General features: G+C 34.6%; 1 protein-coding gene across 3 annotated transcripts; it reads right to left on the bottom strand.

Annotated features, from left to right (window-relative positions):
• Positions 1-3,118: 3,118 nt before the first annotated feature.
• On the bottom strand, positions 3,119-112,759 carry CALCRL (calcitonin receptor like receptor). 3 transcript variants are annotated; one of them, XM_066345407.1, is made up of 15 exons: positions 112,536-112,759; positions 91,384-91,451; positions 46,340-46,430; positions 44,894-44,986; positions 41,901-42,033; positions 38,766-38,876; positions 38,546-38,658; positions 37,015-37,106; positions 18,697-18,823; positions 15,413-15,566; positions 14,075-14,135; positions 13,924-13,990; positions 9,381-9,599; positions 9,195-9,236; positions 3,119-4,032 (listed from the first exon to the last, which is right to left on the bottom strand). In XM_066345407.1, exons 4-15 carry the CDS (start codon positions 44,945-44,947, stop codon positions 3,808-3,810), a joined length of 1,398 nt encoding a protein of 465 aa, XP_066201504.1. In that variant the 5' UTR covers positions 44,948-44,986; positions 46,340-46,430; positions 91,384-91,451; positions 112,536-112,759; the 3' UTR covers positions 3,119-3,807. The 3 variants fall into 3 exon arrangements, with proteins under 3 accessions (XP_066201504.1, XP_066201505.1, XP_066201506.1); XM_066345408.1 differs by lacking the exon at positions 112,536-112,759 and adding an exon at positions 108,129-108,145; XM_066345409.1 differs by lacking the exon at positions 91,384-91,451.
• Between the last annotated feature and the right edge of the window lie 14,077 nt (positions 112,760-126,836).

A 126,836-nucleotide genomic window follows, 5' to 3' on the forward strand; every position in this document is an offset into this window, starting at 1 on the left:
CTCATTCACTATCTGCGCGCGCAGACCAGGATATGAGGCCGGCCGCGTTTCCCTCTGAGTGAAACCCCCACCAGCATGGAAAATCTCCACCGTTGGAATTAGTTCTCACTCCCTCCCATGCGTGGCTTTCCCAGGGCGCTGGGGCTGCCCAGAGACTCTGCCCTCGGCCCACAGAAAGGCCTCTGAACCTGCCTCTCCGTGGGGCAACACAGGCACCCACTCTCGGGGCCTAGGAAGAAATCTCTCGCCCACTAACTGCGCGCATGCCGACCAGGAGACCGGGTAAAATGGCCGCCCCGCTTGTCTTTCTTTGTTTGGGTTTGGCGCGAGTGTTAGCTTGTATTGCCCGGGTTGCCACAGGATCAGTTTTTCCTCGGCTTGGATCTCCGTGCCACAGCCTGGTTTGGCCGTTTGTGCCACGGCCTGGATCTATTCACCCCCTTTGCCCGCCTCAGTTTCTATATTCACAGTTACCAGAGAAAGCCGCCCTGTTTAGGTTAGTGAGGAAGGCGGAGCATTTCTTACTCCCTATTTCCTTCGGGGTTTGGTTATATATTTAGCCAATTTTTCACTCGACCATACCTTTGGGTGTATTGCGAAGCATCTGGAGGCTCCAAGTATAGGTTTTTCTGTTTCTGGTTGAAGATCTTGTTGAGTTTTGGGGGAGATTTATCGGTATCGCTTCCTACCCTGCCATTACTCTCCATAACTCTTAATATATAATTTATGGAATAGTTTATGGGTTTACTGAAGACTTTAAAGAGGTTAATAGAGATAAAGTAATTGATTTTAAGATGTATTTCGTTCAGACATTTGGTGTATGTGCTTGGCTGAGGAGCCAATGGGGCGAAGCTACCATCTGTGGGATTACAACTGAACACCTAAAATGTATTTCACTGATTGTTGTAAAAAATTATGTTTATAAATTAGTACTACAGTACACATAAATGAAAATCAACTTTAACTCACAACTTTTAATCAAAATATAGAGATATACGATAAGTAGGCACAATATGAATTGATTTAATTGATCAAATAACTTGGATATATTTTGCAGATAAAAGAAATGATGGTTTCTATTAGCACATTAAAAACAAGAGGAAATTAATGTAAGTTCACATTTTTAAAAAAGCATTAAGCAATAAATACAGCACTACCACTACCATTAATTCTATGTACATTGGATTACATTTGAACAAACACTAAATTACAGAGTTGATAGTTTCTGAATAAATGTGCTGGAAAATAACTTTAGAAAATAAAAAAATGACAGATTAGAATTTTTAAAAAATTAAAATGTAACTTTTATAAGCACTTGTGGAAATATAGCAAGGAGATCTACATTTTAAAAGTTAGAAATCCTCAGAATTATGTTTTTAGATACCAAAGATGTTTTCTTTCAAAAATATCAATTTTACCTTTTCCTTATGAGTAAGATACAAAGAAAATCTTAATTAGCACTTCATGTTTAGAGAAATCTAATATTTAAAATATTGCTCCTAAAAAATATATGGGTACAAAATTAACACCAACTAATCGAAGACTGTACAATAGATAAATCCTGGACATAAAGAAAATCTGATATAATGTTAATATAATAAAAGCACAATAAAAATACTTGAAAATTGTATAATGTTAATATAATGCTGATAGTTTGACATTTTCTACTGTCATTAATGGTTGAGACTCAACAGTTTGTCTGGAAAAATACTAAGCTATGCAAATGTATCAGCAAAGGGTTTGAATCTGTCTTTGAATATTAAATAGCAAAAAGTGAGTTAATTTAATGGCATTTTTGTATAATTTAGTCAGTAGATAGTCCAGAACAGCCCATGCTCCTTTTCTGACAGCTTGCTGTGAAATCCACAAATTTGAAACCAATAAAATCTTCACATGTGAATGGGTAAGTTATAAATGTACTGGTCAGACCATTTAATATGTTAATTATTACTATTTAGATAATTATCCTAAACAATTTCAAATGACCTCTGAATTTACCATCTATTGAAAGCTTAAGAAACAACCTGTGATTGTGATGACAAAGTCACTAGTTTAATCTATTATAAGGGATTGACAAACTGTAAAAACACAAACGCATAATGATGTCTCCTCCCAAAATTGAATTTTATTAATTAATAGTATTTTGTTTATTTAAGATATTTCAGTAGAAAATAACATTAGGAAAACTGAGTCCCATTTATATGTCACTTTAATTCATTAGCAAGGATTTTTTTCATCTTAACTTAATTATTCCATAAACATTCTGACAATTCTTCCTCAATGCTGTATTCAGATATTTCACTGAATTGTGTCATTATCTACCTTAGCTCTATTAAAATATTAAAATAATGTATTTGATATATGTTCCATTATTATAGTTTTAAAAATAGCCTGGAACATGTCAAAAGCCTATACTTTTATATAATGTAAGTCAGAAAATTAATATTTTTAATGGGGTAAAAACCATAAGAGTAGTAAATTGGCATTTATTATAGTAGGAGTTGCTTAAGTTTCTGAATTAGAATGCAAGTTCATCGTCAAAATAAAAAGAGAAATATGTGAAACACATCTTTTAAGGTATGAAATACCAAAGTTAATATGTTTAATAAACAATGGCCTTGAGTTTGTTTTTAATAAATACTTTATATCTTATCATAGATATTTCCATTAGTTCTCAAACTTCTGATCCTGGTATCTGGTTGTCTATAAAATATCTACCAAATAGAAGATTACAGACTCTATTTTATTATAAAATCAGCTCAGAAACAGTATCAGATATTAAGATTCATGCATTATTACATTATGTAGTTGTTTTAAATATCTTACTTAGGTTGTATGTATTTGATTCAAGGCTATAAAATAGAACAACAGAGTATTTACAAGCTCATCTTTCACAATTTTTTTTTTACAAACTTCCAAGGAATAAGAAACCCTTCACTGATATTCTTCATGTAAAATACTTGCTAGTTTGTCTACACAGTAGAAATGGAAGGGACAAAGCTTTTATTTACAGATACAGGAATACTGATTCCCTCCCACTTATATAGTAAGATAGGAAAGTAGATGATAAGGTGTTTTGTAGTATTAACCAAGGTATCTCCCTAATGATACCAAAGCATGATTGCATATCATACATATAATTTATCAAGTCTCAAAAATGGATATGGCACAGGGTATAACTGTGATGCATCAGCAAATGAGTACCCAAAAGGAATTCTGCTCAGTTGCCTTTATTGGGAAAAAGAGTGTAAACCAAAAAGAATAGTTACTATCTGGTCCATTTGAAAGGGTAAATGCAAAAAGGTCTAGAATACTCACTGAGCAAAAAATCAACTTCGCCAGTGAATACAGGATAAAGTTTTAAAATCAGCAAATGAAAAGGTAATTTTCCTCCAAGTCTACAGGAATTAGTGGGGCAGTAATCTTAGCCCAATATGTATATGAAATTTTACAGTCTGATTCATTTGTGAATGCATGCTGTAGTGTGCTAGAATTAGCTTATTCCAGTCACAAGAATTGATTATGGTCATCTTTTCCTAACTACATTTAGTGATATCAAGTTGGTAACTTGAAATCAGCCATAGTATGACTATTTATACATCATAGATACTGTCAAACTTTAAAAATCAGGACTTTTTCTCTTCATAGAGCTAGTTGTTAAACATTGATCAACAAACTACTGAATACATGTGAGGGCTTCTTTGTGGCAATCAAGAAATTCATTTAATATTGAAGTCTTCTGGTTATAAAGTCATGCATAGAACTAAGTCCTAAGGAGCAGCACAAAATAGTTAAACAATACTACCCCTATTGTAAAATGTAATCATTTTTTTCCGATTTTAAGACAACATTTTCAATTTCATGGATGCTTTTTCCATTTAAGTGTTCACTTGTATAGTCATGACTGTAAGCTGTACAATCACTGGTTGTTGATGCTGTGTAAGATGCACTACGAAGAGCATCTGAGTGGGAAAAGCTGCTTCCAAACTGAATTTTATATTGATTCCAGTTTCTTCTCAAAATTGCTTGAACCTGTCAATCAAAAGGAAACAAAAAGGACAAGAGTAATCTATTATTTATAATGATGATATTGTACAATAAAATAAGTTTATAGAATTTTTTTACAAAAAAGGCATTAACATTATTAAGTGAATAATATTACTTTTTTAACTTAATTTAAAAAATTACATTGAGTGAAACATCTTTATATTAGGAAATTCATTGAAATTACTCTGTACTTTTAGATTATATTAATATTTCTTTCCCATGCTTTATTTTTGAAGCTTTAATAATAAATATAAATGTATTATAAAACAAATAGTTAATCAAGATGTACTTACAAAATATGTGTTGTGCAACATTAAATTTTATGTCAATATTTTTAAAAATAGAATGAGATGATGAGTGAAAGTTAAAAGAAGAGGGACAAAAGATTTTTAAAAAATAAGTAGGGATACAGGAAATATAAGTCATCATCCACCATCAGCATCAACTATAGCAACAACAAAAACCTTTTATTGAATAATTATTATATGCCAAATATTGGGCTATATTCTGGGGGGAAAAAACAGCAGGTGTTTTGTCCTCATGGAACTTACTACCAAAGGGAACAAAAGATTTCTTTTTTTAGTCAGAATGAGTTATTAGAATTTCCCAGTAGCTTTCTCTACTCTATAATTCAAAAATTATGTAATGAGAAATATAATAAATTGGTTTAAAATTTTCATTATTATAAAATTCAGAATTTAGGACTTTCAAGATTATTTCTTTATGTGTGCTAACAATATCTGAAGAAAATAATATAGCCATATAATTTTTTGAAACAAAATCATTTATAGAACAATAACTATATCTTGAAACAGTTGTACTTTGTTGCCCTTATGGTTTAGTAATATATTTCTAAATTCTCCAAATGACATATTTAAATTAAGGTAATTTAAACCTAACACTAGCTGGTTAGCTCAGTCACTTAGAGTATCGTCCCCAATATTCCAAGGTGATGGGTTCATTCCCCTGTCAGGGCACAGATAGGAATCAACCAATGAATGCATAAATAATTAGAACAAAAAATAATGTTTTTTCTCTCTTTCTCTCTCTAAAATCAATAAAAATAAATAAAAATATCTGCATAGGTAATATCTTAAAGAACATAAGCAAATGGCAAATAGAATGGCTTTAGAGTGTGCTTTTAAATAGATATTCAGAGATTTGAAATAAAAATTACTTTTGGCCAATTATCTAGATGTTTATGATGGGAATTGTTTTGACCCTGAACATATGCTAATTCATTTCCCCTCACTTTGTTACTATGATATGATAGACTGACTGAAGATATACACTATAAAGTTTTGGTTAAACTTGGCCAGATAGCCCAGTTGGTTAGAGCATCCTCTGGAGTGTGGAGGTTATTGGTTTGATCCCCAGTCAAGGCATATACAGGAACAGATTGATGTTCCTGTCCCATTCTCTCTCTCCCTTTCTCTCTCACTAAAATCAATAAGTAAACATTTTTTTGAATAAAAATTAATTAATTAATTATTTTTGGTTGAAAGGAAGTAGAATTATAAAATATTCTATGTTAATGTTATAAAGAATCTAACAGAAAGCAATATCTTAACTGTAAATGTAATACTTAATAGTCCTAAAAAGGAAAGCTTAAACTCTAAAAGTCAAAATGGTTTTTGGAATAGCTGACTGTTCTTGCAGTACTTTGATTAATTTGAGATCATCACCCTATTTCTTCCTTGTACCTAAATCATAAAAAACAAACAAAGAAAAAATCCCATGGAAATCTAATTTCCTGAACTGTGGGGACTTATTTATTAAAGTTAAAAATGAGCTTAACTAAAATGTATATAGGCCTTATAGATATCTGTTTTGTATTTTATTCTCTATAAAGATGTTATTTTATCATCATTGGCTTTCTTTAAGACAATATCACACCTGTTCAACAGAATAGTAAAATGTCCACTTTTAATAAACTTTTAATAAAAATATTTAATAGGCAAAAATAAGGATAATTGCTATTGGAAGGGAAGATATTCTGATGTTATTAAAGATATTAAAATGTCCGTCATTATTTTACATGAGTATTATATAAATAGTAAGACAAACTGTTTAGAAAATAACATTGCAACTTTATATGCCCCTTTTCACCTGATAAGAAGCCAACTCTATACTCCTTAACCTAAATCAATTAAATGATAGTTAATAGAGCTTTATATAAAACTTCTACCTAGTCTCATTACAGAATAAGGATTCTGTTGTTCTCAACAAAATTTTGTCAACTTTATAAAAATATCTATTCTCAGGTGTTGTTAAATGTACCCCTTAGACTGGAGAGGATACTTCTAATGACTAGAGTTCCTAGTTTATGCAAACTGCTCATTTTTTACTGAGTAGGCTAGAGACGAGATGAATGTGCCTGAGCACTTGTCAAGCCACAATTATGTAACTAGTGAGAAACGCAAATAGAAATATTTTGCCTAAAAAATAAAATCAATAAAATGTAAAAATAAGACAACAACAGAGTTATTAAGCTAAAGCAAGCTATCTGACCTGATATGGAGAGCAAGAAGGAAACCAAGTCTTAGGAAATGCTTTTGAAGTACATGACATAGTTGGAACCACACCAAATGAATTTGGAAGCTGTGTTTTCATGTTATGAGAGTGGGAAAAACTAAGAGAGAGACAATAAAGACAGGATTATACTATTTCTTAAAATGAGAATAAATCATACACAAATGGGGATTGTATCTTAAGAGACGAAGAAAAGGAGAGAGATATTGGCGATGTGAAGAACTGAAAGATTTGGCAACAACTTGGCTCAAAGATGTTGTATTATTGCAATTTTCCTCTGCCAAAATTTTCTCAATTTTAGGACATGGCAGAAGATCAAGGTTGAATCTCTTTTGCTTACACAGATAGAGTGGAACATGAGTGTTAGGCATTAGTGTAGATATTCCCTGGGCACTTTTTATAAATTAAAGGGCCAATTTGAGATTTGAGTCCAATATGATTAATATCCTAATTGTTCATGTATTTTTTAAAATGGTGACCGGAAAAATCTAACAAGGAACCTATAATGTTCTGTGTATCTCCTGAAGGTGGAATATGGCGCTGAAAATTTTATATTTTTAGCTTACATTAATCCTTGTGTAAGGGATTTGCTTTTATTTTTCTCTAATAAAAGAAGGCACTGAAACTCCAGGACGTTCAGAGTATTGTCCAAGATATCACATACAAGAACAAAGTGGAATCTTTGGGGTTTAAACAAGTTACTGTGCCAGTGCTTTTATTCCATTTTGCCTCCTATCACAAAATATTTTACTAATGATGATGTTTTGTACATTTACAATTTACCCTTAATAAAAATCAGTTGTGTTTCTGCCGATGCAGAAGTACATCTTTCATATTTCACCCACTCTTTACATGTGGTCCATATCTGTCTCATCTATGTTTAGTTGTAAAATCCTATATAGGCAGTAAATAAAATTGTCTAATTCAGTTTATAAATAGTAAGTTTATAGGGGTGCATAACCATTGCTATTTGAATTTTATTATAAAAAATGATATATCTACTCTGCTTAATTGCATTTTCTGTCTATACTTCTAATTGACTTTAGAGAAAACAGTCACTCTTATCCTCTGGAAAGCAGAAGAATTATGGAAGCACCACTCTAAGACATTAAATATAGACTACTGTTTAATAGTCCTACACCCTATACCTATATTTTAAAATATATTTTAATTTTACTTTAAAATGTATACTTGATAGCTTATTATATTGCTAAGAGAAATAAGTAAAATATTACTTAAGCAAAGAAGCAATATTTCACAGTGTTGAATATATACATGATCTCCAATGTTGATTTGTTTCATAGGAATGGTTCTTATAAAGTTATGCTAACTGGTTCCATGTGTTTTGCATCTAAAGGTTTGTGATAATCTTCACAGTTACCAATTGCCCCAGTCTCACTTGGTTGCTATCTGTATTTCTAAAGTTTGTTGAATTTTGCCAAAATCCTCCAACAGGTTAACATTTGTCAAGTAGATTAAAAACATAGAGAGTTAAATCACTATAGTTCAAATTACTGAGCTATAACACTGTTCATATGCATAAGAAATTTGGTATTACCAGTTTTTAAAAGTCCTGAAACTTTTCAATTAGGACATGGATAAAAATCTTAAAATTTCCAAGACTGCATTGCTATGTTTCAAATTAGAGCATGTTATTCTCTAAAATTTTCTAACATACTGCATTTCTTGCCTATATAACTGAGGGATTAATTTTTATTTTTTTTTAATTTTTAATTTTTTATTTTTCTGAAGTTGGAAACAGGGAGGCAGTCAGACAGACTCCCACATGTGCCTGACCGGGATCCACCCAGCATGCCCACCAGGGGGCAATGCTCTGCCCATCTGGGGCATTGCTCCATTGCAACCAGAGCCATTCTAGCACCTGAGGCAGAGGCCATGGAGCCATCCTCAGTGCCCAGGCCAACTTTTTGCTCCAATGGAGCTTTGGCTGCGGGAGGGAAAGAAAGAGACAGAGAGGAAGGAGAGGGGGAAGGGTGGAAAAGCAGATGGGTGTTTCTCCTATGTGCCCTGGCTGGGAATCGAACCTGGGACCCCTGCATGCCAGGCTGATGCTCTACCACTGAGCCAACTGGCCAGAGCTCTGAGGGTTTAATTTTTAAAAATTGTTTCATATCTACTATAAAATTATTTTCAAAGGCCACACTGTAGGCCAGGCAGAAAATAAAACTGAGAGGGGTAAAATAAAAATGAGCCAGGTTTTTCTCCTATTAGAAGATATGCATGTCCTATGAGGTTAAGTATTGCCAGGGCTGCACATAGGTCACAGTCCAGAGTTTAAAAGGTGGGTCAAAAGACTAAATAAATAAAAGTCACTACTAGAATATTTTGAAGTGAGGCAGAATTTTCCCTAGCCTTGAATTCCAAAATGACCCAAGCTTTTGGAAAGTAGAGTTGCATTTATGAAAAAAAAAATTCTATGGTTTTCTCTCCTGATAGAAACAAAATTTGAAATAGTTGTTCCTACACAATTTATAATTTCATCTCATGTTTAAAAATATTTATCTATCTATATATACTTATAAATAGATAAATAGATAGATGATAGATAGATAGACAATATAAAATAGTAAAAAGAATAGTATCAATCACCATACCTCTCCATTAAAGAAGCAAAAAATTGTAGAGACCAAAAGACCCTGTAAGAGAAAAACAGAATATTCTGATTTCAAACAAAAAAGGTACATATAGTACATTTTTATAACCAACTTACTGTGCATGTAGTAAAAAAATAAAGCCAAAGCTACATATAAATTTAATACCAAATTTCTCCAGCACCATACCTGATAGTGCATGAGGATGTGCATGACGTAGTCATAGACCTCCTCTGCCGTTCTTCCCTCAGGTCGCCACGGAAGCAACACAAACTCAATGCCCAGCAGTGGCACCAGGATCAGTGTGGCTCTCACAGCTTTCATGTAGAGGTTGGACTCAGCTTGGTGAGTAACTTTTAATTTAGTGATGAGGACACGTACAATATTTAATAGAAAAAAAAGATTCACCTAGAAGAGAATAAAATGGCATATGAAAATTATTTCATATTTAATGTTGAAGAAGCATTAGTAAAGAAGCTGTGATTTTATAAATCTTAGAATGTTTTCAGTGTATAAGAATATGATATAATTTGTATTTCTGGAATTCTGATGATTGATTAATTTAACAAGTATACCAATTTTAATGGAATTAGGTTTTAGAAAAGCAAAATTATTGTGGAACACATTCAATTGAGGGATATCTGAGTGTTTTTTTCAGCTCATTCTCTAACAAATTTTGCATTGGTTCAAAAACTAAAGCTTTTAAATATTCTCAGATCAAACAAAGGAAAGATTTGTTTTTAACAAATTCTAATTTGTGTCTCCTCTGTGTCAATGCCTGCGTTAGGTAATTTCCAAATATATATGTTATATAACAATGATCATTTTATGTCTTTTTGGTTTATCTTTTCTGTGTTTTGTTTGTTTGTTTGTTTTTTTAACAACTCCTCCAGGACAGTGCTGTATTTCTCTTTAACTTCAGAGTAGGCTGACTCACACACTTGAACTAGTTGACATTCAACTTACTTCAGTCCTAGAGATTAAAAAAAAAATTGCATCCCACAGGGCCTTTTGTTATATTAATTTCTTTAATTACATATTTACTGTGTGTTAACTTTCCTTAAGAGAAAACATTCTCTTTACACTTGATGTTAGCTAAAAGGCTGAGAAAACAATCTCTTTGTAAGGGAGATATAAAACATCAAAAATATAGTGTGGATAGCTAAGTTACTCAGAAAATGGACAGAGCTCTGCTGGAATATGTCTTCCTTACTCCTTTCCCCTCCTTATATTATTTTCTCTCTTTTCTATCTTGAGCCAAGTCATTATCTTTTACTTTTGTCTGTTGCCTCTATGCCCATTCCTATGCCTTCCATAGAATTACGGATATTAACTCTAGAAGAGCCCCTTAGGGCTCTCTTTTATGCAGTTATACTATTCTTTTTCTTTTTCCCCTTTTCCCTGACTTGTAGCATCTGTGCTTTCTTTTATAATACAAAAATTTTTAATTATATACCAATATATAATTTTCACATAGTCTAATAAATTGGAAAATAGTGGTAGCATTTCATTTAATGTAGAAAACAATAAAAAAGTATCACTTAATTATATGCTGATTAAAGCTTGTGTTATGAAAATAACTAGGCATAAAAATATTCCATTACTATTCTTAGATAATTCAGTAGAACACATGCTTCAAAAAATATAGCTCACTATACTACTGATGGAAACACATCTATGAAAAGTAATATGGTTATAGACACAGGAATGTCTCTGCTAAAGACAAAATCAGAATAAACTATTTCAACAGCTGTAAGAATGACCTGACAATTAACACATCAGCTGCTGTTCCACCCATACTACTATATTCCCTTCCTAAGCATCATTGCTGTTTGAAAGGTTTTGACTAAATAAAAATTACTACTATCCCATAGAAAAAAATATAATATTGCTCTTTTATCTGACTATAAACTTAGAATATAGATTATTGTATAATCATTATATGCAAAAGTCATAAAAGATAAAAATCAGTAGAAGTGCTGCAATTTAGATGCCCGTCGTATGACAATTTCTAAATAGAAAGTGCCTGTTCACAATGGCAAGTCTGGTTTAAAGTGTGAAACTGAATCCTAGAAAGTCATTCTACTTTATTTTCTGCAAATGCTTCCAATTATTTTAAATAAAAACTAGAACAAGAATTTTAAATATCAGATGAACTATACCTGAATCTCACCTATTTTAGAGCAAAACTAATTAAGAAGAGAAGAAACCTATTTTATCTCCTCACTCATAAAGTTCACCTATCTACTAGACACCACAGGACATTTTCATGTCACAATACCAGCCTAGGGTCATGATAGGAAGCAGGAGGAATCAGCCAGTGGTGGGAAGGGGATACCTGGAAGCCACTGCTGGACTAGAACAGCCAGCGATCACTTTATGCACCAATGTGATCTAAATCTCTCACAAAACCCAAATCAAATGTAGCTCTTCAAACTTCCCCTTAGCAGGATCTCAGAAATGCTTTAGCCACTCCAACATCTCTTTGCTTAAAAGGAAATGTGACAGAGGAAGTCTGAGTGGAAAGAACTGATTGTGGTTAAAATTTTATTTATAAAAATTGTGTAAAACCATATGATCGTATAAACAATTTCCTCCCCAGACCTTGGAATTGACCAGGACCAGTGAGGGGACCTGGAGCTTAAAGAAGGACAAGACAGTTTATCTTGGCAGAAAAATAGTCTCCCAATCTTTTTTTAGACCAACATGATGAAAAAATTTTTTATGCAAATAATGTATATATTTTTTTAACTGAAGTAATCGGGCTATATTTCTACGATATTTTACCCCAAGTGGCACCTTTTACTCTCGCATCTCAAAGTTGATGTAGACAGGCTTTCCCAAGGATTGTTTAATTTGCTGTTGTTACATTTTTCATTTGCTAGGTACTTTTACTTCTTCCTGAATCTCTCTGATTCAGGCATTGAATCACATATACTCTGCAGAGTCAAATAAAATTTTGCATTCTATTTGCTTTGTATGTCCCTGAGAGGCCCAAAAAATGTATCTCAATTTTTTTTTGTGCTCTCCTCAGAACAGAATCATGTTATTATGTAGAAATTACAAGTCGAGAAACCCTTTAAATAATTTTTTGAGAGTTTATTATATTATAGACACTTTGAAAGTCACTTAACAGGATGTATCTCATTTCATCCTTACAATATCCTGTAGGGTATTTACTCTTATTATTCCTTAACCACGGATGAGAAAAAAAAAGTCACAGAGAGGTCAAAAGAAAAACCAGAACCAGCCCTGAGATCCCCACCAGTAGCAGTAAAGCTAGTTTCAATGCCAGCTCTTGTGAGTACAAAAACTGCACAGCTAGGCTGTCTCAGGGTATAGCTTAATCACAGTGTGGCACACATGTCTTAAGTATGAGTAGTATGTACAAGGAGCAAGGAAAGGAAAAACTTCTGCCTCTGAAAATTTCACTAAAGTCTACATTAAGGTATATTAAAATTTCCATGAGACATTCCATGTATTGATTTCTGAACCAGCTATCTTGAGTGACTAGGCACAGACCAGACATTTAACAGATGCATTCCTTGTTAAAAAATTTAAAAAGCTATTATTACATTCTCTCTTTTACAAATGAGACACTTGAGGGACATAGTGATTAGTTTAATGGCCTAAGTTCACACAGCAGGTAAGAGGTGGAAGAATTTAAAAACAGGCCTTCAGCCTTCAGGGTTTACCACCTTAGTTATGACACACTTTTTGAGACTGCCTTAACAATGATACATTCGAGGATGGCTCGAGCCATGTTCACACATAAGCATATATTAAATTGCAGCTAGCAAATACAGTAAAATAATAGAAGAATATTTGTCTAAAAAAAAAAAAAAGAAATCTGAAAACAAGGGTTAAGGAACTTTGGATTTTGCCTGGGAAACATATCACCTTTTTATATTAATCAAATATCAGCTGTCATTACAGTCTGAGAGAAAGCATATTATTTTGTATTTATTTATTCCTCTATTTAAACAATGTAGTACAGGCATAAGTGTAACTTCTGTTTCTTTGTATCCATACATAAAAATGTGCAATGCACTTGTATTAAGTGATGATTATTATAATAATAAAACAACAGTTTAAACAATACTCTTTTTTCTTTATTGGGGTATTACTCTCATTACTGACATAGCTGTTTAGGTTTTTCTTGGTTGCCATCCTCAATTCCTGCATCCATCCTCTCCCCTACTCTGTCCTGCTCTTGTCCCAGGAGCCTGTGCGGCCCCTCAGAACTACGTCATCACCCAGGCTTTCTTACCCTCTGACATTTGCTGCACTTGGCCAGTGGGAGGAGCCAAGAGATCAGAGCATGGGAAGAGAGAGAAGTTTGAATACTTCTTTCTCCTTCTCTTCCAGGCCAAGCTGTGGTTTTGGCAGTGTCTGTGTTCCTCTACCCAAGGCCAGGGCTCCTGTTGGACGACTCCTCCAAGAACTTGCTCAAACCCAGTAACTCTGTTCTGTCTCCTCTGCTGGTCTTGCTGTGATAACAACTTCCCACTGTTGGTCCCTAGTGCCTCACTATTCCTTATGAATTAGTTTCCTTACTCTTCCTGCCAACACCTTTATATAATATAATGCCTTCATCAAACCCTCTTCAGTTCAACACAGAGCACATTGTCTGTGTCCACTGGGAATCTGAAGGCTACCATAGGCCAGATGACTCAGAATATGAAGTTGAAATATAAACAATAGTGAAAAAAGGAGACTTTTAATTACGTACCAATAAAGCAGCACATATTGGGCCATGGATAATGTAGAGGAGTTGAGTATCAGAACTGATCCAGCAGCTAGGGGAGAACAATAGAGAAATTATGTTGAAGATTTTTGTTTTACTTTGTTCCAATAGAAATCAGAGAAAGATGATATCTTACTTGTCATTGTAATATAGGCTTCTGGCTATAGCATGTATGCAAGCAGGAATCAGTGGAAATCCTGTCAATATCAAAGAAAAAGAAAATAAACAGGCAATCTCTACAGATACAACTCCTAAAATATGTCGTGAAAAGTGAAATTCAGAGTTACTCTAGGAGCAAAAATAACTGGTCACTATGTTTATTGCATAAATATTATCTGTATAATCAAGCAATAAATATAGTATATATATATATAGTATTTATAGTATAACTAAGCTATTCATATTTTCAGGTTCGTATGAGTATGTTTCCTTCTAATAAGAGTCTTTTTGAATCAGTAGACTCCAGAGCATAAGTCCATAAATGTGCTGCCTAAGCCCCAAGGCTTAGAAGAAATCCAGTATTTATATAGATGGAATTGGCCAATATTTGGTAGATGATCACATTTGGGAAGAAGATGAGACTGACTGACTATACAAAAACAAAGAGAAAGAAGAGAGAGATGTTTTATGTATCAGAAATTTTGCATGTCTTGAGTATTCTAAATCAGATCTTTCAAAGAAATGTTTTACATAGGTAATCTAAATGTACCAAACACTACATGTGTGACTACAAAACTGTATATATCTATATCTACTGTCTGACTGGAAGTAGGTAGATAGGTAGATAGGTAGATAGATAGATGGATAGATAGATAGATAGATAGATAGATAGATAGATAGATAGATAGATAGATAGATGATAGATAGATGATAGATAGATACAGTATCATTTGTTATGTTTCTGAAAACTAGTCTTATTGAACTTATTTGCAGCGTTTTCATTTTGCATTATTCCTGTTATTTCTTTTAAATGCTAGAAGTGCATCATTCTTTGCTTTGTGAATAATACCATATCAGGATATTATATGGCAAAAATAGATATTTTGCATGCTCTTATTCAATAACTGGTCCCTATAAGGTAAAATGACAATTCTTTTTTAAACAAACATTTTTAAAAGGGAAGGTCAAAGCTGGTGGAACCCAATGTTCTCATTTTGCACTTGAGGAAAAAGCAGATTCAGAACAGTACAAAGACTGGATCCTAATTCATGATTCGAATTCTACACATGTAGCCAAGATACTCATTGGAATAGCAAATAGAAAAAAGTGTTGAATAATTGACCTGTGACTACTGAAAATATTGAATCAGTGGTCTTTTATTTAAATATTTAAATATACAGCAGCAAGCAAAGGTTAATTACCTGAAATTTTATGAACTAATTATTAATAAGTATATTTTTTTTACAAAAAGACTCTCCATCTTCCAAAAGATTTCTAATAGGGTAAATCAGCAGAGACATGCAATGGGACTTACCCCAGCCAAGTAAATAATACCACATTAAGTGTTGCTTCTCTGCAAACACAGCCACCACAATGAGTGTGTGTAAGTAAACACCTTCACAAAGCATCCAGAAGTAGTTACAGCCCATCAGGTAAAGATGAATGAACTGGGACACTTTACAACTAACCTGTGAGAAAAAAAGTAAAGCAATCAATATTTAGTTGCTTATGAATTCACATATAAAGCAATAGTCTACTTTAGCTCTGTTATATAGAAACATGGAGTTTTCTTTCCTGTACACAAAATGTTACACACAACTGATTTAAACTTATAAAACACCAGTCTTCATTTTCATCAAATGATACCTCTAAAGTTTGAGCCATTGACTCTAAAGATTTCTAATGGTATACTGCTAAGGAAATGTGTATATTCCAAATCTACTACATTTAGTGAAAGTGCATTTTCTAAATGTGTTTTAGTTATTATGGAATTTTAAATGTAAAAGTTTCACACATGAATGACTTTATATCTATTTATTTTAATTATATCTTTATGAACTCTGCGATTATTGCATTCTGCTAGAAAAATCTTAGTAATTATCTTAATGTTACAAAGGAATTCATGAAAAATACCAAATATTTGAAAAGTCTTACATATTACTTGCTACCAGTGCAAATTATACTTATTAAATAATAATCTAATAAGCCTCTACTTTATCTTATCCAAATATGGGATTTGAGGTTTTCATGTAGGTAAGAAGAAGCAAAAATACTGGTTTCCCTTCCTCTTTTCCTGAGGTTGGCACTTTCTCTTCTCTACTCTTAAAGAGACAGGAAGAGGGAGTTTCAAATACAGGGTAAAGAAAACACAAAGAAATGAGAAATACACTTTACTCTCTTAGCAAGGGAAATAAATTAAAAGCTCTCCCAGAAATATATGGGCAAGTGCTCCCATCAGCTTAATTTCCAATCTGGAACTCAATAAATATTTAGTGGCAGTTATCATTTTTAAATATATAAACATTTTACTAAAAAGAAAATTGGAAATGAAATGCACTGGAAAATAAATATTGAGTTATCATAGAATAGTAACAATAACATTTGTATATGAGTTATCTAAAACATTTTTAACATATATTATTTTATTTAATCCTTAAAATAACTCTGAGGCATGAATTAATATTAATCACATTTCATATATTAAAAACTACTAAAAAAAAGTTAAAAATGATTTCCTAATATTCATATAACATCAGTCAAAGTTAAATGCTGAACACAAGTTCTGTAATTCCAATTTTGTTTTCATGACTATGCACAATGCCTTCTGACTAAGGACATTTATAAAACCTATTCTTTCATTAAATATTTTTTTCAGATTATATGACATTAAATTTTAAATAACGGACTGATGTCAAACACAACATTTGCTTATATGTTAGCAAAGCTCTCTCAAAGTTATTCCACTATATTATATAGAAATGCTAGACTTCAGCTTAAAATTTTTATATAGTTTTTAGATATTCATATGTAATTGAATTTTTAATTTCTAACCTTGGTTTTGAAATTAATCCATAAACTCATGATAAAAATAACTTAAAGCATGCTTCAGAAAAATATCTTTATGCTGGGTATTTGTAATAAAAAAAAGACAAAAAATTTTCCAAGAATATATAAAATGAAGTATATACAATTTGAGGTTTTGTGTTAAGCACAGTGTCTTTGTTTATAAATCTAAGATTTAAAATCTTTTGCTTTGCAGCTTTATGATAGAACTTTGATCTCCTTGCTCTAGAGAAATTCACTCTAAAATGGCAGGACATTGGCTGTTTTTTTAATATTGTTAATTATAGCCTGGTGTGTTTCCTCACCCAGTGACTTTAGAGTGGAACATATACAAAATTAAACAATCCGGATGCACATGTGCAAACAATGGGGGGAATTTTAGAATTTTGGAAATTACCCTAAAAACACACATAAAACACACATGAGAGTATTGTTTATTGACTCACTGAGTGAAAATTCCTTCCCTTCCTTGATTTCAGAAACTAGATAACTTAATCTCTAAAAAAACCCACTTTATATATACAATATATGCGTGTGCCCCTTCAAAATCCCTTCAAAACCCTTCGAAATTCCTCAAAACCCCTTCAAAAATTCATATAAAACTTTACTATATTTATAAACACTATTAAAATATTATTTAAAAAATGAATAGGTTTGTTATGTGTGAAGCTGTTATAGTTTAAACATAACTTACATAAACATAGAGCTTACAAAGAATATATACATTTGTATGAGTAAATTTTATCTTATGTTTTAAAAATATAGCTTTATATTATAATAGTCTCTATGACTTATTTTTATCTTTTGATACCCACCCTAAAAAATTATACTTCCAAATAAATTGTAAGGAAACAATTTATAAATGTTTAATGAAACATTAGAACCCTTTAAAAATTTTATGATCATAAAGTTTAACATTATATAAGAGGTGGATACTTCATTTATCTCTGATTTTATTAACTTTTTAAAATCACCTAGATACCAAAAATACAATTTAAATTTTCCATTTTTCATGTGCTGTTTTTTTCTAACTATATAGTTAATTGGTTGATTTTTAAAAATTAGATTGAGTGAATGTTATATACTCATAAACTCTTATGTCCTACCAGTAGCAGGACTCTAGCCATAAACTGAAGTGAAGATATGTGTAACATATATAGTAAATAACTGAAGCAAAAAAAAAATTCTTTCTTTTAATATTCAGTTATTATGAATTGAGAAATATTGAGATATTTTACTTTTCTAGATTTGAATATAGCTACATATACTCTATATGTCAGATTTTTTTTGTGTGTGTATTTTTCTGAAGTTGGAAACGGGGAGGCAGTCAGACAGACTCTCGCATGCGCCTGACCGGGATCCACCTAGCATGCCCACCAGGGGGCGATGCTCTGCCCCTCTGGGGCATCGCTCTGTTGCAACCAAAGCCATTCTAGTGCCTGAGGCAGAGGCCCTAGAGCCATCCTCAGCGCCCAGGCCAACTTTGCTCCAATGGAGCCTTGGCTGTGGGAGGGGAAGAGAGAGACAGAGAGGAAGGAGAGGGGGAAGGGTGGAGAAGCAGATGGGCGCTTCTCCTGTGTGCCCTGGTGGGGAATCAAACCTGGGACTCCTGCACGCCAGGCCAATGCTGTACCACTGAGCCAACTGGCCAGGGCTTCTATATGTCAGATTTTAAAATATACATAAGACCTCTCACCTCTCCCACATCTTTCCCACTAACACTTTGAACCTAAGGACACACCTCGTTTTACTTACAGGATTTGCAGCCACTAAGGCCTGGTTGTTGGCCACACCAGTGAGATGAATTATTGTTACAATAGAGTTAAAAACGAAGGAGAAGAACAGATTTTTGTGCAAAGTAATCCTTTGGCAACTTAAGCTCCTAAAAGGCAAGAGAAAACCAAGTGTGATGACACTGTAAAATGTTTCCACATTTTTAATTAAGAATCATTCAAATAAGACATTTATAATTCAGAACAGCTGCTCCAAATTTGAAAGAATTATTTTTTTCCCCTGAGTCATTCATGATAAAATCTTAATTAGGAAAAACCTCTAGTTTCTTAAAACAGAGACAAATGAGTTGCTTCAGGAGAAGTAGACATAGGGATGAGAAATTTGTCTCTACCAGGTCTCCACATAAACTTTTCTTAATCTTTCAATATGATTAACATTTTAATTCACTCTGAAATGCAAAAAGAGAGTCAATAAGGTTGAGAAAAAAAATGCAGCTAATTAATTTTGAAAATTTGGATTAGTCTGTCAGATTCCCACACAGATAATGCTCTTTTAATTAGGTTGTTCTGTTTATTTAGTCTGTTTATGGCTGTTCTGTTTATATAACCTCTGTGTGGTAGTGCTGGTGGTGGTGATTATGTAGAACAACAGTGAGAAAGACAACATTGTACTTAGAATAGTGAATTGATAAAAAATATAGATTTAGCAACTGATGAGGCTTGTTCAGCTTCACTGAACTTCAGCTTCACTAAGGTTGTTCAGCCAGATATAAGATATGAGAATATTACCACCATTTACGGAGGTCTTCATGTATATAAAAAAAATAAAAGAATTGGCTACATGGAATTCATATAGAAATAGATTTCAGGTAAAGTTTTCATTAATGACAAGTAATGCCAGTCTTTAGATTGAATTTGCATTATGCTGCAAGTATGTCCATATATGGCAGACTGCTTTATGTATACTCAAAGTCCAACTCAAGTATTACTTCCATTATGAAGCTTTTTTTGAAGGTTTATTATGGGTAAAGTTTTAAAATTAAAGAAATAAATCCATTCAAGACTAAATACTTAATATTAAAACAAACACATATATAGAAAGATATGGGGACCAGTTTGTTACAGGAACTTAAAAACTTATTTTGCATTTTTATAAATTTATGCAAGTAAGATGTACAGGATATTATAATTAGGTGGATATGACAAGGTTTTCCGTATTTAAAAATGCAAATTTTAGGCTATATAGTCTTTGAAATTTCTTCCAGCCATAGATCTATGATTTTATATATAGCTCTAGAATTTTAAAGGATCTGAATTCAATCCAAATCAGTATTTATGGGTTTTCAATAGATGCCTTCCACAGAAGTGAGTGCTATTGGGTAGTCTTCTGTGAAAAGTTTCGTGAATGAGTAGTTCTTGGATTAATAACTGCATGTAATTAAGACAGTCGTATACTGACAAGTATGTAAAGTCCATCTGGAGTTAATCAAAATAAAAACAGCTGAGAACTGGTGGTATTTTTTTTTATTAAAATCTTTCATTTGACCTGATGCAGTGGATGAGGATTGTGAGAGACTGGTTGGGATCAAGCTACAGAGTGAATTAGATGAAATTTTATAGAAAGAAGTATCTTTGAAAACTTTTGAACAATGAGGGGCATGATTCATGTTATTATTTAAGGAATGGCAACACAGAGGCAAAGATGGCTCTATTATCAATAAAAACGCCACAGTGGTGACATGAGTACTTTGTGTTCACTGAGAGTGCAGAAAACTAATGAATATGAATAGGCGTCTAGTATAGAACATTCCTTTTAAATCATTTAGGTTGTGTGGGGTTTATTTCTCATAATTTATAACTCTTCTATAATAAATATTATAAATAGACAAAAATACCCGTATTTTTAAAATTCCTACCTTGAGCGTATCCCATGTCTATTGAGTGCCAACTACTGTTTAGGGAAAAACTGCTTACCCATGAAAATATGTACTTTTTCAGTAATAGAATTTAAATAACTCAGCTACTATCATGGGAAAAAATAAATGTTTTTTTTAACTGGGCTATTTTGTCTTCTTCTGCTGAACATATTTATATTCAAGTCCATTGGTTAGGATATGTACATGTGTTGTGTGTATGTGTGTTTATACAAAAGGAGTTAGGAGGATTTACTTAGCCAGTAAATCAGATATACTTGTAAAGAATAAATTGGAATAGAGGAAAACAAACATTAAAGAAAGCTTTCAAAAGCTAGCAATTCATGATAGAAAAGCAGCAAGATGAGCCAAGGAACATAAAACTAACAGTGTTTATACTATACTTGTTGATATTTATAATACTAATATGAAAAGTTTGAAAATAAGCTATAGTTAGCTGAAAAACAATTTTAAATTTTCTTGTTATACTTAAACTTCCTTCTCTTCTCTATGACAGTTTATGTTTCTGTTCCTCTCAGAATTCCCTCCTTTCTGCCTGACCAGGCGGTGGCGCAGTGGATAGAGCATCAGACTGGGACGCGGAGAACCCGGGCTCATCTGGTTTGAGCAGGGCTCACCAGCTTGGACCCAAGGTCGCTGGCTTGAGCAAGGGATTACTCAGTCTGCTGTAGCCCCACAGTCAAGGCACATATGAGAAAGCAATCAATGAACAACTAAGGTGTCACAACGAGAAACTGATGATTGATGCTTCTCATCTCTCTCCGTTCCTGTCTGTCCCTATCTATTCCTCTCTCTGACTTTCTCTCTGTCTCTGTAAAAAAAAAAAAAAAAAAAGAATTCCCTTTTTTCTGATGACTCTGCTCCCAACTCAATCTAGCTTAAAAATTAAGGACTTAAAAATGAACTGCTGTTACCTAGTCTCTTCTAAAGATGTGATTATCGTGAAAACAGTCATAAAAGAATATACTGAATTTCCCTTTCAGACACAAACAATGCCATATTATGACAAAATTCTAAAGGAATAGAATAAAATCTTATCATAATGAATGACTTAATATCAAGCTCAAATACTTAAGAACATATATAAAATCATTTCAATACAATTTTTCACAAAATTATCCAAACAAAAGTCAACATAAATAATTTACCTTATATAAACTCAAACTAAATACCCACTTTAGAAACCCTGAATATCCAGTTTAGCATTCCATATTTTTATAATGAGTTGGACCATTGCAAAATCATTTCACTTAGTGTTGTGTCAATATGTCCTCAAGATCAGCCTATTGCTATTGTTTTAGTTTCTTCCATTTCTCCCTCCAGGTTCTGTCTAACATAAGTGCAGAGAGATGTTCTTTTGACATATGCTTTCTATCAATGTCTATTGGTAAAATGGCTCAGATTTTTCTAGCAATGAATACTGTTTTATTCCAAACATGTTCACTAACACATGTCAGTATATTAGTACAAATAAAATCAACTTGGAAAGGAAAACCAAAACCTGCCCTTGGAAAACATACTAGTTTATTTTAATGGAACCCTAAAAATATTCAGGTTTTTTATAAACATTAATGTACAACCAATTTCACCTACTCTAAATTTTTAAATGTGCTTACTTTATTCAATATTATAAAAAGTGTGCTTTGTAGGCTTAAAGAATGTTTTACAAAAAAATCTCTCTACTTTCTTTAAATGCTATAATATCCCTTACTATCCTAGCATAACCACAGAATAGAAAATGGACTTTGTGGATCTGGATTGTTTTAATTTTATATTCTCTACAAACAGTTATTTTAGAAATTATTTCAATATGCATTTTTGACAAGCAATTGGTATAAGTGTGTGAACAAAACCATTATATTTCATGGTAATATAACTATGCCCTTCAGCTCTCTTTTGGAATAATTAAAAGCAGGTAGTATCAATCAATACATGCAAATCAGAGTGGGTTTTAAAGCCTGAGTCGATCTGGACTATCCCACCTATGAACAGTAAGACTTTGGGCAAGTCGCTTAAAAACTCTAATCCTCAGTTTCTCATCTGTAATATAGAGATAACAGTAGTACTTTATAGGACTGACTGGAAGGTTAAATGAGATTAATTATGTCTAGTGTATAGCAAAATATCTAACGTGGTGAACACTCAGCTAGTATTTTTAACATAGTTATTGAATATGGCTGCTTTTAATAAGTTCTCTAGTGTTTTTTTAATAATAAAATGGCATCCACATTCACCATAGTGATATGAAACTGCCCATGTTTTCAGTAATACAATGAAACAGCAAATTGTCATCTTTTTGTTATAAAACATAAGAATTTAACATTGAGAGCCAGTTTCCATATCTCAATTGTCTTCCTAAGGAATCTCATCATTCTCAGTTATCTCCAAATTACCATTTCCATTATCACTCTGACCCCAAGTTATTCTGCTCCCATATTCAGAGTGTTCTGTGGAAAAAATACTTGTCTTTGTTTCCTATTTGGTTTCACATGAGTGAGAAATTTCCAAACTACTTTCCTCAATACTAATCCTGAGCAAAACTAAGAGGAAATACAAGCAATATAAAAGTAGTCCCGCCTACCAAGTACTGCTTTCTTATGTTAGTTTGTCTAATTTAATTATCAGATGCTCAGAAATTTTCCCAAGAAAGCATTATCTATGTATCCAAGAGGAAATCTGAACACTGTCAAAAGCAATAAGCAGAAAGCAATAACTGTATTAAAAAGCCAAGCAGTATGGCTATCTTTTGTCTACTGAAAAAAACCTTGAGTTGATGGAGTCACTTGATTATGTATGACACAGAGTAGACATAACCTACATCAAATGGCTTTCTTTTGGAGATTGGTAGTGATCCATTTGGCCAGATTAGAAAGCGTACCAGAGTGTTTCAATCCAAGTGCTCAATGAAAATCCCTCTGGAGGAGAAAATGTTTGGTCTTGCTCCATCATGCTTCTTCCTCCCCAGCCCCGGCCTCTCTGGCTGCTCATTCAATATAACATAAGAGTATGAGCTACACAAGTAACAAGACATGCTCATTTTGTGGGGCCAATTGATTTTCTCTCATGTATAAACTGCCCTAGTACAAGAACTCATTTTCATCTAATAGACAGGAAACAAAGAAAAGAAACAGGCTTTCTGAATGCTTGTGATTCTTACGCTCCAAAAAACACCCTGTTAGAGATCAAATTCATATTAAGAGCAGCCACTATTTATTGAGTACTTAGAGTATTCCTGGCATAAAGATTAGACTTTATAGTTATTATCTCATTTAGCAACTCCTTTGAAGTATCATTATTCTTTAATAAAATTGAGGTAAGTTGCTCAAGGTCACAATCTTATTAAGTGATCTTTTGAATTTGAATTTTGAAGTTTTTAAGACAGTAATAAGGCTTTTGTCTCTTATAATATTTATTTAGTCACTTATAACTATTTATTGATGAATAAGTAATATATTATGCACAGCTTCTAGATGTTGGGAAAACAGTTGTGAATGAGACAGAGCAAGACCCTGATCTCATGTTACTCATGTGAGAGTGGAGGGTAAATAGACGTATCCATTACATAATGTAATTCCAGATACTGTTATATGCTTTTGAGAAATTAAAATAAGATTAAGAAATAGATAAAGACTGTGTGGCCAGAGTGAGAGGAATACTTAAGATCTGAAATCAGAAAAGATAAGGAAGAAAAAGCATTCTCAGCAGAGAAGCCATACTGAGTCAAAGTTTTAAAAAAAGTTATTGTTAAAGCTTAAAAGGCTTGAGGGGCAAGAAGGACAGACAATGTTAACACAGCATAAAGCAAAACTCCATATTGTTTTTCCCATTCTAAGATAAGGAAACAAATTTAAAGAGTATGATTTATGGAATGGAATTTTATTCTAAAGCTCATAATCTCTTATTACATGTTAATGTTCCATCAGCAAATGTTAACACAATAATATTGTTAACACAATATCCAGTCATTCTTGGCTTTTGATTTTTTTAATTAGTAAGAAGATGCCGCAGTTTAGAGAGTTTACTTTGACTTTCTCCTCATATATATGAAAATAAACTGTCTGCAGGAGTAAAACTCAGTTTGCAAAATAAATTATGACATTGAGGAGATAATTTGTATTATTTGTATTGTAAAATATTGTATTATTTATGTTTTGTATTTTAAATTACAAAGTTTAAATCCATTCAAGCGAGTAAACAGTTTTTATACCAAACAATGGGTCACTAGCTATTTTTTGTCATTTTATTCCTAGGAAAATTTAGTTATGCTTAAGTAGTACTTAGTTTCAACTGTTCAAGCAAAATTGATCAAATACCCTTATAAGAAAAAAATATCAATAGAAATATGTGATATTTAATATTGTTTTAGCTTTTAATAACAAATTTACTGTTTAAAATAAGTTCAAATTCTTTAATATAATTATTTACTTTATATTTTTATTCCTGGGACTCTTCTCCATAAGCCAGTAATATCAATTACATTATAGTCAGACTGGTTTTTGTTAGAGTAAATTCATTACTTCTTGCATCACTCTGTCATTATTCAAATCTGATACTCTAAGGTGGAAATGCAATGCCTTCATTACATAATTACAATGGACGTTTTTAAAAAGCTCTCCAACCAAGACTTGCATTACTGAATAAGAATGTATTCAGCTCTCACCATGTTCAGTCTGCAGGAGATGCATATTTTACCACATTGTTTAAAATTCTTAAATTTTGAAATAGTCCCAGTAAGTATAATCTAATAAACTATTACATGAAAAATATAGTTATTTTAAGTAATAGCCAATGTCAAGCTGGAGGAAGTCATACAACAGAATAGGCTCTCTCTCAGAATCACAGTGCATAACGACCTTCCATTGAGTGAAATATGCTAGAATTGAGAAAGCAATGATGATCCTGGATAGGTACTAAGAGGTTTGTTATTCCAGGACCACTAGATGACAATTTCTGAACTCAGCCATTATCAAACCTCTGACAGTACCAATTTGTCAGTTTTTTTTTAAAAATTAAGTATAAGTTTTGATTTGCCAAAAAAGGTATATCAGGGTACAATTTATAGATTAAGATTTTGTTCTTTATGTTTCACTGTGGAATTTCTTTAAATAGTTAGCTTTGTTTAAAGTGAATTTAAAGATTGAATCATTACAGTTTTTAGAAGATAAACTATATATCTATATCTATATCTATATTTATTTATTTATTTATTTTAATTTGGTGAGAGGAAGGGAGGCATAGAGACAGACTCCCAAATGCACACTGACCAGGATTCACCTGTCAAGCCCACTAGGAGGTGATGCTCTACCCATCTGGGGCATTGCTCCCTTACAACTGGAGCCATTTTTAGTGCCTAAGGTGGAGGCTGTGGAACCATCCTCAGCACCAGGGCCAACTCGCTCCAATTGAGCCATGGCTGCAGGAGGGGGTGAGAGAGAGACAGAGAGAAACAAGAGGGGAGGGGTGGAGAAGCAGATGGGCACTTCTCTTGTGCATCCTGACCAGAAACTGAACCCAGGACATACACATGCGGGGTGGATGCTCTCCCACTGAGCCAACCAGCTATAGCCAAGATAAATTACAGTTTAAAGAAGATAACTATAATTGTTCTAATTCAAGAGATAAATGAAGAAACTAGAAATGAGATAAAAGTTCACAGTGTTGTTTACATATATTCAGCTATGATCTAAATAATAAAAGATGAGAGGTTAGGTCACTTGTCCTGAAAAACAAAAATCTTCACATTGAAGGATTATTTTATTAAGTTGACAAAGCTTTGGCCTACCAACTAGACAGACTTTTTTTTTTTTTTTTGCTGAATTTTATTTAGGACCTTATCTTAACTTGATAGAAATAATATCATTGTCTGTATGGTCATAAATATGCCACTTGCCTTTAAAATTATTTTAAATCAGTGTGTGAAATGTCAGCAAAATTAATATATTAAATAAAAGAACCACATTTTCTTCATTCAAGTCAGATATTTTATGCACTCTTTTATATGCAAAAAGATGAAGCCCTGTGTCTGGGTTGAAAGAAAGCGCAAGATTTGCTATGCTCTCAGATTTTAATCAGTAATTAAACTATAATTTATAACCAATTCCAGTAAAGTGTATTTATTTTTTTTTATCTAAAGGGTTCTGTTATGTTTTTCCAAGGATCATTATGAACTGGAGTCATTGCCTTTCAGGGCTTGGCAAATCCCAAAGTTCTCTTTCTCTTCCCTTTCTTTTTATCTCCCACTCTGACTCTTTCCTTTAATTAGCTCTAATATAAAACTGAAGTGCATCTGGTAAATAGTGTTTCATGTTCTCTGTTTTTAATTTAAAGCATAGATGAGTGGTATATTTTTTTCTGTCTAAATAAAAAATAACTATAACCTAAATCAACTTTTGTATAATTCTTGGTTTTTATTAGGCTAGATCAGTGACCCTCAATTAACAAATGGGAAAAATAAATGTTATCTCTACCAAAGACCAAGCAAGAATGACTCTAGGATAAAGAGCTGGTTTAAGAAGCAGAAAGGAGCTATTGAATCACTTTTTTATACACAATGATTTTCTGTGAAACATCAGTTCCTCTAGGAATTAGTTGGAAGAAAGCTAATATTTCTATTGCTCTTGACTACATGCACATGTTTAATTAACCATTCAATTCAACATTTTCTGAGGCGGCCTTGGTCTGACTTCAGTCTCGCATCAGTCTCCGATATTGTTTCACATAAATACTTCTAAGTGATTAGAATTTTAAGGAGTCTTATTCTGATGATGGAGACAACAAAGGCCAGACAAACACAAGGGACTTGTCCAATGTCATGATAAGTCATGGGAAAGTCAGTGCTACAAATAAGCTTCCAAGTCAGTTCATACATCACTTCTTAAAAATTTACGTGCCTACTACTACATACAAAGTCTTTGCTAAGCTCTGAGATGTGTAAAGAAGGCAGAGATGATTCTGTTTTTATAACCCTAATTGTGGGAGATACTTTTCATTACTTCTCATTTTAGTGAATAGTTCGTAGATAGTGGTTTTTCTTATTTTAGTAGATACTTCTGAGAAGTATATATTAAAAGTGTCTTAAAATAAATGACTATGAATTCTTTAATATGATTCAAGTTCTGAGTAAGCTACATGGCATTTTGTGGGCATAAAAACAGTTTTGTTATTTTTGACTTGCTTACCTAGCACATTTTTTCTGATAATATTATACTAATTTGGTTATAAAATTTCCTTTCTGAGACTAAGAGACATTGATAAGAGTGTGGTGGTTATGGGGGGATGGGGGAGAGGGAGAGGGAAAGGGGGAGGGCAGGGGCACAAAGAAAACTAGATAGAAGGTGACAGAGGACAATCTGACTTTGGGTGATGGGTATGCAACATAATTGAATGACAAGATAACCTGGACATGTTATCTTTGAATATATGTATCCTGATTTATTGATGTCACCCCATTAAAAAAATAAAATTATTAAAAGAAAAAAATTTTTTCTTTCATTACTGGTTTCCTACATGAACATTATAACAACTTCTTTATAAATGTGGCACATATAAAACTAGAAATCTGATCTTTAATTTTGTGTTTAAAGAGCTTACTGGTATACTATGCCTATCAGGGCTAAATATTTATGTAATAGTCTTCTAATGGGCTAATAAGTGATAACTATGCCAATAATGGACAATGTTTTCTAATCTAGACATTCTGCTTAATGCTGCATATATATCTCAGCAGCCTTTATACCAAATCTATGATATAGATACTAATAATATATGGATTTAAAGATGCAAAAGTGAGATTTAAAAAACAAAAGAACTTATTTTATGCTATGCAACAAGGGACAAGGTGAGAGCATGTAGAGAATGTCCTCTTAACCACTCTCCTATAATGATGTCTAGACATATGAAAAAGTATTTAATTATTTGGGTCTCACTTGAAGAGGGTTCTCATGTTTTACCTTAAGCCTGATAATGTATAACAAGAAGGAAATATTAATTTGTGTTTTCTTCTTTCTGTTCAAATTCTCCATTTTTAAAAGACAATTAAAGTCCAATAAAATTACTAAGCCAGAGAGGACACAGATTGGGAGGAACCCTGGATAATTTACTTAACTATTTAGAACATACATAAAATTATATATTGAACTATATATTCTCTTCAGTTCTTGTGGTTTACAATATCTACCTTTTGAAATCCTGCCCATTCTTTTAACACTTGTTTCAGTGAGATTATCACCTCAGGAATCTTCCGATTTTATGAATTAGAATGAGTCTTTCTTTCCTCTGTCTTTCCAGAGCTTTTTGTTGTAACTCCGCAATAACTTTCTTTTTCTTTTAACTTTGTACTACTATTATAAAGGGGCAATGTTAGATGACTATATAGTGTAGTCTGTGTACCTTCTTGATTCATATAGTCTAATGAAAAACTAATCGTAGCATTTTTCTTACCATTTATTGAGAAATTCCTACATGCCAGGTAGTATTTGAGTCTTCTTTGCTCAGTATTTTAAACATTATGAGCAATTATAAAGAAATTGAAACTTACTAAAATCAGAATCAGGCTAAGTCCATACTTTCAATAAGGGGTATTGGCAAGATTTGAATATAGTCCATGTTTTTAATCACTATATTACATTAAATTAAAATTAGCTTACACCTGAAGTTTAATACACACCTGTTATGTTAACTCATCATTAAAGGGTTTTTTGTTTGTTTGTTTGTTTGTTTTTTAGTTTGCTATATTGAATAAACTGTTAATTGTACATTTGGTATATACTTTAAGTAAAAGCAATGTAATTAGTTTAAAATTTTAATTTTAATTTCATATATTGGCAAGACACTCATTAGCTTTAATAAATTTTGCCTATGTAGCATGTTATACATTATTTTTAAAGCATCAAATGTAGCAAACAGATTCAAGCATTTATCACATACAGGGCTCTTGATGTTTTAGAAATCACTCTTTGAAAAAAAAAGGCTTATTTATATGTGAAACATGAGAAAATATTTGGGGAATTAGTAAATTTCTAGTCTCTCTTTTAAAAAAGATATGAGCCTACAGATTATCTCTTTAAAGCTAAAGCACTCATTATGTATATATATGATTTTAATTGTTTAAAAAGTATTTTCCATTTGTTGCAATATACAGATAATGTATCATATAATTGTACTTTTGAAACCTGTATATTTTTAACCAATGTCATCCCAATAAATTTAATTAAAATATCATTAAAATATGTTTTCCATAGAAGATATAAATTAATTCTGGTTTTAATTTTTAAGCCTTAATTACAAAATAAACTTACTTATGAGTATTGATTGAATAGTAGTTGGTCTTTTAAATCCAAGAAACAGAAATATAGAAATAAACATATTGAACCAGATTTCCTTCAATTCTTAATCAATAATAAAGTTATCTGTGTAGATGGTTTTAGCCTGCAAAAAACTCACAAATGCTAACTTACCTGATACTGAAATTATGTATTTTAATTTCAAAAATTTCATTCTATATATCTTTATTAAGTTACTACTACTCATTCATAGACTTAAGCTTGGAAATAACATCATCGATCATTAGGTCCAGCTATGAACCCAGTATAAAAATCACTCATTTTCAACTGCTGATAGGTTGATGTCTAATTTCTGTCTGAAAATCTTGAGTGTTAGGAAAGTTAATAGTCAACTTGGGGTTCTTTCTATTTTGTTTAACTGTTAGAGTTTTTTAAAATCAAGCCAAAAATTTTTTTTTTCCTATGTCATTATATAAACTCTATTCCCAATTATAGTCATTTGGATTTTTTAAAATTATTTTAACTTATATTTTATTTAAGTATAGTTGGTATACAATGTTATATTGGTTATATTAGTTTCAGGTGTACCATATACTGATATGACTTTTTTATACTTTACAATGTGATTACCCCATTAATAATTCTAGTAATCGTCTCTTGTGTAAACTTATCACAACGTTATTTACTTTATTCCCATAGTTATTTGGATTCTGTGTGTGTGTGTGTGTGAGAGAGAGAGAGAGAGAGAGAGAGACAGAGACAGAGAGAGAGTCAAAGAGAGAAACAGACAGACATGAAGGGAAAGAGATGGGAGTCGTCTCCTTAGTTTTTAATTGATTGCTTTCTCATTATGTACCTTTACCGGGGACTCCGGGACCCCTTGCTGAAGCCAGCAACCTTGGGCTCAAGCCAGTGACCTTGGGCTTCGAGCCATCGACCTTTTAGGCTCAAGCCAGTGATCATGGGGTCATGTCTATGATTCCACGCTCAAGCCAGCAATCCCACGCTCAAGCTGGATGAGCCTGCATCCAAGCTGGTGACCTCGGGGTTTTGAACCTGGGTCCTCTGAGTCCTAGTCCAATGCTCTATCCACTGTGCCACCGCCTGGTCAGGCATAATTTGGATTCTTGAAGCCATTTATTGTGCCCTCATATTTTGTCTTTCTTTTTTATTTTTGGTTTAACATTCTTGATATCTTTATTCCCTGATCAGTTAGCATTACTTTATTTAATTTCTTCACCATCCTGATAAGCCAATTAAATGACATCTACTCTTCCTTTTACAAATTCAGTCCATTGTAGACAGGGTGAATGACTGGTCTGATTAGAGATTTGGAATCAGATACTTAGCATTTATTGATATATTCAAGCTTGTAGCACTGTTTTCACTTGGCAATCCCACTATTACTTCTTTATTTCACAGCAAGCATTTGTTTGGTTAAATCATAGACTCTTTCATGAAGAAGCATTGCTAATTTTGTACTTGGTTTTATGAGATTAGTTAAAGACTATATTTATATCATTGATAAATTCAATCTTGTCTGGGGCCATACATAAATCTTGGAATTTTATGAGACTCTTGTTCCGTTTCTGACCACTGATTCTGGCATGCAGCACAGTTGCTATACACATCTTAACTTCATGTCCTTCAGAAATGCAATGTGCTTAAACATTTTGGGCTACTATATGCAGAAAAGAAAGAGAGAGAGAGAGAGAGAGAGAGAGAGATTGTTTTGTCTGAGGGTGTCAGCTGTATTAATTTTAAATTTGCAAAGTTGGTGGTCTTACTTTATGTCCACTGTAACAAGTTGCAGTTTCAGAAATAAGAAATACTACAATAAGGAATTCAGGAAGATTTCACTGAGAAAAAAATGATGCTAAAGGTTATATCTGAAAGGAATACATTCACTATGCTGGGGAGTGGGAAATATTAGGCAGAATATTCAATAACAGAATAGTTAATGTTTTTGATTTTAAATAAATTACAATAAGAAGTCTAAAGTTTTGAAAGCAAAAGAAGACAAAATCAGACCTATATATAGTCTAAATCATTGAAAATGTTCAGGCTACATTGTTTAAAATTAAATAAAGGTGGTAAAGTAAACATTGAGTCTGCTAAGACAAGACTGCTGGTGGTAGCAGAAGATATGAAGTAAACTGAATAGATTGAAGGTATGTTAGAAGACTAAATCACAGGGTATGAAGAAAGAATGGTAGGAGGAAAATTAAGAAGTCTCTTATTATTCCTAAATTACTGGCTAATAAAACTAGTTTGCAGGTGGTATTGTTAAAAATGATGGGTCATGGGCCCTGGCCGGTTGGCTCAGCCGTAGAGTGTCGGCCTGGCATGCAGGGGACCCAGGTTCGATTCCCGGCCAGGGCACATAAGAGAAGCGCCCACTTCCTCCTCCACCCCCCCTTCCTTCCTCTCTGTCTCTCTCTTCCCCTCCCACAGCCAAGGCTCCATTGGAGCAAAGATGGCCCGGGCGCTGGGGATGGCTCCTTGGCCTCTGCCCCAGGCGCTAGAGTGGCTCTGGTCGTGGCAGAGCGACGCCCCGGAGGGGCAGAGCATCGCCCCCTGGTGGGCATGCCGGGTGGATCCCGGTCGGGTGCATGCGGGAGTCTGTCTGACTGTCTCTCCCCGTTTCCAGCTTCAGAAAAATACAAAAAAAAAAAAAAAAAATGATGGGTCATGGTGGAAAAAAAAATGCTTTGGGTTAGGAAAAGGTAGATGTTGTGAATTTGTTTCCAACATACTGATTTTAAGATACTTTTGAGATGATTATTTCAAGACCATAAAAAGTGAATTTAACTCCAAAGGCAGGGGAAGTAAAGGCAAAAATAAATGAATGGGCTATATCAAACTAAAAAGCTTCTGCACAACAAAAGAAACCAACAACAAATAAAAAATGCAGCCAACAAAATGGGAGATGATATTTGCAAACAACAGCTCTGACAAGGGGTTAATATTCAAAATATGTAAAGAACTCATAAAGCTCATCAACAAACAAACAATCTAATTAAAATATGAGGACCTGAACAGATACCTCTCTTGTGAAAAGATGTTCAAACAAATACATGAAAAGATGTTCATCTTCACTAGCTATTAGAGAAATGCAAAGCAAAACTACAATGAGATAACCCTCACATCTGTTAGCTTGGCTGTTATCAACAAGACAGGTAATAATAAGTGTTGGGAGAAATTGTGGAGAAAAAGGAGCCTTCATTCATTGCTGGTAGAATTGTAAACTGATACAGCCACTATGGAAGACAGTATGGTGTTTCCTCAAAAAGTTAAAAATAGAGTTACTATATGACCCAGCAATCCCTCTAGGATATTTACCCCCAAAATTAGAAGACATTTGTTTGCAAAGACATATGCACCCCCATGTTCATTGCAGCATTATTCTTTGTGGCCAAGACATGGAGACAACCAAAGTATCCTTCAATAGAAGATTGGATAAAGAAGATGTACATATATACGAAACAGAGTAGATGGAAAACTACTCAGCCATGAGAAACTATGAAATACAAAGTGGTCCCTCATCCATCATGCGGGTTAGGTTCCAGAACCCTCTGCGATAGGCGAAAATCCATGAAGTAGCAATCATATTTATTCTATTATTTATATATATTTTAAGGCTTTATAAACCCTCCCAACACACTTTCCAACATTCTTAAAAACACTTTCAATTCTTTAGGCTAGAAAATGCTTATTTTACTGCAAAAAAAAATTAAAATAATAAATATATAAAAATACCTATGTACAACAAAATCACGTGATATAGCGAAAAATCCACGATACAAAAAGAGATATATGCAATTTAAAAATCTGCAATACAGAGAGACTGTGAAAAGTGAACCGCAATATGGCCAGGGATGACTGGTACTGCCATTTGCAACAACAGGGGTGGAATGTGAGAATATGCTAAACGAAATAAGTCAATCAGAAATAGTTAAGAACTAGATGATTTCACTCATATGTGGAATATACTACTGAGACAAGGAGATATAGAATGTAGTATGGTGGTTACCAGAGGGAGGGGATTTGGAGGAAGGGCAGCAAAGGGGGCCAAATATATGGTGACAGAAAGTGGTTTGACTTTAGGTGATAGGGGCACAATGCAATGAACAGTTCACACACCATGGAGATGTACACCCAAAAGTATGTGTTCTTATGAACCAATATCACCCCATTAAATTTAATTTAGAAATTAAAAAATAAACAAACAAGGAAACAAAACAAATGAAAAGAACCATAAAAGAATATATAACTTTTGATCACAATATCCCAAGTCTCTGGGAATGTAACCTCAATAAGTAATTCAAAATATGGAAAAGGTTATGTTTAAAAATGTCCATTACAGTATTTTTTTATTAATAGGATAAATTAAAAGCAATGTTAAAGATCAAAAATAGAGGAATGATTTAATAAACTGTTTTCAATTTACTAAATATAATATTATTTACCCGATTAAATGGTTGTTTTAAAAACTCTTTAGTGAGCCTGACCAGGCCGTGACACAGTGGATAGAGCATTGTACTGGGACGTAAAGGACCCAGGTTCGAAACCCCGAGATCGCCAGCTTGAGTACGGCTCATCTGGTTTGAGCAAGGTTCAACAGCTTGAGTCCAAGGTCGCTGGCTTGAGCAAGGGGTTACTCGGTCTGCTGTAGCCCCCCAGTCAAGGCACATATGAGAAAGCAATCAATGAACAACTAAGGTGCCACAACAAAGAATTGATGCTTCTCATCTCTCTCCCTTTCTGTCTGTCTCTATCTGTCCCTCTCTCTGTCTCTCTCTGTCACAAAACAAAACAACAACAAAAAGAACTCTTTAGTGACATAAAAAGTATTAATTATAAAATGATAAAAATAGCTAAAATGATTAGTGCATTGTTAATTAAAACTGTAAAAAGAAATAGATGTGAAATAAAACTGGAAATATATAAGAAATTGCTCCATAGAATATTAGAATTACAGGTATATAGACTTTTTTTACTTAAAAAATAGTAATAGGCTTGAACTGTTTTTTAATTTTAAAAATATTGCAAATTTAAATACAAGCCTTGTTTCTCAAGATTATACTTTGATTGTCATTAAGGGTTTTATTCTTATCCCCAAAGTTAGAAATTTTTAAAACATAACTTTTTTCTCAAGAAATTTGTGAGACAGTCTTAAATAATTCTTATGATTTCTATTTTATCCCTTTAGTGTAGAAGCTGATCTACTCTATACTCAGTCATAATCTGTAGGGTTTTCATGTAAAAAAAAAAAAAGAAAAAGAAAAAGAAAAAGAAAAAAAAAGAATTCTAGCTAATACTAGTAACATTTAAATCAATTTCTCTGTTTATATGTTTGGTGGATATTCAATTTTTTTGAACTAAAATCTTAGTTCTAGAATACTTCATAGATTACAGGACAATTAGTTGCATCATTTCATTCCTATATCAAGAGAGTCATATTTTCAAATTTAGATACTTTGTATTTTTAAACTATAAAAATTTTATTTTTAGGAATAAAGTAAAAGTGATTCACATCTCTTTTTAAACTGGTCATTTTATTATATTAAATGAAAATTTTAAATTTAAATTTTGGATTGTATCTTTAAACTTACTAAATTAAATATTAACCCAGGTTTATGTCGTGTTTTACCAATAAGTATGTCAGCATCAGAAACATAATTTTGCTCTGTCAATTAGCATAAATAAAACATTACTGTGGATCTGAGTACTTTATTGAAAAGTGGTCACTTTGCAAATGATTTATTTTCCATATTTTTAGACCAGATTATTTATTTATTTATTAGACAATCATAATACACACTTTCCAACTCCAAAGATAATGCTCATTTAAAAAATAGTGTGTAAACTAAGAATATATCAAAATTAATCAAGTTTTAATAAGCTGTATAAAAGCAACTGTTATGACATAACTAATTAGAAAGGCAGTACACACCTGGCAGTTTGTTTTGAGCAAGAACTATTTAGCAACTCGTTGTAAAACATAATATGGCAAATTTATCTTCAAGAAATGTTTTCCATATTTTATAATAAACATTTTTTCAACTTATTTTGATAATTTTTTACAGAATTTATGAAAAAAATATCTTGCATTTAAAAATGTAATTTGTTCAGAGTGGAATTGTTTTAGTTAGTTTCCAATGGTGCCTAAATAGTATCATAAATCAAAGATTTGATTTAATAATTTCCCTGCAGATTCCCCAAGTAACTGATGTTTAGATTCTTAAGAAGGTACAGATTTCCCAAAATGGTAATTCTGATACAATCTCTAAATTCCATGATTTTGAACCCAAGAGAGGTATGGTTGGTCTGTTCATGTATTATATGATATGCTCTGCATATTTGATGGACTATAGACTAAAAGTTGGTCTCCAGTTACACAGGTACCTAACGTCCAACTCTGATAATTTTTGGATTTGCATTATTTTGATGTGCTACTACTCTATTTGGTTCTAAAGCTGCTAATGTTCCAAAATGGTTGTAGAAGAAGGAGAAGAAGAAGAGGAAAAAGAAATGGTAGAGAAGGAGGAGAAGGAACAGGAGGAGAAGGAGGAGAAGGTGGAGGAGGAGATTCAAGGTATAATTTAACCATATAATGATGATCCCCTAAACCAGCAAAAGGAATCAATCTAATCAAAATACATTGATATTATTATTTTTAATAATATATATTAAATACAATTGTTATCATTCACACAAAACATCAGCTCCTATAATGTACCATGTATATTGATACTAAAATTGACCAAAAAGTTAAAAATTTAGTTAAGAAGTCCTATAATAGTTGACAATTTCCAAAGCAAATATACTTAGATTTACTTACTGATTTTGGCTACTTCTTACTATATGACTTCATTTTTATTGTGTACTAATTTTGTAAAGTTAGGCTTAAGATATTTCATCAATCTCCTTTCTATATATTTTACAAAGTTAAGATAAAGTCAACATATTAAAATTATTTTAACCATTCAATTTGTTTTAAACAAACATTACAAAACATCTATATTTCATATATTTTATCAGCACACTACGTAAACATGCACATGACACTTCATTCATCAAAGACAACTGGTAAATTTAAAAATATGTTTCATACGTACTTACTTGAAATAAAAGAATATGACAAGTGAGAAAATCAGTGATGCAACAGATAATCCATGTCCAATTATAGTCAGGTAAAACAAATTCATTGCAGTCTATAATTGGTACAAATAAAAAAATTAAGGCTCATGTCAATACTATAACCCTACATGTGTAGAAGATCAAACTAAATAGGATAATTATATATTTAAAAAACATGTGAGCTGATAGCCATATCATTTAGCTTGCAAACCAATAAATACTCGAATACATATAGAGTGAAAAATATCTATGCAAATTCATCCAGTGATGTAAACACTTATAAATTGTATGCCCTTTTCATTTAAAAAATTAGAAGTTATATATTAAATATATGAAGAAATAACTTTATTGATATAGCTCCTGTAACATACGGAACCAGCACTTTATATTTTGAAGAACGTAGACAACTTTTACTCTTATCACTTTGTGAATCTTAAATCAAATGCTATTTGATGATTTTCTTTTTGTTTTATACTTAAATGCCATGTAAGGCTTTTTATCCTAGCTGGGTTTCTATTTTTCTCTGACAAATCAGAGGCACTGAGGCAAACCTCAAATGGTAACTTTAGGAGCCTATGATCTGTAAAAATGTGTTCTAACTTTCTCCTGGTTTTGACATTTTCCCTACGATTATTTGTCTGTACTCCATTTATTTGTAACCTAACATTTTATTTTGTATTTTAATAATTTTCTTTCAACTCTTCTCTGAATAATCAAGGATACTTGATTTATAATTATAAAAGATAGCTGAGAGTTATCAAGTGCTTTACTATATGCTTGTTAGTTTTCTAAGTATTTTCCTGTATTAAGTCAATCATGAAAATCTTGAGGGTAGATTTATTGTTATTCCCATTTTATACATGAGGTGTCTGAAGCAGAGAGAGGGTATGGCTTGCTGAAGGTCACATGGCTGGTAAGGTGCAGAAATAGGAAGTTTTAATCACTGTGACAAACTGCCTCTCTCTTCACACACACACACACACACACACATAAATATATGCAGACACTTTCTATCAAAGCTTTACTGTTCTGACAAACTGTAACTAACTTTGACTTAATGTGTGGTATTAAAAGCAGGCACGAGAATGAGAATGACCTAACAGCTACTCAGAATAAAAGCCTTTCGCTGAGGGACAGTCTTGCAAAGTAAGCTTGCAAGACTTACTTTGTATACTTAAGCACAATTTCTAAATGTAATTCTAGAAATTCCACTACAAACAAAAATTTTCTATTTTCTACATTTTTAAAGTGTTTTCTTTGAAAAATGTTAAATACCAGCACCGAGACACTGACTTATAAATACACTATTACCTGGCAGAACTGCTTCCTCAATGTAATGACAAATCAAATATAATTATTCCTACAAAGATATTTTTCTTATTCTTCTCCAAGAATATTATGAAAATGCTTTACAGTGGAATAGAATGCTAGCTACATTTTCTCCAGTACTCTATTGGTCACTAACTTTTTGAATAGATAGTGTAAATTGTTTCATCTTATAATTATTACGTACCTTTACTCTCTCATGTGTGTTAACATTACACTGGGTATAATTTGTCCATGTTCTGTTGCTATCTGGATGTCTAAACCAGTTGCCATCTTGGTCACAGATCTTTGTAACTTTTTCTTTAAAATTAAAAAGGAAAAAAGAACACAATTTAGTTAGACTGTATTATAATATAAGGTATATTATATACATGTAAAGGAGATTGTATGTATATTTCTGTTACTACCTGAAGGATCGAAGTCCTGAAAGTAATCAGGGCAATGTTGCATTGATTCTGTTCCTGCTGCAACGTCATTCCAGCACAGCCATCCATCCCAGGTTCTGTTGCAGTAAATGCCTTAAAGGGAGAATAAAAATTAGGGGTGACTACCTCCCACTTAGGTATACACGAAGACATAAAGTCTTAATGATGAGTTTACACTGACATGGAATAAAGACTGTCTACTGAAAATGAAAACATCATTTAAAATCTATAGTCATGCACTGCTTATCAACAGAGATATGTTCTGAGAGATGTACCATTTGGTGATTTTGTCATTGTACCCACATCACAGTGTTGATCTACACAAACCTAGAGGGTATAGCTTACTACATATGTAGGTGATATAGCATACCACCTTCATACCTGTACATCACTGTTGACCAAAACATTATGTGGTGCGTGAGTATACAGCAGTTACTTAAATTTTTCACTGAGTAATTATTGAAATAAATAACTTCTAAATTAAAATTAGAAATATCTAAATATATATCTGATTTATATAGTTTAGCTTTAATTCTCATTCTCAAAGAACTAGAATTAAGGAAGCTATTTATTCCATAAATCAAGTAGTCTTTTCTGGTTGTTCTTAACCATCGAGTGATGATTAATCAGTGACCTTACCCTTAAATACATTTTATTTTAGAAACAGTGTTCTTTGGGCAAAGTGTTAGTATTTTCTGAGGTAAACAAATGAGTATTTCTATTTCACCATATGAGTCTGTCTATCTCCCTCTCACCTAAAAGAAAATCATAATAATATTCCATCCGATTACTGATAAAACTGGCAGCATCATCGAGAGCGAGGTCCAGAATTTTTCATACTGCATTAAATGGCATTTGAGTGAGACCTAAGTAGGTAGGTATTTCCATTAAAAAAGTTTCTATGATCAAACAGATTTGGGAAATACACATTAAAATAAAGACAGTCTTTTACTGTAAGGCTTTCTATAGTATTTAAAATGACAAAGTACATTATGGAGGTCTAATAGGACAAACTATATATTATGCAGTAATCCTACACTTAGTTTATCTGAAAATTATTTTATTATGAAACCCTCATAAAGCTACTCCTATTATTCAACAATTAGATTCAAAGCCTATTTTTACATATATCTAGATAATTTGGAAGAGGTTAATTCAACAGGTGTTTTTTTTTTGTTTGTTTGTTTTTTTGTATTTTTCTGAAGCTGGAAACGGGGAGAGACAGTCGGACAGACTCCCGCATGCGCCCTACCGGGATCCACCCGGCACGCCCACCAGGGGCGATGCTCTGCCCACCAGGGGGCTACGCTCTGCCCCTCTGGGGCGTCGCTCTGCTGCGACCAGAGCCACTCTAGCGCCTGGGGCAGAGGCCAAGCACCCGGGCCATCCCTAGCGCCCGGGCCATCCTTGCTCCAATGGAGCCTCGGCTGCGGGAGGGGAAGAGAGAGACAGAGAGAAAGGAGAGGGGGAGGGGCAGAGATCGAACCTGGGACTTCTGCACGCCAGGCCGACGCTCTACCACTGAGCCAACCGGTCAGGACCTCAACAGTTTTAATCTAATAACACAACCTAGATACTTTTATTGACCAATGTCACCCTGTTAAATTTAATTTTCTAAATAAAATTAAAAGAAATAATAATAAAATAATTAAAAGCTAATACAGATTTTAATGAAATAAAATGAGAAGCTGGAGCAGTTAACACAGAATTTGTATATAAATATTTTAATACTTGATCATTCAATGTCTATTGATCTAATATCAGATAATTTGTCACTGTCTGGGTTATTTTAAAGATATATTTAACTGGATAAATATCTTATAATAATACTATTAAAACATATATCCAAACACTTCTTTAAAAATTAATGGATTATGTTGTTCAGTTATACTAAGATTTTAAAAGGTGATCAATGTGAACAAAAACACTCATTTCTTTTTCTCACAAGCAAGCTAATTTTGACAGTTAAAAATATTAATAATAATCTACTTTTAACATTTTATTGATATAAACATTGTAGATAGTATTATCAATTTTTTTTTTAAGTGAGAGGAGGGGAGATAGACAAACTCCCGCATGTGCCCCAACCAAGATCCACCCAGCAACACTGTCTGGGGGCTGATGCTCACATCAACCAAGTGAGCTATCCTCCATACCCAGGGCAGATGCTTAGCTATTCTTCAGTGCCCAGGGCTGATGCTTGAACCACTTGAGCCACTGACTTTGAGAAAGGAAGAGAGAGAGAGAAGGGGAAGAGAAAGGGAAGAGAAGCAGATAGTTGCTTCTCATGTGTGCTTTGACCAGGGTTCAAACCCAGGACATCCACACACCAGGTTGATGCACTATCCACTAAGCCCACCAGCCAGGGCCACATCAAACATTTTAAAAAAATGTCATAGCTTTATTTCCAATGAAATATTTAAAATCTAGAAATATGTAGTCTTTATGTTTTGCTTTGTTTTATTGTGAAATTTTCATCTTACATATGAAGATAACCCTGTCTTTAGGGTTGCCAGATAAAATACAGGGCTTATTTTTGTTTTCGGTGTTTAGATTTTGCTAAATTTGGCCACTCTATTTGTGTTACTACTCTCTATATCTTCACCATAGAGGCAAATATCTGGCATTTAGTAGGCCCTCAGTAAATGTCACAAAAATATCTAATGAATAATTTAATGGAAACAAAGCACTTAGATTTCATTAGCTTCATGATCAAATGTACTATTCAAAGTATAAGTTATGCAAAAAAAGTTTGTCATTTTATTATGAAAACTCCTATCAAGCAACTTGTTAAAAAATACAATTACATAAATTGAAGATCAACTGTCACTTATTTAATTTGATACATAATTATTTGATATTTTAAATATCTTTTTATTATTAAAATGTTACTAAACATATCCCTGTTGCACATATTTTATTAGAATTTTATAAAAGAAGAAAGAGAAATTGTCATAAAGTATACTTTATAAGTAAATAATTAAAACTGCTCATATACCAGAAAAAATAGCAACTATTCCTTTTTTTTTGTAAGGGAACTAAAAACCCATAATGATGTAATGGTGGTTTTCTTTTAGAAATATATCAATGCATGTAAAATTAAACAGTCATGTTTACCTTCTGTTTGTTGAATGGGATCTTGCATAATTTTCTGGTAGCATTCATACTGAGCTGTCATAATTTTATTTCTGGTAACACCCAACTCATGTGCCATATCATGGCTCTCTTCTGATTCTGCTCTGACAGGAATCTAAGGGTTTAAAAGAACAAAATTTCAGAATTGTGAAAATGTCTATCACAGGCATTCTGTCACAGTGGAAAACAGTAAGTACAGAGCTTGGTCAACGGGCTTTGGGGAAAACCCCTGATTGGTAGTATTTGCCAGTTTCCACAGTAAATATCTCTCATATCATTTCCTATTTCAAGCAATGAACAAGATGTTGCCGATGGCCGATTAGGGAATAGTCCATGTTTGGCCCTCTAACAGCTGTAGAGGCTGGCTTCAGGACATGCTGTGGAATGCAGACAGAGCTGTATGCAAAACCTACCACTACTTTCTCACCTGCTCTGTGAATGTAGACAAGACTGCTTTCTTCTTATAAAATGGAATAAAATAGTATCAAGTTAACAGAGGGGAGTATCAGGTACATGATAATAATCCAAATTGTTGCCATTTTTATAATTATATTTTGATAGTCAAAATAACAAGTTCATTTGTGATGTTGGTAAACAGAATTTTTATTGTAAGCACATCAATAAATTGGCGTTAGACAAGGCATATATTTATGTTCTTCTAATTTAGTATCACTATTTCAAGTTTTATTTCCATTTTAATTTTTACATGACTTTTCCTCTCCACTTTGTAATGTAACCTTATTTCTTCATTTTTGCATTATTTCTATTAACTACTTTCCATAAGAAGTTATTTTTCGCCTGACCTGTGGTGGTGCAGTGGGTAAAGTGTCGACCTGGAAATGCTGAGGTCGCCGGTTCAAAACCCTGGGCTTGCCTGGTCAAGGCACATATGGGAGTTGATGCTTCCTGCTCCTCCCCCCCTTCTCTCTCTGTCTCTCTTTTCTCTCTCTCTCACTGTCTCTCCTTTCTAAAATGAATAAATAAATAAATAAATAATTAAAAAAAAAGAAGTTATTTTTCTACATGTATTTTGTCCTCTTATTCTTGATTTTTCTGTTCTTTAGCAAGAAGTTGAATTTAGTAAAATCTTAATGGTAATATTCCCCATGAGTGGCACCATTCAAGTTTCACCATAAGCAGACCACCATTTAACATTAACCGTGTGATGCTTTGCTTGTTTTTAATAATCTAATAAAGATTTATGTATAAACAAGTATAAATGGAAATTTACAACATCAAGAAAATTAATACCTTTTCTCTTGCCTTTAGGAAATTTATAGAATTGCATGAAATTAATATCATTTTTATTCTTACTTAAAAGAAACACTCAGATTTGCACACTGTCTGAGATAACGGTAATGGTTCCTTGAATCATAATTATTCTGATATGTTACAGAATTACCTACCAGAAACCTGTGGTGGCCAGTGCAGCTCATTGGCATGCTCAATGGAGAGTGTGAGCTAGAGAAACATGAGTCCTGTTTCTTGTGTTCTAGTCTATTTACCCACGATAATATCTAAGACATGCAGAATTTGGACTTCTCCTAGACTTGAGAATGTTTTCAAATACAAATGCTGACAGGAATGTAGCTTTGCTTTCCTTCAGTTTAGATTTTCTATATTTTTCTTGAGTTTCTTTGTTTGAATCTTTGCAGGGTTTGCTTGGAAACACCACAGGAAAATTATTTGCTGGCACAGAGTTAGATGAGATTATGTCTCTCAGCTTCTCATGCATATAATAAGATAAGAGTACCGTCGTGGTTTAATATGAGACATTCTAGGCCATGATGGGAGTGGGGAAACAAAACTTTACACTGGCATTTCTTTCTCTTTCAAACTTACTGTTGGAAGTAAAGACAGTACTTTGCAAGGAAATTTTTAATGATTATAGTCATGGTTTTTGTTTGTTTGTTTGTTTGTTTTTTTACAGAAACAGAGAGAGAGTCAGAGAGAGGGATAGACAGGGACAGACAGACAGGAATGGAGAGATGAGAAGCATCAATCATTAGTTTTTCATTGCGCATTGCGACACCTTCGTTGTTCATTGATTGCTTTCTCATATGTGCCTTGACCGCGGGCCTTCAGCAGACCAAGTAACCCCTTGCTTGAGCCAGCGACCTTGGGCCCAAGCTTGTGAGTTTTGGCTCAAACCAGATAAGCCTGCGGTCAAGCTGGCGACCGCGGGATCTCAAACCTCAGTCCTCGGCATTCCAGTCCGACGCTCTATCCACTGTGCCACCACCTGGTCAGGCATATAGTCATGGTTTTAATGTGAGACAAAAAAATATAAATAAAATATTTCTGCAAATAAATGTAGAATTAAACGTGTAAGGCATACGATGTCTCCAGTATAGTAATTGTTATTTACCCATCCAGAGGCTTTAGGTGTGCAGAGGTGCGCATGAGTGCACTGCTCATGTATACACCTGCCCCACACCAGTGCCTGCCAGAAAATGTACACAATATTTATTTAAATGAATGGATGAGGAACTTAACTGAAAGTATAGTTCATAATTCTGAATTGTTCTTTAATCAAAGGAAGTCAATCAGTTGGCAGACTGGGAGAAAAACCACAGGTTAAGACCTGCTTTTAATAGTTCTAACTCAGAAACAACAGGTCTGGTTGAGATTATTTTACCTACCATGTACAATTGCACTACAGAGCCATTCAATCTTTTTTTAAAACTGACAATTACTTTCCTCTGGTATCTTGCATATTTATATTTATATTTATTTACTTTTCTCACTTTGACATCTCCCCCAACAACTAACTACACCAGCATCCCTTAGTACTGCTATGGGAAAAAAGCCTTAAAGTCTATTCTGAAAGGAACAACATTATTGCTGTGTTGATTGGATATAAAAATGTAGTTGATTTATGCATGAAAAAACTATATGTCATTTTTGTGTGATTCACCTTCATCAACTATAAACATATTGGAAGTTAAAATAAAAATAATCATAAACTAGCTTACCATAAAAAAAGACAGAAGAAACAGAAAATACAGCATACACCTTTTCTCCATCATTTATTCCAAAATAAAATACGCTATATAATATAAATCAAGCTGCAAGAGAAAATGAAAACATGTAACTCATCAATATTTATGAATTAAATATACATGGCTCTCAACAGAAAATTTCTTTAAAATGACCCAACAATTTTTCTTTAAGCATTTGATTAATAGCCTTACATATTACATATTTAAGAGCATTATGACTTAAAATCATAAAGAGCTTAATTAAATATATTTTAATTAATTTAATATTACAAATGAGAAAGCTTCTTGCATATATATTTTTAATAATTAGAAAACATCTTGTTTTCTTTTTCTTTACCAAAATTGGAATAAAATAATTAAGTATCAAATTGAAGAGTTTTACAAAAATATAAAACAACAATTCTGATAGCGTATTTACTATAAAACATAGTTTTATTTCCTATAACTATTAATATCATTTTTAATTTTCTGAGTCTAAAAATTAAAGAGGGTCAATTGATTTGGGGCCAATTATTTGAGAATAATATTTATACTCAATTAAAATGTCCTTATAATTTAATATAAATTATTTTTTCACTGAAAGATTTAACTGTTTTGTTTTCTTAAACCAAGAAACAAAAAAATCTCCTAAATGATCTACATTATTACTATTCGGTTGCAGAAGATAGACAATACCAAATAAAAAGAGTCCTGTTAAATATTTCTAATGGTAGATATAATTCTGAGCAAGTGAAAAATGACCTCTAAAATACTACCCCTTAACTATTTAATTTTAAAAAGTGACATCACTGGGATAAAGTGTGTAATGCTTACTCCCTATAAGAAGCATGAGCAACCTATTCTGACAGTTTTTTATAAGATATGAATTATCCTGGTACAGTCATAAAATATAACATATATTTAACTGAATGTATAAAAATGTTTTTCAGAGGAGATAAAAAGTTTTCAATCAATAAATATCTACCAGTGAAATATGAACTTAGATATAATTTTGTTAGAAACTCATCACGCTTTTTAATACAGGGAAAATGTTAGAAGAATTATCAAACCTTTCTCGTGTACTTGTTCATTGTTTTTATCACATGCAATGAGAGCCCACCATTGACCAGCAAACAGAATCTATGCCATTGCTTGCCTTCACCAATGACTCACCTGAAAGCAGCCTTTCTTTTTAATTGTAAAATCTCCCAAAGAATGTTTTTTCTTCTATCTGATATAGAGGGTTATTATTAGTTGATCTTAAGAAAAATATAACCAAAAAAATTGGAAACATTTTATTAATATTAGACATTAAAAATCATGCATATTATAAGAGGAGGAAAAAAATAAATCCAGTTTTTACAATTCAGTAATTAATGAGTTGGTATTTTAGTTTTTATTATATTTTACTATGATAAAATCTAATTTTCTAGTACTTACATATACAATTGTCTCCAGACTCAAATCACATTTTCTCCTGGATCATATTCAACATTGTCTTGAAGAACTTCTTAAATCCTGGGGTCATGACCTGAAATATTGATTGAAATAATGAGCCAAAATTATTTCTATGGCAAATTGAAATAAAAAAAACAGTACTATTGAAAATAATATTTTTATTAAGCTATGCCAATTTAAAAAAAACTTTCCATTAATTGAGAGAGAGAGGAAGGGAGAGAGAGAAAGAGAGAAGCTTCAACTCATTGTTCCACTTAGTTGTACACTCATTGACTGCCTCTCCAACATGCCCTGACCCAGAATGGTACCCATCACCTCAGTGCACTGGGAGGACGTTTTATCTCATGAGCCACACAGCCAGGGCCAAGCTATTCCAATGTTTAAAAGTCTCGGAGATGACGTCAGAGTAATGGCGGAGTAGGAAGCGATACCGATAAATCTCCCCCAAACCTCAACAAGATCTTCAACCAGAAACAGAAAAACCTATCCTTGGAGCCTCCAGATGTTTTGCAATACACCCAAAGGTATGATCGAGCGAAAAATTGGCTAAATATATAACCAAACCCCGAAGGAAATAGGGAGTAAGAAATGCTCCGCCTTCCTCACTAACCTAAACAGGGCGATTTTCACTGGAAACTGAGAATATAGAAACTAAGGCGGGCAAAGGGGGTGAATAGATCCAGGCCGCGGCACAAACGGCCGAACCAAGCTGTGGCACGGAGATCTAAGCCAAGGAAAAACTGTTCCTGTGACAACCTGGGCAATACAGCTAACACTCGCGCCAAACCCAGAAAAGAAAGACAAGCGGCGCAGCCATTTTACCTGATCCCCTGGTGGGCGCATAGTGGGCGAGAGATTCCTTCCAAAGCCCCCGGAGGGTGCGCCTGTGTTACTCCACAGAGAGGCAGAGTCAGAGGCCTTTGTGTGGGCCGAAAGCCTCCGGGCTGCCCCAGCGCCCTGGGAGAGCCGCACACGGGGAGGAAGCGAGAGCTAATTCCAACACTGGAACTTTTCAGTGCGGGCGGGAGGTTTCACTCAGAGGGCGAGACTCCGGCCTCACATCCTGGTCTGCGCGCACGGAGAGTGGGAAGGAGACTCCTCCCAGCACCTCCGGAGTGGGAGCCCGTGTTGTCCCACGGAGGGGCAGAGTCGGGGGCCTTTGTGTGGGCCAAGGGCAGAGTCATGGGCTGCCCCAGCGCCTTGAAAAAGCGGCACACGGGGACGGAGCGAGAGCCAATTCCAACATTGGAACTTTTCAGTGCGGGCGGGGGGTTTCACTCAGAGGGCGAGACTTCCGGTCTAACATCCTGGTCTGCGCGCGCAGACCCGCCGTGTTACTGGACAGAGTGACAGAGCCAGAGGTCTTTGAGTAGGCAAAAGCCCCGGCTGATTATGCCAGCAGCTCTGACTGACTGAGCCTTACCCAGAGCCCTGTGCTGAGTGGAAATAAGAGTGGGGAGTTGCCCGCTCTTTGAGCCTCTTACTATCAAGGCAGAGGCAGCAGCAACCCCATAGCTGGATTCTCAGGCTGCTGGTTGAGGAAGGAAAGACTAGGAGAGAGGCTCCTGGAACACGGACTCTCTCACTGTTGGAGCCTATAAACGCTAATGAGCCTCGACTGCCAACGAGACTGAAGCACAATACATGACATCGCCATAGAGACTTATCAACTGCAAACCTCTACCTGAGCATGCCAAAGGGGCAGAACCCGGGGTACAGAGTCGCCGACCAGGAAGAGGGAGAGAAAAGAAAAAGCAAGAAGATAACCTCTCAAAATCAGAATAATCCGCAGACTTTATAACCTATCCCATTTTATTATATTTGTTCGTTTGTTTCTCTTATCTTCATCCTTGATTTTTTTTTCTTTTTTCTTTTTTTTTTCCTCCTCCAATTTGGTCGTTTAACTCCCTACCGGTCTTACTCTCTCCTCTCCTTGAACTACACTACCCATAAGTGTTACATCTCCCATTATCTTTTCTTTCCTCTTCCTTTCTCTCTATGAGGGTTGCACTCCAAAACCCTTAACTCTCTCTCTCTCTCTCTCTCTCCTCTTTTTTCTTTTTTCTTCTTTTAGTGGTTCCCTCTTTTTTTTCTCTCTCTCTCTTCTTTTCTCCCTCTATATTAGTTTCTTCCTTTTTCCTTTACATCTCCTCTCATTCAAACCTCAATAACAAACAAATTATTTTATCTGGAACTCAAACTTATGTTTGTGGCATTTTGGGGGGTTTTTACTTCACCTTTTTAACTCACTAGCAGTGCTCCCATCCCTGGCTCTCCATTTTATCAAGCTCTTGTTCCACTAAATACAATAGTAATTTTTTAATTTGTCCCCCCATTTTCCTGTTTCCCTCTTACTCCTCTCATCATAACTCTTAGTCAACCAACACCTAAACGTAAATCATTTTATTCTTGATCCAAATTTTTTCATTATTTGCTTTTTGTGGGTCCATACCCCCACCATTTTTTTTTCTTGCCCCTTTATTACTTTTCCCCAATTCAGGCCCTCCATTACAGGCATTGTTTGTTCTATTAAATACAATATAATTCACAGTTCACCACAAGATTTTCTCAAGAAAGAAGGGAGAGGAGAGAAGAGAAAAAAAGGAGGGGGGGAATAATTTCCTTTTTTTAAATTTTTATTTTATTTTATTTTTCTTTATTTCATTATTAATTTTTTCTTAAAAAAAACTTTTTTCAATTTTTTATTTTTTTAACTTTTTATTTTTTATTAAATCTTATTAATACTATCAACAAAACCACCCTCAGATGCCATTAAGGAAGAGAAAATCGAATATCATGGATACAAAAGAAAGAGAGGTAACACAGATAGAAGAGGAAAAAATCTATGGAGAAAAAATTTAATATATTGGAAACCTTGGAGTTAAATGACAGAGAATTCAAGATAGAAATTCTAAAAATACTCAGAGATATACAAGAAAACACAGAAAGGCAATTTATGGAACTCAGAAAACAACTCAATGAACACAAAGAATATATGTCCAAGGAAATTGAAACTATAAAAACAAATCAAACAGAGATGAAAAACTCAATTCACGAGCTGAAAAACGAGGTAACAAGCTTGGCTAATAGAACAGGCCAGATAGAAGAGAGGATTAGTGAAATAGAAGACAAGCAACTTGAGGCACAACAGAGAGAGGAAGAAAGAGACTCAAAAATTAAAAAAAATGAGATAGCCCTACAAGAATTATCTGACTCCATCAGAAAGAATAACATAAGAATAATAGGTATATCAGAGGGAGAAGAGAGAGAAAATGGAATGGAGAACATACTCAAACAAATAATAGATGAGAACTTCCCAAGCCTGTGGAAAGAACTAAAGCCTCAAATTCATGAAGCAAACAGAACTCCGAGTTTTCTTAACCCCAACAAACCTACTCCAAGTGAATGAAATTGGCACAAATCAACGGCAAAGAAAAAATTCTCAAGGCAGCCAGGGAAAAGAAGAATACAACATATAAAGGAAGGCCCATTAGATTATCATCAGATTTCTCAGCAGAAACTCTACAAGCTAGAAGAGAGTGGACCCCAATATTTAAAGCCCTGAAAGAGAGGAAATTTCAGCCACGAATACTATACCCATCAAAGCTATCCTTCAAATATGAAGGAGAAATAAAAACATTCACAGATACAGAAAAGATGAGGGAATTTATCATCAGAAAACCCCCACTCCAGGAATTACTAAAGGGGGTTCTCCAATCAGATACAAAGAACAAAAAAAAACAGAGCCACAAGTAAAAGCTCCACCAAGAAAACAATAAAACCAAATTTAAACTGTGACAACAACAAAAAGAAAGGGGGGAGAGGATGGAGATTAACAGTAGTAAAGGACGATGGAGTGCAAAAGTACTCACAAAATAGTGCGCTACAATGAACAGGGTAGGAACCCTTTTCATTACCTAAAGGTAACCACCATTGAAAAAAATACCACAGAAGCACATGAGATAAAAAAGATAGCAACAGTGGAAAGATGTATGGAATACAACCAAATAAAAACAAAAGATAGAAAAACAAAAGAGAAGGATCAAAGAAGACACAAAACTAACAGAAAGCAAGATATAAAATGGCAATAGGGAACTCACAAGTATCAATAATTACACTAAATGTAAACGGATTAAACTCACCAATAAAAAGGCACAGAGTAGCAGAATGGATTAAAAAAGAAAATCCAACTGTATGCTGCCTACAGGAAACTCATCTAAGTAACAAGGATAAAAACAAATTCAAAGTGAAAGGCTGGAAAACAATATTCCAAGCAAATAACATCCAAAAAAAAGCAGGCGTAGCAATACTCATATCTGATAATGCTGACTACAAGACAACAAAAGTACTCAGAGACAAAAATGGCCATTTCATAATGGCTAAGGGGACACTGAATCAAGAAGACATAACAATTCTTAATATATATGCACCAAACCAAGGAGCACCAAAATATATAAGACAGCTACTTATTGACCTTAAAACAAAAACTGACAAAAATACAATCATACTTGGAGACCTCAATACACTGCTGATGGCTCTAGATCGGTCATCCAAACAGAGAATCAACAAAGATATAGTGGCCTTAAACAAAACACTAGAGCACCTGGATATAATAGACATCTACAGGACATTTCATCCCAAAGTGACTGAGTATACATTTTTCTCCAGTGTACATGGATCATTCTCAAGAATTGACCATATGTTGGGCCACAAAAACAACATCAGCAAATTCAGAAAATCAAAGTTGTACCAAGCATATTTTCTGATCATAAAGCCTTGAAACTAGAATTCAACTGCAAAAAGGAGGAAAAAAATCCCACAAAAATGTGGAAACTAAACAACATACTTTTAAAAAATGAATGGGTCAAAGAAGAAATAAGTGCAGAGATCAAAAGATATATACAGACTAATGAAAATGACAATATGACATATCAGAATCTATGGGATGCAGCAAAAGCAGTGATAAGAGGGAAGTTCATATCACTTCAGGCATATATTAACAAACAAGAGACAGCCCAAGTGAACCACTTAACTTCACACCTTAAGGAACTAGAAAAAGAAGAACAAAGACAACCCAAAACCAGCCGAAGAAAGGAGATAATAAAAATCAGAGCAGAAATAAATGAAATAGAGAACAGTAAAACTATAGAAAAAATTAATAGAACAAAGAGCTGGTTCTTTGAAAAGATCAGCAAAATTGACAAACCCTTGGCAAGACTTACCAAGGAAAAAAGAGAAAGAACTCATATAAACAAAATCCAAAATGAAAGAGGAGAAATCACCATGGACACCGTAGATATACAAAGAATTATTGTAGAATACTATGAAAAACTTTATGCCAGTAAATTCAACAATCTAGAAGAAATGGATAAATTCCTAGAACAATACAACCTTCCTAGACTGAGTCAAGAAGAAGCAGACAGCCTAAACAGACCTATCAGTAGAGAAGAAATAGAAAAAACCATTAAAAACCTCCCCAAAAATAAAAGTCCAGGCCCTGACGGCTATACCAGCAAATTTTATCAAACATTCAAAGAAGACTTGGTTCCTATTCTACTGAAAGTCTTCCAAAAAATTGAAGAAGAAGCAATACTTCCAAACACATTTTATGAGGCCAACATAACTCTCATACCAAAACCAGGCAAGGATGGCACAAAAAAAGAAAACTACAGACCAATATCTCTAATGAATACAGATGCTAAAATACTAAACAAAATACTAGCAAATCGAATACAACAACATATTAAAAAAATAATACATCACGATCAAGTGGGATTCATCCCAGAATCTCAAGGATGGTTCAACATACGTAAAACGGTTAACATAATACACCATAACAACAAAATAAAGAACAAAAACCACATGATCTTATCAATAGACGCAGAAAAGGCTTTCGATAAAATACAACACAATTTTATGTTTAAGACTCTCAACAAAATGGGTATAGAAGGAAAATATCTCAACATGATAAAGGCCATATATGATAAACCATCAGCTAACATCATATTAAATGGCACTAAACTGAAGGCTTTCCCCCTTAAATCAGGAACAAGACAGGGTTGTCCACTCTCTCCACTGTTATTTAATGTGGTACTAGAGGTTCTAGCCAGAGCAATCAGACAAGACAAAGAAATAAAAGGCATCCATATCGGAAAAGAAGAAGTAAAGGTTTCACTTTTTGCAGATGATATGATCCTATACATCGAAAACCCCAAAGAATCCACAAAAAGACTACTAGAAACAATAAGCCAATACAGTAAGGTTGCAGGATACAAAATTAACATACAGAAGTCAATAGCCTTTCTATATGCCAACAATGAAACAATTGAGAATGAACTCAAAAGAATAATCCCCTTCACAATTGCAACAAAAAAAATAAAATACTTAGGAATAAACATAACAAAGAATGTAAAGGACTTATATAATGAAAACTATAAACCATTGTTAAGAGAAATTGAGAAAGATATAATGAGATGGAAGAATATTCCTTGTTCTTGTTTAAGAAGAATAAATATAATCAAGATGGCTATATTACCCAAAGCAATATACAAATTTAATGCAATTCCCATCAAAATTCCAATGACATTTTTTAAAGAAATAAAGCAAAAAATCATCAGATTTATATGGAACTATAAAAAACCCCGAATAGCCAAAGTAATCCTAAAGAAAAAGAATGACCTAGCGTGCGGAGGACCCGGGTTCGATTCCCGGCCAGGGCACATAGGAGAAGCGCCCATTTGCTTCTCCACCCCTCCGCCGCACTTTCCTCTCTGTCTCTCTCTTCCCCTCCCGCAGCCAAGGCTCCATTGGAGCAAAGATGGCCCGGGCGCTGGGCATGGCTCTGTGGCCTCTGCCTCAGGCGCTAGAGTGGCTCTGGTCGCAATATGGCAACGCCCAGGATGGGCAGAGCATTGCCCCCTGGGGGGCAGAGCACCGCCCCTGGTGGGTGTGCCGGGTGGATCCCGGTCGGGCGCATGCGGGAGTCTGTCTGACTGTCTCTCCCTGTTTCCAGCTTCAGAAAAATGAAAAAAAAGAAAAAAAAAAAAAAAAAGAAAAAGAATGAAGCTGGGGGCATTACAATACCTGACTTCAAACTCTATTATAGGGCCACGACAATCAAAACAGCATGGTATTGGCAGAAAAATAGACACTCAGACCAATGGAACAGAATAGAAAGTCCAGAAATAAAACCACCTCTATCTAGTCAAATAATTTTTGATAAAGGGGCCAAGAACATACAATGGAGAAAAGAAAGCCTCTTCAATAAATGGTGCTGGGAAAACTGGAAAGCCACATGCAAAAGAATGAAACTGGACTACAGTTCGTCCCCCTGTACAAAAATTAACTCAAAATGGATCAAAGATCTAAACATAAGACCTGAAACAATAAAGTACATAGAAGAAGACATAGGTACTCAACTCATGGACCTGGGTTTTAAAGAGCTTTTTATGAATTTGACTCCAATGGCAAGAGAAGTGAAGGCAAAAATTAATGAATGGGATTACATCAGACTAAGAAGTTTTTGCTCAGCAAGAGAAACTGATAACAAAATAAACAGAAAGCCAACTAAATGGGAAATGATATTTTAAACAACAGCTCAGATAAGGGCCTAATATCCAAAATATACAAAGAACTCATAAAACTCAACAACAAACAAACAATCCAATAAAAAAATGGGAAGAGGACATGAACAGACACTTCTCCCAGGAGGAAGTACAAATGGCCAACAGATATATGAAAAGATGCTCATCTTCTTTAGTTATTAGAGAAATGCCAATCAAAACTGCAATGAGATACCACCTCACACCTGTTAGATTAGCTATTATTAACAAGACAGGTAATAGCAAATGTTGGAGAGGCTGTGGAGAAAAAGGAACCCTCATCCACTGTTGGTGGGAATGTAAAGTAGTACAACCATTATGGAAGAAAGTATGGTGGTTCCTCAAAAAACTGAAACTAGAACTACCTTATGACCCAGCAATCCCTCTACTGGGTATATACCCCCAAAACTCAGAAACATTGATACGTAAAGACACATGCAGCCCCATGTTCATTGCAGCATTGTTCACAGTGGCCAGGACATGGAAACAACCAAAAAGTCCGTCAATAGACGACTGGATAAAGAAGATGTGGCACATATACACTATGGAATACTACTCAGCCATAAGAAATGATGACATCGGATCATTTACAGCAAAATGGTGGGATCTTGATAACATTATACGAAGTGAAATAAGTAAATCAGAAAAAACCAGGAACTGCATTATTCCATACGTAGGTGGGACATAAAAGTGTAACTAAGAGACATTGATAAGAGTGTGGTGGTTACGGGGGGAGGGAGGAAAAGGAGAGGGAAAGGGGCAGGGGGAGGGGCACAAAGAAAACTAGATAGAAGGTGACAGAGGACAATCTGACTTTGGGTGATGGGTATGCAACATAATTGAAAGACAAGATAACCTGGACTTGTTGATCTTTGAATATATGTAACCTGATTTATTGATGTCGCCCCATTAAAAAAATAAAATTATAATAAAAAAAAAAAAAGTTTCTTTAACTTCAGGAGTCCCAGGTTCGATTCCCAGCCAGGGCACACAGGAGAAGCGCCCATCTGCTTCTCCACCCCTCCCCCTCTCCTTCCTCTCTGTCTCTCTCTTCCCCTCCCACAGCCAAGGCTCCACTGGAGCAATGATGGCCCAGGCGCTGGGGATGGCTCCTCAGCCTCTGCCCCAGGCGCTAGAGTGGCTCTGGTCGCAACAGAGCGACGCCCTCTGGTAGGCAGAGCGTCGCCCCCTGGTGGGCGTGCCGGGTGGATCCCGGTCAGGAGCATGCGGGAGTCTGTCTGACTGCCTCCCCTTTTCCAACTTCAGAAAAATACAAAAAAAAAAAGTCTCTTTAACTTGCATTATATTTGAGTTTTGTTACACATATTTCTTGTTTTCCATTAGATACAGAAAAAACAATTTTAATTTATTCAGGATACCTGGTATACTAAAATATCTAACTGAATATTTTATTTAAGTAAATTTCAAAGAACTATAATGTGATAAAAAATTTTAAATTAACTATAGTTTAATATTCCCTTAAATTTATTTATATAATCATTTATTGGAATGTGTTATGTAGATCCATTTCCTTTGGTGGTATGGTCCAAAACCATACTTGATCTTTGTAACCTTTGTTACTGGCAATTAATTTACATATGTAGTATAAATGAACAACTTAATGAATGAAAAATGAACTGATAAAGAACTTTAGGATTCTAAAATCAAGAACACTAATCATAACTATTAACTGTCAATTATTCTATTAAAAGGTTTTGCACAGTATTTGAATCTGTACTGACAATAAAAATTGGGGGTAAAAAAGTTCTTCTATCTTTCTTGCAAAATGAAATTCTGAAACTACTCAAATGTCAAGTTCTGTGGTTGTTTGGATATTGAACAAACTGTAGTTTACTGTACTAACTTAGAAAGTCATAAAGGTTAAGCAATATTTAAAACTATATTTCACATTTTTCTGTATTGAATATACATAAGCAGAAATATACAAGTAAAATGTAAAGAAATATCATTCTATTTAGAAATCAGATAACTTTTTATGAAACAGCGCTTTGATGATTTACACATGAGTAAGTATTAAATTTCCTTCCATATGTGCATGTGCTCAAAAATCAAAGGGGAAAGTGCTTCAAAACATATTTGAAGTTTTCCCAAGGCCAACATATTTGAAAAATATTTCACCCAACACTATCAGTTATCTTTGTTGCTTTTCTAGCACTCTTCAAGATTAGACATCCAAAAAGTATCTCAGTGAAATATCTCTAAGTGTTGACTACATCATTCTGGCACCAATATTTTAAGAGAACTTTATTCAACTTACAAAATATTTATAATGCAAATAATTTCATTTTTATAGCTTTCCTACTTAACCTTATTCTGTAGAAATCTGGAAAGTGAGCCACTAGAACAAGGGTGTATTTTGCACTGTATAAACTTGTAATACTCCTAATCAAGGGGGCAGGTCTGTGGCCCTTGGATTTATCAAAGATGCAACAGCGAGTTTGAGGAACAGTCTTTCAAACACTTGGTGAACTCCTGTACTCCCCATGAGATCTGGCAATGCCATTGTATGTGGTGATCCAAATCACTTGAGTCATCTCTTCTACAAAGAATCAATAAAATTTCCTTGCCAGCAGACACCTGTGGTGAGTGGTAATTTTGGAAGACTCACCCCTTTCACCAAGAGTTCTCTAGATCAATAATAAATGGATCATGACTAGATATATAGATAATACCATTTCAGATACAACTGAAGGTCAATTTAAATTGAGTCTCATATTGGTAGATGTAATGGCATGATTGTTATGAGGAGACTTATGTTCCATGGTTTGTTTAACTCACTGGTTCTTCATGTACTGCCTCTAACATGTTCATTCAGCAAGTGGTTCTTTCTTCTGTATTTAGCTATTCGAAATTTATCTTTACTAAATTACATCTAATAGTAACTGACCAAAGCTATTAAGCAAATCATTGTAAATCTTGTTCAAACCTTGTTAAATTCTTTACCAACAATGGATTGCATGTTGCTTTTTGAAATATAGTAGTTCTCACTCAATTTTGGGGAGAGATCAAGTATTTAATTAGAGGAGGTAAAGTTGAATGACTAAATCTGCCAGTGGATGTTTTTTAGAGTGCTTATGTTTAGTAGAAAAAAAAATTCCTCAAACCTGAGAATACTACTTTAAACTCTTAAGTGAATTTGTAATCACAATGGTACTAGTAGCAGTTATGGGCAATTTCTCTTTCTAACCGCTAGCCTCCTGGCTCCCATAAATATTATTTTATTTTCACTTCTCAAAATTAAACAAACTGGATGATTAGGTTCTACCATTGGAAACAAAATAATTTTCTTTACTTAACACATGGAATAAAAATAGCTTATTTCTAAATGGATTTTGTACTTCTTGCCCAAAGAATCACCAAAAGAAAGTAAAAATAATTTATTTTATCCTAGAAAAAACTTTGAGAAATAAAGAATATCTCAAAACCTCAAATACCTTCCTAGTCACTCAGGTTTATGTAACATCATCTGATTTCATTGTTTTAAGTTGCCATAGACCAGGGGTCTCAAACTCGCGGCCCGCCCACCAATTTTGTGCGGCCCGCAGACTAATCAAACTTCGTGGATTAGTCTGCGGGCCAGTCTGCGGCGGCACAAAATTGGTGGGCGGGCTGCGAGTTTGAGACCCCTGCCATAGACCCTCATCGGAAGACTTTTTTCTCAGGTCCACATGTTCCAATCTATAAATTTTAACCAATATTCTTGGCTTACTTCAATGTAAAGCCATGTTTTATTCTACATAAAAATACAAATAAATGAGACAATCCACACTGATTTATCAGAATATAAATATATAAACCCTATAAATGCATACTAGTGCCTTGCATACTAGCTTCTTTTTTCCTCAAATTTGTATTATTCCTACATACACTTTTCATTAATTTACTTTTTTTAAAAAATAGTTCTTATTTTTAGTTGAAGTGCCTAACACTAATTCGAAAAGTGTATGTTCAATCCAAGATTAAGGAAAAAACACAAGTTTCATCTTTCACCTCTCCACTTCCAAAATATCTTAGATTTTTAAAAGCCTTAAACCATATTGTTTACTCTATTTATCCAGTTGGTTAAGAGAAGCATTTCCCATACATATTTAATTTGTCATTAAGTATCCTGAACATTTGTGTGAGTAAAGCGAGGCAGTTTCTTGTCTACATGCCTTCACAGATGGTATATTAAGCTACACTTCTGAATCTAGACAAGGAACGAACACTCTTCTGCATTCCAATATTCCACACCTGTATAGCAAGTGGAAATTTCTGTCATTCTACATTATGCAGACAAATTGTGCTGCTGTAAGAAATGTTAAAGTGCATGATCCTTATTACCTTTTATTCTCTCCTTACTGCTTTATTTATTTACTTCTTGTAAACTCTAAATCTTTGTACTAGACTTACTCTCGCAAAATACTGTCTTTATTTCCAGTAGAATCTTTGAGGGAAAAATGCCAGTATGCCAGTGTAAATTTTAATTCCCCACCTTCATCATGGTCTAGAAAGTTCCTAACACTTTCAATACATGAAGCAGTAAGAAAAAATATATAAAGAGGCTTCATTTTCTTAAGGATCTGTTACTGATATAAAAAACTGAAACTATACATCCTTTTTTATAATATCGCTTGGGGCTTGAATTATTTTTTTAGACAATTTAATAAACAGGTACCCAATCACTGATGTAACATAAACTCCTTAGAGTGTGGGCGCATGGATCACCTCCTTCAGAATCACCACCAGAACTTCCTGAACATGTCTAGGCTCCATGACCAACCCTCTGAATCAAACTCTTGGGAGAAGAACTGGGAAATCTGCAATTTTAGTAAACACTTGAGTCAATTCTTGGTCTGTTACATTTTGGGAAATGCAATATAAAGACATCATCTTCCCTGGCCCATGATGAAACCTGGGCAAACTTATATTTCTCTGTCTCTAGGTACTGGCCAGACAATTTTTAAGAGAACCATCAAGTATAAATCAAGCAAAATATTCTTCAGTGTTTTCAGGCACAATTACTGTCTTAGGACAGCCAGAGTAAATTATTCAAATATCTACTTTATAACATATCATGTTATATTGTAATTAAGAGAGCACAATAAGATAGGATATGCATGATATCCATCTCAAAACTCCTAACTCTGGCAGAGTGGAAGCATAAAGAGGGTATACAGATCGTGTGTTTTATAGAATTAATTTAATCAAGTTGAAGGAAGATCATTGCCTGGATTCTATTCTAAGAAACTTAGATTAGTTCATCCTGAGTGGGGCCCAGGGATAAACTCCAGTAGATAAAGGTGGCCCTCAAGCTAAGAGCCAGCAAGGAAGTGGGGATTTCAGCTCTATAACCTCAAGGATTTGAATTTTGCCAACAACCTGAATGAATTTGAAAGTAGCTTCCCTCCCAGAACCTTCAGAAGAGAACACAGCTCTGCCACCACCTTGATTTCGGCCTGTGGGACTTGAAAATTAGACAATTTCATAGGACTTCTGACCCATAGAACTGTGAGATAGTAAATGTGTGTTGTTTTAAGCTACTAAATTTGTAGCAATTTGTTATAGCTGTAATAGAAAACTAAAACAAATCCTTACCTGATCAAAAATTACATTTTCCTATCAAACCTAAGTGGTTACTTTTTGCTTCCCAAATGGCCAGTCAGTCCAACTAGAATACATTCATTATGGTGGAAGGCAATCACATTATCTAGCAGAATTTCTTTCCAGCTCCTTTTAAATTCCTGTGTGACTATGACAAAATCAGTACAACTCTTTTATGCTTGGTTTGCCCAACTAGGAAATGAGTACTGAACTTGATATTTAACCCTCAGTTCTCTATTGCATACTTGTTAGAAGACGTATGCTGCAGTTGGAGAAACATAGCTTCCCAGTCCAGTTCTTGCAACATTTAAACTCACTACACATATATCCTGACCTGAAAATGGGTATACAAGTGGTGGCTCAATCGATATTGCCTAGAATTTTTATCATAACTCAGCTTGTCAGATTGCCTTAAGGGTTAAATTACAGGAAGATATAAGGAACTTATTTAATAATAGACATGAATAATCATTAGCTGTAGCTATGATCTTAATTAATCCATGAGTCTATGATTCACAGCAATGATAATCAACCGAATGAATCAAGGAAGGCTACCTTACATTAGTAACTGGTTTCACAACTCAAATTTGCCATCTGGTAAGGTACCAAATAAAAATCACATGTAGTGTATCACTTCAAAACACATTTTAAATTAAGAAAAACATCTAGAAATTCCATTAGTCATCTTACCCTCCTTATTAAGCATCTACTTCACCTAGTTATGTGGGGAGATAGAAAGGAATAGATGCTTAGGTTTCTTCCCTCAACAAGAATAGTTATCAAGTTGGAGAGCAGTAATGTTATACTGAGTTTAGGTCTTAGTTCATCATTTTAAGTACAATCCATAAACATCATTCTTGAGGTTTAAAAAGGAAGATTTCACCAACAATTAACAAGAAGTAAGTCCTGGTCACTACTCTGTAATTCTACAAGCTTGAATGGGCTACATACCTACTCAAGTTTCTTATTTGTAAAACAAGAGGGTAGGATAAGATCAATTCAAGCCTCGAATAGACATTCAAAATTTATATTTTAAAAAATGCTTAGTGAATAGTAACAGTTTTGTTCAAAGTATCCCAAATCCAAAATATCCTTAAAATCAAGTCATTTCTATTTTGTTTTGGCTCAGGAAGACTTTCCCTTGGTCTTCTGCTATCAGTTACATTTGAATCTAAGAGAGTGGAAAGTGGACAATTTGGCTAGGAGATTTTTCTTTTCTTATATGAAAATTCAGGAAAAAAGGTATCTAGGCCAAAAAGAAATTATATCTTGATTTTACTGCTTCACATATGGTCTCTTCTTAGAGTTATTCCCACTTTAGAGAGGCCATTTGGGAAAAGTTCTCTCTTCTCCACTGCAGAAAACTGAAATTAGAAAAGCCAGCGTACTTCTCCGTAAGCCCCCCTGCCAGACTTCTCAGAATGGAATCTGACCATTTCAGCCAGGCCAAGCTAAACTTATTGTCATCATCACTAAAATAACCCTAATGCTCCTGGGACTGGAAGTAAACAATTTTTAAATTTTAGCGCATTGGCTTTTTACCTCTTTTGCATGTACCAGAAAATGGGCCAAGTAAAAATTTAAAATTTACAGAGTGCTGAAAATTACCGGACATGTTAAGAAATGTCAACAATGTATAAACTCAATAAGGTAATCAAAAAACAGTAAAACAGATTATTACATTTTATTCATCAAAATCCTATGAATGACCTAGTATATAAAAATACATCTAATAGTAAATTTTAAAAGGTCAATTTAAAATTTTCATACTACCTTTTACTAAGTATTTTATTTTTGAAGAGACAACTGATTTAATTGTAACTATTAAATTTCACATGCTAAGAAAGCATATATTATAAATATTGTCCCATTGGTTAATGATACAGTTTTCCTTTTCCCAGAGTGATACTGAAATAAATAAAGTAGCCAACTGACAGTTAATAATTAGTATAACAGAGAGACAACACGTGTAATGCTAAATACAAATACAAGCAGTAGTTGTCCTGGTTACAAATATGGATTAGACTTCCTAATTTCTAAAACCAACTCAGCCCATAATTTCAAGTTAAACAACTTCTGTTAAAGTAGTTTTCTCAATTGCAAAATACTTCCTAGACCAGAAGGCCAAATGAAATAATGTACATAACCTTTCCTTTTTTAAGTGAGGAGGGGAGACAGAGATACAGACTCTCACATGTACCCACTGGGATCCACCCAGCAAGCCTGCTACCAGGGAATGCTCTGCCCATCTGGTGCTGTTGCTCCTTGCTGGGCAACTGAGCTACTTTTAGCAACTGAGGTGGAGGCTCCTGAGTCATCCTCAATAACTGGGACCATCTCCCTTGAACCAATTGAGCCATGGCTATGGGAGGAGAAGAGACAAAGAGAGAGAGAGAGAGAAGGGGATGGGGAAGAGTAGAAAAGCAGATGGTCACTTCTCCTGTGTGCCTTGATCAGAAATTGAACCCAGGACATCCATATGCTGTGCTGATGATCTACTACTGAGCCAACCAGCCAGGGGCATACATAAACTTTTAGACCTCAGTAAATGGTAGTTATTGTTATCATTATGATAATATCATATTAAAATGTTTAGAGATATAAACAACCTTAAATATGTTTAACGTTATTTGTCACAATTTTAATACCACTGTAAGTGAAATTAATCCTGTATTTTAAGATGGTGGCCATATACATCTTGAATTTTTTATCTCCTGCAGATATAATAAGGTTTTTAACGTGATTTTATATTTTTAATTTATTTTTTATTGAATTTATTAGGGTGACACTGGTTAACATAATTATACAGGGCACTTTTTTTGTCATTTAAGTCAGTTATAAAAATATCAAGCAAAGTGAATGATAACAAGTATCTTTCCAAATATGTCAATCAAGTTAGTATAACTGCATAGTTCATAGTACTGAGCTTATATAAACCAAAACACTAGCACATTGTTTGCATACATTATAATCAAACTGTCACATCTTAGAGACTATACTATGCTAATCAACCAAATCAAGATATAAAACCTTCCAAATTTGACTTTAACTTTATGTTGACTTTAATAGCTTTTACTAACACTGAATTAGAACTAAAAAAATATTGACTCCGTGCTAACTTCCTTATCTAATGAACAGTCCAGATTGAATAGTTGAATAACTATGAAAGAGAGATAATATTGTGATTAAATTTGGGACTTGATTTTACACTCTAAAGTACTTACTCATGGAAATAATTTTCCCATTGTGGGCATAATTAGCCATTTTCCGGTAATTTTGGTCACTCTCTTTATATTTGAAAGAGGCAAGTGGCCAAATCTCAGCCCAATTAGTAAAAGGTGAGAGAGAGCCTGGAGGAAAATGCTTTGTACTTGATGGAATGCTGTCCCTCCAGGAGATCTAATATGGAAAGTATTGCTTGCTCAACGAACATAGAAACAGACTACATCCAGCTTTTCAGATTAAGAGCTTTACATGTATATCCTTTCCACAAAGTCAAGTCAAATTCTATATGAAAACATCTTTTCTTCAACAAACAATAAAATCAGAAAATATATAATTCTACTAGAATTTTAATTTTAGTAATGTAGTAGTAGTCTCTCATCAAAGTTATAATATTTTTGTTATTTAGATCTTTTGATCTTTCTCAAAACATTTTATATTGTATGAACTAACAAACATTAGCATTTGGGAAGCACGGGAACTCTGTTGATATTGTTGATCCGGCACACCTATCACTTCTCACAAAATGAACCTGTCTTGCCTATAGAGAATCTATTCACTCTGGTTCAAGTGAGGCTGCCTTCCTGGTGAGTTTGTTTAGACTAGGGGTAGTCAACCTTTTTATACCTACCGCCCACTTTTGTATCTCTGTTAGTAGTAAAATTTTCTAACCACCCACCGGTTCCACGGTAATCATGATTTATAAAGTAGGAAAGTAACTTTACTTTATAAAATTTATAAAGCAGAGTTACAGCAAGTTAAGGCATATAATAATTACTTACCAAGTATTTTATGTTGGATTTTTGCTAAGTTTGGCAGAATAAATCTTTATAAAACAACTTATTATAGTTAAATCTATCTTTTTATTTATACTTTGGTTGCTCTGCTACTGCCCACCATAAAAGCTGGAATGCCCACTAGTGGGCAGTAGGGACCAGGTTGACTACCACTGGTTTAGACTAACAAAATCCTCTCGTTTGGATTACTTTAAGCATGGAAGTGTGGTCTAAGCTGCACTATCAGAATATTCACTGAGACATTCCTGTAGTGTTATCAGGGAATATTTTATCTTTCCACAAAGCATGTAGGGCCTGATTATCAGGCCGTCTTCCTGCACCCCTTCTATCATATGGAGGAACCTATTTTTTTAAAAAATGATACCAAGCAGAGGTAATCAGCCTAGAACTGGGGATTGGTGGAGAATCCTGGGACGTTAGTAGAGTCTGAATCTGGCCATATCTGAAATCAACTACAATAATGTACTTCCTAATCAATGTGAACACTAAGTTACATTTTATACCTAAACAAGACTCATTTGGAGTTTTGTCTCTTGAAACCCAAACATTTCTAACTAAACTTCTGAGAAATGCTGGTGTAGTAGAAGGATTTCTAAAGCTCTATATTTCTATCTGCCTAACTTATAGTACCTGAATATTTTTAGGTTAGTCACTTCACCAGGCCTCAGTTTCCTGACCTGTAAAAAGATAACTTAAAGCTCCTTTCTATTTTGTAATCTAAATATCTACAGATTGTTCTTTTTTTCACCAAAGTAAGGCATTATTAATCTCTCCCAAAGCATATTCCAAGCCCAGCCAATAGGAACTCAGAAACTAACTCTTTTTCTCCTCAAGAAATCTTTAGAGTGATTTTTTCTAAATCTGAAATAAATTTATTAGTATATGCCCTTGGATAATTCATGACTATTATGTGTTTGTGGCAAGATATTTACAGCCAGCTCAAAAAGTAAATGCAACTTTTAGATGAAAACATATGAATAAATTATTGTGACTTTGGTTAGTCATTTTTTAAAAATATGATACCAAAAGCACAAGTGACAAAAAGTAGATTAAATCGGACTACATCACAATTAGAAACTTCTGTGCAACAAATAATACCATGATGAAAATACACAGACAACTCATACAATGGAAGAATAATATATATATCGGCAAATCACATAATGGATAAAGGACTTATATCTAGACTATACAAAAAGGAATATTTTTTTTTTACTACTAGGTAATAAAAAGGCAAACAACCCAATTAAAAAATAGACAAAAGATCTACGTAGGCATTTCTCTAAAGAAGATATTCAGAGACCAATAAGCTCATGGAAAAACCTTCAACATCATTAGTCATAAGAAGATGCAATTTAAAACTATGGTAAGATAGTACTTTATACCCAGTAGAAGAATAGTTATAATAAAATAAATAGAGAATAATAAGTATAAGAAAAGCTATGGTGAAATTATAACCTTTATATGTTGCTGATTGGAATCTAAAATGGTGCAGCTGCCTGGAAAATGGATTAACATTTCTTTAAAATGTTAGACATCGAGTTACCATATGACCCAGCAATTTCATTTCTAGGTATATACCCAAAAGAAATGAATACATATGTCTAAACAAACTTGTACATGACTATTTATAGCAACATTATTTTTAATAGCCAAAAAGTGGAAACAATTCAAATGCCCATCAACTGATGAATAAACAAAACATGGTATATGCTCACAATGCATAAAAAAAAAGAGCACTAATGCATGCTACAACATGGATAAACCTTCTAAACATTATCCTAAGTAAAAGAAATCAGTCATAAAACACACATATTGTATTTATTATTTATATGAAAAATGTTTAGAACAGACAAATCTTTACAGACAGGCATGTTATTAGTGGTTATTTAGGGCTGAGGGAGTGATTGCTAGTGGTTGCAGGAATTCTTTTTAGGATAATAAGATATTCTAAAAGTATATTGTAGTGACACGCACAATTCTGTAAATATACTAAAACCATTGAATTATATACTTTAAATTGGTGGACTATATGATTTCTAACTTAATAATGCTGCTTTTTTTAAAGTGCAAATAAAGAGCGTGTATGTAAGGAAAGATTTTTTCTGAGTAGAACATCTAGTTTTCTCTCTCTCCTTTGTTGACAGGCAAACAATGCTCACATTGTAAAACAAAACAGATTAACCAAAAGCCTGCCTAGCTTATGGAACATCACATCCATCATCATATGATACAATATTAAATGGTGACATTTTGTCCAGAAATACTGTCAGTAATGGGAAGGAAGTAAGTAGACAGTGTATTCTAATCTAAGAGATGCATATGTAAGTTGAATTAGAGCACAATTTAAAACAACAGTGTTTAAGGAATTATAAGTAAGTAAAAATGTAAGTTGATGGAGGACAGAGGTAGAGTTTTCTTGGGACAAGGAACTAGAAACCTAAATGGTCAAGGCTTGTGTGAGTGAAGGTAAAAGTGCAGTTCTAGGAGGAGCTTGATTCTTTGGAGAATTAACGAGTGGAAAGCTAGATATGTGACTTGAGACATCTGCTAGGCACACAGTCCTGTGATGCCTTCTACAAACTGTTTTAATTTTGTAGAATCCAAACTTGGCTTATTTTTAACTATTTAGTCCTGTGACTAAGTCTGGATTGTAATTTAAAAATAGATTTTCCAATGCAAAAGTAGTTGCACAGGAAGATACTCCTTGCTGAATTAAGCTGTGCTTGAGTGAGAACCGCCGCTTTAGAACAACACGTTCCCCGTGAAAAAAGATGGCAAAACCATCTCAGGGAGTCTAACCTTTATGGAGAGCTGCTATCAATCAATTGTATGTTTTTTCCTGTTTCACAAACATGTTCCCAAAAGACTTTTAAAATAGCTTTCTTTCCTGCTAAACTGTTGTGCCAAGCACTTTTTCTGAATCTCAGCCTTAAATGGACCAGGATGTGTTAAAGAAAAAAAAATGCCCTGTCACGCGTGACATGGTGTAATAGGCCTTAATAACAACGGTAAGACGTTTTCCTAATCTAATTGTTCCCTCTAGCACTGAATCTTAAGAGTACATTTTCATGAAAATGCAAAATACCCCGAGAAAACAAAACAAGAAACACTTTCCAAAAAAGGTCCTAGTGTAAATCTGAAAAATTTGTTCACTGAAATAGAATGTATTTTCTAAAGAGAAAAATAATCACTACAGAAAAAAAAAAGCTTTTTATAGCCTAAAATAAAATAATATGGAATGGTTTTCTAGGTACCTAATAAGTTTCTTTTTTTATATATAGCAAAATAAAAGAACCACAAGATCCTGAAATCTGTACTGATCACTTTAAAACAAATCCCATGCATTGTTGAGACATGCTTCTCAGACTGCAAATAGTGTTGTAGTACCATGTATGTCTGTCTACCCACTGAGAAGTGTTTCCCATCAACAGTCTCTCTGAGCAGCACTAGCATAACAATCTCAGAAGAAAAAAAAAGAAGATGAAAGTAAATGAAAGATAAACATAGTCCGATGGACACATTGGTGGAGGCTATGCCTGGAAAAGGCACATGAGGCTTTATGGGGGTGGAGTTAAGACATCTCTGCTGCTTTTGGCAGCAGATGACAACAATTAAAAAAATATAATAGCCTGACCAGGCGGTGGCACAGTGGATAGAGCGTCAAACTGGGATGCCGAGGACCCAGGTTTGAGATCCCGAGGTGCCAGCTTGAACGTGGGCTCATCTGGTTTGAGCAAAAGCTCACCAACTTGGACCCAAGGATGCTGGCTCGAGCAAGGGGTTACTCAGTCTGCTGAAGGCTCACAGTCAAGGCACATATGAGAAAGCAATCAATGAACAACTATGTGTCGCAATGTGCAACAAAAAACTAATGATTGATGCTTCTCATCTCTCCATTCCTATCTGTCTGTCTCTGTCTATCCCTCTCTCTGACTCTCTCTCTGTCTCTGTTAAAAAAAAAAAAATAAAAAAATAAAGCTTTGCTATTAAAATATATATATATATATATATAATAATAGTAGGGAACTTGTATAGGGAAGAAAAAAAGACAGGAAAACAGTAGAAAGCAAGATGCAGGGCAGAGAACACAGACTGTTGTGTGGATATTTTTGGATAGTAACTGCCATATTTACTATGGAGGTGGAAACCTAACCTGCAACATTGATGCGGGTTACTGTAGCTTTCAGACGGTCACGATACAGGTGTTTTAAATATATTGTGGGTGTTAAATGAATAACCTACAGAATCACCTACCACAATCAGGAAAGTGAGAAGTACTCAAGAGAAGTGGTCTATCTCTCCCCTGCAGTAGCTTAAATGGTTTATTTTACATTTGTAAAATTTAAAAAGCACTTAAACTAGTCATAGAAAGTGTTTTCTAATGCTGTTGAAGAATTTTTTTTAATAGGTGATAATAGGCAATTAAAATGGAAAAATTGTGAACATTTTCAAATGAAATATATTTTTAAATTCTTACATGTATAATACATAGTCAAATTTATTTTTACCCGTTAATCTTAAAATTTGTGCTGACATTGACTTTAATGTTCTAAGAGAAAAAAAAATCCAAATTTAAAAATAAAAGAATGAGAAGAGTTTGGGCATAGGCTGAGGACTGAGACATGGTGAGATATAAATATATATAAATATATACTGTTTGAAATGAAAACTTTCCTTAACTGAAGCATATATTTAGCTAAAATGTTGCATTTAAAAAATTCACATAGCATTAGGCTGAATATGAATAACTCCAGAGTTTTAATTTAATCAAATCAGTGGATTACAGAGGAAACCTTCAGGCTGGATCTAGCAACAGAGATGGTCTAAGGCAGAGGTTCTCAACTTTTTAACACTTACAGACCGGTGAAAATAGAATTATTTAGGGGACTCCTAAAGCAGAATTCACCATGACCGTAAGCAAATTTGACTGAGATCATTTGGCCTATAATCTTCATACAACATCAGGATTATTAATTCTTTCAAGGATTGGCATAAAATTTCTGGCAGACTGGTCCAAGACCAAGAGCTAAAAAACACTGGTCTAAGGCTTCTTGTGCATAGTACATTAAGTTTACTAATAGTCCCAACTGTAAATATTGTTTTGGCTTTTTCACTAAACAAGCTTTATATAATTTAAGCAAGACCATTTATCGTTAGTGCTCAGTTTCTTTTTTTCCCCTAATGTTTAAAATAAGGATATTAGAGTAGAGTAGATTCTTATGGTCCTCTTTGTTTATTAGTTTTATTGTTCTGAAGGAAAAATATCATTGTTATTATATCCAAATATATATTTAATGCAAATACATTAAGTATTGAAGGCCAATTATTTTTTTTAAAAGAAACTGTTCAAATATACATGCAATAAAATATTATAATTTGAAATATAATGCTATTTGGATATTTGATATTTATATATGTAGAAAACATTTTTAAATTTTGTTTTAAGCTATAGTGAGTTTTTTTCTCTTTCCTCCTAATGACTTACTTATAAGTGAGTAAAGCAACAGTCTTAAAAAGCATGACAATATATTTTAAAATGTATTTTAAACATTATTTAGAAATAAAAAATCTAGAATTAAAACAGAAAGATGTCTGAGATGATATTCATACATTTATAGTGTGTACTGGCCTGACCTGTGGTGGCTCAGTGGCTAAAGCATCAACCTGGAGTGCCGGTTCAAAACCCTGGCTTGCCTGGTCAAGGCACATATGGGAGTTGATGCTTCTTGCTCCTTTCCCTCTGCTCTATCTCTCTCTTTCTCTCTCTCTCTCTCCTCTCTAAAATGAATAAAGTCATTAAAAAGTTTTTAAATTATATTGTGTACTGTACATCTTTCTTTCAAAGTTTGGATGATAAAGAACTTCAAATACGTACTACAGAAATAAATAAATGACTTCACTATAACTGTGCACTGGAGTCCTCTGTTCTGGGCAGATGAAAATTTAAAAACTCCCTTCTGCAGCTGGTGGTGTTTTTGCTCTTGTCTTAATTCAGAATGGCTTTTTGGATTTTTTTTTAAATTCATGTGCAAATTATCTCTTCTCAGAAAAACTGAGACAGGATAGTAAGCCAGGACAAGTAGAACAGGGAAACTGAGACATAAAGGGCCAAGCAGTTTACAACCATCTAGTAAATCACAAAATCTTATCTTCCCTAACTACCATGTTTCCTTGAAAATAAGACAGTGTCTTATATTAATTTTTGCTCCTAAAGATGCGCTAGGTCTTGTTTTCAGGGGAGGCCTTATTTTTCCACGAACATGTTGAACAAAAATTCAACATTTATTAATATACCTGTACTGTAGTCATGTCATCACAGCATCAGCATAACCAGCCAAACTTTTAATCCCATCAAGAATTTCTTGTTACTCTATTTCTGTGTACAACAATCTATCCTGTTTCCCCAAAAATAAGACAGTGTTTTATATTAATTTTTGCTTTTAAAGACGTGCTAGGTCTTATTTTCAGGGGAGGCCTTATATTTCTAAGCTTGAAAAAAATTGCACTAGGTCTTACTTTCAGGGGATGTCTTATATTTGGGGAAACAGGGTAAGTTTACACTTCTCTTTCCCAACCAGAGAGTGAATTGCTTAAATCACCCTACTCAGGGAGAAAGATAACAGAAATCCAAATAGTTCCAGTTGTGCCAGCCACACCCAAGGAGAGATGAACTCAGGGGAATAAATCTCATTTTGGTTCATTAGCATCAAGCTGATGAATAATCTATTAAGACTCTCCCCTAAAACCACCCCTAAATTCCTGCCTCTAGAGAACAGATAAGAACTCTTAAAACAAAGATTCAGCGAGAACTCTCTCTGGTGCATGCCCACACCTTTCTTCCCTATCAGGAGTCAATCTTTAAGTTTCTCTCCTAAACTACAAGGGTCCCCATGCAACTTGAAACCAGGGAGCAATGGCAATGGTAGCTCCTCCTGGGCTTACCCCTGAACCTCTCTCCAAGGCCCCCTGTTGGGCAGATAAAATATATTATGCTCACTCTGTTAAAGATGGCGCAGCCCACATGAAAGCCCGTCACCCAGGTGATGGTATTGGTTGCCCTTCTTGCTTGGGATGGGTGTGATTATATTAATGTGTGTTGGGGGCAGGCTGTGGGCAGGCAGGATCCTTGTAGCCTGGGGCTTGGTTTTGGAACTAAGCCTTTCCCACCATTTTTGATGTGGGGTGGTGCACTCTCATGAGGAATCCCATTATGCCTCAGATAAGTGACTTTGTATCAGAGATTTCCTTGTTTGTATATTTGATTAAAGGTTTGGTTTTTACACTATAAAGTGGGGCAGACCAGGAGCTTGCTCCCTCTTGGTTCCTGAGATTAGCATTAGAGGAGAAAGCAGATAAAGGAGAGCAGATAAAGGCCACGTGGAGGAGAGGAGAAGCAGCCAAGATGGCAGAATGCTAAAGGAGAAGCCAGTTTGTGCAGAGTTTGTGCAGAGAAGGAGATGGGGAACAGAGGTGAATAAGGCTAGTGAGTGTTGGGCAGATAAAATGTATTATGCTCACTTTGTTAAAGATGACATGAGGAGGCCGTCGCCCAGGTGATATTAATGTGAGTTGGGGGTGGGCTAAAGGCAGGCAGAATCTTTGTAGCCTGGGGCTTGGTTTTAGGATTAAGCCTTTCCTACCCTCTTTGATGTGGGGTGGTACAATCCAATCATGCCTCAGAAAGTGACTTTGTATTAGAGACTTCCCTATTATGTATATTGGATTAAGGGTTTGGATTTCTACACTATAAAATGGAGGCAGAACGGGACTTGGCTCTTGGTTCCTGAGATTATCATTAGAAGAGAGAGCAGAGGAGAGCAGAGAAAGGCCACATGGAGGAGGCCAGGAGAAGCAGCCAAGATGGCGGAGTGCTGAGTGAAATGCCAGTTTGTGCAGTTTGTATCTGGGATAAGAAAGGAGATGGGGAACTGAGGAGAATAAGGCTGGTGAGCTAGAAACCTTTGATTCTAGGAAACTCGGATAAGTCAGTAGCTTTGTGAGCACTGAATGTGAATGGGTTTTGGAGCCCAGTGTGTATTTTTACTTGCCCGCCGAATGCAAGCTAGGATTAAAGACTATGGCCCATCAGCTTTTGGCTCCGTTGTTTCTTTGCCGACTGTCCGAATCCAATGCGAACCTGCATGGGCCGGGCTGCTCTGATGGTGGCCCTGGCCGTGCCTGCTGGCTTTACAGTGAGCTAGAAACCTTTGATTCTAGGAAACTTGGATAAGTCAGTAGCTTTGTGTGCACGGAATGAGTGGATTTTGGAGCCCAGTGTGTGTTTTTACTGCCCGCCGGGTGCAAGCTAGAATTAAAGGTAATGGCCCACCAGTTCTTGGCTCCTTTGTTTCATTACTGTCTGTTCGAATCTGATGCGAACCTGCATGGGCCAGGCAGCTGTAATGGTGGCGTGCCTACTGGCTTTACACCCCCTTTTCTCTGGCTTTTCAGTGAGCTAACAGAAGCCCCTGTTTGGCTCACTTCTGTGGATTGAAAGGAGCCACATGCTAAAGCTGACAAGCTCAGGGAAAGCCTGTATGGTCTCCTTACAGACTTAGAGACCTAAGGTAACCACACAGGATGGTCTGAAATTAAAACTTTCTAACTAAAAGCAGTTCAGGGAATATAATCATGTCCCAAGGACATGATTTGTTTTCCCTAACAAAGGTCAGTGCTTACCTTAATCTAGCTTGCCTGTTGTTTTTTGCATCTACAATGTTGTACTTGATAACATGCAGGTAATCTTCTTTCTCTGCATCGCCCTCAGGGCAAGTGTCCCTCCAGGGCAAAACCCCCAAATTCCCTCACTGGTATTGATATCATGTTGATTAAGGATGAACTATCTTATTCCTGCCTATGTAAAAGAAGTTTTAGTACTTTTTATCCAATTCTAGAGATTTTCCTGCCTCATTTTTTCCCACCTCCCTAATCTATCACTAATTCAATCAATTTCATGTAATCCAGTTATGTCTCTGTATAAAATAAGTGGTAAAACCACCACTTTCTGGAGCTCTTTCTCAATCCATTGAGACTTTGCTTCCCACCAATTGTCGACAGTTTGTCTTAAAAAAACTTATAGGCCCTGGCTGGTTGGCTCAGTGATACAGCATCGGCCTGGCGTGCGGAAGTCCTGGGTTCGATTCCCAGCCAGGGCACACAGGAGAGGCGCCCATCTGCTTCTCCACCCCCCCCCCTCCTTCCTCTCTGTCTCTCTCTTCCCCTCCTGCAGCCGAGGCTCCATTGGAGCAAAAGATGGCCCGGGTGCTGGGGATGGCTCCATGGCCTCTGCCCCAGGTGCTAGAGTGGCTCTGGTCACAACAGAGCGATGCCCCGGAGGGGCAGAGCATCACCCCCTGGTGGACGTGCTGGGTGGATCCCAGTCGGGCGCATGCGGGAGTCTGACTGCCTCCCATTTCCAACTTCAGAAAAATACACACACACACACACACACAAACTTATAAAAAATTCTTACAGGTTTGTAAGTTGTTTTACACTGATACTTCTTTCCCACAATATTTCTAGAGAGCCAAAACTAGGTGCTCCTGTTGCTTCTTCTACCCTAAGCCCTTCCTCTGTTTCACTGTCCCCAGGTGTTGGGCAAATGAGTTTGTAAAATTTGTACTTTCTGAGTTGCTCACTTTTATTTTTTAAAATGGCTGCTTCCAGGGGATGTATGCAAGGCAACACTAGAATCTATATAAACACAAAATATTAAAATCAATTAAAAAAAATGGCCGCTGCCAAGGTATGTGATCTGTGAAACTGCTAATTACCTACCTTTCCCACTTGAGAAGGGCCACTGTTATGCTAATGTTTGCTGGAGGAGGGCTTTTCCCGCCAAGAAAAGTTTGTGAGGAAGGAGAAAGAGAAAGCCAAGATGGCAGGTTGCTAAAGGAGAAGTCTTTTTGTGCAAAGATGAGAAGGGAGAAGGTGTGCAGATGGGGAACAGAGGAGAGGGTTCGGGTGAGCTGTGCTGAGACTGGTGGGGGCCTTTGATTCTAGGAAACCCCGGATGTGTCAGTAGCTTTGTGAGCTCTGAATGAGTGGGTTTTGGAGCCCAGTGTGTGTTTTAATTCACCTGCCAGATGCGAGACTAGAATAAAGGAATAGCCCACCAGTTTTTGGTTCTGTTGTTTCTTTACCATCTGTCTGAATCTAATGGGAATCTGCACATGCCTGACTGTGATGGCCTTGACTAGTGGCCGTACTCCAGCTTTAGTAAATATTCCCAAAATCATACCTGTCTCGTATTATGAGACCTTTTCTGCTTGATGTCAAGTACCCACACACTACCACCTGGTATGAGGCAGACACACACCAGGCAGGGATTATTTCCAGTAACAAAATGTAAGGCTAGGGGCCGCCTCTGACAAGGCCATTCACGTGCAGGTTCACATCGAATTCAAGCAGACATTAAAGAAACAGTGAAACCAAAAATGGTGGGCCATTCTGTTATTAAAGTCTCGCACTGGCCGATGAACAAACACACAGGGCTCCCAAAGCCACTGATGCATTCTCCGGTTCCACAAACAGGAGAATCTTCTCCAGTTTCTCCTAGAATCAAAGGCCCCACCAGTCTCAGCGGAGCTCACAAAAGCCCATTAGCTCTGGTTCCCATCTGTACACCTTTTCTTTCCCTGCCAACATGGCTTCCTCTTCAGCACTCTGCATTCCCTCTGCTATCACTCTGCAAACATAGCTTCTTTCTGCCTCTTCTCTTTCTTTTCTCCTTTTTAAAACTTTCTTGTGCAAAAACTTCTGCTCCAGCAAATATTAGCAAAACAGTGGCCCTTTCCAAACAAGAAGTAATTTACAATTTTACAGACAACATATACCTGATGCTGCCCAGCCCCCAATGCAAATTATAAGTGAGCAAACATAAAAAAGTATATTTTACTAACTTATTTGAACAACACAAAGCTACCAACAAAATTTTACTAAAATAAATTAATATAATTATTTAAAATGACTATACTTCAGTGATAGCTATAGACTATGTAGACTATATACAATATAGAATATATAGAATAGCTAGACCAAGAAGAAAAAAAGATATGCAATTGTAGTTTTTTCTTTTAATATTTTTCTTTTATTATTTCTGTATGCTCTGTACAGTTTGCAATTCAGATGTTTCATGAGAATATAGAATCTGATTTTTTTTTCTAAAAACTAAGTACTAATTACATTTAGAAGAGAGCACAAATGCCTGACCAGGTGATGGTGCAGTGGGTAGAGCAATGGACTAGGATGCAGAGGACAGAAATTCAAAACCCCAAGGTCACTGGCTTGAGCACAGGCTAATCCGGATTGAGCATGGGCTCACCAGCTTGAGCAGGGGTGTCACTGGCCTGAATGTGGGTTTATAGACATGACCCCATGGTCACTGGATTGAGCCCAAAGGTCACTGGCTTGAGCCCAAAGCCGCTGGCTTGATCAAGGGGTCATTCATTCTACTGGAGCCCTCTACCCGCCCCCTACACACACCCATCAAGAGAAAGTAATCAATAAACTACTAAGGTGCCACAATGAAGAACTGATGCTTCCCATCTCTCTCCCTACCTGCCTACCTGTTCCTGTCTGTCTCTCTTTGTCACAGAAAGAGAGAGAGAGAGCAAAAGTAAATTAATTTAGAGCACATAAAAAGTTTATAATTAATCTTGATTAAATGCCCAAAGTCTTTTCTTCTCCCCTCATTTTCTCCCTCCACTCAGTTTTCTCCCAAGACTGTGGCAGTCACTACGAGCTCTTTTGTAAGGGAGTGTTTTACATGTGAATGCCTTTGACTCTGTTTACCAAACAATGAAGACTAATAGTTCTGAAATCCCTGGGAAAGAATTTGCAACATGTAAAGCCAGTAGCCACAGCCACCATCACAGCCGCCTGGCCCATGCAGGTTCGCCTTTGATTCAGAGAGACGGTAATGAAACAACAGAGCCATGAACTGGTAGGCCATTACCTTTCATCCTAGCTTGCACCTGAAGGGCAAGAAATACACATGGTGGGAAAACACTTCCCTTTCCATTCAGGCCTCCCAAAGCCACTGACTCATCCGAGTTTCCTAGAATCAAAGGCCCCGCCAGCCTTATTCACTTCTGTTCCCCATCCCCTTCTCTCTGCACTAACTCTACACAAACTGGCTTCTCCTTCAGCACTCTGCCATCTTGGCTGCCTTCCCTCTGCAATGCTAATTTCAGGAACCCAGAGCAAGAGCCCCTGGTCTCCCTTATTTTATAGTGTAGAAATTAAAGCCTTTAAGCTGTATACAAATAAGAAAGTGTCTGATTCAAAGCCACTTATCTGAGGCATAAATGGGATTCCTCATAAGAGTGCACCACCCCACATCATCCAATAGTCAAGGGTGTGGGGAGAAGCTTAGTGTTGAGAAGATCTTTATATTAAAAGGGTGAGAAAGGCTTAGTCTTAAAACTAAGCCTTAGGCTATAAGGACTATTCCTGCTTACAGTCTGTCTGCCACATCCAATGCAAACTATAAGCCAGGGGTCGGTAACCTTTTTGGCTGAGAGAGCCATGAATGCCACATATTTTGAAATGTAATTCTGTGAGAGCCATACAATGACCCATGTACACTATGCATTATCCAATAAAACTTTGGTGTTGTCCTGGAGGACAGCTGTGACTGGCTCCAGCCACTCGCAACCATGAACATGAGCAGTAGAAAATGAATGAATTGTAATACATGAGAATGTTTTATATTTTTAACGTTATTATTTTTTTTATTAAAGATTTGTCTGCGAGCCAGATGCACCCATCAAAAGAGCCACATCTGGCTTGCAAGCCATAGGTTCCCAACCCCTGCTATAAGCAAACAAACATATACATCATATTTGCAAACTTATTTGACCCACATTGTCCTTTTGGGGGCAGTAGGCTAGCTGACTTTCACAGCCATGTGTGAGGAAATGGAAAGATCTGTGGAAGAGGCTGCCCAGTGGAAGGAGCTGGAGTAAATGTGGGAGAAAGAGATGCCGACCCTGGAACTGGAGCAAGCACCAGAGAAGGCCAACCAGGTTTGTGAGATTCACCTGGAAATGGAGCAGCCACTGGAGAAGGAATCACAGGTTCGTGAGTTGCAGATTGCCCTGGACATTGTGGAGAGCCAGCTGCAGCTGGAGGCCGGGGCTGAGGTTGGAGCTGGGGCTGCAAGACCCATGGAGCAGAAGACGATGGTGGCCCAGGGCTCAAGCCCGGCAATGGGAGCTGGTGTTTTCAGTTCCTCTTTGGAGGATGAGGAGAATTAGGCTGGAGTTGCGATCCGCAGTCTCCAGAAGGTGACAGCCCAGCAGCAAAGAGTACCTACTATGCCCCTGGTAGGTCTGCAATTTTGGGACATAGGGGTGAATGCCATCATGCTCTCTGGAGCAGAGATGGAAATGCTGACTGCCATTGCCATGTTCTCCTCCTTGAGAGAGTGTAAGACCTGCCAGGACGACAGGGATGGGAGTGGGGGGGCTGGGGCCCCATGTGCATGGACTGATTCCTGGACTATGACCGGAATGGGCACTGGCTCCTTTGTTGGATGGACTTATGGATTTTGGACAATGTGAAATACCCTGATGGGGGCGGGAGGTGGCTTTGCTGGAGGCCCTCCCCCTGCCCTGGGAAGTTTTTCACACAGCTTGAAAGAAGTCCAAGGACATTTTGCGCTTTTGGCAAAGTGCTCAGAGACCGGTGAAGTGTATGTTTGTAACTGTTGAAATTGTATGATTTGTCATGTTGTTGTAATTTGTGTAATGTGCCTAATTTCCTTGTGCAGGAATACCTGTGCTTTAGATTGTAAGCGAGCAAAAGGGGTGGAATGTGGGTCAAATAAGTTTCAAAAATATGATATATATGTTTGCTTGCTTATAGTTTGCATTGGGTGTTGTGGACAGGCTGTAAGCGGGAATGGTCCTTAAAGCCTAAGGCCTAGTTTTAAGACTAAGCCTTTCTCACCCTTTTAATATTAAGATCTTCTCAACTCTAAGCTTCTCCCCACACCCTTGACTGTTGCATGATGTCGGGTGGTGCAATCTTATGAGGAATCTCATTTATGCCTCAGATAAGTGGCTTTGTATCAGACACTTCCTTATTTATATACTGGCTTAAAGCCTTTAATTTCTACACTATAAAATAAGGGAGACCAGGGGCTCTCACTCTGGGTTCCTGAAATTAGCATTGCAGCAGAGAGGCAGCCAAGATGGCAGAGTGCTGAAGGAGAAGCCAGTTTGTGTAGAGTTTGTGCAGAGAGAAGGAGATAGGGAACAGAGGTGAATAAGGCTGGTGAGGTAGAAAACTTTGATTCTAGGAATACTCAGATAAGTCAGTGGCTTTAGGAGCCCTGAATGGAAAGGGAAGTGTTTTCCTACTATGTGTTTTTCTCGCCCACCAGGTGCGAGCTAGGATTAAAGGTAATGAATCAACAGTTCTTGGCTCCGTTGTTTCATTACTGTCTATCCGAATCAAAGGCGAACTTGTACAGGCCTGGAGGCTGTGATGGTGGCCACAGCTACTGGCTTTACACAACATTAAAGTCTTTTTTCCCCTATATATTAAATCAGCTCTTTAAATGTGTTTTGATTCCAGAAATAACCTTAGTAGAGTGATAGAATGTCAGGTTTTCCTCTGCACCTAAAAAGAAGATATTACTATGACTCAAGGATCTGTAGGGGAGGAGGAAGGAGAGGATAAAAAGGGAGGCAAAGGGAAAGAAGTGGTAGAGGGGCAGGAGAAGGGGAGAAAGAGAGAATATTTCATATTCTATATAGGGGAAGTAACGTGTGCAAAAAGTAACAAAAGACGGGAGAAAAGCATGGACATCAAATGGGCATAATAGTTACATCTCAAAATATATATATTTTTTGACAGAGACAGAGAGAGGGACAGATAAGGACAGACAGACAGAAAGGGGGAGAGGTGAGCAGCATAAATTTTTCTTTGCAGCACCTTAGTTGTTCATTGATTGCTTTCTCATATGTGCCTTGACTGGGGGGCCACAGCAGACTGAGTGACCCCCTGCTTAAACCAGAGACCCTGGACTCAAGCTGGTGAGTCTTGCTCAAATCAGATGAGCCTGCACTCAATCTGGTGACCTTGGCGTTTCCAATCTGGCTCCTCTGCATCCCAGTCTGACACTCTATCCACTGCACCGCCACCTGATCAGGCTACATCTCAGAATTTAAAATTTCAAAAGGATTCAAACATTTATTCTGTTTTCCTTGACATTGTGGATGAAAAAGGGGCCACATGATTAACCTGACAGCTCAGGAAATGCCTTTGTGGTGGCTTTACAGAGTCAAGGACCTAAACTAAACACACAGGATGGTCTGAAGTTGAAACTTTTAAACTAAAAGCAGCCTGACCTGTGGTGGCGCAGTGGATAAAGCGTCAACCTGGAAACGCTGAGGTTGCCGGTTCAAAACCCTGGGCTTGCCTGGTCAAGGCACATATGGGAGTTGATGCTTCCTGCTCCTCCCCCCTTCTCTCTCTCTCTCTCTCTCCTCTCTATAATGAATAAATAAAATCTTTAAAAAAAATAAAAATAAAAAAAAAACAAAAAAAAACTAAAAGCAGTTTGTGGTGGGTAGTCATGTCCTAGGGAGTTTATTCTCTATCTGAATGAGGTCAGTGTTTGATATGAAGCCTGTCTGTTGCCTGTCCATCTACAATACTGTACCAGATAACATGCCTTCGGAATGTAGGGGTAATCTTTATCTGCCCCCTCAGGGCAGGCATCCCATCAGAGCAGGAACCAATAAACCCCTTCAATGTTATTATTATCATGTTAATTAGCTTACCTATTTTATGCCAATTTATGTAAAAAAAGTTTTTACTTTTTATCTAATCCCAGAGATTTACCCGCTTTGCTTTCTCCCCCCTCCCTAGTCTATCACCAGTCAATTTAATGTAACCCTCTTACGTCTGTCTTTCCCTTTAATTCTAATGGATAAAATAAGTGGTAAAACCGCCAATTTTGGAGCACTTTATCAATCTGTTGAGACTCTTTCCTGGCAATTGTCAACAGTTTGGCTCAAATAAACTTATAAAAATTCTTACAGGTTTGGAAGTTTTTTTTTTACGTTGACAACATTAGAGTCTTGTTAATATACTTAATAAACTGTTGATGTAAAAAGGGGTTGTCATGAAATCCTAGAGAACAGTGAGCACAGCCAAAGCCAATTTTCAAAGTGTGTCCACTGGCAAGTGAATCTATCTTCAACCATGATCAGCACACGAAACAAAATACCATATATAGATAGGCAGTCAAACAGACATGAGCACAGCGAGGACTATAAACAAGGCACAGGAGGTCACCAGGGCAAAGAGCCCTAGGTGCCCTGGCAAAACTGGGAAAACAAGGACCTTGCCCCCAGGGTAACCTTTCCTCTACTAGCATCCTGCTGGTCATGCAGTTCAGACCCTCTCCTGACCTTTCCTGCCTTGACATGTTGCTAGTCATATGAGTTAGACCCCCTTAGAAGCTTAACCTCTAAGGATAACATCTAGTCCTCAATTCTGTTTCAGCCCGGAAAAGCAGCAAAACCAGATATGCGACATCACGGCAGCACCTCTACCCTGGTGTCTGACCAATCAATGGAGACCATGACTTTGAAAGAACATACTTGGAAAGCTGATGAATATTATACTGTGACCCTCCCTGGTACCTTCCCTAAAATCCCCACCCTTAGAAGCCTTTATGACAGAGGACCCAGGGCTCTCTCCCTCCCAGAAGGAAGCCCAACCATGCCTCCCCCCCCCCTCCACCTACCCCTCTCCGGCCCCCCAGACACAATTTCCTTGCCCCTCTCTTTTCACTAAGCTCTAAGGGACTCCAGGAGACTTGCAACTAGGGGAGTCTTAACTTGACAGGTGATAATGTGAATTTACATTTCCGGTGTGTATATGTTTGAGTGATACCTTGAGTGAAAAGGAAAAGAATTTGGAAATGTACACATAAGGGATATCAGAGAACAGAGATATGAAGTAAGGTTAGTGTTGAGAAAGAAGATGTAGGATGTAACTAGTCTTGTGTTATTTACACATTTATAAAGTAACAGAACATGTTTAGGAGTTTATTTTTAAGTAGACAACATATCAGAATGCTTTGCATGTGTTTTGAGAAAGGATTGAATGAAGAGTTTCAAAGCTATTTGAGAATTTCCTCTGTGCACACTAAGAGTTTTCTGTGAATGTGTATTTATTTACAAGAATGTACATGTTGCCTTTCTTAGGCAGAACTATCTAAACAAGGAATAGATTAATCCTTAGGATAAGACACCAGACCTCCCATGTGCAAGTAGCTAAAGTAATTTTTTCCCATCGGAAAATAACTTTATTAGGAACTATCCCATTCTTTCTTGTTGCTAGGCGACTCAGGCGAAAGCACAAGCTACTTTAAATCAGCCAGGTAATCCCATAGATCGCTTACTATTTTCATAAATTCAAATGCTTTGAAGCCTATTCTTGGTTCTATACTATTTAAATATTTATCTTCATTTATCTAAATCAGCTCTTCCATAATTATTCCTGTGACTGAAATCTTGTTAGGCCCCAGAAGCCTCTGGATTTTAAACCATATTGTCAATAATCCACAAATAGCTGATTTTATCTGCATCTTAGCACATGGGTCCTCCAGCATCCTGTAAAGTCTCCTGAAATCCCTAATGGGACGCTTCACAAACCAGTCTCCTTTGTAGGACCAACACACAGCACTCTCTCTAGCACTCTGACCTCTTTTGTCTATGCCTTCCGCGCTTAGAATCACCGGAAATGACCTTCCTGTTGCCATTTCTTACTATTTCATGCTAAAAATTATATCACAAAGACAGCATCTCCTAATCCTCACAGAGTCCTCAACTCTTGGGGTTCCAGATTCCTGTTCTATGTGCAGAATTGCTAGAAAGTGGCCTTTAACTTGCCTGCTGCTGTGTTGCCTCCTGGGCCCCAAGACAGCACAGTTCCTGCCCAGAGTTTACTAATTCTCTCCTCAAATTGTTTTTTTCCATTTCCAGCTCCCTAGAAACTTCAAACCAGTTCAAAGGACCAGTATAGCATAAGCACCATGTCACCCTCTGAACCTTGATGTCTTCATCATCGTGGGTTAGGTCCCACAGAACAAACAAACAAAATCAAACAACCTCTAATTGCCTTCCTCAGCACCATTCAAAGTTACTTTGCACATTATTTCAAGCATAGAGATGCTGGTGGGAGAGTAGTAGAAAATGGGGCAAAAGAGGGCAGTTTGGATTAAGCATCCCATTCTGTTCCTAATAACTAATAAAAAGAGAGCAGAGACACTTTTCTCAGGAAGAAATACAAATGGCTAACAGATATATGAAAAGATGCTCATCTTCATTAGTTATTAGAGAAATGCAAATCAAAACTGCAATGAGATACCATCTCACACCTGTTAGATTAGTTATTATTAACAAGACAGATAATAGCAAATGTTGGAGAGGCTGTGGAGAAAAAGGAACCCTCATTCACTGTTGGTGGGAATGTAAAGTAGTACAACCATTATGGAAGAAAGTATGGTGGTTCCTCAAAAAACTGAAAATAGAACTACCTTATGACCCAGCCATCCCTCTACTGGATATATACCCCCAAAACTCAGAAACATTGATACGTAAAGACACATGCAGCCCCATGTTCATTGCAGCATTGTTCACAGTGGCCAAGACATGAAACAACCAAAAAGCCCTTCAATAGAAGACTGGATAAAGAAGATGTGGCACATATACACTACGGAATACTACTCAGCCATAAGAAATGATGACATCGGATCATTTACAACAAAATGGTGGGATCTTGATAACATTATACGAAGTGAAATAAGTAAATCAGAAAAAACCAAGAACTGCATTATTTCATACGTAGGTGGGACATAAAAACGAGACTAAGAGACATTGATAAGAGTGTGGTGGTTACGGGGGGCGGGGGGGAGGGAGGGAGAGGAATGGGGAGGGGGAGGGGCACAAAGAAAACTAGATAGAAGGTGACAGAGGACAATCTGACTTTGGGTGATGGGTATGCAACATAATTGATTGACAAGATAACCTGGACATGTTTTCTTTGAACATATGTACCCTGATTTATTGATGTCACCTAGTAAAATTAATAAAAATAAATAAATAAATAAACAGACAAAAAAAAGAGAGCAGAAATTGTCAAGAATTCATTGAGGTATCATTCAGAAATTTATTACCAAAATAACAAAAATAGTATAAATTATTATAAACCAAGGTTTAATTTAGTATTTTTATAACAATCGATATAAGGATTTAAAAATAATTTAAATAGTACCAGCTACTATTTATTGAGTGTTTTCTGTGTCTAAAGCACTGTCCTAGGCAGTATAAGCATGCTATCATATTCAATTCTGAGAGTAATGAATTATTACACTCTCCCTTTTATTTTTTTCTAGATAAGGGAACCGAAACTCAAATTTATCTCATTAACGACATGAGCAAACTAGGATTAAAACCTGAGACTCTCTGACTTCTAAAACATATACACTCTTACCCAGAATTACTTCTGGACCCAGATATATTCCACTCCCCCCAACAGTCACTAGCTGTAGATATTTATCAGTAGCATTTTGAAGTTTAGATGAAACACATGCCCATCATAGATAGATCAAAACCATCACTGAAACACCAATGTTTGTGGCGCATTTGCTTACTCTGAGCCCATCACCATGGGAGATCCTAGAGAGAAAATAGTCATATAAAAAATGTTTTGCACCTGACCTGTAGTGGCGCAGTGGATAAAGCGTTGACCTGGAGCACTGAGGTCACCGGTTCAAAACCCTGGGCTTGCCTGGTCAAGGCATATATGGGAGTTGATGCTTCCTGCTCCTCCCCCCTTTCTCTCTCTCTCTCTCTCTCTCTCTCTCTCTCATTCTAACTCTCTCTCCTCTCTAAAATGAATAAATAAATAAAAATTTAAAAAAATGTTTTGCTGTTCTTTTTTTTCAATTTGGTTTCTCTTTCTATATTAAAAGCATTTAAAGTATACTTCAGGAAAAGACTGGACTATATTAAATAATACTATGCAACCTCTGCCTTGAAATTGTTCATGTTATAAATAATCACATAAGATTTGAGGTCTTTCTGACTCCAAATGTATCTCTTTTTTAGAATTAGATAAACAGTGCAAAACATGATTTTTAGAAGATTATATAGTGAAGTATCACTTACATAATAAGTCACACGTGTGATCAGGCGATCATTTAGCAGATGGAGCATACAAAACAGTTTTGACTCAGTATTTTCTCTTGAAATTAATTATGCATACAGTAAGGATCCATATTTTTCACATATAATTCTGGTAGAACCATGAACTATTTGAAATCATTAAAACAGAATATCCGGACCCAAGGCTTAACTGATGCCATTTATAGCAATTAAAGTTAGAAGAACCTAATAATTGTGATTAAAAATAGTAAAAAATAGATTAAAAAATATATTAGACAATTTTAACAGGGTGACATTGATCAATTAGAGTACATAGATTCAGAGAAAACATCTCCAGATCAGTAAAAATAGATTTTATCTGATGAAAATAAATGACAGGGGGTCCTCAGGTTATGACACAGTTCTGTTCCTAAGGCAGTGATGTAACCCAAATTTTGGTGGAACTCGAAACACTCCCTAGCTTAACACAAACGGAACACTTGTGCTTTTAACAGTCCAAAATAGCATAGGTAAGCGTACAGGGGGACGCCAACTCCCTCACTCTTAAGCCACTTTACTGTGGATTCTTCTGCTGCGTGCTACCAAACTAATTTGCTCACATAACCTGAGGACTCCCTGTATATGCATTTTGTATTTATTATTTTGTTTTATATTATCTGTTCATATTTAAGCAAGATGATCTGAGTAACAAGACTTACTTTGTAGATGAGTACACAGAAACAGAGAAGTGAAATGTCTTGACCATTTTTTTTTTGACAGAGACAAAGAGTCAGAGAGAGGGCAGATAGGGACAGACAGACAGAAAGGGAGAGAGGTAAGAAGCATCAATTCTTCATTGCAGCTCCTTAGTTGTTCAGTGATTGCTTTCTTATATGTGCCTTAACAGGGAACTACAGCAGAGCGAGTAACACTTTGCTCAAACCAGTGACTTTGGGCTCAAGCCAGTGACCCTGGGCTTCAAGCCAGTGATCTTTGGGCTCCAAGACAGTGACCTTTGTGCTCAAGTCAGTGACCATGGGGTCATGTCTACAATCCCACACCCAAGACAGCGACCCCTTGCTCAAGCTGGTGACCTTGGGGTTTCAAACGTAGGTCCTCCATGTCCCAGTCCGACACTCTATCTACTGTGCTACTACTTGGTCAGGCTGTCTTGACCATTTTCATGCAATTGATCAGAAATAGAGGAGAGACTGGAAACATAACCCTCAACTAAATCCTTTTTGGTGATCCTATGCTGTTTCTGAGAATTTACCCTAGATATGTAATATCCTTAGAAAGAGCAGAGCATCTTCCAGAAAAAGTACCAGTACACAGTTTAATCCACAAATGGTCAGGTATTCTTTACTACAGAGATTTCAATTATAATTCAGTATTTTTAGAATATATATATATTTACATATGATCCAGGCAGATTTTTAAATCAATGACTGAAGAGTTTCATTCAATGAACATTCTGTGCTTTGTCTCTTTTTCTATTTCACCAATATTTGAAGTCTGCTTGATTCCCTGCTAGTGAATCTGGCTTCATCTTGTGTAACAGAATTTATTGTTTTTCTCAATCCTCACTCAATCTAAAAACTTACTATGTAGTCAGTTTCTTAAGGCCCTGGTGTTAAATAAGTCCAACTTATTACATAAAGAAAGAAAAATACAACAAAATGCCATTGAGAAACCTGAAATAGAGTGGAGTCAGACTTTCTAAGTACTTGTGTGTGCTTTTTGTTAACTGAGTAACATCCTCATCATATCAGGATATGGAGAGCAATTTCATGTTGTTTGATAGGACAGGTTTTTTCTTAATGAAAACATGAATCACACTGCTTATTTGAACAGGATTTTCACTAAAAATACATGAGGGATATTGTCACAACCACTATTCTGAAAGTTAAGATACATGTGCTGTCAGAAGCTGACAATTTCAATGGACACTAGATTTGACATGAATTCAAAATAGAGTAGTTTCTTGAGATTTAGATTTAATATTATGTGACTCCTTTTTCAAGAGCATCATGAGGAAAATCTATTAAATCTGTCTAAGAATAGTGAGGATATTAGAACAAATATTAGGAAATGTTTTATTAAGGACCAAGTTCAACATGTAAAAAAATATCCAGAAGAATGTGGGGAAAAAGTGAAACTTATGGACAGAATAGAGTGTTACTTTTAGATAGCTTCTAAGATGTGTGATTAAGTGGTTTGTGGCCATTTCATAAAATAGTCAACACAAGAGTAGTGAACAGAAATAGATAGAGGAAAATTCTGGTTGTGATATCAGGTAATTAGTTTATTTCTTTTACTCAGTCTATTTGCCTGCTTCTCCATTTTTTATTTCAAAAGATGTAAGGGGCCGTATAAAAAGAAGAACTATAAGGATATTTTTAGTTCTACAAAGTTATAAAGTTAACATATTAGAAGATTTAATGTAGGGCTAAAGCTTTGCACCCAGAAATGGCACTAAAGAGTTCCATGTTACAGAGTTGTAACAGAGCAAATTGAAATTAGAATTTACTTTACAATATTTAGAAAAGACTTATAAGAGAAAACAAAGGCTCTTCTCAGTTTATGACTAAAATTTTTGAAAGACAACTTTGACTTTCAAGACAGTTAAAGACAATAATAGAATGTTATAGAACAATTGTTCTGACTACAAAGACATGGTCTTTTACAAAACCAGCCACTACAAACTGTGAACAAAAAAACATACAGTCTTATTCTTTTTAATTTAATACATCTTTGTGAACAAACATACTTCTTTCTCTTCATTTTTACTGTATAAATATTTTTTCTCAGAACACATTTCAGTTAAGCACATGTGATTCAAAGTACATGTATATGTGTATGTATGTGTGTTTGTATGTATGTATTTACACATAATTTTCTACCATGTCATGTAATAGAATCTGAGATGTTATAAATCCATCCAATAACATTTTCCCTTTAAAGAAAACATAAAACCTATCTTAATGGGATATTGTTGAGATATATTTTTATGATCTGGCTGTAATACAAATTCTAAGATCTGTGATTCAGAAAACTTACTCTTATGATGGGAAATTTTATTCTAAAGTATTTTGTGATATGTTTGTATGTATATGTTGTTATAGTTTCCAGTGATATGGCAAATTATATGTCATGGCTCTGTTTTCTAAATGCTTTATTGACTATTCAGAGGCTTTAGGAAAATTGAGAGTAGAGAGAATAATAAACTTTTACAGGAAATAAGTAACTAAAATTAGCATGCTCTATAAAATGGAATACTAAATGATGTAAAGATAAGAGTTACTAATTATACAATAAATGTAAAAAACAAGTTTATATGTGAGATAATAAAAAATAATAAATTTAGCATGGCCATAATTTTTTCTTCATAAATAGGTACTTACTTTCCTGCTTAAAGCCTAGTTAACAATAGCCAAGTTTGTTTTATTTTTAAAATGTAAATATGCCCAATGAGGTAATTCTTTACAATGAGAATTTATTGGTTACTCAGATTTCTCTGGTTTAAAGTGATCTTTGATGTCATGTAGACGAAAAGTTTAACAGAAGAGTTAATTTTTCCTTGGAGGTTTTGGAGTCATGTAAAAGAGGCCACAGCAACAAGAGTGGGTCTAAATGCTTGCTTGTGTTAACTAATTGTTAGTTTTATTTAGCAGGGTTATTGAATCACAGCTTTAGTTTCCTTTAAATCCAGGATCTGTTTCTCATCTGCAGGAATGCTTTAGATTCAGCATTTTAAAGCTACAAGTATTTGTGTTGGGTTTTCCTTTGTTTTATATCTCCAGTAGTTTCTGGGTGAGCAAAGGACTTTTAGCTACAGCAGGAACTTCCTGTAAAATACTGTACAGTAAATGTGCTTTCCTCATTTGCCACACCCTTTCTTTCTTTCTAGGTCCTAGTCATTTCTCCACTAATTTACATAGACATTTGCTTACTACAACAATAATCAATCAATGTAAATGTGTTCTTGTTTTTTTTAAAAAAACTAGTAGCTATACAAACAATATAACATTAAATATATTAACAGGACTCTATATACTACTAGTAAAAGCCACAAGGTGGAAAGGTGGAAAAGCTTGCCCATCTAACCATTTATATTATGATTGATGGAGTCACATAGACAGGTAGTAAATAATATAATAAAGATATAAATATGGACAGTTTTAGAAAGGGCTGGCTGGAAGTTAAGAACTAGCAAATTTATAACTCTTGTAGGTATAATGAATGTTTCATAGCTTGGTTGATAATTTCATTTTGTCACATTCATGCTTGGGTCTGCATATTTGGGGAAGAGAAAAAAATTTGTCAGAATTGCTGTCTTCCATAAAAATAGAACGAATTTGCTTTGATGGAATGCTTAAGGAAGGCCTAGGAGATAGGAGGAGAATAAACAGTAAATATTTAGTGAAACAAGGTTTTTGTGTGTGGAGGGCAATGTATTTTTTTTTAATATGGGTTTTCTACATAGAAGAAATGTACACCCCATTGACTATTTCATCTAAAATGTAACAGACTCTGGCTGATTCTTAATACTAAACACGGTTCTGAACAAGCTTTTCAAATATGACAAAAACCCCTTCAAGATAAATACTCTGTGTTCAACTGATCGCTTATTTTATGGGTTAGTCCATCTTAGAAAAAGATTAGTTTTCCGACATCTAATAACAACCTCTTACACTTTAGCAAGTGTATAATGTTCTTTATTATCAAAAATAGAACTTCATTATCAAAAAAATGTAAACTACTTGTTAATAGTCATGTTACATATATAAATCATTACACATATGTCTCAGTTGCATAGGACCTTTCTTTACATACTGATAATTTATTGTCTTTAATAACCAAAAAGAAGCTCTTTTGGTATCTTCCAACCCTTGGTATCTTGCAAAGCCTTGTATTTATTTGCTTATAAGTAGAGCCAACAGCATTTCCATGTAGTACATGTAGTGTCTATCCCCATTGCCCCATATGCAATAGGTAAGTATAGACATAAATAAGTTTTTAATAAAGACACATTTGCAATAGATGCAAAATTAAAATGTATATGTTTAATTGTCTATCAAATAATTTATAAATGTAATGCAATAAGGTAGTGAAAAATTCCAGTTCAACTGAAAACAAACAAACATATAAACTCTAGAATCTAAACTAATTTTGTTAATAAAATTTAATAAATACAACTTTTTACCTATGTTTCAAATCAATGATAAAAAAGGATGAGCTATGTAATAAAAACTGTCCATCAGTTTTGGGAAAAATTTACATTTGAGATTCACTTTTAGTTGAATTATGATTTAAATGTGAAAATGGACCTATTAATTTATTAGAAAGTTACCAGTTACTATTTTTATTATCTTAGAGTCAGAAAGAATTTTCATTAAGATTATTAAACTTTAATGATAACTTGAAATTCTTCTATTGTCAAAATTTGATCTAGCCAGAGATAGTCTCTATTTATTTTTTCTTTCCCACCTCTTATCCATTTGTCAATTTCCAAAGTCTATTAAATGAGTATGTAAATAAAGCAATGCAACAGTATTCTAAGTTAGAGGAGTTGAACAATTACAAACCAAACTACTCATTACAAAGAAATTCAGATATTTCATTTCTAGCTCCTATCTTTAATTCAGAGTAGTTACAGTCAGAGGTTCAGGACCTCAAAGAGCTTCAATGGTCCTGAGAAATCTTACAGTATAACCTGCTTATTTTATAGGGATGGAAGGTAGAGTTCAGGAGGGTTTAGTGATTTGCCTCATATCCCACAGCAGTGGTAGACGAGCTAAGAATAGGAGTTCCCTTACTTACGGCTCATTTCTGTGCTTCTTTCATGAAGTTAAAATTAAATCACATGCGAGTCAAAATAATATGATAGCAGACTGCAATTCTGGTTCTCAGTTTTCTTTTAATCTCCCCAGAGATAATTTTTCAACCTCTTTTTTGCTAGAATTTGTCATATACATATCCACCTCAAACTACATCATATAAACAATTTTTTTAAATCGCATAATTGGCAATCAACTTCTCACCGAAAAAATATATGTCTTACCCACACTCTGCAAGTCAGAAATCAATCTAATGAAGAGAAAGCAGTTTAAATTTGGATCTTTTATTTTTAAGCTGCTTCCAATTTATCTCCTTCAGACTACCCAACATATATTAGAATTTATAAGTTGGAAAGACACTTAGAAAAAATATTGTGTACTTCTCTTAATTTCCACATGGAGATGACAAGCACACAGATAGTGGAGGCCTACTAAGTTCTTTGCTGTATCTTCTTCATTGTGCAAAATCGAAGCCTTATAAAAATCAAGCTGGCATTACTTCACAGAAAACTTTTCAGGAAAAGAAACCCAGCTGTCAGATGTAAGTAGGCATCTAGAGCATTCAAACTGTGCTTAAAGGAACGGTGAGTCATATGAAATGCAATGTGCAAAGGAAGCTGACACTTAAAAAGGACAGAACAACAATGATGAGTTCCCAAAGACATGCTGAGGGACAAAGAATAATTATAGAGGGTCTATTTTGGGGTCTAACAGAATGACTTGGGCATTTAAAAATCAGAAGAAGAAATGATGTCGCTCAGCCTTGAAGTTAAAATGAAATTATTTAAGAGCTTTTATTTTGTATTAATGCTATTACAGTGTATTAGAACAATACTGATGAAATTCTTAAATACTTAGGAATTTTAAAATAACTTCTGACAGGAAAGCTACCTCAATTTTGTAGAAAAAAGGAGCTGTGAGGAACAATAATAAATGCATAATCAATAACTCATCTGGCATTGAACTATAATGCCAAATATAACTAAGGCACCTCCAACTGCAAGAGTAGTCTTTTTTGGAAGCACCAATGGCCCCAAAACTTGTTACTAATGCCCAGGATTTATATGGAAACTGCTTTGCCAAGGAGTTCTAATAATAGTATCCAGAACTACTTAAATCTTTAGAAGTGCTCACCCCCCCTCCGATTTTCCTGTTCCTTTATTTATAATGATGTCCTCTAATATTCCAATTATGGGAAAGGTTCACAACCATTTACAGAAATATAACAGTGACTTATGTGAATCAGAAAACAAAGAACTCTTCAGAGGAAAGGAATTTAGTTCAAATGAGAACACAACCTTATTATTTTACAACACTGAACATTGTTTATTTTCCACATATGTAAAGAATTATATATATATAGTTATAGTTATAAAAATTGGCCACAGACATTATATATGTATGTATATACATATCTCTCTGTGTGATTTTTATGGCTAATATTACCAAAATACTAATATTCCTAAATCTAATAGGAGTTATTCAAATAAATTTAACTTGTTCCTGGCCATTTGGCCAATGGAATAAGAACAGGTTTAAATCCATACCCAAAGGTCCCAAGAAAATGAATTTGTGAGATTGACTGAGGTCCATAAGCCAGTCCTTCTTTATCATATTTTGTTAGATTAAATTTCAAAGTTTTCCTTTAGTCAGAAGTCAAGTTATATATAATTCTGTGAAATCTTTCTCAGTATTGTTAAAATGTTTATATTATCCTCTAGTTCATTGGAAATCCAACATGTTACTTTCATTGAGTCATGAATTTTTTTTTTGAAATATATATAATACCTGAAAGTAGGGTCATCCACAGTTTTGACAGGTGACAGCACAAGTGGTGGGTGTATCATCGTAGTACCCTGGATGACAAGAGAACATTCCTATGAATTTTGTTAAAAAAATTAGTGAATAGTGGGATTTACAGAATTTAAAGGTAGATACTTGTGGGATTTTTAATCCCACGACACGTGTATTTTAACTGTTGTATTCCAGTGAGAAGTTGGGAGAAGATATAGCAGGCACACTTAGGTTGCCCCCATGCCAACCTACTCGTAAACAAAAACTTATTTCTTGGAACCTTTTTTCATAAGAATGATGATAGTAAGGGGCATGAATATGGAGGATAATCCCTGTTTTCAAGAGTTTAGCACTAGGAAGAAGTGGATGCCGTGAAATGTTCAGGAGAAGGGTCAGTCCTGGAAGTAAGGATGACTTGGTCAAATGATTCTATGGAGAAAATGATACAGATGGTTCATAGTGCAGAAAGAGGGTCAATGTGATCAAAGAGGAAGTAGTGAGGATGAAAGAGTGACCAAGACCTTGTCAAAGAGGAAGCCAGAGGCTAGACAATGTCAGCAATGAGATTTCACTCTCCTTAAACTTAGAGCATTATTAATACGTGAGATTCATTCGCTGCTAAACAAAGACTTTCCGTATATTGTTTTATTTTTTAATTTATTTTATTTTGTTTATTTAGTTTATATTGGAATTTGAGATGCCTTTATTGAAATTCCCTTATGAATTACCAATTTACTGTTACTTCCATAATAACCTGTAAATTATTGCCAAGGATTTCTATGAAGTTGCTAGAGATCTTTAAATGAAAAATCAAAGCATTAAGAAAGCCTAGTAAAAAGCAATCTCTGGAATCAAATTTTTTGTAATCAAAAATATTTTAATTACTTTATAAATTACTTTGTAAATTTTTACAACTTTACATATTTTAATAATTTATTATATATTATTACAAATTAGGATATGTTACAATTAGGATCAATATGGTCATACTAAAAGAGATATTTATTTTTACATCAATGAATACTGTATTATGTTTATTTATTTTTTAAAAAAATTTTTAAAAGACTTTATTTATTCGTTTTAGAGAGAAGACAGATAGAGAGAATGGAAGGAGGACCAGGAAGCATCAACTTTCTTAGGTGCCTTGACCAGCCAATCCTAGGATTTCAAACTAGCAACCTCAGTGTTCCAGGTCGATGCTTTATCCACTGCACCACCACAAGTCAGGCCCTCTTCATTATGTTTAGAATCTGGATTATTTTGCAAGCTATTTTTAAAAAAATAAAAGTTTCTCAGTCTCAGGCTTTACTGGCATACATATGGTTTTCAGAAGGTTCAAAGTTGAAATTTATTTTGAGTATTTCCCAGCTTGCTAGAAAATGGTACTAGAAATAGAAATGACACGACATGTTACTGTTTTTTTTCTGCATAGTTTCAGAGATTTCATTTGTCATCACAGCTGAAAATGCTATGAAAGAATCTTTCTACCCTTTCAGTGATTTGGAATAACTACAAAACAAATATGTTAATGGTTACTTCTGGCTATTAGAAGATTTATTGATGAGTTAATTTTGGTTAGTAAATGTGTTGAACACATTAATAGAATAAAATATATGTCATCAGGTCTTACTTCTACTTTCCTCTGAAAAATATCAGTATCTATACTACCAAAAATAGATTAATATCCAAGAAGAAAGGATACACAGATAACAATATAAAGTCTTAGTGAAAATGATAGTGATACCTAGAACAAACTCAAAGATAAAAAAACTAATTTTGTTTAAGTAGCACCATTGGCTAAAGTGATTATACAATAAAATCAAAATCAACTACAACTTAAATACTTAGAAAAGAAGTATATAGCAAATAAGAATGTAGATAAACCTTTATATTGCTATGGTGAAACATAACAATTAAGCTAAAGAAAATGTAAACAAGTGTATTTATTAAAAGGAAATCAGAACCTTGAAACAATATCTTGGTTAAATTCAGCTGATGCGTATAAGAGCAGTCACATGGTTTCCAAAATGAGGGAATATATGAAAGACAGAAATTCCAATGTTTAATGATGTTTTTATGTATAAACTTTTTTTTTACTACAAGAGGAAGACAATATCTCTTTCAAGGGATTTTCAAGCTAGCCTTATATGGATAGTTCAGTTGGTTTAGCACATTGTGCCAATATGTAAAAGTAGCGAATTTAATAGCAAGTCAAGGTACATACAGGAATAGATTAATGTTTCTGTCTCTCTCTCCCTTCTCTTCTCTCTGAAATCAATATTTTTTTAAGAAAAGTGATTTTCAAACTAAATACATTTTTTAACTACTCAAAAAAATTATAAAAAAAAATGATACATGCTATTATACATTTGTCCAAACTCATAGAATGCATAACACCAAGAGTTAACTCTAAAGTAGACTACAGATTTTAGACAATCGTGTTATGTCAACATAGGTCCATTGATCATAACAAATGTATCACTCTGATGGGGGATGTTGACAATGAGGGAGGTTATAAATGAGTGTGGATGGGGGTATATGGAAAATCTTTGTTCCTTTGCTGTGAACCTAAAACTAGTCTAAAAAAATAGTCCATAAAAAGCACATATATAGCTGAATAAAATTATTCATTTTCTTCCTCTATTTTTATTTTTATTTTACCTTTTTAAAGGACTTTATTAATTTTTCAGAGAGAGAGAGAGGGAAAGAGGAAGAGAGAGTGAGAGAGAAGGGGGAGGAGCAGGAAGCATCAACTCCCATATGTGCCTTGACCAGGCAAGCCCAGGGTTTCGAACTGGCAACCTCAGTGTTCCAGATCGACACTTTATCCACTGCGCCACCACAGGTCAGGCTATTCCTCTATTTTTAAAGGATATTTTGATGTGTATTTGATGGAATTTTTTTAATAAAGGGAAATGGAAAGTTAGGGATATGATTCTAGGCATTATTAATGTGTCCTTGTTCATAAGAAATGCTAGTAATACCTTCCCCATTTAAAAAGCAATAAAACCTATTCTCTCCATTCCCTAGAGCACCTTGCCAAAAAGAGATAGTTCGTCCTTCTCTTAAATAACTATACGCAAATAGAGGCTTAATCATAATTCTATGAAATCAAGTTACTATTACCTAATTAGAAACAAATGTTTCAGAGGAAAAATTGTAATTCATTTTACATACAAATTTGATGTGATTCATAATCAGGGCAATGCAAATTAAAACCACCGTGAAATACTACATACACCCACCAACCTGGGAAGCATTAAAAAAAAGTTTGACAGTAATGCAAAGTATCAGAAAGGATGTGATGCAACAGAAATCTCATACACTGTTGGTGGGAGTATAAATTGGTATAAGAACTTTGAATATCTAGCTTCCTGAAATCCCACTGGAAAATATATTCCTTAAAGAAACTCATACACATGTATCAGGAGATCCTATAAAAATTTTTTCACTCCTTCATTGTTGTAATAGCAAAATGGTGGAAGCAATCCAAATATCTCTCAGCAGGAGAAAGGATAAATACGTTGTGGTACATTCAGACTGTGAAACTCTACAACAATGAAAACAAACCCCCACAGCCACATACGGTAACAGGGATGTATCTCCAGAACATGGGGCTGCATGGAAGAGGCAAGTCCCTGAGGACTATGGCAGAATGATTCCACTTTCATAATACTAAAAATAAAACAGCAAAACTCAATCATTGAGAATGAATAGAAGTGTGGTAAAGCCATAAAGTAAAGCAGGAAATATTTAGTTTAGGATAATAGTTTATTTCTGGAAATGTATGTGTGACATTCAGGGAGGAACATGATAAACAAATTGGTCTAGGTATACAGGCATTCATTTTTTGAAATGGTATATTTATGCTATGCATAAACTATATGCATAAAATATAATGTAAAAAAAATTGGGGGGCAGGGCCCTAGCCGGTTGGTTCAATGGTAGAGCATCCACTTGGCTTGTGGGAGTTCTGGGTTTTATTCCTGGCCAGGGCACACAGGAGAAGCGCCCATCTGCTTCTCCACCCCTCCCTCTCTGTTTTATCTCTATCTCTCTCTTCCCCTCCTACAGCCAAGGCTCCATTGGAGCAAAGTTGGTCCGGGCGCTGAGGATAGCTTCATGTCCTCCACCTCAGGCGCTAGAATGGCTACGGTTGCAACAGAGCTACACCCCAGATGGGCAGAGCATTACCCCCTGGTGGGCTTGCCAGGAGGATCCTGGTCGGGTGTCTGTGGGAGTCTGACTCTCTGCCTCCCTGCTTCTCACTTAAGAAAAATACAAAAAAAATGGTTTTTTTTGTAGGACAGTATGAAAAGTATGACTCCTGACTCTGGAATTATGTATATATATTTTTTGTGGATTTATGGATCAAACTATCAAAATGCGGTAGATTTGAGATAAGTCAGGTGGTTGGGTGGGGGATGGAGCTGTCTTACACAATACTGATCGACTTTGAAAGTTTATTTCCTTTTGTCAGAATACTGCTAACATCAGACCTCTCTAAAGATTTCACAATTAAATCATAGCCATATGCACAGAAATAAATTCTTATTTTTACAAATACGATACAGGTATGTAAATGCTATTTGGCTTTAGGTTACTTTCCTATTTATACATAGGAAATTTTGGAATGCCAATGAACACTTTGAAACGTGTGTGTGTGTGTGTGTGTGTGTGTGTGTGTGTGTTTTCCAATGAAAAAGAAAAGAGTAAATTTTATTCTGTATTTTTTTCCAAGTTCCCTAGACTTAAGTTAGGATGATTCAGGTAGGGAAAATGTGCCCCAAATCATAAAACTAATAATTCTCAAAACCTGAATTAGAGGATAGTATAATATATATGTGTTATTATTTATGTGTAGTTCAGTGTGAATTTGTAGCTATTATTTCATTATTTAGACACGTGCCTTATTCACTCATTCTTATTTTATTATAAATTTTAATCTAATCTTGGAACAGGGAGTTCTTGGGTTATGACACAGTTCCATTCCTACGACAGTGTCATAACCTGAATTTTAGTGTAAGTCAAAACACATCTTTGCCAAAGTCACCTATTTTAACACAGTTGTAAAATCACAACCTAGAACATAAAAAACACAACTAAGCCACAGAAAAAGAATACTGCGTGTTCTTCTGCCACACGCAACCCAATTAGCTCACCCACTAATATGTAGGTATGACATTATCAGCTGAAACATTCAAGTCTAATTTCTTTTTTTTTTTTATGGGAGTGAGCATCATAAACTCAAAACATAGTAGTGTCAAGACTGTCTTAACCCAAGGACCTTCTGTATTATGTTTTATTCTCACAATATCCAGAGTTCAGTAAAGCGAAAACTGTTTTGAGGGCACACAGGGATCATTTAAGCATCATCTCTTTATATGTTGAGCACCCCCTGAATGATTTGATAGGTTTTAAGTGAGGAAAGGGATTGGCATTTTATCAAAGTCTGCTACTTTAAATGTGGTATGATCAATGTTGCCTCATTTCTGGGCTACCTTCTGAGGAACTGTCCTAGACAGACAAACTAAGACTTGCCAGTAGATAGAGACACTATGAACTGTCCACTTTAAAATCAAGTCATCATCTTGACCAGTTGGGTCCAAGCCTTAGAACATGATGACCATCCAGGAAGTGGTGTTTGCTTCTCACCTCTTATCAAAAGGAATAACCCCTAGGCTTAGCAATCAACCCCATTTCCCAAACAGAATGGCAGATAAATTTTCTCTATTAGACCATGCAAGTAAGGTATTTGCATACTAACACTTTGTCCATAGCAATGGAGCCCAAATATCTCCACATCTTAACTGATGCAGTTCAGTGATGTTTTTTTATTTCCTCATTTTTCTGGCAAATAAAATATGTCTTATTGGACCAATTTATCTTCTTTGATAGCCTTTCCTTTTATTTTTTCTCTCTTTTGCTGTCTTTATTCTGTTCACTGCTCCCCTTTCCCCTTTTCCATTATTTTTGTGGGGTTTTTTTTTGTTTTTGTTTGTTCGTTTTTACTTTTAAATCCTGTTACTCATTCTGGTTTTACTTAGTCTTTTTACATGGTAAGCAATAATTACTAAGTTAACTACATTCTTACAGACATATCTATTTATTCTCTAAATGAGAATGTCTCTGAATCTTCTCATTTTCCTAATTGGTCTTTAAATCCTTAATCTTGTTCCTTTTATTTCTAGTTTTATCAACTTCTGGGTGAATTTCCAAAACTTTCACTGTGACATTTACCAACACAGTATCAACAGAGCTGTAATTAAATGAGGTGTTCTGGGTTTACTTCAAGGGAGCAAAGTTTAGGGTGTGTAAGATTTTTTAATTATATGCTTAAAAGCATGCAATTGAAATATATGATACAAGGCCTTGGCTGGGTGTCACTTGGTTAGTCTCATACCGATACGCCAAAGTTATGGGTTCTATCTCCTCTCAGTGCACATAAAACGATCAAACAATGAATGCATAAGTAAGTGGAAGAACAAATCATTGTTTCTCTCTCTCTCTTTCTCTCTCTCTCCCCCCACTTCTTCTCTCCCTAAAATAAAAAAATTTTTTTAAAAGATGTGATACATATAAACATGAGGAGCACATCCACTCCTTTACAAACAAACCAGGAGAGGGCCTAGTAAGAGGAGTTAGTTAAAATAGGACTCATCAGGGAATTGTTAATAACATCTGTGGGTAACAACATAAATTACAAAGTTGACTTATGGTCATATTTCATGCTGTAGGTTAGCTAGTTGTGTCTCAGATGTTACTGTCAATCTCCTGGAATAGAGATAGTTAACAGAGACTGTGATCCAGAATATGTAAGAGCTGAAGAACTGCTAAACAAACATGACTTTTATTCCACCTAATTTCACCTCTTTAAATCCACTCTACAACTGAAAGTCAATTGTATTAATTCATGCAACTGTTTTAACAGCTATATTTTTACACTTAACTTACCCTCAGTGAATTATTCAGATATCAAAACAGCCTGTTCATTCTACAAGTAACATTCTACTAGAAAAGGCTCTCAAGAAAGAATGCTTGGTGCCTCTGCTGAATCTAAATGAAGGAACAAAGATTTTGGCATTGCCCTTTTCTGAACAGGGTTACTGGGAGTGCCCATTTGTCACTGTAGAAATTGACACTAGCTTGAGAAAGTATGGAGTATCTCTGATGATTGTGAGAAAATTGTCATTTTTGCACTTCAATTTTTTTTTTACTTTTTTGATTTTATTTATTCATTTTTATTAGAGAGAGGGGGGAGAGAGAGAGGGAGAGATAGGTAGAGAACAGAGGGAGGAGCAGGAAGCATCAACTCCCATATGTGCCTTGACCAGGCAAGCCCAGGGTTTTGAACCGGCGACCTCAGCATTCCAGGTCGACGCTTTATCCACTGTGCCACCACAGGTCAGGCTGTACCTCAATTTTAAGTGCAAGTACTTTAATTGAAAATTCTATCCCGGCTTTTTAACTGTAAAGCTTAAGTGCCCTTTCTACAATTTTGTCAAGACCATTTGATTACAAATTATCACTCTTCTATTTTTTAAAGTATTGCTAGTTTTAGCTTTATTATTATTATTGTCTATTTTAAGCTATTTGGGACAAAGAAAATGTGTTGTAGAATATTGAGTTGTCATGCTATATACAAACATACCAAAAATGAATTGATTGTAGACTAATTTTTAAAACAAAATATAGTTTTTGTTAAGGCATCATTATTTATGTTTTGTAATAGAAACTTTATTATAAATATACTATTCAATAATGACCACATCAAATAAAATCAGAAAGTTCAAGAAGCAGTTTATAATTTATTTTTGTTTTGAGCCATACTTCATTTAGTACAGAGAGTTGTTTAATCTAAACTAGTTTGTTGCTGATGGTTTAAAATCCAGTCAATGTCTTATTACATAATATGCTGAAAATGAGTAAAATAACAACCTTGACATATTTTATATACATATTTTATCAAATGCTATGAATATATTTTGAGAATCAATCTTTTTCTCAAAGAAAGATTATTGTTTCCCTGAATGATACACATATCTGGGCTCAGAAGAGAAAAAAACACTCAACTACGATATTTCTAAGTGGATGAACAATTAGCACTCTGTTTTAAAAGAAAATTAAGTTAGCTATATAAGTCTCAAACATATGGAGAACATAAATTAGAAAGGAAAAATATTGTTATACCTTGTGAATTGTGTCAATTCAGGAGATATATTTTGTGATGGTTTATCATAAGTCTCTCACATCATGATTTTATTTAATAACAAGTAAATATTTAAATTTATATAATAGTCCTTTGACTATAAACTTCCCAAACTATACAATGATGAAAACTCATTCACAGTTGGCATTATTTTAGATTTATCTCTAAATATCAATAAATCAATACTTTAAAAAGCTTGCTAAATTTAGATTAACAAATATGTACCTTATCACTTATCAAACAGACATATAATTTTTGGCAATTAAACAGAATTTATATTCTACCATATTGCTTTCTTATAAGATGTATTATCTTCCTTTCAGTTTCACTGCTATGTTTTCTTTTTTTTCTTTTTTTATCTCCCTTCTATAGAGTTTTTAGTGCAATTGTCCAGAAAGGCAATAAGTAATGGAGTAAGGCTTTTGTTGGGAGGCACCAGTTGGCAAGGCTGCCAGTTTCAACAAGAAATTCTGCCAATTCCAGCCATTGTTTAGCCATTTGGGGAAATGCTTCAAAATTTTGTGTTAAAATACTGAGCAACCTTCTCATGTACCCTAGTTTGAAAGGTCACTCCTTGGAATTCAGTGAAACCTGAACACTAAATACATTACAGAGGCATCTTTGCTAATTTATTTTCCTTTACAAAAAAACAGCGAAGGGATAAATATTAGGTTGACCTAAGAATAAAAAGAAATGCTAATTGTTTCTGAATATTTTCTCTTTGGCAATGTGTAGTTATTCTAATATCTCCAGAATTTCAGCTCTAGTGTTTATTGTATAATGGAGAGAAAATCACGTAAAGCTACTATCCAGTTTTCTGTGGAGACTAATATAATAAAACATATTCACTACTTAATACTTTTTAAATTTTTATTTAATTTATTGGGGTGACACGGCTTAATAAAATTAGATAGGTTTCATGTGTAGAATTCTATAACACATCATCAGTATATCGTATTGTGTGTTCACAACACAAAGTCAAGACTCTTACCATCACTGTTTAACCCCCCTTTACCCTCTTCTACCTCTGCACCCCCTTTCCCTTTGACAATCACCACACTGTTGTCTGTGTCTTATGAGGTTTTTTCTTTGCTTAATCTTGTCACCTTTTTCACCCAGTCCTCTAAACCTCCACCACTCTAATAGCTGTCATTCTGTATTCTGTATGTATAAACCTATTTCTATTTTGTTTTGTTTATTTTTTCATTAACTTATACATATAAGTGAAATCATATGGTACTTGTCTTTCTCTGACTGGCTTGTTTCACTTAGCATAGTGCTCTCCAGGTCCATCTATGTTGTTACAAAAGGTAAGCTTCCCTTCTTTTTCATGGCTGAGTAGTATTCCATTGTGTAAATATACCACAGTTTTTTTATCTACTATCTACTGATGAGCACCTTGGCTGCTTATAAATCTTGGTTATTGCAAATAATGTTGCAGTGAACATAGGGGTGCATATATTCCTTCAAACTAGTGTTTGGTGTTCAGATATATTCCAAGAAGTGCAATCACTACATTTTAAATACTTACCATCTATAGATATTTATCTAGGTTCTTAGATATATTAGTTAAAAAGCAAAAAAAAAAAAAAAAAAAAAAAAAAGGCCCAAATGCTTATACTTATAGAGCTTATATATTACTGGTATGAACAGAAAATAAACAATAACAGAAAAAATGTCAGTTATAGTCGATGCTTTGATGCAAGGTGATTGGTGTTATAAGAACAAGCTAGGACAAACTAGAAGAGCTGAGTATGAGCAAGTTGATTGTGATGTTGTAGGTACAGGTTTTTAAAAAGTGAGTAGGATGAGCCCCATAAAAAATTTGTATTGTTATATTGCTTTTCTTTTTTTTAATATTTATTAATTTTTAATTTATTGTGTTTGCATGGATTCAAGTGTCCCACTGAATATAACTCCCTCATCCCCCACCCCTGTGTCTCTTTTTAAACCCCGTTTGACCCCCTCCCCCTAACTCCCTCCTCCGTTCCCTCTAGGATTTGCTGTCCTATTATCTATATCTCTGTGTTATGTATAATTATATTTATATATAGTTTCACTAATCCCTTTACCTTCTCTGACCCCATCCCCTCATCTCCCTTCCCTCTGACTGCTGTCCCTCTGCTCCCTGTGACCCCGCCTCTGCCTCTATCCCATTCCTCAGTTCACTTTGTTCATATCTGAGCAAAAATGGATGACAAGGCGGAGAGGAACTCAGGCATACAGCTGTCTAGGAAGAGATCATTCTATGAATGCTTATTAAAAGAAACCCACAGGTGATTTTAAATCTTTTAGATAATGTCCCTACTATCCTTTAAACTTATGAAGTTGGTATTAGAAGTTCTAGCAAAAATAAACTTTTCTTGATGTAAAGGATTCAATACAAAGAAGAGACACTAAAATCTGACATCCAGGACTACAGGCCCACAATTAAGAAAGATTAGTATTTTTCTTCAGATTCGGGTGCTATAATATGTAATGAAGAGTAGAGAAAAAAAGACCTGATAAACTTAGAAAGTTACTCAGTTAATTTATTCAAATAAATTTTCTCTCATTAACTTCTATTATGATCTTATATCAATAAAGTGATATAATACACAATGATCTTTGTAATGTTTATTTAAATTTAATTGAAAACCAAAGTGCTATTCAAACTAGAGTTTATATACTGCAATAGCTCTCCAGATAGAAAGGCTTAAAAATTGTATTTACAGACACATTTCCTCCTATGATTATAACATTATGCAATTATATCTGGAAGAAAAACATACACCAGGATGTAGGACAATCCTTGAAGTCTAAACAATTTTCAATAATTAGGAGCAAAGTATTGTTTAAGTGTAACAATCTAACTTTTTTTAAAGCACATGCTATTTCTAGACCTACATCACAGTTAGACTTAATAAATCCCTCTGAGGACACATTGAACCAGAGTCTCCTATTTCTATGTTAGGAAGCCACTAGATATATTTAGCTTGTTCAGGCCTTTAATGTCAGAAACTACATATAATGTTAAAAAGTTTTGAACATATAAACTTTTGTAGTGCATATGGTACTAGAATTGATATAACTGAGACCTTATAACCTTGAATATGCAGACTTTTGTGGTACTGGAGTTGTGACAGTTGAGAACTCGGTGAACTAATTTAGCTTTCAAGGTTAATGTAAAATTATACTATTAATGGATTTTTAAAGGATATTTGAGTTATACAAAACCTCAAATATGAATTCTGTTAAATGTGATATATTTATTTTCAAGAAAGTAGGCTGGAATTTGGTTCATTGAATATGCACATATGTTAATTTTATGATCAGAATTTGTCTTTTAAAATGATTTTTGAGCTAGTAACATGGAACACTGAACAGAAAATGATTTTGGAAAATGTGTAATTAAGGAACTATTGGGAATATTTCAATTAATTAAAAAGTTAACAATATTTAAGAAAATCGTTTTATGATTTTCACTCCTATCAGATTGTTTTAGATCTTAATACTTGCTCATGTCTCATTTGAAGGCTTTTTTTGTTCAAACTAATAAAACCAAATATTATTCAAAGCTTTATTCTAAAAAATATCACTGTATTAACCACATTTTTTGTTTTGAAATTGAATAATTTCCAATACACAGGCATGGCATTAGCAAAGGATTTAGGTGCAAGGAAATTTTTCTGTTAAATTGTGAAAGGTCAAAGTTACATTAGAAGCAGTTGTAAAAAAGGCATTTCAGAATATTTTAACCAAAGCACGTACAATTGTAAGCTGAATGAATCTATTAGATTGTTCTTTACTTTGGGGATTTTTATATTTTATCAATAATTCAAGATTTCCAAATATAATAAATATGTAGAGAAAATACCTGCTTTATCAGGTTTTGTCATTTTAGAAAACAACTTAGTGAAGAGATTCAGTCTTGATAGGTGACCAGATAAAAGAGAGTGGCAGCTAGCAGAATAGATTAGAAATTAATATTTTTTAATTTTTTTATTTTTTTTAGTGAGAAAGAGAGAGACAAACACACAGACACACAGGAAGGAAGAGAGATGAGAAGCATCAACTTGTAGTGGCAGCACTTTAGTTGTTCATTGATTGCTTTATTATACGTGACTTGATGGGGGCTTCAGCTGAGCTAGTGACCCCTTACTCAAGCTAGTCACTTTGGGCTTCAAACCAGCAACCTTTGGGCTCAAGCCAGTGACCATGGAGTCTTGTCTATGATCCTGCGCTCAAGCCAGTGACCCCATGCTCAAGCTGGTGAGCCTGTGCTCAAGCCAGATGAGCCTCCATTCAAGCCGGTGACCTCAGGGATTTGAACCTGGGTCCTCTGCCTCTCAGGTCGACACTCTATCCACTGTGCCACCACCTGGTCAGGCAGAAATTTATACTTTAATTGACACTGTCTACACTGAGGTGGAGCTGATGTTGTCCAGAGTAGGTGTCCTGTCTTGCTTGAACATGTAGCACGGGGTCTGGTGCATCATGAGTGCTTGCCAAACATGCTATTTAACCCTAGCAACCCTAAAGCAATGATGGCATCGTCATATGAGTTAAAATACAACTATTTCTCAAAATAAAGTATACAGCAATGAGAACAGATTTTAACTGGGTAAACGGAAGAGCAGTTCTGGAAGGTCTTATGTTTATCACGTTGAGGAAGAAATGCTACTTTTGACCACCGGAGACCAGAAGTAGCTCTTGAGCAGTGGTTCAGAGAAAGGTGAGAGCAGGCAGATGTGGGTGAGGAGATTTAGTAGAAGGAGAAGGGTGCAGAAAAGGAGATGAAAAATGACCAATTGCAGAATCTATCTACTGTGTAGTTTTCCCCGAGAGCCTTGCAGTATTGCCTCTGGTTAATGGTTAATGAAAATGACCTTATAGACTATTTCTTTCTGATGTCCATGTCTGTTTTTTGATAAGTATCTGAGGTGACTGAAAAATATATACATACATTTTACCTCATTCTCAAATAATTAGCAGTCATGAGAATTAATTGGCACAGGTTCATAAATATAATTCTAAGAACTCTTAATAGATCCATCAAAAAGAAAGATTCCATGAAATTCATGCAATTAATATGTAAAATGTGAGTCCCTCTAAATGTAAAATAGTTTTTATTTTTCTGGAAAAAGAGTTTATAGTTGACATTCATAGTGTGAATCATAGTGTGGACATTCATAGTGTGGATTCATAAACACTCCAAATAAAATTTAGAATCAGTGATGTTAAACCAAAATCTAAATGGGTGTTTAAAATTCCGTTGCACATGTTTTCTTTCATAACATTTTTAAATATAATACAGAAGAAAATAGGCATCTACCTTTAGGTCATAGTAAGAAGTCCTAGTAATAAAAGCATTTAAAAAAATTGTTATTGAATTTATTGGAGTGATATTGTTTAATAAAATTATACAGATTTCAGCTGTACACTTTTATAATATATCTTCTTTATATTGCGTTGTGTGTTCACAAACACATTTTTGCACAAATAAAATAGCCACCAAAATTTTGGAGCTCTGCAGATGTAGTTTAATTTTTATCATTTTTAATGTTCTTTTTATTTTGAGCTTCGGCAGTTGTTACAGCAGTCAAAACTAAAAATTTCTGGAGAGTTATGTAAATTCATCTTTAATGTACCATAGGCCACAAAATCCACATAAATAACATACATAAACTTTTATTATTTATGTTAGAAGAGATGAGTTTAAATTCAGTATCTTCATTCAATTTGTTTAACATCAATAATAAGATGTCTAATACATATAATATGTGCAGTGGTGCTAAAAAATAGTTAAGATGTAAAACCACATAATTAAAACCAGAGCTTTGTCAGTAATTATTTAACTTGGGGCACACTGTGTACTTCTCTGAGCTTCATATGTAAAAGAAAGAAAAACATTTCTGTTTAACACACCTTTTAATTTTTTAATTTTTTAATTTTTTTTTTATTTTTTTAGAGTGGGAGAGAGACAGAAACAGACAGACAGACAGTAAGGGAGAGAGATAAGCATCATAGTTGCGTCATTTCAGTGGTTTACTGCTTGCTTCTCCTACGTGCCTTGGCTCAGGAGGCCTTAGATGAGCCAATGACCCCTTGCTCAAGCCAATGACCTTGGGCTTCAAGCTAGTGGCCTTGGGCTCAGGCCACTGACCATGGGATCATATCTCTGATCCCATGCTCAAACTGGCAACCCCGTGAACAAGCCTGTAACCTCAGGGTTTCTAATCTGAGTCCTCAGTGTCCAACGTCAATGCTCTTATCCACTGCATCACTACTTGGTCAGGCTTAACACACCTTTTTAAATTGTTAGAATGAAGAAAATTTTTAAGTGCTTAAGTTTTATAGAAATTGTGATTACAAACATTAATTTCATTAGGTTCTGGAATATAGTATATGATGGTAAAAGTGTGATTACTCTAAAAGCTTTAGTTACAAACCACATTAGTCCCCTCTCTCTGTCTTATGAAGAGGTTGCATTTTAATGTCTGCATGTTGATTGTGGAATGAGCTTTTGTATAGAAACAAGTTATATCTTCAGTTGTTTACAAAAGATTTATGATGAGAACTATAATTTGTTGAACACCTACGAGATGCTAAGTGCTGTGGTAAATATTTCCCATGTATTGTTTCATTGTTCTTCATAAAATCTTATAAAGCATTCAAATTATCAATACCATTTTATAAGATGAGAAAGGGTACAAATAAGTGATGAACTTGTGGTTCATAAGGAGATTAACCAAATCCAGTCTATTAAGTTATTCTATTTCAACTGTTTTTGTTTATTATTTCTTTTCATTGTTCTGCAATTGATAAGAAAGAAGTGGGAAACAAAAACACAAAAATGATTTCCTGCTGAGCACATAAATTCAAGGACAAACTGGGAAACCTAAGATTATTTACTTTACCATTGTTTCCATACAATCGGACATTCCCTACTTTAACCTAAGGTTCTGGGAGCAGCATCCATTCACACTAAGGATGACTAGGACCAGCCACCAATTGAAAAAGGAAACAGGATGGCTAGGAGCAGGAGCTCTGGAGCCTGATGGCCAGGATTCAAGTCCCGCCTGTGTCACTGTAGCTATGTGATCTTGGGCACATACTGAGGATCTCTGAGCTTCAGTTTTGGAGTTCCTTATCAGCAAATAAAAAAAATAATAATATCCCTAGGGCTTTTGGGATGATTAAATGAGTTTATACATGAGGAATTAGTAATGTACATAACATATAGCAAACCCTCAAAGCTAAAATATCTCAGCAGCAGCAAGCCACCCTTTAAAAAGGGGTTCTCCTGTATGAGTCCAGTGTGGAAAAATCTCCCACCGCTGACTTCAGGAGAGTGTTTAGGCAGGGGAAGCAGACTCTCCAGTTTGAGGTTAAAAAAAAAAAAAAAAAGAAGTTATTTGACACTCAGAAATACTAAGATATATGCAACCAATAATGTATCCTTTATCTAATGATGCTAAGGACCAGGGGTAAAGCTAAGGATACATATGTATATATTTACCCAAATACACCTGGCAAGTTCCAAAGTATTTTAGTTAGTTAACATGAAGTTTAAGGAAACTGTATTTAACATGTTTAAAATGTTGCAATGTCCTTTCTACATATGACATGAATGCTGTCTAAAGTGTACTCCATTCCAGGCGATTGCTTCAAACAACTATGCCTAAATTTCTATAACACAAGTGCCTATGTTTTATTTTTTGCCTTAGCTAATAAAGTATATGAGTATGTTTTCAAAGATTTAAAACCAAAAATTTTCATTGAAAGTAAATTTTTAAAGAAAACATATGTAGATTAATAAAACATTTAAATGTGTTACTCTGATCTGAGTCTCTTAATTTGCCACATATTTGAAAGTAACTACAGAATATAATAAAAAAAGAAAGAAAAATCACAGTTTTGTACTGACATCCTTATCCTAGAGTTTTAACCTTCCTTATTTTCTGTTATGGTGTTATATATTTTTCTCCAGTACTTAACCTAGGTTCCAATTTCCTTTCAAATTATTCTTGGAAAAGAGGCAAAATGGATGTTTATGCACAAATAGCTGTATAATGATAGCTCTCAGATAATTAATGGACATAGGTTCAAATTAATTCTCATTTGTAAAATTTATGAAAGCCGTATTTGTATATAAAACAAATTTATCTTGGTTTTGATTGATAAAACTAAGCTTGTTTGCTCATGAGTATGCTAATGATCTTCCATGTGACTTTACAGTAACAAAAAGAGCACTCTTATAAGCCATTGAGTTGCTATTTAAGTATATCAACTGCTATTGAATACACCAAATGACATGTTCAGAAGTTCCTATGGTTTTATGGTAAATACAGTTGAGCTAAGGTTAACCTGAACTTAATAAAGAAATAACTATAGATTTACATGATAGTTATATTAGCATTTTATAATTTAAAAAAAGATATGTTCCATTTTAAAAGAAATAAGATTTCTCTGACCTGACTGTGGTGGTGCAATGGATAAAGCATTGACCTGGAATGCTGAGGTTGCCGGTTCAAAACCCTTGACTTACCTGGTCAAGGCAAATATGGAAGTTGATGCTTCCTGCTCCCAATCCTCCCCTCTTTCTCTTCTCTAAAAATGAATAAATAAACTCTTTAAAAGAAAAAATATAAAGATTTCTCTGAAAATAAAGCTTCATCCAACACCTTCAATAAAGTACAGAACAGTAGCCTTAACATCATAGGGATTACTTACTTATTTACTTATATTTCTGTTGGGTTGAATTGGATTGAGATTTTTGTCCTTTTAATTATGAAAAGGTAAAAAAAATACATTTATTTTAAATCATGATGGAATAAGAAGATAAACTTTGTTTTACATTTTAAAAAGTACACTATTGTGATCACTTTAAAAAACGATATATTGGTGAGTTAATTGCACAATACTGTCTTTTTCAAATAAGCAAAATAATTTAAGGAAAAACAGGAAGAAACATATTCTATGAAAATATGCAATTTATCATCTATCATTTGATAATGAGAGTAGTATGTTGATACGCACAGATCGTAATTGAGGTCACAACAGTTACTCTATTTTATTTTTCAATAATGAAAAGTAAGACTTTTGTTGTGTTTTTAGAAATTAAATTCATTTCATTTTTTATAAAATAATATCAATTAAAAAATAATTTGATTTTGAGATTTCTCAAGTATGAGAAAATTCAGGGATTATTTGATCCAATAAACAATATTATAAAACTAATTAGGCATAACTAAATTACCTGCATTTATTGAGGACTTTTCTGTTTAAATTGAAACTGTGGTATAATATATAAAATATTTTTTATTATTTAAGTGGATTTTGTTGACTTAATTATCACATATCTAAATCATACAAGCTCTATATTTATAGTCCAAATTCTACAATTAAATGTATTCTATTTATTATTTATTTAATTTTATACTTTAAACTAAGGTTATATATCTTCAAAATTATAAATCCACTTATCAGTAGGTAAACTAAGATTAAGGTGTTAAAGCTATCCATATACTTTGAGTTGCATAACTGCTATTGATGAAAGAATTTGGACAGGAATGGTAGTCTTTGTGAATAAATAGAAAAATGATTGAGATAGCTGGTTAGTATGCAGACCTGCTCTTATATTTCTCATCAATATTTATTTCCCATTTAATTGCATCAGAACATTTTCTGACCTTAAAGAGAACATTTCCTGAATCATTTAATGGTGCAGCATGGTAGAAGTATTTTGGGAGAAAGCTTCTCTGAGAGATTGTAAACATTTATAGTCACACATAGACTTCAAACCAGACAGAGACAAGTGTTTTAAATAGCTGTTAACTGATTTTCCATTTTAAGTGTATTCTGACTGTCTAATTGAGTCAAGCGAAAAGAGGTACTACAAACTTGATCTTTGAGTGTCTTTCTTTAATACCATTGCAATAATACAAAGCTTACATTTATGGGCTACAAGCTTTTCTGAATCCCAAACAATGAAAAGGAATAAAGCCAAAGACTTCAAAAAATATTCTTTGAATATATTTGTTATCTGGAAAGTTGACAGCATAATCATTATACCTCTAAATATAATTTCTTTTTTAGTCATGGCTAGGTAGCTCAGTTGGTTAGAACATTGTCCTGATACACCAAGGTTGCAGGTTTGAGCCTCCATCATGGCACATACAACAATCAATGAATGAACGCATAAATAAGTGGGACAAGAAATCAATGTTTCTCTCTCTCTCTCTCTCTAAAATCAATAAATAAAAAATTTAAAAACAATTAGTTTTTCAAGCAGCCTTAAAATTATATAAAGTATTAAATAAGTTTTGTTTAGTGAATATTTTGATAATTTTAAAAATATTTTGCTGATTTTTCTGTGTAGTTCTAAAACAGTCTTTAAAAATTAAGTTATAATTCTTAAAAATTAAGTTACTATTTTTAACCATGTAGATTAAAATTGAAAGCGGATATTGTTATAATGGTTCCAAATTATCTGTCAGAAATATATACTGATGATATTAAATAAAGTCTCATGAGTTTTTATGTTTATCAAAGAATTTTCCACATTAACATAAAGCACATAAGGCAATCTTTTTTTATCTTAATATAAATTTAAATTTTTTTTCTGAAATTCAAATATCTGTTACGCATAAAAAACGAATGGTAAAAAAACAGATGAATGTAAAGGTTCTCATAAATATGCTACATTTAAACAGCATTATATCCTACGCATCACCAGTAAGGTAAATACATATACCTTGGTCATTCTTTAAGATAATTTTAAAATTGCAGACCCATTTTTAATTTCTTTTTATTTTAGTGTTTTAATTTTTCACAGTGAATAATTTTAATATAGTCCAAACATTTACATACTTTAACTAATAAAAATAACATTTCAGCATGTGCAAGATACATTTTTTAAAAAGACCTTGTAGCAATATCCAAAGCATATTTCTTAAAGATAATTGAATATTGCAGGTAAAATATATTTTAGCTCACATTAATAATGTTATTTCTCAATTCTGTGTTTCATTTTACATATTTAGAATTGGCCTTAGACTCTATGCATTGATTTTGTGATACTACAGGTTAATATCATCTAGAAAAGTAAATTAATTCTTTATGATTGAAAGCCTACACTGATGCTCTGAGATTTTCTTATCATGAAAAAAAGCAAACACCAGGATTAATAATGTGAATTTTGATTTTAAACTTTCAAACATTTGAAATGTTTATTTAAAACATTATTTTCTCAAGTAATAAGTCTTTGCCTAATGACCCTCAATATTCATTATCCAGTGTTTTACAACAGTATTAAAAAAAATAAAATAAAGACGATAATCCATACTATTAACACAATTACAAAAATTTAATAAAATTATGCAAGAAAATTATAGGGTTTTGTTAGCAATTAAAAAAAATAGAATAGTTTGGGGAGTTCCAAACTTGTTATTAATATAATATCTCCTTCTAAAAAAATAATCTAAATTAAAAAAAATGCTATTTCAATTTATGTTAATAACCAAGACATTGAGTTAGGCATTCAATGTGTTCTTTCCATTTCCTCTTCTAATTATCTAATGGCTATTTACAAGGTCACATTCTAAAAACACCTTTTTCCATTTCTACCCATGTGTCAGGGAACTCAATACAATAAATAAAAGAGAGAGGAAATCAGCTACAATGGTTTTAAAGAATCACAAAAATAAGACTTAATTGAAGTTTACATTATTTGGAGAAATTTGTGGGGAAGAAATAAATAGAAAGTTACCAAGGAGTTACTCAGAATGAGTTTGTAGTCCACTGTGGATATGTTGAATTATGAATGATTAAGTACAGGATTTCTTTGTTGAAGGACGTTTTGCAAAGTGTAATATCATTTAGCTAAGAAAATATATGTAAATTAAGTCAACCAATATAATTGAATCCAAATTTGACATCTATATTTTTCATAGCAACAAGTTTATTTTATCTCTATATGAACAACTTACATAGACTCTAGTTTCTTAGCATCCAGGATAGTTTGTACTGTTGAAAGAAGCATTAACGATGTTTCACCTCTATATTTCAGTAAGTTCTATCCTGAAAAGATTTTTTTTTAAATACATACTTTAATTTTTCTGTTTTATAATCTGATATACTCATTTGGGAAACCTTTGTTACTTTCCTTATCCACAGTTATCTCACTACCGCACACTCCCCTCAATAGATGGCAGAGTGATACCAGACAAATTAAAGTAATGCATTCCATTAGCTAAAGACACTTGAAATTAGAGTTAATATAGAAATCTTAACATTTTCTCAACCCTGGCTGTTTTTTTTTTCCTTTGTAGTCCACCCCATTATCCAATATAGCGGAAGTAATTGAGGGTTAGCAAAAGAGAGATTTAAACACATCTGGCAACAATGAACAATGAAAGTTCCATTAGTCCAATAGTTAAGAGATAAATAGAGGTAAAAGACAAATAGAAGGCAAATAGAATAAGTCCAAGTGATTACTTTCCTTTGTATTCTCCAGTGTGTTCAATTCCAGAGTGAGTGAGACTCTGAGACCCCCAAAGTAGTTATACTGTCACCCCTTTCTTAGAATACTGATTACATGGAAAGTTTAAAGACTCTTCCTGGGGTGAAAAATGTTTTCCAGCTGTCAAAATTCACGCTTAGCTATTAGTACAACTAATTTTAAAAGGCATTGTTCCCTGAATAAGATACTTGTTCAGAAGTATAACTTTTAATTTACCTAGATTTTTATTACTGGCTAAATTTATTTTCTAGAATATCACTGTACACAATAGTATCTAATAGTAAAAGATTTTGTAGTTTCTCTAACATGAAATAAATGAGGATGTGTTTCAACATTCTTTCACTGTCACTAAATTCTATTGTAGAAACAGGGTCAAACTGCATAGAGAATGCTACTCAGAATAAATATATTTATTTTGAATAAAACACTTACCCAGCACAGCTCCTAAGAAAATTCTTGGTGAAATATTCTTAGGAGGGAATTTGATTTTCTCAGATTCCGCAGAAGAGATTTAGCTCCAGGCAAGGTGGGGAAGAATAAAAGCCTTGCAATGTGATCCTGAGGCAGGGTGAGGTCCAGTTAGCAGAGCATGAAGATCCTTAAGCAGGAGGTGACACTCTCTGCTGGAGAGACAGGATTGCTCTGAGTAGATTGGAAGTGTTGTCACATTGTAAATGCTCAGCAGCAGAAGGGAAACATCAGAGCTTCCTGTTACATCACTCTGACCCCGCCTGCAGTTAGTGTTAGGTTACTTTCTTTCTCAAATAGCATACCCCAGGAAAGCAGCACTCCTTTCTTATTCCTAGACAAGAGCAAGAAGCAGCCTGAACAGACAGAGATCATATGCTGTATGAATACATTGTTAGCAGCAAAAACTGGCTGGATTTCACCTTGACTGAGTCTGTTAGAACTTGCCAAACAGTGCTGCCTGTGATTTGAAGGAAATCTGAATATAAAATTCTGTTCAAAGTTAAGGGAGTGTGTCTGTGTGCATGTGCTGAATTATGTATACTTTACCATGTATCTGAGGAAATGTTTGATTTTCTTTATAAATGAACACAGGAAAATATAAAATACATCTATCATAATTAATTCTCTGATCCAACTCATAAACTTGAAGCTCTGATAACTAGAGCTATTCCTTGATCAGTTTTCCACAATAAATTTAAGAAACTTTATTCTGTGGATTTTTGAACATTTTTGCTTTGTTTTGATATTAGTATGTGTGTATTTTTCATGAACAAAACCATTGTGTGTATACATATACATAAAATTATTTTCCCCTGTATATAAGCATATATATCAGAGTAAAAACCTTTTGAGAACATATTCATAAATTTAAAATGCACATATTTTAAAAATTTGACTTGTTATCTATAAAATTAAAAAGTAATTTAGACTATAACATTTTAACCCAAAATGCCTTAACAAAAATTCATTTAATTTATACACATAATATTATAAAAGAATGTAAAATCTGCAGCATACCTTAATTTGTTAAAGTTTACCTCAAAAGATAATTTTATTCTAAATGTGCTTAATAAACTATTGAAAATGATCAGGGAAGAAAGTTTTAAATTTGAAATGCACTTATCATTTGATAATGTGGTAAATGTATGAAGATAGAACAGTAATTATAATTTCTAAAACCTAAATAGCATTAAAAATCAATTTATCTGAGCATCAATTTTCTCATCTCTAAATTAGAAAAGATGGGTCAAATATGATCTAATATCCCTTATATCTCTAACACTTTAAAATAGCAAACTATGTAATATATATAGAAATAAATAAGATTTTGTGATATTCTTTCCATTCTTAGTATATTTGAGGGCAGAGGTCCTGAGAAATTTATAAGTTATTTCAATTCTGGAACAAAATGAGATGTTCACACTTATAGACTAACAAAGGAGGACCATGTTACATAAATTAAAAGGACATCATATTTCTGAAGAACTATGCTTCTGTTCATATTTTTATTACCTGAGTCCATGGCATAAACTTATTACACCATCTTTAATTTTAAGATCAATAGAATCAAGGTCAATAAAAATACATACATATAAAAATAGGATACATACTAACTTTTATCAATTATAGCTAAAAGAGTTGTAAGAAACTGAGTTACACCTTTTTGGTTTCTGGGAGAGAGATAATAACCAAAGAGTTACAGTGCCAGGCTATTAAATATTGTATTTCCAGGGAGGTCTTGGTTTGCTTGCCATCTGAGGCTGGTGTGGTGTATTTTATTTTGAGCTACTTCCTTCAGTCCCTGAAAAGAAAAGTCAATGACGCAGATTATGACTGGCTCCCTAAACAATGGCCCTTTAATCAGAACACCAATGTGAGTAGCCCAGGTGAAAGCTTTGCTAACTTCTGCTGTGGAAGGAGCATACTGCTCAGGGAACCAGTAGAAAAAGGGAGAAAGCACTAGGGTTGGACCACGAGACATGAAATTCCAGTCCTGGTTCTGATACTTTCTAGTGTGACCTTTGACAAAACAGTTTAGGTCTTGGTGTTCCTGTCTTAAAATGTGGAGCAGAATGAAATACTAGATTTTAATATCTGAATCATCTCTTCATGTGTTCTCATCTGCGTGCTTGGTATAATATCTGAAAGAGATCTCTGATCCCCTAGAAAGAGTCCAATCTATAGCTTTTGAATTTAAGTTATGGAAGACTAAAATTTTCTGGTAAATTTGGAAAAATATTAATATTTTCCCCCAGAGATTGATTTTATTTGTCCAACATTAGTAAAGTCTAGTGAATAAAAAAAATCAGTTCTACAAACTTATGTCATAAGAATCACAAATCTTAAATGAATGCTCTTTCCCCTCTACTATACATCAAGGATATACTATCTGGAAAGCTAACAGAAGTTATAGGATTTATATTAAAATTATTAGTCATGCACATAGTTATAATCCATGAAGACTCTTGAGTAATTTTTCTCACTATTATCTATAAATCTTATTTAGAAAAACAAGCAAATGATATGGGTATAGGAGGGAGAAATGGTGATGGAAGGAGACTTGGTTTGGGGTACTAAACACACAATGCAATATACAGATAATGTATTATAGAAGTGTACACCTGAGACTGATATAATTCTATTAACCAGTGATATCACCCCAACAAATTCAATTAAAAAAATAGAAATAACAGGCCAACTGCATCCCACTAATCAGATCCTTAAGAGTTACCCTTTTATGAACTCTAGACGAAATAAACGGCATAAAGACTTCCAGGAGCCACTCAGGGTATGGAGAGACAAGTGAAAAGATATAATGCAAAGTCCTTTAGTACACACTGAAACTGACAACAAATATTTGGGAAAACACAGTAGGACCAAATAAAAATATTTCAGTAATCAATGAGGGTGTTTGCTAAAAAATCCCAGTTTATATTTCCATGCTCAGAGTGTTCTGGTTTGGACCAAAAATTACATATGATCCCTCTGGCCATATTTGCCCATACTGCACTTCAAATGGCACACAAATACTGAAAATGAGTGAGTGATTTATTTGGGAAACTCAAATAACCTTTCCCAGGAAAGTCTAAAATACTTTTTCCTATTTCTAGACTAGTTTTAGTTGGCCTTGATAAAGATTCCCTTTTCATTTCTGTAGATGTATTTGTTGTGAAATTATTCTGAAATGCTTTTTATTTGCTGAATATCAATCTTGATTGTGACATAAATAATTTATTTACCTTTGTGTGTATGTATGTTGACCTAAGTAGCATTTGATGACTGTGTCTGAGATTTTGCTTGAAAATTTAATTAATTAAATTCTAAAGATACCAAATAATATTAATATTTTCCCAATACATACTATTTTATTTGGCTATTGTCATATATAGCTTGTAAAATTATTAGCAATTTTAATTTTTCTCTTCAATAATTTGTTCATGTTGAATATCAGTCTATTATATACAGTGAAAGTTTATAAACAGAAAGAAGTGTGGAACTATATATAATGCATATATTAAAGTAAAATACAATATATTTGCCTAAGAATTCTTAACCTCTTTGAGAAAGTTTTCATTTTTTTTATATTTAACTCTCAGGAGTCGGGTATTATAGTCTCATCCTGCCATCTAGTGTTAACCATTCTCAAATTATAAAAAGTTATTCTCTAAACAGAAATCATAGTAAAATATGAAAAAATATCAAGAAAATATTTTTATGCACAGGATGACTAGAGTTATATGTACAAGTGCTTATTATAGACGATACAATTATAGTATCAATTTACATATAGTGAAAAAATGTTTCATGAAATATTTAGATGCAAAAGCAAACAATCATTAAATAAATGTTAAAACAAAAGTTAAACATTACAGATTAGAATGCCATCTATCTTTTTTCTTCACCTCTTACTTAAATATTTGATATGATCTAAATCTAGATAATTCTAAACCTTTGGCTAGGCTAAAGTGGACTTACGTCCTATGTATCTGGTCAGAAATACTTATCAGATCTTTAAAAGTGTGTAATGGAGTGAAAGGTCTCTCTCACATCTGATAAACAAGCTCTCAGTTTATCCAAACCTGAAAAATATTTGTTCTATCACTGAATGCTAGAAAAAAAAATCAATTGTTAAATATAATCCTGCTCTAACTTAATACAGTTAATATTGAAAAGAAACAGTATTTGGGTGTGTTTAATTACCTCCAACAGCTATGTCTTTAAACAGATGTATCATCAAAAAGTGAAGTTTATAAACCACAGCCATCCATGCACATGTATTAATTGATTATATACTGTGTGCCATGTGTTTGAATAAATACTAAGACTACAAAGATTGGTAATAAGGACTTGGTTCCTGCTCTCAAGGAATTTCCTTTTTACCCACAGGTAGACATTTAGGAAACCATGCTTACTTTTGCTCATACTGTTCAAATACTCAAGATTACTAAAAAGCTCTATGTTCACTGGCTGAACTAGATCAGGACTGAGTAGATAGGAAGGTAGGATGCAACCTGAAGGAAAGAGAAATAAGGTATTCCACAGATTAGAAAGAAATCTTTCCTTGTTAGGGCTTCCCAGAAGCATAGCTTGAGGGAAAGGTTTGGTGCCTATGATTACTGAGGGAATGCTCTTTAGACTAGGAAAAAGCATTAAGGGAGTGAATGAAACAGGATTGGAAATAAGAATGAGGTGAGGGGTGCAAGTCAGAGTTGTCCTCCCTTTAGGTAAGGAAGTCTCTTTGGAAGCTCCTGGTTAGTCAGGGCTGTGCGGGCCACTATGGGAATGGGAAATATTATTTCTAAGGAAAGTAACTACCATGAGTTCAATATGGAGGAGGATGCAGCTGGAAGCTATTAGCAGCCAATTCTCCCAGCAGCTAATAGATAGCAACAAGCACAATAAAGAGATTGTATGTGTGTGTGTGTGTGTGGGGGGGGGGTGGAGGCATCAAAACAATTTACTAGGAGGATTATTTCAAGTAAACAACACCTGTTCAATGTGTTATACCTAGATTTTGTTTGCAGAGCCTGGAGACCAGTGAGCAAGAAGAGAGTCCCACATGAATACATCAAGACCAAGGATTCAGGGCCTGCATATTGTGGTAAGAAATTGTATTTTGTTCACCTTGCATTGGCTTACGCAATCAAAATCAAGTTTTGTGCTTTGCTTGGGTGTGGCTAGGTGGGCTGTGGTGGTAGGGCTGGGTGAAGAGCCGAGTATAAAAACCTTTCCTGGGAAATATTTCTGTCTTTCAGCAAAGTTATATGTTGATGTCAGTGTTGGGATTCAAATAATTTAACAACCAGTTCTCTGCCCTAATGATGTTTGAAGTATAAAAAAACAAGATACTTAAACGTTGTTTATTATTTCATGCATTTAATACTTAAATAAGAACAATAAAAGAGGTACACAAACTAGATTATAAGAGTTTTAACATATTAATGAAAAAATATTAAATAATACCTGACAAAAAGTAATAAAACTGTTATTTAAGGTATTTCTGTATTGTTTCTTGATTGGCGTCCTTGCTTGCAATTTTTTTCACCTATGGACAGAATGACAATTACTACAGGTGCTTAAAATACGCTGTTGCACAGATGAATGTTAAAAAAGAGTAAGGAATGTAAATTTGTGATTTTCACATTGAGTGGCTGCCCAGGCACCCACCTTAGAGAGAACCCTGATTACAAGTACCATTTTAACAACCGGTTCACCAAACTCAACAAAAAATTAGGTATCCGTTCTGCTGATATGGTGTGAACCAGCTGAATCCCACCACTGGTTGAAGTTAATGTCCAGAGTGCTAGGACATTTACTATCCATGGGCCCTTATACATGGTATTTGTGGATATTCAGAAAATAAAAATACTACAATTGAAGATTTTTTTATAAGGTTTCATAAAAACAAATTTAATTGTTGGTTGTATAAATTAGTTTAAGTGCCTAACACCATCTAGTACTGCATTGTGAGTTTCTGTTTTGTCTTAGGGGAAGTTGAGGGGGAAAAAATAACATTATTGATTATTGGCATTTTCCCAAAATTATGCTGTTTCAGTTGTTTTCTTTAACTCTGTGAAGATTTTATTTGAATTTTTCAGATGAGAGAACTGAATCTTAGCAAGTTTATACAACTGGAAATTCGTAGAAATGGAACTTGAAACCTAAGTCATTTGGTTTTTAAACCTGTCCTCCGTTATAACATTATTTAATCTGGCAAACTACTTTAGATATTTTTGGAGGAAAATTGTATGGAATATAAGTCAAAGGATATTGGTTACTGGGGCTTCATTTAGATAATTCAACTTTGAGAAAAAGAAAATAGAGGTACTGGCAAGAGAAAAACACAGCACAATGTTCAGCAAGTTGACATTAAACATCACCACTAGCTTGGCTATTTTTCTATTTAAATATATTTGTATTCTGGTTTCTATCCAGATCATACATTTCCAGTATTATTCATATATGAATGGCCGTGTAAGTTTCTGAATATCTGGAAATATGGCACAAGAAATAATGGTCTGAAAATATCATTTCCCATTTAGTTGGCTGTCTATTTTGTTGTCAGTTTCTCTTGCTGAGCAGAAACTTCTTAGTCTGATGTAGTCCCATTCATTTATTTTTGCCTTCACTTCCCTTGCCTTTGGAGTCAAATTCATAAAATACTCTTTAAAACCAAGGTCCATGAGTTTAGAACCTATGTCTTCTTCTATGTACTTTATTGTTTCAGGTCTTATATTTAGGTCTTTGATCCATTTTGAATTAATTTTAGTACAAGGGGACAAACTGTAGTCGAGTTTCATTCTTTTGCATGTGGCTTTCCAGTTTTCCCAGCACCATTTGGCCTAACATCCAAAATATACAAAGAACTCATAAAACTCAATAACAAACAAACAAACAATCCAATAAAAAAAAATGGGAAGAGGACATGAACAGACACTTCTCCCAGGAAGAAATACAAATGGCCAACAGATATATGAAAAGATGCTCATCGTCATTAGTTATTAGAGAAATGCAAATCAAAATTGCAATGAGTTACCACCTCACACCTGTTAGATTAGCTATTAGGTAATAGCAAATGTTGGAGAGGCTGTGGAGAAAAAGGAACCCTCATTCACTGTTGGTGGGAATGTAAAGTAGTACAACCATTATGGAAGAAAGTATGGTGGTTCCTCAAAAAACTGAAAATAGAACTACCTTATGACCCAGCCATCCCTCTACTGGGTATATACCCCCAAAACTCAGAGACATTGATACGTAAAGACACATGCAGCCCCATGTTCATTGCAGCATTGTTCATAGTGGCCAAGACATGGAAACAACCAAAAAGCCCTTCAATAGAAGACTGGATAAAGAAGATGTGGCACATATACACTATGGCAGGGGTCCCCAAACTTTTTACACAGGGAGCCAGTTCACTGTCACTCAGACCATTGTAGGGCCGGACTATAAAAAAAACTATGAAAAAATCCCTATGCACACTGCACATATCTTATTTTAAAGTAAAAAAACAAAACGGGAACAAATACAATATTTAAAATAAAGAACAAGTAAATTTAAATAAACAAACTTACCAGTATTTCAATGGGGACTATGCTCCTCTCACTGACCACCAATGAAAGAGGTGCCCGTTCCGGAAGTGCGGTGGGGGCCGGATAATTGGCCTCAGGGGGCCGCAGTTTGGGGACCCCTGCACTATGGAATACTACTCAGCCATAAGAAATGATGATATCGGATCATTTACAACAAAATGGTGGGATCTTGATAACATTATACAAAGTGAAAGAAGTAAATCAGAAAAAAACAAGAACTGCATGATTCCATACATAGGTGGGACATAAAAATGAGACTAAGAGACATTGATAAGAGTGTGGTGGTTACGGGGGGGGGGGGGGGGGGGGGGGGAGGAAGAGGGGAAGGGGGAGGGGGAGGGGCACAAAGAAAACTAGATAGAAGGTGATGGAGGACAATCTGACTTTGGGTGATGGGTATGCAACATAATTGATTGACAAGATAACCTGAACATGTTTTCTTTGAACATATGTACCCTGATTTATTGATGTCACCCTAGTAAAATTAAAAAAAGGTTATTTTTTTATTTAAAACTTCTAAGAAACATAAGATATTTAAATATTTTATCAATATAGGTTTATTTGAGAAATAGAACATTCACTGATTTTACCCTGCAAGTTTCCATATTAAAATTAATACCACACCTCTTAGGCAATTACCTCAAAAACAAATTATCACTAAATTTTCAAATGATCTAATATATATAATTTTTACATTTTCCTCAGTTAATCTTGTCAACAGTAAAACCACTTCATATTTATGCTCCTCACTCTTTGTTTTATAAAATTGTGACTTCAGCAAAATTTACCCAAAAGTTCCAACTTTAACCTTTAATTTCCTAACATTTGAATAATTATTGAAGCTCAAAGAGACTATTCTTAAATAATGAAATATTAAATATTTAACAAATTGTAATACCGGCAGCTACCCTATTGTTGAATACTTATAAAGTAGCAAACACTATGCAAAGTACTTTCTGTGTGTGTTCTCATTACCTTAACAATCATTTCACCAAGAAGAGAGGATTACAGATACCGAAGCAAATTGAGCTCTAAGCCACGTTGATTTGAAGCCAAATCCTGTATTCTTTATTATTGTATTTGATTTGGTGTTTTATTTTTTTCTTCTACAATCTTTAAAACTTTTTCAGTTGTATCTGACAGTTTTTTGACTGCCAGTAGAGACAAGAAAAGCTATGAGATGGACTGGATGTTAAAGATTTTCTCTGTAATTAAATTACCCAGAGGGTGTGTCCATTAATGTATGTGTGTAGTTTATAAAGGAGAAAAATAAAAGGATTATGCAGAGTTAAAGAAGCATTTTCCTAACATCTACTTAGCTTTACAACTGTAAAGACTTTCTCATTGAATAGTGGCTGGTATTTTGAGTAAAAATATAGTAATTATGTATTTCTTCATCTCTGGAACTGCAATTTCTTGGCAAGATGCATCATTTAGGTAGCTCACAGCTGTTCACATTTTGAAACTCTGGAAATTTCCCTCGAGTGATTTACAAATTTTGTGGAACATTCTGTTGAGAGTGGGGAATATGTTTAAAAGAAAGAAGACTATTGGAAAGTCAACATTCCTGCATTCTCACTCCAAAAATTTACCAAGAGGAAGGAAATAGCAGTTTCCTCTGTCTTCTGACTCAATAGCACCTGCAGCTTAAAAAAAGAGAGTTTCATAAATTAGAATTTACATTCTTTTTGATAATACAGATTAAATATAGATGGAAACCCTGAAGACACTCAGCTTTATAAGTGACTTAGCTGATGTAATCACAGAGTGAGTGAACAGCAAATCCTCAAAAATATCATTAAAATGGATTAATTATGGCTACTTAGGATTTGGTTAAAACGCATTAGAACACATTTTAGACTGAAATAAAAGATTTGGTACTAGAAATTATATTTGTCACTAAACTTAGCTAGCTCTTTTAAGAATGATTTTAAAAGAGATTAAATACTTTAAAAAATGTATCAAAAATTTTTATGAGCTTTACATGCCTTAACGGCTTTGTGTAAATTAGAAATGCATGTTTGGTTTTCTTTAGAATATATGTAATATTGAGAGGGGGAAGTTAATGTTTCAGAAAATGTTTTTTTTTAATCATAAACAAAACCTAAATGTTAAGGCATTCAGAATCTCCCAAACTAAGTGGCACTCCCGTAAAGTAGTAACTTGGAAGTTTCTCATGAAACCTTTTGATGTTCAAAAACCAGTCAGAAAAAGGAAATCTGGTACAAGTGTAGCCAGGTTGGATATGACAAATTGCATCAATATAGGCTAGTTTTGAAGGAATATAGCAGACTAAAGAAAAATGACTACATTATGTTGGAAGAATTATGGGTATTACCAAGTGAAGAGCCTGGCAAATGTTAATTTTTGTTTTTTAATCACAGAACATTTTTATCTATTTTGGCTTACCATATATTGGTATTGGATGCTTGGAACTAGGAAAATATTAAATACATTATACTTATTTTAATTTTTTAGCAAAGCATTACAGGAATATAATTATAAGATCAATTATCATTAAAGGCTTATAACAAGGAAACAGCTATTCGTAATTTCCTAGATTTCCACATCCAACTTTATTCTGGCTTACTTCCACTTTTGCCATTAAAATGTACATTCTATCTTTATTTCTGCTTCTCTGTATATGACTTATTTCCCCACTTTCTTCACTGCCTTTCATGTATTTTCATCACTAGTATTTAAAATTCTGTGTGTGTGTATATAGAGTGTGTGTTGAGTGGGTTTTCCTTTATTGAGTACAACACACCATTTATTTTTTAAATTATTTTATTTATTCATTTTAGAGAAGAGAGAGAGAGAGAGAGAGAGAGAGAGAAAGGGGGGGAGCAGGAAGAGTCAATAGGACTCCTATATGTGCCTTGACCTGGCAGGTCCAGGGTTTTGAACCAGAGACCTCAGTATTCCAGGTCGACGCTTTATCCACTGCGCCACCACAGGTCAGGCACAACACACCATGTAAACAAAGGAAACCTATGTTTATTCTATTAAATCTCTCATGCCTCTTTTTATCTCTTCTATTTTTCTGGAACCTATCTATATTCAAAGATTGACTCCTTAATTGACTGCCTAATTTTCTCATTGTTTTTTTCTATCCCATTTTCCTTTTCTATGGCTTTCTCTTTCAATAGCTTAAAGATTCTCTTCACTTTTTTTATTTCTTGATTTTAAATAAATGCTTATTTTTAACACCTTTTCCCTTTATTATCTAGTATTCTTGTCTTTACTCTGCACATACTAATTATAAAGGTTATAATAAATAAAAAATATTTAGCTTTCTTTTGTCTCTCAATAATGTAGTATTTAAATTTTATTTCTGGATTTCTTTTCCTTGAAAGTTTTTTTATACATCTTTTGTAGAATTTATCATGATGTATGTTAGGGTTTTTGTTCTATTCTGTGTAGCACATATATTCTATTATTTTTCTATTTAGTATACAGTAATACTTTTGATTTCATATGTTGAACTTGCATGTAGCAATTTTGCTGAACTCCAGTGTTAGTTTTAATTGTTTTTAGATACTCTTGGATTTTCTATTATGACAAGCATATTATTGAAAACAAACTTTGATGTTATGTAATACATATACCTAATTTTGTTTTTTTGTCTTTTTGCATCGTCTGTAAACTTATGACTACCTGCATATGTTGAAAAATAACAGTAATAGAAAGCATCTTGGTCTTATTCCTGAGTTTAATGGAAATGTTTCTAAAATTTTACCACTAAGTATCATATTTTATTTTTATCAGATTGTTACCAGACTACAGAGTTTGGGTCACCCACCGCCACCACCCAACACCTCAATAGCCAATAAGCAGAGACTGTGTCTGAGAGGAAACAGGTGTCTTTAATCAAGATTGCCAGCAACTTGAGAAGGCAAGGTCATATCCTAGCCCAGTACACTTTTCTTCCAGTTGATACTCTGGGGAAGAAGTCTTCCAGGACCAGTGGAGGACCTGGTCTCCTGGCTTATGTGGATGAAGATGACCTGTAAAGGAAAAATCTCTTTCTCTAGCAAAGAATGTATAGGAGACAATACCTGTTGGACATTTTTCAGACAAAACGCTATGTTAACATCCTGATCTATAAAGGCATCTCCTAACTGTAAAGTAGCATGGAAGAGTCACCCAAAAACAATTTTGAAGGGACTCTAGTGAATCCCACTTCGGGGAGCAACACTTATCAATAGTAGGGCAATAGATAAAGCTTGATCCCAGTGCAGATGAGCTTCCTGACAGATATTGGCAATAGTTTTCTTGAGGGTGTAATTCATTTTCTCTACTTTGCCAGAAAGAAGATTGAGGGTGCCAGGCACTTTATAGCTTCCATTCTATTCCTAATGTTTTGCATTGTGGTTGCAGTAGGGAAACAGGTATCTTTAATAAAAATTGCCAGCAACTTGAGAAGACGAGGCATATCCTAGCCCAAAGCCTGCCTTGCAACTCAGTTGTGAGGGGTGACTATATAGTTTTTCAGATGAGGTTAGTACAATGGGGGGCATGCAATTAGTCATAAAGCAGGATAGCTGGTTCTCGGCATTTAAGAGTCACCAAGCAGGATGGCTGGTTTCGAAAGTGTAATTTTTTTCTCCATGGCATTCTGACCTAATCACGGTCTTTATTGCTTCTTGGGCGCCAATCATCTCCTTAGGGGGTATGGGAATATTTGCTTCAGTAGTTCTCCTCAGGGAGAATGGGAGCATCCAGCTTCCGCTGTACTCCTGCATTCCTGAGTGAGGTTCTAAAAAGCATCTAGGAAATAGGTTGCATATGGTGCATTAGCAATCACTCACACACATACACACACACATACATACACACACACAAAATTGATTGTATGCTATTCAATGCTATTCAAGATCAAGATCAATCTCTCTAGTTTTCAAAGATTTTAACTATGAAACAAGAGTTAAAATTAATCTTTATCCATTGAACATGATAATTTTTTTTTTTTTTTCATTTTTCTGAAGCTGGAAACAGGGAGAGACAGTCAGACAGACTCCCGCATGCGCCCGACCGGGATCCACCCGGCACGCCCACCATGGGGCGACGCTCTGCCCACCAGGGGGCGATGCTCTGCCCATCCTGGGCGTCGCCATGTTGCGACCAGAGCCACTCTAGCGCCTGAGGCAGAGGCCACAGAGCCATCCCCAGCGCCCGGGCCATCTTTGCTCCAGTGGAGCCTTGGCTGCGGGAGGGGAAGAGAGAGATAGAGAGGAAAGCGCGGCGGAGGGGTGGAGAAGCAAATGGGCGCTTCTCCTGTGTGCCCTGGCCGGGAATCGAACCCGGGTCCTCCGCACGCTAGGCTGACGCTCTACCGCTGAGCCAACCGGCCAGGGCTGAACATGATAATTTGACTCACACTTTTTCCTTTTAATATTTTTCATGATATTAATGATCAAATTTGAATCATCTTTCCATGTCTCAGGAAGTCATTAGTATTACTGTTCTGTCTTTTTGCTTCAGATTTCAGATTGGTTCAGGTACTAATCTTGTCTTTAAAAAAATGTACATTTTCTTCATCATGATTTTTTGGGTTACCTATTAAAAAATACTGCCTAACAGTATTATTTATCCTAAGTTACTCACATATTTTATTTACCTTCAAGTTATGTGCCTGGAGCAAGTGCTTCACTTGCCTCCCTCTAGTGCCAGCCCTACCTGCTAGACCACATATTTCAGTTCATGCTTATCCTAGCCAGATATGTGAGAGTGGGCTTGTGAATCAAACCTGGTCAGTCATAAAGTCACCTATCTAAATACAATATTTGGGTCAAGTCTAGCAAAAAGAAATTTGGGTCAAAAACAGTGAAGCCAGGATTTTTTTTTAATTAAGAGAGCATTTATTTATTTGTTTGTTTGTTTATTTATTATTTTTAGCAAGAAAGAGGGACAGATTGGGACAGACAGTAAGGGAGAGAGATGAGAAGTATCAATTCTTTGTTGAGGCACTTTAGTTGTTCAACACCTTGATTGCTTTCTTATATAGGTAGTGGGAGGGGGGCTCCAGTTGAGCCAGTGACCCCTTGCTCAAGCCAAAGATCTTGGGCTTCAAACCAATGACCTTTGGGCTCAAGCCAGCGACCATGGGGTTATGTCTGTGATCTCATACTCAAGCCCAGTGGCCCTGTGCTCAAGCTGGTGAGCCCATGCTCAAGCCAGCAGCCTTGGGGTTTCAAACCTGGGTCCTCTGCTTCCCACGCCAATGCTCTATCCACAGCACTACTACTTGATCAGGCTATTTATTTACTTTTTAAAAGCAGTTAATAGTTTACAGTAAAACTGTAGGGCAGGTAAGGAGTTTTCTGATATGTCCCCTACCATGACATATATCCATAGCCTCTCCCATTATCAGCATTCCCCACTAGAATGCTACATGTGTTACAATTGATAAACCTACATTGACACATCACTATGACCCAAAGTCCATACTTTACATTAGAGTTCACTTTTGGTGTTGTATAGTCTATGGGTTCAGACAAATGTATAATGACGTGTATCTACCAGTATATTATCATACAGAACAGTTTCACTGCCCTAAAACTTTTGTGTTCCACCTACACATTTCCTCACCCAATTCTTTGGCAATCACTGATCTTTTTACTATCTCCATAGTTTTGCCTTTTCCAGAATATTATATAATTGGAGTCATATG

This window comes from Saccopteryx leptura, chromosome 7, assembly GCF_036850995.1.
Source record: "Saccopteryx leptura isolate mSacLep1 chromosome 7, mSacLep1_pri_phased_curated, whole genome shotgun sequence".
NCBI lineage: Eukaryota > Metazoa > Chordata > Mammalia > Chiroptera > Emballonuridae > Saccopteryx > Saccopteryx leptura.

Coding starts and splice junctions, on each gene's coding strand:
- CALCRL (XM_066345409.1), bottom strand. CDS start 44,947: ATGATGGAGAAAAGGTGTATGCTGTATTTTCTGTTTCTTCTGTCTTTT. Junction 13,991..14,074: donor AGCCTATATTACAATGACAA/GTAAGATATCAT, acceptor GTTCTCCCCTAG/CTGCTGGATCAGTTCTGATA. Junction 9,237..9,380: donor ACATCCTCATGCACTATCAG/GTATGGTGCTGG, acceptor TTTCTCTTACAG/GGTCTTTTGGTCTCTACAAT.